This window comes from Sciurus carolinensis (assembly GCF_902686445.1).
Source record: "Sciurus carolinensis chromosome 14 unlocalized genomic scaffold, mSciCar1.2 scaffold_114_arrow_ctg1, whole genome shotgun sequence".
In the NCBI taxonomy this organism is placed as follows: domain Eukaryota; kingdom Metazoa; phylum Chordata; class Mammalia; order Rodentia; family Sciuridae; genus Sciurus; species Sciurus carolinensis.
Genome location: NW_025920106.1, coordinates 452,883 through 576,351, shown reverse-complemented (window position 1 = coordinate 576,351; position 123,469 = coordinate 452,883). Strand labels below are relative to the sequence as shown.

Genomic DNA, 123,469 nt, shown 5'->3' with positions numbered 1-123,469 from the left:
TTTTCCAGAAAACTACAAAGATTTTTCTCAATAAACTAAAAATGCAGATTGTTTTTCTTGAAGTATTTAGAAGAAGTATCTCTTTTAGAGTTGAAAATGTATTTTTAAAATATTTTTTATTGATTCTAATTAGTTACACATGAAAGCATAATGGATTTACTTCATTGTGTACAAATATTTTTTTTTGTTTTAGTTGTCAATGGACCTTCATTTGGTTATATATGGTGCTGAGAATCAAACCCAGAGCCCCAAACATGCTATTCATGCCCTCTACAACTGAGCTGTATACCCCAGCTCCTGAAAAAATATTTTCATTGATAAATACCAAAATTATTAGAAAGATGACTCATAAGGGAAAAAAAAACTTACTCTACAGTTAATTTCTCTTTTGTTAGCAGGTAAGATGATAAATAGCAAGATAAAATGTTATACATTTTAGTGACAAGTGTCAGTTCTGAAGCAAATCCATTATCTGTGCTTCCAACTGAACAAGCTGAAGTAAAGTCCTCATGTTAATACCTGACCGTCTGCACCTATATGTTTTATTGTCTAGGATCATATGTGTCAAAATGATTTCCTATACTGTCTTGTAGCTTAATTCCTATTTAGTCCAGAGTAAGTTTAAATATTAAACTTCAGCAGTAATTATCAAACTACAAAGCCTTGCACCTGTTAGAATTACAATAATTATCTGTAGAACAAGGAAATATATTTTGCACTCTTCAGACTATTTCAATAAATTATTTATATCTGTGGTTTTTTGCTTATCAAGGATTGTCATTCTGAATGATATCTAGGGGCTACAAATGAGCAGGCTTAAAGATTTGATTACATAAAGGTCACAGCTAATAAGCAGCAACACCTAATTTTAATCTCTATCTAGAATTTATCTGTACTAAATTGCCCAATTTCTTACTTTGGCAGGGGTTATGGACTGTCTTAATTACTGGTTCAATTTATTCAGTGGTTATTAGTATATTCAAGGATTTTTTTTTCTTTTTTGGTGCTTTGAAATTTTAATGTTTCTAAATGTTGTCTACCTCAACTGTGTTTTTAAATTCTTCATATATACATTATAGTGTTTTATTATGCTTCTAACCACTATTCACATTGACTTGGAGTGAGCAATGGAGAAGAGCAGGACTTGAATTTTCATTGTTAGAAATTTTTTACTATTATGTTTGGGGTTTTTGTCCATCTTGTTGATATTTTCAATAGAATCCCCTTTCTGGGGCTAGGGTTGTGGCTCAGTTGTAGAGCGCTTGCCTAGTGTGTGTGAGGCACTGGGTTTGATTCTTAGCACCACATATAAATTAATGAATAAAATAAAGGTGCATCAACATCTAAATATTATTTTTACAAAATGAATCCCCTTTGGTTTTATTAGTCTTGTCTGTTGTTTTAAAGAGATCACTGACTTCTGCCCCTAACTCTTTATTTGGGTAACTCAATTGTCACAATTCTCAATAAGCCTGGTTTTGTGGCATGTTTCTCAGTCCTTTTTATTGGCTCTTTACTACAGTCCCCCATTTTTTCTTCACATAATATTTAATAGAAATGGTAGTGATAAAAGTACAAATTATAATGATTATAAGAGATCCTACAGGTGGTCCAGAATGTAGCAAATGTTGAGGACATATGTCTGGCAGAATCCCAAGCAAAACTGGAGCCCAGTGTTCCAGGTAACATCACATTTGTTTCTGGACTTATTTCCCTCCCATTTTCTGTCCTTCCACATCTAATCTAATTTGAATGGTCAAATCAACCCTGTGGCATCAGAAGGATGTTTGGGATGGCTGACCTGAGATAACCTGAGGTAACTTTCAGAAACCAATAGGAAAATGCACTTGAGAGAAAGGCAGATCAGTTCCTGACTGAGTGCAGTGTGTTGTGTAGGGGAGTGTGGGGTGGGAGGGAGAGGAGGGGGATCACAGTCTTTTTACATTGCAGCATAGGCCAGACTTCTGTCTTTGGCCTACTTTTCTCCATAGCCATACCTGCACCTGATGACCATTTTCATTTTTAGCGTCTGTAGTCAGTGCTTCTTTTCCAAGAGAGCTGCTCTTCTTTGGTGCTCTAAATCCTTGAGAGTAGTGGTTGGGAATTCAAACTAAATTTTAATCAGGTTCTGCCACTTACTAGTGTGTGATTTTGTGTAAACTGGGCAATATCTTTGTGCCTTAGTTTCCTCAACTTTAAAATAGAACTACTGGTAGCATTAAATAAAATGCTTTGATGAGTGGCCCAGACTGGCACACAGGGAGCCTTCAATTTACATTAGCTATTGTTACTAAAATATTGCCAGTCTCATAGTCAGTCTGTTTGCCTCTTTCTCACTTTCACTACCTTCTTATTTCTCAAACTAAACTCAAGTTCTTCTCAATCTTGCCTCTGAAATGTCTTCAAAATTGATTCCTATGTCCACTCTCCCTTCAGTGTTTGAAGTAGTGTGATAATTTTCTCCTATCTTCCTGTTCCTTCCACTTTCTATTGAGTTCTTCCTTCACATGGATATCACTCTTAACATATTAAGTTGGAACCCTTCAAGGCCCACACCTCCTTTTCAGAATTCATCTATCACCAGGTCTCTTCCTTAATATGCTCTTCCTATCCAAATTAGACAGATCTATTAAGTTCTAAAATATGCTTTGCTCTCTATCAAAATCCTGTTCCTTCTCCCAGCTCAACTCAGGCAGCACTTCTTCCACAGAATCTATCCAGTCCCTCGATGCAAAGAACCACTCATTCCCTGTGCACTTTGCTTTCTCTCCTATTAATTCACATCTTGTATATCTCTTACAGTCCCTTCTTCAGAGTGTTGCAGATACTTGATGACTTAGATTTGTCAAACTAAAAATTTCAGCACACAGTCTCAAATGCAAATTTAAACTAACTCCACCAAATTTCAACATGTATCTGTACCTACTCAGTGCATTCAAATTTGATACAATCTATTTAAAAGGTTGGAATGGAACAGTGTCTTTGGCATCTCTCTTTATAAAATATACCTCAGTTCAAAAGCCTACTCTTCCAGAATGACAAGTGCTTTTTCTCCTTATTTGGAATTTTTTAATATCTGCTATAATGATTGTAGATGAATGAACAACTAATGTAAATGAATGATTGGAGAAACTCCTCAGCTCTGTCAGTTGTCCCACTCAGATTTCCAGCCTACCTTTGCAAAAATCACAGTAGAAAACCTATCAACATCACTTAAAATTTGTTGTAGACCAAGTTTATTTTGTTTCCTTTGCCAGTACATTAATAGCATATGTGAAAGAGGTTTGTTATTTTGAAAGGAAATTACACTCCTAAGTTTAGTGCAGACATAATAATAATCTGAATGGTGAAAATCCATCAATTTTAATGTCTAGTTTCAGAAAATCTTCCTTGTATCATGTTTTTTGTTTATCATTTTAAAAATTGCTCTGTTCAACTATCCTTTTCATTGGAAGAGTAATAATATTTTAAAAGGTGAATAATTGTTTTCCCTTAGTTTCATGATCCAACCAAAAAAGGAGGGTCCAAGGCCATATAACCATCAGCCCTTTAGACTGGATTGCATTGTTTTTTTTGGGGGGGGGGTTGCATTTTAAATTTCACCAAGAAAAAATCCAGGACTTTTTGGTAAAACTACCATTGAAACTCTCAAGCAAGTAGTCTTTAAATGTAGTAATAAGACCAGGTGCATTGAAACAGGGCTAAAATCCTAGTAACTCATGTCTGAGAGAAGAAGATCATAAGTTCAAGGCCAGTCTCAGCAACTTAACAAGACCCTGTCTCAATAGAAAAAGGGCTGAGGATGCAGCTCAGTGGTAGATCACCCCTGGGCCAATCACCCATATCACCCCTAACCACATAGTGCAAATATTTCTGCAGATTTCTAAATATAAACTAGTAACTACTGGCCTTCATTGTTTAACAAAGTATCATCAATGAACCAAGGACATTATTAGGCAATTGAATGAAATGTTTATGTCAGACCCTATCAAAGACCTAAGGACTCAGCAGTTTTTATTTTAATACAAAATCCAGGTGACTGGATCCTAATTTTTATATCCCCTGGGTACATACTTCCCAAACTCCCAGAGATCCTGATAATGTGTAGAACAACAGTGGACATGAACAATAATATTTTTGGGAATACTGGATGAGAAAATTGCATAATTTCATTCATTCCTCATACCTTTTCTAGGAGGTCACCAAGTCATATTTCAATCATGTGGCAGAAATTCCAATAAGAAGGGAATGGAGAGGCCATTCATTGTTTATAAATACTTGCTAATATTACACAGAAGCTCTGGGTCCTGCCCTCAGGAGATCACTGTAATCACAAAAGTCCTTTCTGCTCTACTTATTCCCAGATATCTGCTGTTCTAACCTTGAATTTTTCAGAGAGTGAGACCTTTTATCACCATTTTCCAATATGACCCTAAACCTCCTTGTGTACGTGATACTTCTGGCATAGAGATTGTACTTGGTATGTATAATTTTAACAAAAGATTAGGATGCCCAGGCTAAAACTTTTTTATAGTGCTAGATTTGCTCATTGCTAATTTTACTTAAAATTACTAGTTTTTGCTTGTCTGCCTAAGTTAAAATAGTTAAAAATTGATGTTTTTCTCTGTGTGACTAAAACTTGATTTCATGTGATAGGAATAAGAGTGAGGGGAAAGAAAGAAACCCAATTTCTCCTGGACATAGTCACAGCAGGATAGCCTACCCCAATTCCAGTAGCAAGCCTGAGAAGTGAAATAGCAATTAGAATCTCTTTAGCTTACCATTTTCCAGTAAGACCCTAAATCTCATTGTGTACATCATACCTCTGGCACAGAGATGGTCCTTGTCATGTATATTTTTGACAAGCTAAACAACCAAATAAAAAGGTAAACATACTTGATTTTTTTAACACTTTTCTTTTGTTGACATCTCTTTATGAATTCTTGGTATCTCTTCATTTAGATAGTCATTGATAATTATTGACATCATCTGTACTCCAGTCAACATGCTAGATGCTGTGAGACAGCTTGGGGAACAGAATACAGATCCAGTCTTGATGGCCCAGAGTCTACTGAAGTTTGCCAGATCAACAGGCAAAATACTAAGTACTAAATGGTATGGGAGCCAAAGATCTGCAACAAGTTTGAAATGAACCACATTGGAGACACAGGATGTAGAGCAGATGAAACAACTCCAGAGTTCCATAGGGGGAATTTGCACTGTGTTTAACCCTTCTTCATTCCTGTTCCTAGGGTCTGTCCTGCCTATACTCACATATCCAAACAATAATAATGAGGGTAGATGAGTAACACTATTTTGGCATCAAAGAAAAAAATTAACAGTATCTACATGATAGAAAGTGATACTACTGCAAGATTCTAACATGTAAGTGAATAATAAATAATACTCCGCTAATCCAGAGTCTAGCAAGATAAAGCAACTAAGTCTTCATTGTTTTTTAATTTATTTTTTTATCTTTATAGACTGCATTTTAATTCAATGTACAGAAATTGTGTACAAATTTTCATTTCTATGGTTGTGCACGATGCAGTTTCATACTGTTCATTTAATCATATATGTACATAGTGTAATGATGTCTGTCTCATTCTACCATCTTTCATACCACTGCCCCTCCAACCTCTCATTTCCCTCTCTATAATCTAATGTTCCTCAATTCTTCTCTCACCCCCCATTCCTATTATGTATCATCATCCACTTATCAGAGAAAAATTCAGCCTTTGGTTTTTTGGGATTGGTTTATTTCTCTTAGCATGATATTCTCCAATTCCATCAAATTTATCTTCAAATGCCAAAATGTTATTCTTTATGGCTGAATAATATTCCATTGTGTATATATTTCCAATTTTCTTTATCCATTCATCTGTTGAAGAGCATCTAGGTTAGTTCTACAATCTAGATATTGTGAATTGAGCTGCTATAAATATTGAGGTTGCTGCATTACTATAGGATGCTAATGTGAAATACTTTGGTTATAAACCAAGGTGTAGGACAGCTAGATCAAAAGGTGGATCCATTCCAAGTTTTCTGAGGAAACTCTATACTGCTTTCTAGAGGGACTGTTATGATTTGCAACTCCACCAGCTTTGTATCAGTGTACTTTTTTACCCACATTCACGCCAAAATCTATTATTGCTTGTGTTCTTGGAAATAGTAATTCTTTTGGAATAAGATAAAATCTTAGAGTTGTTTTAATTTGCATTTCTCTAATTACTAGAGATTTTGAACACTATTTTATGTATATATTAGTCACCTGCATCTCTTCTGTAAAGAGTCTGTCCAGTTCCTTGGCCCCTTTATTGATTGAGTTTTTTGTACTTTTGGGGTAAAGTTTTGTTAGTTCTTTATAAATTTTGGAGATTAGTGCTCTATCTGAAGTAGGTATGGAAAAGATTTTCTCTCACTCTGTAGGCTCTCTTTTCACATTATTGATTGTTTCCTTTGCTGAGAACAAGATTTTAGTTTGAATTTATCCCATTTATGGATTTTTGTTTTGATTTCTTGTGCTTTGGGAGTCATGTTAAGGAAGCCTGATCCTAAGCCAACATGATGAAGACTCAGGTCTACTTCTTCTATTAGGTGCAGGGTTGCTGGTCTAATTACTAAGTCTTTGACCCACTTTGAGTTGAGTTTTGAGCAGGGTGAAAGATAGAGGTGTAATTTTATTTTACTGCATATGGATTTCCAGTTTTCCCAGCACCATTTTTGAACAGGCTATTTTTTATCCATTGTATGTTATTGTCCCCTTGTATAGTATGAGGTAATGAATTTTTGTGGGATTTTCTCTGTGTGTTCTATACCATTGGTCTGCCTGTTTATTTTGGTGCCAATATCATGCCATTTTTGTTTCTATTGATCTGTACTATAGTTTAAGATCTGGTATTATGACACCTCCTGCTTCACTCTTTGTGCTCAGAATTGTTTTAGTTATTCTGGATTGTTCATGTTTCCAGATGAATTCCATGATTGCATTATCTATTTCTATGAGGAATATCATTGGGATTTTAATTGGAATTGCATTGAATCCATTTAGCCCCTTTGGTAGTATGGCCATTTTGACAATATTAATTCTGCCTATCCATGAATGTGGACTATTTTTCCATCTCTTAAGGTTTTCATTAATTCCTTTCTTTAGTGTTCTGTAGTTTTCATTGCAGCAGTCTTTCACCTATTCTGTTAGATTGACTCCCAAGTGTTTTTATTTTTGAGGCTACTGTGAAAGAAGTGGTTTTTCTAATTTCTCTTTCAGAGAATATGTCACTTATGAATAGAAATGCATTACATTAATGTGTATTGATTTTATATCCTGCTACTTTTCTGCATTCGTTTATTAGTTTCAAAAGTTTTCTGGTGGAAATTTTTGAATCCTATAAATATAGAATCATGTTATCAGCAAATAGTGATAACTTGATTTCTTCTCTTCATATTCTGTTAATTACTTTGGTCTGTCTAACTGCTCTGACTGGTGTTTTAAGAAAGATTTTGAATAGAAGTGGTGAGAGAGGGCATAATTGTCTTATTCCAGTTTTTAGAGGGAATGCTTTCAGTTTTTCTCCATTAAGAATGATGTTGTCTGTGGGCTTAGTATAGATAGTCTTTCCAATGTTGAGGTATGTTTCTACTATCCCTATATTTTCTACTGTTTTGAGCATGAAGGGGTGTTGTATTCTTAACTTTAAGTCTATTGATGTGATGAATTATGTATTAATTTCCAGATGTTGAACCAACCTTCCATCCCTGGTATAATCCCCACTTGATCATGGAGCACTATCCTTTTAATATGTTCTCGTATGCAACTTGCCAGAATTTTTTAAAGGATTTTTGCATCTACGTTCATCAGGGATACTGAGCTAATGTTTTCTTTCCTTGATGCATCTTTATCTGGTTCTGGTATCAGAGTGATACTAGTTTCATAGAATGAGTTTGTAAGGGTTCCCTTCTTTTCTTCTGCACTGTGTCTGTGCAACACTGAATGCACCAGCCAAGGAGTGACCCACCTGGGCCTTCTTCAGCGGGTGGGGTGCAGCAAGTGAGTGCTGGTCACATCCCCTCAATGTCTCAGTACTGCCTGTTCATCTTCTTGAACTTCTCATAGTGATAGTCATCAGTGGCCTTCTCATTAGCAGGAAGCTTGTGGTTAGGAGGGGGTCACTCAGGCTCTGGCTTCTCCGTCACCTACTCACAAGAGCCGGGCTTTGGGTTCTTCTTTGTTTCTCTAGATGGGGGCATCGAGATCCTCATGATAAAAATCCGTTTTGTTGCACATAAATCACAGTCCTGTTTGTGGGCATGAAGGATGTCTCGCTGTCTTTCTTCTTGTTCTGCTGCTCTGCCAACAGGCGGGCCGTGGCATTCTCCGTGGAAATAATATTTTTTTTATTTTTGCATCAGTGCCCTGGTCCACCTTGGGGATGCCATTCAGCATCTGGTTGGAAAGCATCTCCTCAGTCTTCTTTGCAGAGGAGATGTGGATGTTTTCAAGAAGTTTATACAGACATTCCTCTGCATTCTTTGGCTTGACTTTCTGTTCCTCATGTGCCACAATCCCTTTCCTCTTATTTAGATCTGCCTCAATCTACTTCACCATGTCTGCATTCTCATTTCTCTGGTTGGTTTCTGCAGAAAGTACTGTCCCCAGATGAAGGTCCTCCTCTCACTAATCTTATCTTTATCCTTTCCTTCAGTTTCTTTATGTCCACCATATCACCTGTCTTCATCTGAAAGGGATCATCCACTAGTGTGTGTGTTTTTTTTTTTTCTTTTTTTTTTTTTTTTTTTGCGGTGCTGGGGATTGAACCCAGGGTCTTGTGCTTGCAAGGCAAGCACTCTACCAACTGAGCTATCTCCCCAACCCGTGGTTTCTTCTTGTACCTTCTCTACCACAAGCAGGGCACTCTCCCCATTGGGCCTCTTTCTCAAGTTCTTCACCTCTCGGGTCTATTCCAGTTTTAGCCAAACCTCCTCAGACTCCTGCTCATCTTCCTCCAACTCAGAGTGAGCCTGGCACCAGCGGAACATTTTCCTGGTGACCCACATGGTGATGTGGCACTGGGTCTGGCCACCGAGGAGCTGCTTGTATTAGTTCTTCTTCGAAAGTCTTATAAAATTCAACTGAGAATCCATCTAGTCCTGGGCTTTTCTTTGTTGATAGACTTTTGATGGCTTCTTCTATTTTGGTGCTTGAAATTGATCTGCTTACATTGTGTATGTCTTCCTGATTCAGTTTGGGAGGATCATATGTTTCCAAAAATTTGTCAATATCTTCAATATTTTCTATTTTGGTGGACTACAGATTTCCGAAGCAACTTCTAATTATGTTATGTATTTCAATGGTTGTCCATCATGATATTTTCTTTTCTATGATGGTTTTTAGTAATTTGAGTTTTCTCTATCCTTCTCTTTGTTAGTATGGCTAAGAGTTAATATATTTTGTTTAATTTTACAAAGAATCAACTTTTTGTTTTGTCAATTTTTTGAATTGTTACTTTTGTTTCCATTTCATTGATTTAGCTGATTTAATTATTTCTCATCTTCTACTTTTGGTGTTGATCTGTTTATCTTTTCTAGGGCTTTGAGATGTAATGTTAGGTCATTTGGTTGTTAACGTTTTATTATTCGAATGGGCTCGATGCAATGAACTTTCCCTTTTTTACTGCTTTCAGTGTCTCAGAGATTTTGATATGTTGTTTTGTTGTTTTCTTTTACCTCTAAGAATTATTATATTTCTTTCCTAATGTCTTCTGTTATCATTACATCATTCAATAGCCTATTGTTTAGCCTCCAATTGTAGGAGAAGTTTTTGTTTTTTTATTTTATCATTGATTTCTAATTGCATTCCATTATGATCTGATGGAACACAAGATAGTATCTCTATTTTTTTTGTATTTACTAATGGCTACTTTATGGTATAGCTTATGCCCTATTTTGCAGAAGAATCCATGAGCTGCCTAGAAGAAAGTGTACTTGCTCCATGATGAATGAAATATTCTATACCTGCCCATTAAGTATATATCATTAATTGTATTAATTAATGCTATAGTTTCTTTGTAGTTTTTGCTCAGAGTTTCTATCCATTTGTGAGAGTGGTGTTTTAAAGTCACCCAGTATTATTAGATAGTGGTCTATTTGATTCTTCAAATTGAGAAGGGTTTGTTTGATGTACAGAAATGTATCATTGTTTGAGGCATAAATATTTAAAATTTTTAAGTCTTGCTGCTTTATTGTTCCCCTTAGCAGTACGAAATGTCCTTTATTATCCCTTCTGACATAGATTTGAAGTACACATTTTCTGAGATAAGGATGGAGACACGTGCTTTTTTACTGAGTCCCTGCTCATGGTTTGTTTTTCTGAATCCTTTCCTCTTTAGTTTGTGAATGTCTTTCTCTATGAGACAAGTGTCTTGAAGACCACATATTGTTGGGTCTTTCTTTTTAATTCAACCTGCCAGTGTCTTTTGATTAATGAGTTTAGGTCATTAACACTCAGAGTTACTCTTTTGATATGATTTGTATTTCTGGTCATTTTTGCTTAATTTTGGTTTTTAACTTGAATTGGTTTCTACTTTAATTGACTATTCCTTTAGGGTTGTTTCTCCACTTGTGGACTTGCATTATTGTTTTTCACATCCCCCTCATGAAATAATTTGCTGAGAATGATCTCTATTCCAGGCTTTCTATATGTATGTTCTTTTAGCTTTTGTTTATCATGGAAAGATTTTAATTCATCATCAAATCTGAAGGTTACTTTTGCTGGGTATAAGATTCTTGATTGGCATTCATGTTCTTTAAGAACTTGAAATATACTGTTAGAGACCCTTCTTGCTTATTGGGTCTGGGTTGAGAAATCTGTTGATATCTGTGTTGGTTTCCCCTTATATGTAATCTGATGATTTTTTTCTCACAAATCTTGAAATCTTAACTTCATGTTTTAAAATTTATTTTTATTGTAAACAAATGGGATACATGTTGTTTCTGTTTATACATGGAGTAACAGCATACCATTTGTGTATCATACATTTACATTGGGTAAAGAAGTTTGAATCATTCTGTTATTTTTTCCTTCCCTCCCACCCCTCCCACCCCTCTTTTCCCTCTATACAGTTACTCCATCCTCCATTCTTGCCCACTTCCCACTCCCCATTATGTGTCATCATCCACTTATCAGTGAGATCATTCGACCTTCTCACTTAGCATGATATTCTCCAATTTCATCCATTTGCCTGCAAATGCCATGATTTTATTATTCTTTATAGCTGAGGAATATTGCATTGCACATACATATACCACAGTTTTTTAAACACTCATCAATTGAAGGACATCTAGTTTGGTTCCACAGTCTGGCTATTGTGCATTGAGCAGCTATGAACATTGATGTGGCTGTATCTCTGTAGTATGCTGATTTTAAATCCTTTGGGTATAGGCCAAGGAGTGGGAGAGCTGGGTCCATTCCAAGTTTTCTAAGAAATCTCCACATTGCTTTCCAAAGTGGTTGCAATAACTTGCAGCCTCACCAGCAATGTATGAGTGTACCATTTTACCCACATCCTCTGCAACACATATTGTTGCATTTATTCTTGACAATCGCCATTCTAATTGGGGTGAGATGGAAACTTCGTGTAGTTTTGATTTGCATTTCTCTTATTAATAAAGATGGTGAGCATTTTTTCATATGTTTGTTGATTGCTTGTAGATCTTCTGTGAAACATCTGTTCATATCCTAGCCCATTTGTTGATTGCATTATTTGTATTCTTGGTGTAGAGTTTTATGAGTTCTTTATATATTCTGGAAATGAGTACTCTATCTAAAGTATGAGTAGCAAAGATATTCTCCCACTCTTTAGGCTCTCTGTTTACATTGCTGATAGTTTCCTTTGCTGAGAGAAAGCTATCTAGTTTGAATCTATCTCAGTTATTGATTCTTGATTTTATTTCTTGTGCTATGGGAGTCCTGTTAAGGAATTCTGATCGTAAGCCAACAAATTGAAGATTTGGAACTACTTTTTCTTCTATAAGATGCAGAGTCTCTGGTCTGATTTCAAGGTCCTTGATCCATTGTGAGTTGAGTTTTGTGCAGGGTGAGAGAAAGGGTTTAGATTCATTCTGTTGCATATGGATTTCAGGTTTTCCCAGCACCATTTGTTGAAGAGGGTATCTTTTCTCCATTGCATATTTTTGTCCCCTTTGTCTAGTATTAGAAAATTGTATTTATTTGGGTTTGTGTCCGTGTCCTCTGTTCTGTACCGTTGATTACCTGTCTATTTTGGTGCTAATAAAATGCCATTTTTGTTACTACTGCTTTATAGTATAGTTCTGGTATTGTAATACCCCCTGATTCATTCTTCCTGCTAAGGATTGCTTTAGCTCTTCTGGGTTTCTTATTCTTCCAGATGAATTTCATGATTGTTTGCTCTATTTCTGTAAGGAACATCATTGGGATTTTAATTGGAATTGCATTGAATCTGTATAGCACTTTTGGTAGTATGGCCATTTTGATAATATTAATTCTGCCTATCCAAGAACATGGGAGATCTTTCCATCTTCTAAGGTCTTCCTTCTTTCTCAATGCTTTGTAGTTTTCATTGTAGAGATCTTTTACCTCTTTGGGTAGACTGATTCCCAAGTATTTTTTTTTTTTGAGGCTATTGTAAATGGAGTTGTTTTTCTCATTTCCCTTTCAGCTGTTTCATCACTTGCATATAAAAATGATTTAGATTTATGTGTGTTGATTTTATAGCCTGCTATTTTGCTGAATTCATTGATGAGATCTAGAAGTTTCCTGGAGGTGTTTTTTAGATCGTCTAAATATATAATCATGTCATCAGCAACTAGTGACAGCTGAAGTTCCCCTTTTCCTACTTGTATTCCTTTAATTTCTTTGGTATGCCTAATTGCTCTGGCTAGAGTTTTGAGGACAATGTTGAATAGAAAAGGTGAAAGAAGACATCCCTGTCTTATTCCCATTTTGAAAGGGAATGATTTCAGTTTTTCCCATTAAGAAAGATGTTGACCATGGGCTTTGCATAAATAGCCTTTACAATGTTCAAGTATGTTCCTACTATCCCTAATTTTTCTAGTGTTTTGAGCATGAAGGGGTGTTGTATTTTGACAAACGCTTGTTCTGCATCAATTGAAATAACCATATGATTCTTATCCTTAAGTCTATTGACATGATGGATTACGTTTTTGATTTACAGATGTTAACCCATCCTTGCATTCCAGGGATGAACCCCGTTGATCATAGTGCACAATTTTATTACTGTTTTTGATACGGTTTGCCAGTATTTTGTTAAGGATCTTTGCATCTATATTCATCAAGGATATCAGTCTAAAATTTTCTTTCCTTAATGTGTCTTTTCCTGGTTTGGGTATGAGTGTGTTACTAGCTTCATAGAATGAGTTTGGGAGGGTACCCTCCTTTTCTATATCCTGGAATACTTTGAGAAGTATTGGAATGAGTTCTTCTTTAAAGGTCTTGTAGAACTCAGCTGAGAATCCACCTTGTCCTGGGCTTTTCTTGGATATTAATTTTTTTTATTTTATTTTTTTAATTGTAAACAAATGGGACACATGTTTTTTCTCTATTTGTACATGGAGCCAAGGCATACCAATAGTGTAATCATAAATTTACATAAGGTAATGTTGTTTGAATCATTCTGTCATTTTTTTCACTTCCCGCCACCCCTCCCTCCCCTCTTTTCCCTCTATACAGTCCTTTCTTCCTATATTCTTACCACCCTCCTTATCCCTAACCCTAAACCTAACCCGAACCCTACCGTTAACCCCTCCCAACCCCCATTTTATGTCCTCATACACTTATCAGCGAGATCATTCGACCTTTAGTTTTTTGAGATTGGCTTATCTCACTTAGCATATTCTCCAATTTCATCCATTTGCCTGCAAATGCCATAATTTTATCATTCTTTATGGCAGAGTAATATTTCATTGTATATATATATGCCACAGTTTCTTTATCCGTTAATCAATGAAGGACATCTAGGTTGGTTGCACACTCTGGCTATGGTGAATTGAGCAGCAATGAACATTGATGCGGCTGTATTTCTGTAGTATGCTGATTTTAAGTCCTTTGGGTATAACCAAGGAGTGGGATAGCTGGGTCAAATGGTGGTTCCATTCCAAGCTTTCTGAGGAATCTCCATAGTGCTTTTCAGAGTGGCTGCACTGATTTGCAACTCCACCAGCAATGTATGAATGTACTTTTTCCCCACATCCTCGCCAACACCTATTGTTGCTTGTGTTCTTGATAATTGCTATTCTAATTGGGGTGAGATGGAATCTTAGGGTAGTTTTGATTTGCAATTCTCTTATTACTACAGATGTTGAACATTTTTTCATATATTTGTTGATTGCTTGTACATCTTTTTCTGTGAAGTATCTGTTTATTTCCTTAGCCCATTTGTTGACTGGATATTTGTATTCTTGTTGTAGAGTTTTTTGAGTTCTTTATATATTCTGGAAATTCACGCTCTATCTGAAGTATGAGTGGCAAAGATATTCTTCCACTCTGTAGGCTCTCTCTTCAAATTACTGATAGTTTCCTTTGCTGAGAGAAAACTTTTTAGTTTGAATCTAACCCAGTTGTTGATTCTTGCTTTTATTTCTTGTGCTATCAGAATACTGTTAAGGAAGTCTGATCCTAAGCCAACAGTTGAAGATTTGGACCCACTTTTTCTTCTATAAGTTGCAGGGTCTCTGGTCTGATTCCGAGGCCCTTGATCCATTTTGAGTTGAGTTTTGTGCAGGGTGAGAGATAGGAGTTTAATTTCATTCTACTGCATATGGGTTTCCAGTTTTCCCAGCACCATTTGTTGAAGAGGCTATCTTTTCTCCATTACATATTTTTGGCCCCTTTGTCTAGTATGAGAAAATTGAATTTATTTGGGTTTGTGTCCATGTCCTCTATTCTGTACCATTGATCTACCTGTCTATTTTGGTACCAATATCATGCCATTTTTTTTACTATTGCTTTGTAGTAGAGTTGAAAATTTATTATTGCGATACCCCCTGCTTTGCTCTTTCTACTGATGATTGATTTAGCTATTCTGGGTTTTTTATTCTTCCAGATGAATTTCATAATTGCTTGCTCTATTTCTGTAGGGTACATCATTGAGATTTTAATTGGAATTGCATTGAATCTGTATAGCACTTTTGGTAGAATGGCCATTTTGACAATATTAATTCTACCTACCCAACAACATGGGAGAACTTTCCATCTTCTAAGGTTTTCTTTAATTTCTTTCTTTAGTTTTCTGTAGTTGTCATTGTAGAGATCTTTCACCTCTTTTGTGAGATTGATTCCCAAGTATTTTATTTTTTTTGAGGCTATTGTGAATGGGGTAGTTTTCCTAACTTCTCTTTCTGAAGATACATCACTTATGTATAAAAATTCTTTGGATTTATGAGCATTGATCTTGTAACCTGCTACTTTACTGAATTCACTTATGAGTTCTAAACATTTTCTGGTGGAATTTCTAGGTTCCTACAAATATATAAACATGTCTTCTGTGAACAGGGATAGTTTGAGTTCTTCTTTTCCGATTCTTATCACTTTAATTTCTTTGGTTTGTCTAATTGCTTTGGCTAGAGTTTCAAGGACTATGTTGAATAGAAGTGATGAAAGAGGGCATCCCTGCCTTGTTCCAGTTTTTAGGTGGAATGCTTATCAGTTTTTCACCATTTAGAATGGTATTGGCTATGGGCTTAGCATAGATGGCCTTTACAATGTTAAGAAGTGTTCCCACAACCCCAGATTTTTCTAGTGTTTTGAGCATGAAGGGATGCTGTATTTTATTGGATGCTTTTTCTACACCTATTGAAATAATCATGTTATTCTTAACTTTATGTCTAATGATATGGTGAATGTCTTTTATTGATTTCCGGATGTTGAACCAAAAAATATGGAACGCTTCATGAATTTGCGTGTCATCCTTGCGCAGGGGCCAAGCTAACCTTCTCTGTATCATTCCAATTTTAGTATATGTGCTGCAGAAGCAAGTATGGATGGTAGATTTTTAATGGCTTCTTCTATTTTATTGCTTGATATTGATCTGTTTAAATTGTGTATGTCCTCCTGATTCAGTTTGGGAGGAGCATATCTCTGTAGAAATTTGTCAATATCTTCAGTCATTTCTATTTTGTTGGAATACAGATTTTCAAAATAGCTTCCCATTATGTTCTGTATCTCAGCAGTGTCTGCTGTGATATTTCCTTTCTCATAAAGTTTTTTTATTAATTTGAGTTTTTTGTCTCCTTCTCTTTGTTAGTATGGTAAGGGTTTGTGTATTTTGTTTACTTTTTCAAAGAACCAACTTTTTTGTTGTCAATTTTTTGAATTGTTTCTTTTGTTTCAATTTAGTTGATTTCAGCTCTGATTTTAATTATTTCCTGTCTTCTACCCTTTTTATGTCATTCTGTTCTTCTTTTTCTAGGGCTTTGAGCTGTAATGTTAGGTGATTTAGTTGTTGACTTTTCATTCTTTTCTGGAATGCGCTCCATGCAATGAATTTTCCTCTTAGTACCACTTTCATAGTGTCCCAGAGATTTTGATATGTTGTGTCATCATTCTCATTGACCTCTAAGAATTTTTTATATCTCCTCCCTGATGAATTTGCTACCCATGTTTTATTCAATATCATATTATTTAGTATCCAGGTGTTGAAGTAATTTCTTTTTTTTATTTTGTCATTGATTTCTATTCTCAGTCCATTATGATTTGATAGGACACAAGGCAGTATCTCTATATTTTTGCATTTCCTAAGGGCTGCTTTGTAGCATAACATATGGTCTATTTTAGAGAAGATTCCATGTGCTGCTGAGAAGAAAGTCAATCCGCTCATTGATGGATGGAATATTCTTTATATGTCTATTAAGTCTAGGCTATTGATTGCGTTATTGAGTTCTATGGTTTCTTTGGTTGGTTTTTGTTTGGAAGATCTATCTAATGGTGACAGTGGTGCATTAAAGTCAACCAGAATTATTGTGTTGTGGTCTATGTGATTTCTGAAATTGAGAAGAATTTTTTTGATGTACAGGGATGCACCATTGTTTGGGGCATAAATAATTACTTTCATTATTTCTTCCTGATTTATGGTTACCTTAAGCAGTATGAAATGTCCTTCTTTTTCCCTTCTGATTATCTTTAGCTTGAATTCCACTTTATCTAAGGATGGAAACCTCCACTTTATTACTGAGTCCATGTGCATGGTAGGTTTTTTCCAATTCTTTCACCTTTAGTCTGTGGATGTCTTTTTCTATGAGATGAATCTCTTGAAGGCAGCATATTGTTGTCTTCCTTTTTAATCCATTCTGCCAGTCTATGTCTTTTGATTGATGAGTTTAGGCAATTAACATTCAGGGTTATTATTGAGATATAATTTTTAATCCCAGTCATTTGACTTATTTTTGGTTTTTAAGTTGGCTTGGTTTCTTCTTTGAGTGGTTTTTCTCTAAGATACTTCCTCCCTTTGCTGATCTACATTGTTGTTTTTCATTTCCTCCTCATGGAATATTTTGTTGAGAACATTGTGTAGTGCAGACTTTCTATTGGTAAATTCTTTTAACTTTTGTTTATCATGGAATGATTTTATTTCATCTTCAAATCTGAAGTTTAGTTTTGCTGGGTATAGGATTCTTGGTTGGCAACCATGTTCTTTCAGAGCTTGAAATACGTGTTCCAGGCCCTTCTAGCTTTTAGAGTCTGGGTTGAGAAGTCAGCTGCTATCCGTATTGGTCTCCCCCATATATAAAATAATGTTTTTCTCTCATGGCCTTCATAATCCTATCTTTATTTTGAATGTTAGACATTTTCATTATACTGTGCCTTGGTGTGGATCTGTTGTGATTTTGTGCATTTGGTGTTCTTTAAGCCTCTTGTATTTGATTTTACATTTCATTCTTCAGGTTTGGGAAATTTTCAGATATTACTTCATTGAATAGGCTGTTCATTCTTTGGTTTGTATCCCTGTGCCTTCCTCAATCCCAATAATTCTTAAATTTGGTCTTTTCATGATGTCCCATAGTTCTTGGAGATTCTGTTCATGATTTCCTACCATCTTCTCTGTTTGGGCAACTTTATTCTCAAGATTAATTATTTTGTCTTCATTGTCAGAGGTTCTGTCTTCCAAGTGGTCTAGACTTTTGGTGATGCTTTCCATTGAGTTTTTTATTTGGTTTATTGTTTCCTTCATTTCAAGAATTTCCATTTGTTTTTTTTTTTTTTTTGAAATCTCTATCTCTTTGTTGAAATGATGTTTTGCTTCCTGCAGTTGCTCTTTCAGCTTATTGGTATTATCATTCATTGCCTGCATTTGCTCTCTTATCTCATCCTTTACTTCACAAATCATCTAAATCATGTATAATCTGAAGCCCTTTTCTGACATTTCTTCTACCATACTTTCATTGGATTCTGTTAATATTGAATCTATATTTGTTTGGATCATTTTCTTTTTTGTTTTTTCATGTTGTTCATATACCTTCCCCTCTAGCAGTGCAGATCTGAGGTATTGCAGATTTCCCCCTATAGGTTTATAGTGGCCCTATAGGTTTCCAAAACCCATTCTTTAAGGAGAGATCAATAGTAGTAGTCCCCAATTCAGATACTATGCAATCCTAGACCAAATAGCCCCTATGAGGACAATAACAAAATTGTCATAATAAACAGAATGAGTTCAAATATTATCTTCAGTAAAACAAAGAGATTTGCAATAAGGTCTGCTGTTCAAATGGAGGACAAAGAGGATGCAGAGGGATGTAGAATGTGACTGTTAATGTGAGAAGAAAAGAATATACAGAAATTCAAGATTATAGAAATGGTGAGAGTGTAATCATAAGAAATTGGATGTTAGCATGCAAAAAAGGGAGAAAGAAACTCTGAGGGAACAGGTAAATAAAAGGAAAAAAGAGCAAGAAAAGTAAAGAAATAAAATCTTAATTTTTTTCAATAAGGAGAAAAAAGAAAATCTACAGTATAAGAGTCATATTGTAATGAAACCTCCCAGTGTTCAGTAGCCTGATGCATGAGAGGTACCTGACAATGAGCTTCAAGCCTCCAGCAGACGTCTCAGGATTGGTTTTACCCCACCTAAAGATTGGAGCTATAGCTATCAGGATTATCAAAGATGGCCACTCTGGCTTCCAAATGTGTTGGCAAATGGGGAGCTGCAGCTCAGGGTGTGGCCATGGTCAACATGAGATCCTTGAGGCGGGATGCAGTTGGTCAGGCAGGGTTCCTGGAGGTCGGGTGTGCTTTATGTGGTTGTGGGATCCTGGAGCCTGTTTGCAATCAGTCGGTCTGGGGTACCGGTGATAGGGCACAGTCAGTTTGTCTGAGGGTCCTGGTGGCTGGGAGCAGTCACTTGATGTGAGGGCCACAGAGGAAGGGAGTGATCGGTCTAGCTGAGGTGTTCTGGAGACCTGCTCAGTCAGTCCAGCCAGGATTCCTACAGGACCTGGCTGTTGTCTCAAAATGGCAGCAGCCACGTGTAATCAAACCTGCAGGTTCTGTAACAGTGAACTTCCAGGCAATAGCAGGCAGGTGGTGCTCCACTAGCAGTCGGTGATCAGTTTGCTGACTGTTGTTGGACAAGCAGGAGGTGAACCTCGTGAGTTGGGTGATGGATAGGTGTAAGGCAGGCGATGGACAGGCGAGAGGCAGGCAAATGGTGGATGATAGGTGAGTGACAGTGAGCAATCTATACTAAAAAAGGCGTCGATATGCTGGCAGACTGCAGGTGATCACAGCAGACAAATGGGGTTAACAGCAGGAGATCAATAAGCAGCAAAAACTGCCTTAGCAAGAAACAGATATCTTCTGCTTGAAACCAGAGTTATGGAGCAACAAGGAATGCAGCCTCCCTCTAGTCTGCCATCTTGGATCCCCTAACTTTATTTTGTATGTGAAGTATTTTTATTATAATGTGCCTTGGTGTGGATCTGTTGTAATTTTCTGCACCTGGTGTTCTGTAAGCTTCTTGTATTTGATTTTTCATTTTATTCTTCAGGTTTGGAAAATTTTCAAATATTATTTCATTGAAGACATTCATTTCTTTGGTGTGTATCTTTGCGCCTTCCTCAATTCCAACAATCCTTAAATCGTTTTTTCATGATGTCCCATGATTCTTGGAGGTTCCATTCATGATCTTTTATCATCTTTCCAGTTTGCTTTACTTTATTTTCAAGATTAAACATTGTGTCTTCATTGTCGAGATTCTGTCTTCCACAAGATCTAGTCTATTGGTGATGCTATGTATTGAGTTTTTAATTTGGTTTATTATTTCTTCCATTTAAGTATTTGTTTTTTTTTTCCAGAATCTCAGTCTCTTTATTGAAGTGCTCTTTCCGTCCTATATTTTCCCTTTTAACTCTTTATTGGAGTGATCATACATTACCTGAAATTGCTCTCTTATCTTTTTTTTTCATGGATCATTTTAATTATGTGGATTCTAAACCCATTTTCTGTGATATCTACTGCCATGCTGTCATTCACTTCCATCCAAAATCTTGCTACACTGTTTTAGCTGCTTCTCAAAGAAATGCCTAGGTTTGTAACAATGCTCCTGTGAAATGATGGTAAGTCATGAGATAACTACATTTTCCAAGTGGAACAGGTTGGCATCTAGCCAGTTGAGATTGAAGGACATGGAGACTCCAGGCTCCTTTAGGAGATGGCACTTGGTTTTTCTCACCAGGGGTTGCTTCTAGGCCTGAGGAGTCTTGGGTCCCAATGAGTGTATGCTGTGACATCCTGGCCACTGAGCAGATCCCTGGTGATGTTGCAGAAAGGCAGAATGACAGCAGCATGGCATCTTGGTGCCCATGGCAACCGGTGAACTTTTGGTCCTGGCCCTTCCTGACTTAGACTGAAGACAAGCCTGGGCTCAGCTGTGATATTAGGAGGGAAGATCGACGTAGGCAGCCCCTGGGGCCTGTTATTTGCAAGGAATACAATGTCAACTTGTTCACCAACTGGAAGGGGAGAGAGTGTTTTTGGGCATGGCATATCTGACCTGAGTGTTCCAGCTCCTTCCTGGGCAAGTACCCCTGCTGAAAACCGACAGCCCACACTACCCTCCAGGCCTGCTAGGTGATGTCATCCTTGTTCAGACTGCACCAGTCATGCTGGCATTTTGGTGACACCTGTTCTGCAATAACCTATTGGTTCCCACCAGGTCTAGTGGCCAGGGAAGTCATGGAAGCATGTTCAATCACTTGATCGAGGATCACCCAGCAAGGCACTGGACCCAGTGGCACTGACCTTGCACACATCTCCTCCAAGCCTGGGCTCACCCACTATATTGCTCAGTCAGGGAAATGGCCTAGGACCCTCACAGACACATGGAGTGATGGATGGTGAGAGTTTCAGGCTGTGGCGACTCCCCTGTGGCTCAGTAAGTTAGGTGATGATTGAGTTGAAAAAGCATAACCAAACTCTTGCAGGGTTCCCCTCCTTTTCTGCAATGCTCAAACAAGTGACAGCTCAAACCTGTGATGGTGAACTTCTATTCTAGTTGAAAGTGGGTGCCTCCTGTGCTCCCTATAAAGGAGAGAAGGGATTAAGTCATTTAGCATGAGTGATGGAGGCCAGGAGGAAGCTAGCCAAAAAGTACACCTGTTCTGTGCACACACCACCTGCCAAGTCCCACTACATTTGCTACTGCCCTGCAATTAGTTTGCCCCCAGAAAGTTTCTTGGCCCAAATTTCCAAGGAGTCCTTCAACTTACCTTTAAATGCACATATATCTGGAAAATCTGCCTTGGCATAAGGGTTCATCCTCTTGAAATGACTTCTGCCTCTCAGACACAGGCCCTCTGTGTTGATGCCCAGGATCTTTATAGCAGGTGCTGGAGGATGCAGACTACAGGTTAGTGTAATGTCCTTGTGCAAAGGTGCTCATGATGGATGAAACAAGCACCTGCTAGTTATGTGAGGAGCACATATTTCCAGTGCATAATATTATCTTGAACCATGCCTCATGCTGCAAGATCAGAATTGTGCAACATTTCAAATCTTAGTATTGAAAAAATGAAAGCACTGTGGACTTTTCTTTAGGGCACAAACTGCACAAAGTTGTTGGAAATAAAAAGATAAATTCAGTGAACACATACTAAAAAAATTTTCATTGCTAATGGTCTGCAAAAATAAACCTATCGACTTCTGAACTTCAAAATAATATAACAAAACAGCAAGAAGAAATTAAGAGATTATTTGTTAAGCAAAGATAATCACTGACAGTAACTCAATTTGCAAAGGACATAAATGCCTTTTCAAATTCGTGGTTCTCTCCTGTTGTTTGCAATGGACAACAGATTACAAGTATGCTGATTTTGCTTGTCCTATACATGTAGGATATCAGGATGAGGAAAGAATTTTCTTTCACCATACCAGCAGCACCAAAGCATCACAATTTACACAAGGGTAGAATTGGAAAGCCAGCTGTGAGTGAGTGCTCTCAAAGTAAATAGTTCCCTCATCATCAGAATTTAAAACATAATAAATCACTACTAAAATGAAGAAATGTAGACCTAATATGGTTGAAACTTAAATTTAAAAAACAGAAAATTTTAAAGAAAAACTTAAGTTGTTATGAGAATAATTGATCCTAGAACATTTACAAAATACAAAATATTTTTTCTTTTCAATGGTTATATGCACCATAAAGATGTTGCATACCTAATATCCCTGATTTACTTCTTTAAATGTGAATTTTGCAAATAGATGTTCTTGAGTGATGCATACCCTTGAAAAACCAATCCAAAATTTACACAAAACCATGAGAAAGATGAGAATACTGCCTCCTAAACCCAATTCTACACAGCATTGCTTCAGAATATCCATCAAAATTTATTCTACTGTGATGTACAACTAATATTAAGTAATAAAAATGTACTAAAATTATCTAAAACATTATAAAAATGCTTCATTAGAGTTGTGACTGGACCTACAAAAAAATAGGGAAGCAGGTTTTAAATATCCATTGTGGTTCCTGAGTGACAGCAGAAGAAACTAAGATATTTATTCATCACAGACTCACTCAATTCCTTTAAGGAAAATATCTTCCCAAAGGAAAGCAGAACACAGTGAGAAAACATAGTGCCAACAGCAACTCTCCTTTGTCATCACCTCTAGTTTTCCCAGCTGACCTTTAGTATGGCTTCCATTGCATTCAGGTTTACCATTGCCATCAGTGGATGTTATACTCCTCCTGTGCTTATTTTGAACAGTCATGTCCCTGTCCTGGGGCTGCCCTAGCATTTGCAGATGGGTCTTATTACACTTCTCAGAATGGTTGAAGAGCAGAGGGACCGCTGGAACTTGCTGAACATTAGGGGGCAGTGTTCCTCTTTCTTATCCAAGATCTTGACCAATGGAGTAGAAATGAGGCTTTCCTTGCCTTGGGAAGCCACACAGTCATCTTTAAGTCACTTTCCAGATTGTTCACATATCCATTATTTTCTCAGTATCCACCCCAGCAGTGGCCATGAAGAATCACTTTAGCTAAGAGACTCTGCTCCTCTATTTCCATCTTCCACTCAGGGTAAGACATATTGGGTAAGGGTCTGTGCTTGGACTGTGTAAAGTCCTCTATGTGCCTGGCCCACTATCTCAGAGCAGGGGTGGGACTTGGATGTGTGGGTTTCTATTGCATCTTGAAGACAAATCCATTATTTTTTTTTCTTCTCCAGGACTACTGGCAGTCTTGCCACCTGCCTCATTCTTTCTATAGCTGTCCAGTGTCTGGGAGTTGGAGACATTCTGTAGCACAGGGCGTTGCTGATATACGGTAGCTGTGGTCCACACTAACTGAACCAGTAAGGTTTGGAAACGTCTGATGACTGCTCATTTCAAATAACACAAGTGGCTTCCTGAGTGGCCTGCTCAAATGTCTATTCTGCCAGGTTTGGGTAAATAGGGCTGGGGGAATCCATGCAAAGAACTGCATCAGAAAATTTAGAGAACTTTGATGAGAGAGAAGATTCAGATGCCTGCCTTTATAGTCAGAAAACAGCAAAAGTGAAGTCTCTCTACGTGCCCATTTGGGGTCTTACTACAGAGCCTAGCAAAATTGTGCATTGGTCTGGGTCAGAGTTCTGACCAGAGAGGAAGAGGTTGTGCTCTGGTGACCCCAGGAGGGCCCAAGTTCCTAGACAGAGGCCTGGGAGGGGGCATGGATACTAGGTGCCCCTGCATATTCCAGCAGGGCTGAGAGCTAAGCTTGGCACAGTCTTGAGCTGAGCCATGATCATCATGGTAGGGTGGGCAAAATGCTGGCTAAAGAGCCCAGCACAAGGTGGCCAACAGAAAACCAGCACAGTGGGCCAGGATCAGGGATGGAGCAGGCCAGGGTGGCAGTAAAGGAGGGAGGGAGGAAGAGCAATGCAACTGGAAGCCCAGGAGTGACAGGGATGTGGGGAGGGTGGAGAGGGTATAGTTATGCAGGATTTGGACTGGGGAAGCCTCCAGTAAGGTTTTGTAATGTGGTTAATTTTTTGAAATTGTTAACTACAATTCTAAACTCCCACAATATATATGAGAATGACCTTGCAAATTGTACACATTTAAGAAATATTAATGCTAAGTTTTATGATATAATTATGGATATCACACAGAAAAATGTGAAATAAAGGACATGACACCAGCAGAAACAATATAGTAATATAAAAGACTACAGGTCAAACAGATTGTCTTATTAAAAACAAAGTCTAATGAAGAATCAGCTCATTGCTGCCTGGGTTGCTGTAATTAAGAACCAGACTGCCCAGTGAGTGCCAAGAATTCCTACAACATGTACACAAACTCATGTGAATTTAGCTTCCTAATATTTTAAAGATACAGCTGAATTCATGCTCTAAACAGTTCATGACAAAGCAAAATTTATTTGAATATATGATTCAGGAGACCAGACACTAACACAGTGACTATCTGGCTCAGAACTATAGTCTCAGTGACTAACTGTGTTTGGTAGTTAGTAAAGTAACTAAAGGAACAAATGAAGAAAATCACAGATAATAGAGCACACTTTGCAAAGCTTTTATTAAAGACAAAGGTCTTAGACTGGATACAGTAGCACCTTCTGATAATCCCAGCAGCCCAATAGGCTAAGTCCAGAGGATCACAAGATTGAGGGCAACCTCAGCAGCTGAGTGACAAGTTGTCTCAAACTAAAAGGTGAAAAAAAGAGAAACTTTGGATGTAGCTCAGTGTTGAAGTACCACTTGGTTCAATCTAACTACAGAAAGAGAGACAGAGTGATCAAAGAGAAAGCAAATGAATGAGAAGTACAAAAAAAAAGCACAAAGAATGTGCTAGTTTTTCAAAAAATGAATATGGTGCCTGTTATTAAATCTCTTAATTTAGGGTATTCCTCTAATAGCCATGAACACATAACTAAGGAGATTCCTTGATTTGTTTCAAAACATAAATTTATTCCCATTTAATTTAAACATATATATATATATAAAACATAACTAAGGAGATTCCTTGATTTGTTTCAAAACATGAATTTATTCCCATTTTATATAAAAGTAACATGAAAGAAAAATTTATCCAAAGATAATAGAAATGTGTTTTATAAACTGAAAATTTCCAGAAGAGATGTGCAATGAGTTCACCAACTGGGAAAATGAAAAAGAAAATTATTAAATTTATATTAGCCAAGACCAGGGAAAATATCAAATATGTTTCAATCATTGCCTACAAACCAAAGAAACAATTTTCTAAAAATAATATGAAATATAAGATTCCATAACAGAAAAAAGTTCAGTGAAATGTAGCACTTTCTCCTTTTAGAAATAAAGAGAAAGCAATTAGATTAATTCTTCTGTAAACAGTATTTGATTTTATTTAAAAACATTAAAATCCATCAGATTGCTATCTCCTAAGATATCTTCACACAGCCCTTGTAACAAAATGATTCATTAAGTATTTAAAGAAAAAAAATGTCCAATTATATAGAATATAGTATACTGAGAGTCTTTCAACATACCCATAAATCAGGATGAATGTAAAATAGCTAAACTATGCTCAGTTGCTCATCAACATGTATGTAAACCTACATGAAGAAACTTAGCTCTGAATATTCTATCCCTTTGCTTTCATCCATACAAAGCATGCAGATGATGTATTTCTTCCTATCTCATGTTTTAAATGTAAAGCATGTATGTGAACTCCTGGTTTCATAATACAGATTTTCTCTCTTTTTTGTCATGTTTCAAATTTATTTACCTTTGGAAATTGAATAATTATCACAAATGTCTAATTCAGCTAGAGATTATCATTAACTGAAAGATTAACATAGGCTGAAGGTTTTGAAAATTAAATAGCTTGAGAAATTATTTCCTGTAGTAGGATGAAGATCAGTGATGGATGACAAATCTAAGAGCAAAAGGATTTCTTAACCTTTATACTTAATTAGAAAAAATTACTTAGGAAATATGTGATATTAGAAGCAAAATCCAAATGATGCACTAGGAAGCAGGGTAATTCATAAAAATATGAGTAGGAATAAAATTAAAAAGTAATTTAAAAGGAAAAATAGAACAGAAATGCATACATACAATACTATGAAAACACATAACTGAAATTCAAGTTCAAATATTTTGGTGCTATGAAAACATAACTTTAGTTCACTTGGTCTGGTTTCATACCAAAACTACCCAGGATGGCATTTTAACTGAGATTTAAAAGCTTGTAACTGTACTTGAACCTCATCCATCTTTGCCTTTTTTTATGTAATTGAGCATGAGTTTCTTGGTGATTGGTAAACTTTTTACAAACTGAAAAGGAAAAAAGAAAGAAATTTGGAAATTAAAAGCACCATTCCTTTAATAACAATATATATGATCTGCCAAGAGAACTTACATTTCTGAATTGGTTTGGTAAAAGGAGTAGTATATTTTGTGAATAGTCACCTATAACCTTTCTCTAGGTCTCTCAATTTCCCAGCAAAATCAATCATTTACAAGGAGAGGAAAAGACAAAGCTGAAGTCTATGGCCTCCTCTCAGCAGAACCAACTGCCTCATAGTATCTATCACCATGGCCTTCTTTAAAGTCCCAAAAATTCATTGTGATTTTGTCTGAAAGTAAGAGAACAAAGCATTATATTGAATTCCTCCCTGTCCCCACTTTTATAACCTTATATTGAAACTTACCTGAAGTTTATCAAGGAAGTTTTTAAATAAAAATTATTTTCAAAATATTTTATTAATAAACAATTTCTGTAAATACATCAGTTACTTGCTCTTTTCTTATAACAATATATCTCCTAGTACTTTGAGTGATTAATGGTAAGTTAATCTTCCAAAGTCCCTTGTGCTATACCTTCTGGGAGGGAGCAGACAATAAAATTTGGGGAATCCAATGAGGTTTCTAATTTATATAGCCACTCATCACAAGTTCCCACTTTGCATTCAAATAGCCCTATTCTGCCATCATCAGGATTGAAACCCTCTCCTAAGAAAACTGAATTTAAATAGAATATTTTCTCATAATCAAGAATAAGTATTTAGCTCTTTTTTAAATAGCAGCAGTCCAACATCCTATACCCTTATACAGAATTATTCCCAGGCACCACCATTCTCTGCCACCACTTTCCACACTCCCCTCTTATCTACAGGAGAATAATTGACTACACCACAGAGCTGGGAAATCTCTATGTCAGCTCATGGCACTGTCAAAGAATACAGGTATCAGGACATCCCCACTTCAGAGATTAGGATATCAGGGCTCAGAATGTGTTAAACATCCTTCCCAAGGCCACTGGTCTTGGAAGTTGTAGAACCAGAATATAAAAACAAATCCAAACAAGAAAATAAAAACAAATCCAGTCTCCAAAGGTGTGTTTTAAAACATTCTTGGTCTATCACCTAACTAATAGTCTCCCTGAGGTAAAAAAAAAAAAAAAAAAAAATATTATAGACCTTGAGAAGGAAGAGGGTAATCAGAAAGGATGAAGACTCCCTGATAGTGATACCACTGTTTACCGGTGACGAGTTCTGCTCCTTCTAATGTTAAAGATTGAACACTACAGAAGCACGCCAAGGCAAGCATATTAAGCAGGTTTATTTAAAGGGAATAATACAGACTTCTCCCGGCAGGAAGAAGGGGGCCATGGCTGATGTTCTAAAAGTCCCAAGAAGTGAGCGCACCCTACATCTTTTATAGGTTAAAGTCTCTTTTGTTCTCCAGTTTTCTCCCCCCTTATCTCTCCTTCCTTCCTGCCTACATGACTAGGCCTGGTTTTGCATTAAGTGAGAAGCCATGGACAGGGGGAGGGCCAAGGTGACTCAGGCAGGTAAGGGCCCAGTGGGCATTAATTAGCAGCTCCTTGCTTGCAGTCCTTGATAAAGGCAGGTAAATTTGGTCATCAATGGGCTCCAGAGATCCTTGACATTCCATTCTTCCAGGGGCAGCCTCCAACTTCCAGAGGCAGATGGCTTCATGGCTTCATTTCCTCAAATTGACCCGATTCCCTATTTCTACACTAACTACCTGTCCTTAATTCTGGCTTCAATAGCACCTCACAGAGGCCCTTCGTCAGTCAGTTTGAGGCTGAGTTTGGAAGACTCCCTGTCTGCTCACATCTTCTAGTTTTTTCCACACATATTTATTTCCACATTGCTTTTGTAATTTTTGTGCTTGAGATATTTTTGTTAACTTATTTTTCTTAAGTTACCTTACCTCTTTTACTTACAAAAATGTATTTAAAACCTCAGTGGTTTATGGCAATTTTCAATAAAAATGAGTATCACTTGCCCCAAATAAAAATTGACTTCAAATTCTATAGAACTACCAAATTAATTACCAGTCATATGTGCACCATTCAAAATCATTCATCTGAGGCAGGGTCTTCTGACTCAGTTTGGAGAATTGGAGCTACTGGGTAACACCAGAACACAAATAACCCCTGTGCTCTTCTGCCACAAACAGTTATCCAGGCACTCATTCAATCTCCATTGCACTCTGAGAGCATCCAGGAGGCCAGGAAGATATCCTATCCCAAATGTAGTCAAGATCATACACTTCAAAACCAGATTCCTGGTTCTGGTCACTGCATCTTTAGTTTCCAACCACATATCCTTTTAGACATGATATAATTCAGAGGTTATTGTTCTTCCCAGCACCTTCTTTTCTGACCATTGAGTCATGTCATAACTCCCAAATTAACTATTATGTGATTATTGCTTGTTAAGAGATCTAGGAAAAGAAACCAGGATTTCACAGTGTCCCCAGGAAGTAGAGCAGCACTAGGCTGAGCAGTCATATCTTTTCCCACTGTCCTCCTGTTCATCTGCTTCTCAAATATCTGCCAGAGACCAATCTCCATGGAAGAAGAGAAGAGACATAAAAGGAAAAGGGCATTTGAGAGCATGCAGAAAAATGCCCTAAGTTTACAGAGAAGCAAGCCAGCCCTGAGGTCCTTTGTCTCCCCATCTTGCACAACCAGCTGGGGCACAGCTATATTGAACCAATGTACCCAGAATTCTGGCACATGTTTACCATTTATTCAACTGAAAATATTCCCACCACAAATTACACACTGGGCTTGCAGCTCCAAGGACAGATTATTAACCCTTTACTCTAGAATAATCTAGTTTCTGTAATATGACAATGCAGTCACAATGATATTCTCTCACCTTAGAGTTTAATTACATGATCTGTTTGACTCTAATGATCCTGTATAAATAGAAATCACAGGTTGGGTCACATAAAAATAACTAAAAAGCCCACCCACCCCACCCTCCTTTTGAAGACTCCAAGATTTTCTATCCTATGAAGGGGAAAAGTTTTATGTAACCACTTAAACCAGATGCTGTACATAAACTACATTTTACCTTCCTTAGAAAGCACTATGGAGTCATTGTGTCTTTCAGTAGTCAGGATGTGGCCTATTCCCTTTTCTCTCAGAGGCAGCCACTCAAAGAAGAGGGGAGACTGTTTCCCAACATCCAAGATTCAGCACAACTGCACCAGAAAGAGAGCTGAGTAGGGGCAAGTTACACAAAATGTCTAAGGGGGCAAAGATCTGAACCATTCAAGGGCCAAACTTCTGTCAAGGAAACAGGATTCCAAGTAAGATTGGTCTTGTTGGAAAGGGATGGGAGACAACAGAATTTCTTCCCCAACCAAAAATTCTCTACACTCACTCTGGTTTTATTATTTTGGGTAAGATCTTTAAATTTTACAGATAATTTTTATATTAGCTAAAAACTAGAGGAAACTAAATATTCTAGAGGAGCAATATGGCTGAATTAATTGTTACATTGTTCCACAACTCTTATACAGACTTAAGAATGATAGTTAAAAATTTGGTGGTCTAGGTAATTCAGAAAATACTCAAATTTAAAAAAATAGAAAATTGCATGTATGATGATATTGCTACTGTTCCATGTGACGATGTAGTTGTTGAGCAAAAGACTCAAAACATTCAACTACAGTGCTGCTAGTAAACTTGTGGGTGGTGTACAGAAATATATAGACATGTGACCACATTAGACTCACTGTCCTCACTTAGAGCCCCAGAGCTTCCTGAGACATCCAACTCTCTCCTGCAAACCCTACACATCTACCACTGGGAACTAGTGTTAGGAAGCTCATCTAGGTGTACCTAACCTGTCCTGCCCCATGGAAGGTGCTATGCTAAGAATAATGGCACTGGATATTTTGGAATCCAAATCATATTGAGGGTTTTCCCCTAAATATTCAGAATTGAAACAAATATTCCCATGGGACTGAATGTGTCAATGTAGTCTGGGCATTGAGCCCTGACCCTGAACTATCCAGGGTGAATATTCACAAGTGAATCTTTTGCTTCTGACTGGTCCTCTAGCACTTCAAAGGAATTCAAGGGTACTAGACTATGCTGTCAGCCACTGCTGCAGTTCTCTGAGTCTTTCTCTTTCTCTCCCTGTTGCCTGACCCTTCTCAGCAGGACCCCACAAGGGAGTTCCTTCATCAGAACTGTTGAAATTCATATGTTAATATGTGCTTTGTTAACACTAGGATAAAACCTGAGCCCTAGTCCCCTTACTGTCATTACTTCTTGTTCAGACTGACACTTGCACTGGCTAGAAAATCCTAGGAGACTGTGGGCCATGTCAGACATGCCCAAGAGTCTGTGCCAGCCTTCAACTCAGCACCTAGCCCCATGTGCCAAGAAGGAATGGCAGCAAAATTAAACCTCAATTAGCCAAGTGTGTACTGACCTCAAGTTGTGATTCACAGAGGAACATGGCACACCATGGCTTGGAGGACTTTGGGCATATTTGTTACCAGTCTAAGTTTGGTTTAGCAAGGGAAATGGTCTTTTGGAATATGTTCTTAGTTAGGGAAGTGGTCCATTCCTTATATCAAGAACTCAGGACCAGGACTGGCTCACATTGTCTTACAATTCATGGGGGAATGTAGGGCTTCTGGTTCCAACATGTTGCATTTTCTGTTGGACCTCTTGGCTCTATTACCTCTTCTTACCCCACATCCATTTTTCTCATCATCATGGGCAAGGCAGCTGTGTACTGGACATCCGTGAAATCATGGGTATGTGCCTTAAACTTCCTAGTCAATCTTTCAAGATAAACATTTTTTCAATTTCAAAAATGGAGCAATGTGGCCTCTGACAGTCACATAATATCCTGACGTGGCCTGATTCACTCACATAATCCCCTCTTTATAATCTCTTACACTCACTGTGGCTTCTTACACTGATATGCTACAATACACTGGCCTCTGACATAAAATCCTTACTTGGCTTCTGACACTCTCACCATGGCCTATCACACATAGCATTTTCACTGACTTCTTAAAGTCAATTAATGCCCTCACTGGGGTCTCTCACTCTCACATATTATGCTCATTGTGACATCTGACATTCATATAATACCCTACTGAGGCTTTTTACATTCACATAATACCCTCACTTGGCCTCTGACTCTCACAAAATATCTTCACTCTTATGTTGACATTCATACAATACCATCACTCTGATCTGAAAGTCACATAATATCACTATGACCCCTGCCATTGACAAAATATACTCACTATGGCAACTGATGCTCTCAAATATACTTAAAATATTCATGTATATTCATATATTTATTCAGAATAGGCTCTGAGATTGAAAATTTTTTCCTAACTGTGGCCTCTGACATTTACAAAACATCTTCTCATTTACAAAATGTCTTTTACATATTATACTCACTGTCACATGAATTACTCACATAATACACTCATTGTGATATCACACATTCATATAATACCTTGCTGTGCCTCTGACACAGAATGTCTTCAATCTGTCTCTGACACTTAAATAATTTCTTCATTGTTACCACAGACACATTATGTCCTCATCATGACCTCAGACACTCACATAATACCAAAATTGTGACTTCCTACACACATATTATACTCAGTGAGGTCTTTCAATCTTACATAATACCTTAAATGTGGCCTATGACACTGTTATAATATCCTCACTTGCTGTCTGACAATGACATACCATTCTGAATTTTATACTCACATAGTAAAATCACTGTGGCCTCTGACTCTCATAAATTTTGCTCACTGTTTTCTCTGACACACACATATTACCATACTGGAATTTCTGATATAAAACCATCAAAGTCACCTACAAAACACAAAATACCCTAATTTGGCCTCTGACACTGACATAATATTCTCACTGTGAACTCTGATCCTCACATATTATACTCCGTAGCCTCGGAGAGATAATTACCTCAGTATGACCACACTCACATAATATCTTCAGTGTTACCTCAGGCACTCAAAAAATATCCTAAGTATAACAAATGTCACTGATAAAATATCCTAATATAACATCTAATCCTCAAAAAATGCACTCACTGTGATTTCTCACCTCAGATACTAATATAACACCTGCATGTGCTCTCTGACACATAATACCAAAAGTGTGGCCTATGACACTCAGAATATTCTCTTTGGGGCTTCTGACACTCACCTAATACCTTCACTGTGCCTATTTCCCATTACATAATGCCTTCATTCTGCCCTCTGACAATTACAAATTATCCTTAATGTGGCAGTTTCACAATATTTTTACCAGAACCCTGAGATTATGTAATTTACTCACTGTGACTTGAACACTCTCATAATACCTTCATGTGGCCTCTGTCATTCACATAATATCCTCACTCATTCTCTGATACTGACATAATGTCCTTACTCTTCTTGTGTCAATCACATAAAACCCTTACTGTGGACTCTAATCACACACACACAAAATTCTCACTATGACCTCGGGCACTCACATATTCCTGTAACATGGCCTCTGTAACCCACTAAATATCCTCACTGTGGCCTCTGACATGAACACAGGATAGTCACTATAATCTCAGACATATAGTAGTCTCCTGTGGCCACTGACACTCACATAATACCCTCATTGTATCCTATGCCATTCACATATCTTCACTTGGCTGCTGACTCTCACAAAATACCCTACTGTGTTCCCTGACACTCACATTACACCCTCATTCTGACCTCTGATGCTGACATAATACCATCACAGTGACAGGTGTCACTCATATAATTTCTTATATTACCTGAGTCACAAACCTGATACTCTCAATGTGTTCTCTAATTGACATCATATCCTCACTGTGGCTTTTGATGCTTATATAATTATCTCAGAGTGACCTCAGACACAGACATAATACACTCACACCCCCCCTGATATATGATATCCTACCTGGGGCATCTGACACTGCAATGAAACCCTCACCGTGGATTCTGGAATTCACATAATTGACACTCACATAATAGCATAATAGTGGCCACTGACACTATTACAATAACTCACTGGGCTCTGAAACTACATAATATATTAACATGGTCACTTAAGCTAACAGAGTATACTCACTGTGACACTGAACACTCATTTACTATCCTCACTGTGTCCTATGACACTGACACAATATCCCATTTTGTCCTCTTACATTCATTTAATAATATGAATATGACCTCGACCACTCAAATAATGTTCTCACTTTGACTTCTCCTCTGATATTCACATAATACCCTTACTGTTGCCTATGACACACATTATATTCTCAATTGACATCTCTGATGTTTATATGATAACTTCCATGTGGCCTCTGACATTCACACAATGTTCTCACTTGGTTTGTGACTCTAACAAAATACCCTCATCATAACCTGTTACATTCATAAAATATCCACACTAAGGCTCCTGATGTTGAAAATATTTTCTCAATATATCCTCTGACACATAATATCCTCACATTTTCTGTGTCAGTCACACAACACTCTTTGTGACTTCTGATACTCCTATATTAGCCCCACTGTGAACTCTCACTCTCAAATGATACCCTTACTGTGACCTTTGACACTGATTTAATACCCACAGTGTGGCCTCATATTATATCCTAGGTATGACCACTGACACTCACATTGACACACTCACTTTGGCCTGTGATGCTCACATAATACCCTCATCATGAATTATGACTCTCACATTATAACCTCATTGCGACCTCTGATGCTGATATAATATCCTCACTGTGGTCTCAGACACTCCCATAATAACTTCTCTGGGACCTCTGACACTTATAATACTCTCAGTGTGACCTCTGATACTCATATAATAACCTCATTGTGATCTCTGATTCATATATAATATCCTTTCTTTGACTTTTGACTCTCACACGATTCCCTCAAAATGGCCTCTGACACTCACATAACACCTTCATTGTGATTTGTGACACTCAAATATTATCCTCAATTTTTCCTGTCACTCACATATTTCCTCACTGTGACCTCTGACACTCAGGTAGTAACCTCTGCTTGACCACTGATGCTCACCAAATACCCACATGGTGACCCCTGAAGTTCACATTGTACAATAAGCATGACCCCTTATGCTCACAAAATACCCCCATAGTGACCTCTGACACTGAAAATATATCCTTCTTGTGACCTCTGTCACTCAAAAAGTACTTTCAGTGTGACTTCAGGTACAATCATGATACTTTTATTGTGGCCTCTGAAACTGACATAATAACCTCACTCTTTTCTCTGATACTCATATCTCCTCATAGTGGCTTCTGAAACTCACATAAAACACTGAGAGTGACATAACAACCTCACTGTGACTGCTGACACTGACATAATATAATTATTGCTTCCTATGATACTCACTTTACCTCCCTGTAGCATGTAACACTCAAATAATATCTTCACTGTGATTCTGATAGTCACAAAACATCCTGACTTGATTTCTGACATTCAACAATATCCTCACTCTAACATCTCACACTCACAAAATAAGCTCATTGATACCTGTGACAATCAAAATTATCCTCACTTCCCCCTTGACACTAACATCATACCCTCCATGTGACATTTGACACATTATACTTTCACTCTGACCTCTGACACAAATGTCCTCCATTGGCCTCTATCACTGACATGATAAACTCATCTAACAACTCACACTCACAGATTACCCTCACTGTGAACTCTAACCATTACTTAATACCCTCACTGTGGTCTATGACACTCATAAAATATACACACTGTGGTCTCTGACAGACACATAATACCCTCCTTTGGCCTCTAACTCTGAAATAATATTCTCAAAATGACCTCTGTTACTCACATAATAACCTTAGTGTGACCTCTCTCTCACACATAATATCCTTACATGGACTGAGTCACTCACAGAATACCTTCAATGTATCCTCTGGCTCTCACATAATTCCTCTTCTGAGACCTGTGACACTCAAATAATATCTCATTGTTCTTTTTTAGAAACTGACATAATACCTCTGTGGCCACTCATACTCATATTATGTCCTCACTGTGATCTTTGACACTCACATTATTTTCTGAAATGACTTCTACACTTTCCTATATCTTCCCTGGTCCCTCTGACACTCACATAATGTCCTCACTGTGACCTCTTTTAATCACAACATAACCTCAATGGGACCTCTGTTACTTATATAGTTCCCTCAGTTTGGATTATGATATTCACAAAATATCATCTCCAACCTCTGACACTAATGTAATATTCTCACTTTGACCACTGACACTCAAATAATAACCTCACTTGATCTCATTCATATTATGCACTCAATTTGACCTCTGACACAGACATTATATCCTTAATTGGCCTCTGATACATAATAACATAAATGCTACCTCTGACACAAAATAAGTGTACTGTGACCTCTGGCACTCACATAATACCCTCACTGTACCCTCTGACACTCACATTAATCCCCAGTTCTGGTCTCTGACAATCACATAATATACACATTTTGACCTCAGACCCAGACTACTACCACTCCGGTCCCTGTCATTTACATAATATCACACTGTGTTCTTTGAAAGTCACATAAATATTTTCACTGGGTCCTTAACACACATAAAATATCCTCACTTTGACCTCTGGCATTGACATAATACCCTCATTGTGATGTCTGAGACTGATATAATATCCTCTCTGTGAATTTTTGCACTCATAATGTGATCATTTTGGTATCTGATACTGACATAATATCTTCATTCTAACCTGTGATACTCACATAATACCCACAGATTGGCCTCCTATACTCACATATTACATTCAATGTGACTTTTCATGCATGTAATACCTTTTTGTGACCTGAGACACTCACATCATGCTTGCAATGTAGCCTCTGACACTCATATAATATCCATATTTGGTCTCTGATATTCATATAATAAATTCAATCTTGCTTCTGACACTCACATAATATTCTAACTGTGACCTCTGTCCCTCACTTAGTATACTCACTTTTACCCATGATATTCACATAATATCCTCATTTGGCATCTGACACTCAGAAAATGTTATCAATATTACCTTGAAACTCATATAATATCCTCAATGTGGCCTCTAATACTCTCCAAAATACCTTCAATGTGGCCTTATACACTTACACAGTATAATTGTCACCCCTGAAACTCACCTACTATCTCACTATGGTCCAATAGAGTGACTTGGGACACTCATAATATCCTCAAGCTGTCCCCTGATGTGACTAAATATCCTCACTGTGGCCACTGACACCCACATAATTTACTCAGTGTTGTCCCTGTGATTGACAGCATACCCCAACTCTAGCCTCTGACACTCACAAAGTATCCTTTCTGGGACAGTTGCCACTCACATAATATCCTCATTTTGTTCTGACACACATATAATACCATCAATGTGGCCTCTGACACTTACATAATACACATAATTAAACCTCTGACATTTAGTACCCTCACTCTGGTCTCTGAAACTAAAAAAATACCATTACAGTGGCATCTGACATTCACATAATATCCTCAATGTGGCCTATGACTAATAAGATACCCTCACTGAGGCCAATAAGACTCACACATTTCACTCCTGTAGCCTCTGACACTCACGTAATATCATCACTCTAACCACTGACACATAATATTCTCAATGTGACCACTGTAACCACTGTCACTCATCGAGTATCTTCCCTGTTTTCTGACTTTCAATAAACATTGTCTGACCTCTGACACTAATACAATGTCATCAGTGTGTCCTCAAACATTTGTATAAAATACTGTGACTTCTGACACACAATATCTTCACTATGGTCTTTGACTCTCACATAATATCTTGTGTCCTCTGACACTCATAAAATACACTCACTGTTGCCATGAAAATCATATAATATCTTCCCTTGGTCTGACTCAAAAACTTCCTTCATTTTTACCTTGATACTTACATAAAACCCTGCTTATGGCCTCTGGCACTCACATATAAACCTCAATGCAGCCTCTGACTTTCACATAATATCTCCACTGTGACCTCTGAAACTCATATAATAATATGTGCCCTCTCACACTCACATAATACCCTCACTTTGGACTCTCACATTCACATAATATCCTCACTATGAATAATTACATGCACATAATGTCCATACTGTAACCTCTGACTCTTACATAACACTCTTCCTCTGGTATCAGACACACAAAAAATATCCTCCATGTGGCCTCTTAAACTCATATTACACCCTCACTATAACATCTGACACTCAAATAAAGTCCTTATCTGGCCTCTGACATTCATATAATATCCTTAGTATGGCCTCAGGTTCTCACATATTCTTACTCTGACCACTAACCTTGACAAACTGTCCTCACTGTAGCCACTGAAATCCAGATATTACCCTCAATCTGGCCTCTGACACATAATGTCTTCACTCTGACAGCTCACATTCACATATCTTTAATCTGCCTACCAACACTCACATAATAACTTCTCAATGCCTCTGACACTCTGGTAACTACCTCACTATAGCCACTGACACAGAATATCCTGATGCTGTCTATGACACTTACTTATCCTCACTCTGGTCCCTTTTACATAATATTCTCCCTTGACTACTAACAATCACATAATATCTTTAGAGTGACCTAAAATACTCAAAAAGTATTTGCCCTGCATACTCTCAAAGTCACATACTATCCTCACATGACCACTTTTTAAAAAATACCATTTATTTTTAAAGGTTAGCATGTAAATTACAGAAAAAATAAAAATACAAGCAAAGAACAAAGTTATTCATTTGCAAGCAGCTTACTCGGACATACCTTCCAGGTCATAAGTATACATACACATCACATTTTATGTGATTGAGATTATTGTAAGTATCATGCTTTTCCACACATTAATATTCACCAAAGCAAAATCTAATACCTACCTCATTTGACCACTTACATTCACATAATATCAGAACTCTGACATGAGAAACTCACATAAATATCCTCACTCTGGACTCTGACACACATATAATGCTTACACTTGACTTTTGACACTAACATAATATCCTCACTGTGGAACCTGACACTCACATAATACACTCACTGTGACAAAAAACACTTATACCCTTAATGTGACCTCTGACACTCACATAATATCCTTAGTATGCACTGTGTCCTTTAACATGAACATAGTATTCATACATTAGAATTTATAACTAATATAGTAGTTGTCCTTTGGCTTTAATGCCAACATATTATCAATCATTTTACATCCAAAATTAATAGTTTTTTCAATTCCTTCCAAATTTATGTAATATGGAATATGTGGCCTCTTAAATTCATATAAAAACTGTCCTTTGGTTCTGGGTTCATGGCTTACTGTTAAAGCACTTGCCTAGCACAAGTGAGGCACTGGGTTAAATCCTGAGTAATACATAAAAAATAAACTAATTAAATTAAATTTAAAGAAGAATTCTGTTATTTTTTTAAACCATCCCTTGTTCTTTCTATACTGATATTATATTCATTTTATACCAATAAAACTGCTGTAATCACTACCCTGTGGCTGTTCATACTAAAATGCTTTCCACTCTATAAAATCTAAACCTAACAGAATAGCTGCCTGGCTTGGTACCCTTAATATAAATGTGATTAATTCATTGTGCCCTGTAAAACTAATAGCTACCTTGTTGTCTTCAATGCTAAAGAAATATTCTTAGTATTCCACATTAAAATAATATAGTAGATTCCCAGGGACCTTAAAGATGATTATAATATCCATAGTGACCATCTAAAACACATATAATAGCTCCCCTGCAGACTTCAATAAAAATACAATATTCAGATTATGGCTGATCCATGCCCTATTTTTCACAGTATATGCATACAGTAGCATGGAAAACTATACAAGAGCTGTTCTGTCCTTTAATATTAATATAATTTGTCTGATATTACAACATCAGAAATGGATATCACAGTCATTCGGAGTACTGAAATACTAATATAATATCCAAACAATAGTATTAAATATGAATATAGAAGCTGTGCTGTGGCCTCTAAATTCAATGTATTATTCATAGCCTAGTATCAAAAATGAATATGCTAACTCTTTTCTACCTTGAAATACTAATATGACATCCATAATATCACCTAAAATATCGTGTAGCCTTTAATATTACTATATGCCATCTTTTCCATAAATCCTGAAACCAATATAATAACTTACTTGTGGATTTTGATATTCATTTAATATCCTTGATAAAATATCTAATACTAGTAAACAGGTGTTCTGTAGCATTTAACATTAGCATATTTATATTGTACAATCTTATGCTAATAAAATATCTGTATTTTTGTCATATAATTTTCATGCATTATCATTAAAATTAATGTATTAACTACCATGTTGATTTTAAGCCTAAGATGATATGGATACTTGGGTTTCTAAAAATGACCTAAAGGTTTATCTGTGGCTTTTAATAATAACATGATATCCATACAATGACATATCAAACTGATATATTAGCTTATTAATATTGATGTAATATTCATACTATGAAAAGTACAACTAAGATAATAATGGCCCTCAGGTTTCAATACTATTACTTTCCCATAGTATAGCATTTAATATTAACATAAGAGCTTCTATAGATCTTGGATATTGATAGAAGTGGTGTGTGATAACATCCATAACAAATATAATAGCTGTTATGTAGTCTATTATGCAAAAATAATATCATAATAAAACACCACAAGTTAATGCAATATCTGTCCTTAGTTATTAATAGTAATGTAATATCAATATTACACCATCCAAAAGTGATATAATAGTTGTCCTGTGTACTGTAGTTCTATTATAGAATCCATACTATTATAGAATCCTCATGAATAGGGTTGCTCTTTGTGAGTTTCACTGGTATTGAGCAAAGAGGTAAGACAGAGCACTAACAGAAATCATGATGCAAGTTCTCAACAGAATCTATTAGAAACAAACCATGCCCAGTAATTGAAAGAGTTCAGAAGGCAGCTGAACAAGCCACAAAAAAAGTATGGTCTTTGTCCCACTTCTCTCAGAGGCAACTGTCACCAATAATGAAACTGTAATGAAACATCCCTCAGTCATACACAGCATTCCATGCCACCTGGGATTTACCCTTCAGATCTGAGTTGCAGTCATTCACCTGAGACCAACCACATGGCACCTAAGTTACATGATCTCTTTGTCAGTCAGGATCACCATACCCTAAGTTCACAGGTGCAGATGTGAGGACATGAGGAAGGACATATGTAACTTACAATGCCTTGTTGCTCCTAGCTAACACAGTACCAGAGAGCAAAGTCTGTGGGCTGTGTTTCCAGGGTGACTCCATCTCACACTGACATTGATTATTCTGGGCTTCCGTGTTTGCCTAATTTGGATTTCAGTATGGAAGGTGTGGTCATATTATATCACTTTAAAATGTATTATTTTGTCTATGTTGGTCAAGCTGTCAGAAAAATCATAATTTTAAAAGAATGTATGTTCTTGTGATTTTTTTTTTCTTTTTATTGTAAACAAATGGGATACATGTTGTTTCTCTATTTGTACATAGCGTAAAGGCATACCATTTGTGTAATCATAAATTTACATAGGGTAATGTTGTTTGATTCATTCTGCCATTTTTTCCCTTCCCCCCCTCCCCTCCCACCCTTCCCCTCCATCTATACAGTCCTTCCTTCCTCCATTCCTGCCCCCCTCCCTAAACCCAACTCCAACCCCAACACTAACCCTTCCCACCCCCATTATGTGTCATCATCCACTTATTAGCGATATCATTCTTCCTTTGGTTTTTTGAGATTGGCTTATCTCACTTAGCATGATATTCTCCAGTTTCATCCATTTGCCTGCAAATGCCATAATTTTATCATTCTTTATGGCTGAGTAATATTCCATTGTATATATATACCACAGTTTCTTTATCCATTCATCAATTGAAGGACATCTAGGTTGTTTCCACAATCTGGCTATTGTGAACTGAGCAGCTATGAACATTGATGTGGCTGTATCTCTGTAATATGCTGATTTTAAGTCCTTTGGGTATAGGCCAAGGAGTGGGATAGCTGGGTCAAATGGTGTTTCCATTCCAAGTTTTCTAAGGAATCTCCACACTGCTTTCCAGAGTGGCTGCACTAATTTGCAGCCCCACCAGCAATGTAAGAGTGTACCTTTCTCCCCACATCCTCGCCAACACCTGTTGTTGGTTGTATTCTTGATAATTGCCATTCTAATTGGGGTGAGATGGAATCTTAGGGTGGTTTTGATTTGCTCTTGTGATTTTTCTATTGATAGTTTAGCACACTACACCTTTGTCTTGGATGCTCTTCTTAGAAAGGGAATAGTACAGCCCTCAGAGCTTGGTGCCACAGTGTTTGAATCTGGTGATGTTGTGCTTCAGAGTTTAAAAGTCAGCACTGGGACAACTGGGTAGAACCATGTTGAGGATATTGGTACAAAGATGTATTACAGGTAAGGGACTAACACTCAGGTAGGCTTTATTGATATACTTGTTCATGGCACTTCTTGTTAAAACAGTGTGTCTATTTCCAGTGGAATCAATTCCTTCTGGAACCTAGGATCCATCACCCCTTTTCTGTGATTTCTTTTTTCTTGTGTTTTGGAGAATTAAGCAAAGACCCCAGCAAATCAATTTTTAGGCATTTTCCAAGAGTGTCTAATGAAGAGAAATTATAACTAGCTGACCTTGTTAGCTTAAAGGCTTTTTACAGTGACTTGGAAACTGACTGAACTTCTACTCATTTCATGGTCCTATGAGGCATACCAAGGCTCATACAGGGTTCTTTCTCCTTTCTGAAGAAACTTAGTGGATAGGGAATGTTATCACATAATGCCATAATGTCATAAGATGAATACCTTCAGGAGCAGGAGATAAGAAGGGAGAATTTTCCTTTACTTTGATTTTTACCAGCTTAAAAAACAGGACAATTTCCTTTTTTTCAAATACACTGTTGCCTCAGGACTTACCAAACTCAGCACCATTCAGAGTTGCAGGTCTTCCTTGTGGGGATCCACCTCATTTGTTGTTCCCCAGTAAATTTCAAGAAACACAGAAGCATTCAGCAATGCCCTACACTGGGAGCCCTCCTACAGGGGGGGGTGTGCATATGAGTATAGATATTCAAGTCTTTCCAAGCCAGTGGTCTATCATCAGACTCTCACATTTGTGGGAAGGTAGTGAGAAGCCAATTAGTTCTGTGTGCATGAGCAAGATGGTTTTAAGCCTTTGAGATGGTTTGAAATTTTTGATGTTTCTTAATAGAAGAGAAGGAGATCAGCTTCTGGTGTTCATTCAAAAGTGTGCACAGGGCACTCAGTGAACCTGCATTAGATTAATGACTATCCCCTGAAGAGAGTGGTTACCTAGTCCCTTTCCATTTTTCAAAACTGAATTGTCTGTCCTTCTCTCTGCTCCAGTAACCTTAGCTATTGAATAAATATTTCTTTTTGAGTTGGTTCTTTGTTCTTCTACTGGGGCTTTCTTTCCAAATTTTAGTTAGAAGAATAGAAAGAAACTGTCTTCACCAACACATACACAAAGAAGTGACCTGCTATGACCTTGAAAGATGCAATACAGATGTTCCCTAAAGAAATAGAGAACAAGAATTAGACTCCCATGGTTATGACCATGGTATTGCACAAAATTTTGGCAGTTTCACACCATCATTTCTTCTTAATAAAAATTGCACTCATGAATTTTGTAACCAAAATATTTCCATCTATGTGAGGCATTTAGAAATGGAAACAGAAATGCCTGCTCCTTGTTATTTAATTGGGTCTCAAGAACTTTGCCTGCTGCCACACAAACTTTTCCAAAAAATCTCTGGAACTATAACAGTGCCACTGCTATGGGACTATGGAGACAAACAAATGAGACCTGATGACTACATCTTGGAAGTGAAATATCATGGCTGATGATGATTTATTTTTTCTTTGAAACCAGATGCTGATGTAAATTCACTTAGAGGGGGAAGCTACAAGTTTTGAACAATAGAATTCTCTGGTGAAAGTGATCCTTGTAGTATACTGACATAATACAATGAGAAGAAACAATTCAACAATTCTAAATTCACAGGAAGAATTGGAAGGTCTGTGGAACAGGGATTCTATCTCTGAAAGTCAGTCATAAAAAACTTCCAGTGGGGCGGAGTGGAAACAAGTAAAATGTAGAAGTTAATTTATACTCCTTAACTGTTGGACTTACATCATGCTGGAATTGTATGTCATCCCCTGTCCCTCTCCTTCTGTGTTCTGTTTTCTGTATGTTAGTGCATTACAGACACATGACTCAAAAATTAGTGTTCCCAAGGGATACATCTATAAATGGCCTTATACACCTGATGACAACTTCAAAAGCATACACTAGAATAATCCAAGGGGAATAAATGAAAAAAGTATTCAGACCTTGTTAGGCATAACAACATCTTCAGGACCACCCACATGGCCAGAAAGAAGAAATGGGTCTGATCCAAAATGTTTCTCCAAATCAGTTGAGTTGGCTACACCTGGGAGAGTTTGGGGACCAGATTCAGGGTGTGTTGGCATAACCATGTCCAGTTTTGTATATTTCAAGGGAAGAGGGGAAGAACCTGCATCTCAGTGGGCCATTAGAAACATCTTGTTTGAGAAGAGGCTTTGGGTATAGAGTCTCCAAGAAAGTGACCTCACATCCTTGACAGCAGAACACACAGAACTTGGAACCCTAGTAGCTAGGCACCCACATTCCAGATAAACTCCCATTCTGCTCGCTTGTGTTGAGACAGCAAGTCCAGAGTCATGAGTTCTTGTTGTCTACTTATCTTTGGATGCTTATTTCTCAGGAATTCCCTAGTTGGGGCCTTTCCCAAGATTGGAAGCACTGTATCATTGTTGGGACCAACAACTCTAGCGATATTTCCCAAGAAGACCAGAGGTGCAAAAGGACAGGCTAATGAAAGTGAGTAGAGTTTGGTCTTCCACTCAGATTCCCAAATAGATAGCACCAGAACTCAGAAGCTTTTGTCTGTGTGTGTTTATATTTGTGTCTCATATTTGTGACTCATTGAATTTGATGTTGATCAAGCTGTGATGCTATCCTTTAAAAGATCACAATCTTACATCATTCCCTCCACACCTCAGACATAACTACATATTTCAGTGAGTACAAACTAGTACTTCACAAGCCCTAGTAACTATACTTCTTAGCAAGTCTTCTCTAAACACCTTAGAGAGTCTTTCCACTCACCTCAGGGACCCTGCAATACACACCTCAGAGAAAACTTTTGACTCACCACAGAAAACTTTCCTATACACTGCAAATAACCTTTTTAATCACTTAAGTGAACATACTCTCATCAATAAGCCTTCCTACAAACCTCATAAAGTCCTCCTATACCCTTCAGAGGTCCCTCTTTACACGTCAGAGAGCTCACCCTAAATAAAAATGAGAACCCACTTAACACCTCAGAAAATCTTTCCTTCACACCTCAAACTCACTCACTACACATCTAAATAATGACTTCCTACTAATACCAAGAGCTTTTTCTACACACCTCAAATTCCTATTCATATACCCCATAGGGACATTGCCTCCACACTTTATTGAGCAAAACTTAAACAACTCAGAAAGCCTTTCCTATATACCCCAGAGAGTACTTCCTATAAATTCCAGAATTAACTCAAACCTCAGAATTGCCATGCTAAAAACAACAACACACCCTATTACACAACTCTGATACAACTTAGTGCTCACCAAAATGCCCTCTCTACTCACTTCTGAGTGTTGTCCTGACACACCTCATAGAAGACTCTGGATGCACTGTTCAGTGGCCTTCCTGAACAATGTAGGGATTCCCCCTATTATACTCATAGAATACTTTAATTACATCTCATTGTGTTCTACCTAGTCATATCAGGTAGATTTCATTATTCATTTCTGAGGGCTCTAACTACACAACAGAGAGCACTCCTATGCAGACAAAAGCCCTTCTACACCCCTCATAGATTTTTCCTGAACACTTAATGGAGGCTTCCCTACACAACTCAAATCATCTGCACTACAAATCTAGAGAACCTTCTCTTCACACTTCAGTGAACACTTCCTATATACATAGGGTTCTCCTCTCCACATAGCTCAGAGCCCTACCTACTCATATGAAGTGCCCTTTCTACAGAATTCAGAGTGCCATCCATACACACCTTAGACACATTTCCTACACACATTATTTGTCAATCACTGTATCAATGTTGGGACTAGAGAACCATTGTCGCACACCACAAATATGCCTCTACACACCTCAGGGTGTCATAATTTCACTATTCAGAGGGCCCTGTTACACACCTCACAGAGCCCTCCTTTCAAACTTCAGTTTGTCCTCATTTATCTCAGAGATCTCTCCTTACTCACGATAGATATCCACAAATACACACCTCCTAATTTTTACCAATGAGCACCGACCTTATGCACCTCAATCAACAATCCTCCCTACTAATCTCAGAGAGGCTCCTATACAAACCTTGGAATGCCCTTTAAACAAACATTTAAAAACCCTACCTACACATCTGTGGTTGCCCTCAAAATTAGCCAAAAAACCCTCCATATTTATCTCTAAGGGCCAAAACTACAAACATAAAATAACCCCCATGATACTCTTCCGAGCATCCTACGAAAACACCTTGCAGTTTTTCTCTTCTATCCTCCAATACTTCTCTCACCACAACTGAGTTTATTCTTGCTACCAGAGATCTCACTATTCATTGAAGAAGTCCTTCCCTACATAACTGAGATAGCATTTCTACTATATCAAAAAGACCTCCTACACCACTCATAGATCCCATGGCCCACCTAATATAGACCTTTCTACACAACTCTGAGAGCCCTCCAAACACACATCACAGTGTTATCCCTCTGAATTTCAGTTAGCTCTCATTACACAACTCAGTGAACCTACACTGGAAAGCTCATAGTCCAACCTACTCATCTCCATAATTCTTAACTTCAGCCCATATAGATCCCCCTTCCAACCTTCATGGGACCCTCCCTTCTAAATCAATTTTTCCTCATTACAGAGAGAAACTCATCCTCTCTGTTCATTATGACAATGTTGTTAATAACTTCAAAAGGGCTATTTGGTTTAGGGCTGCATACTATGTGTACTGGGTGCTGCTAATATTGATCTCCCCCTTAAAGAAGAGGTTTTAGAAACCTATAGGGTTACTATAAAGCTATGGGGGTAAACTGCAACACCAAAGATCTGTACTGCTAGAGGGGAAGATGCATGAACAACCTGAAAAAACAAGGGAAGAAAATGTTCCAAACAAACCTAGATTCTACATTCAGAGAAACCAGTGACAGAATGGTAGAAAAGGATTTCAGAATATATATAATTAAAATAATTTATAAAGAAAAGGATGAAATAAAAGAGCAAATGCAGGCAATGGAATGATCACTCCAATAAGCAGTTGAAAGAGCAACTGCAGGAAGGAAAAGATCACTTCGACAAAGACATAGAGATTCTCAAAAAAAAAAAATGGAAATCCTTGAAATGAAGGAAACAATAAACTAAATAAAAACTTAATGGAAAGCATCACCAACAGACTAGATCACTTGGAATAAAAAACTTCAGATAATGAAGACAAAATATTTAATCTTGAAAATATAGTTGACCAAACAGAGAAGATGGTAAGAAATCATGAAGAAAACCTCCAAGAACTCTGGGAAATTGTGAAAAGACCAAATTTAAGAATTATTGGGAATGAGAAAGGCACAAACATACAAACCAAAGGAATGAACAACCTATTCAATGACTTGATATTAAAAAATTCTCCAAACCTGACGAATGAAATGGAAAATCAAATGCAAGAGGGTTATAGAACACCAAATGCAAAAAATTACAACAGATCCACACCAAGGTACATTATACTAAATATGCCTCATATATAAAATAAAGATAGGATTTTGAAGGTCACAAGAGAAAAGCATCAGATTACATATAGGGGGAAACCAATATGGATATTAGCAGATTTCTCAGCCCAGACTCTAATAGTTAGAAGGGCCTGGAACAACATGTGTCAAGCTCTAAAAGAAAGTGGTTGCAAACAAAATAATCTTATACCCAGAAAAAGTAACCTTAGATTTGAATATGAAAAAAAATCATTCCATGATAAACAAAAGTTAAAAAAATTTACAAAAAGAAAGCCCATGCTACAGAACATTCTCAACAAAATATTCCATGTGGAGGAAATGGAAAACAGCAAGGTACATCAGCAAAGAGAGGAACTACCTTAAAGGAAAGACCAATCAAAAGAGATATCAACTCAAATTAAAAACAAACCCAAATGACTGGGAATAAAAATCATATCTGAATAAATTAGTAAAACCATAAAATGATTAGGAATTTATTAGCAAATCATCCATCTCAATAGTTTGAAAAAAATAAATTTTATAAAAGTAAGAGTAGAGAAAAGAAAATCCTAAGCAAAAGAGTAAAATTAGAAGATATTAAAAATAAACATAACAAAGAATCACCAGAGTCAATGATGGTGCTTTTCAAAAGCAAATGAGCCAGATGTAGTGCAGTAAGCATGTATTCCAAACAACTCAGGAGGATTAGGCAGGAGGATCAAGAGTTCAAAGACAGCCTCAGTAACTTAGTGAATCACTTAGTAACTCAGAGAAACCCTGGTAAATTCAATAATTCAATAAGTAAAAATTATATCAATTATATACTATGTTATTGCATATATATGTATATATATAATGATGTCTCATTTGAAGTGAATATATTCTGTGAAATTTATTGTAAGATGATTCTGTGATTTTCCAAGTACCTGAGTATAATGACAAGTATCTAGTTGGGACAGATTAATACAAAGTGAGACCCTTTGATATATCCATTCCACTGTTGTACATCAAGTCTACCACTGACCAAAACACCATAATGCCACAACAAACTGAGGTTAAAAAGTTAAAGCAATCAGTGTAGAACACATGATAAAATTAATACATGGTGGAACTCAAGACAAAACTCTTAATAAGTCTTTTGCTATTTAGACAGTTTCAAATCATAGAGATTGTAGTGTAGGAAAGAGGAAAAATGGCATTCTTTCCCAAGAAAAATGCTAGGATATGGGGATATTTGTATGATAGTAAAAATGCTAAAATGTGTATGCTTTACTCATACCACATAACCCATTTTCACATATTGAAAATAAATATAAGAATTATGAAAATGAACTATAAAAGAAAATATGAAGCTTCCAGAAGTTGGCATAAAAAGTGAGATAGGATGCATATGGTGTTACACAACTGAAATATCCAGTACTCTAGAGGCTAAGGCAGGAGGATCACAAGTCTATGACCAACCCAAGAAACTTATCAAAATGTGTCTGAAAATAAAATTTAAAAAAGAGCTGAGGATAGAGCTCAGTAATAGAGCACCAGTTTCAATACCCAATATCAAAAAGGGAAAAAGAACAACAAAAAAGTTATTTATTTTCAAATAATATTTTTAAATTCATAATTTGTATAATATTAAAATAAAAATTCCATTCATCAAATAATTCCATGAAATGGTACAAGGACAAATGTCATAATTACCTCATATATAATCAAATACTTATAAGAAGAAAACTACTGACTGCAAAAAGAAAAGCAGGCAAGAGACTTGAATATTCATTTTAAATAGGCCATGTATAAGTGTTCCATAATCATGAAAAATAAAAAATCTTTAGAAACTAGGTAATATAAAATAAAATCACATCATATACACAAAGTTAAATAGTATTGATGAACATGTGGAAGAAAGCCATTCTCATAAAGGGAAGATATAAACTGCTATTATCCATGTGCAGAATTTTTTTTAATCAAACATACATGATACTCCACCACCAGAAACAGAGACTGAAATTAAAACACGTGGACATATGAAGACATAACCATATTCCTCCTGAGTTGAAGCCCAGGTGCATGGTTAAAGGGGATGTATATTTAGGAAAAAATAAATAATTAGTTGTTAAAAATAATGGTTCTAGAAGTTAGACACTTTTTTTGTTATATTCAGTTTGACAAATACTAAAAAACACCATGTATATTTTATAAAGTTGTCACATGAAAGTTGTATTTCATATGTAAGAATATTTAAAAATGGGAAGAATGAGAAAATAAAAATACACAGAAGTACATCAAAGAACCAATTGCTCAACTTATGTATAGATGGTAAAACTATCATAAGGAAGATCATTACTCCATGTCAACTATAATAATACCTCAATGAAATTAAAAAAGGGAACAATGCAAAAACATCCAAAACTCTCCAGGAAGTTTTTACATATATCTAATTAGCCAAGAACTCTCAGAAATATAAAAGCAAATTACCAGCTATCATTACCTGATACTAATGTATGTTATACAATTATAATATTGTAGTAATATAAAGACTAAGAAATCACAATAGAGAAAATTAGATAGGTAAATTCATATGTATCTAAATAATATTTTTATTGTTAAATGCAATAAAAGGGCCCATATAAATAAAATCATATCAAGAAAATTATTTAATGTGAATGAATAATACAATCCAACCAAAAGATAGATATTAGAACTAGAGAATCAGACCACTGGTTGGGATTGTGTGCAGAATGTGTTCAACACTGGAATTATACCCCAGCACCACCCACCAGAAAGCAGATATTAAGAGGAATGATTATAAAAATATAGCAAAATATGAACCTCCTGACTCTTGATCCACTCACAGATATGCCAAATCAATATTTACTCCTGTTTTGAACCTGTCTTACACTTATAAATTAATTAGAGGCATATAAAGCAAAAAAATCTACCATCAGATGTGTAGGAAAGGTTGGGTTATACTAGTATATTAGCATTCCTTGGGCAATGACCCTTATGACTGGAACAGGATATTTAAATCCCCTGTTCCTCTGAGTAGAGGAAAACAGTTTGGGTCATAAATATAGCACATTTAATTCTAACTTTCCTGTAGTTTGAATTTTAATTTAACTGGTGCACAAAGAGAAAGTGAGTAGATATACATGAGTATAAAGATCAGAGAAAAGGAGTGGTTTCCTAGGAAAATGTAAGAGTCCTGGGTTTTATTTCATGAGACCAGGGAAGAGGAGTTAAAACTCAAGGGTCCCAATTTTTTTCTAAGACATTTGTCAGTATAATCTGCAAAATGCTGTTGCTAACAGTTGAGCTTCTTTCTATTCAGCACCAAAGAGTTAACAAGGGAAATACAGTCCATGACTGGCAGCCCAAATGGAAGTGAAGTACTCCATGAGCCCTCTCCCTCAGCTCACCTCACTAATAACTCCAGGACTAAGCAATTCTTTCTGTAAGGAATTTGTCTGAAATTCAAATTTTTCCATTCAATGGACTATATCCTAAACCTCCAGGCTTTGGGAGCAATGACAAATTCACATGTGCATATCTCAGTATATCACAAAGAAGAGACTCTATATTGGCATGCAAACATTTCCATGAGCTAAAGTTCCCACAAGGAGCTAAGAAAAAGGGTTAAAAGAGCAGATCCCTGTTTATTTCTAAAATAGGATCACATCACCTTCTTTCAAAGAGTATAAGACAGCCTCGATTCTAACAAACTTGCATCATAAATATAGTGCACCATTCAACTATAAGAGTTTCTGTGACTTGAGCGCAGCTGTTAGAATGGCTACTATTAAAAAAATGAAGAATAAAAATTACCCCAATTATATGAATATGGAAGAAAAACTGCTAGAAATAAATTTAGTAAAACCATTTTTAAAAAAGTCTTGAAAGTTGAAAGTTCTTTAAAACCTAACAGAATAATAATTCTGGATGCATTTCTGAAGCATTTGAAATCAGTGTATTAAATAAATGGTTGCATTCTCATCTTCACTGTAACAGTATTCACAGTAGCCAAGGTCAGAAAACAACTGAAGTACATTTTGGATGAAGAGTACCACAGGAGATTTCTTCCAGCTTTAGGGCACTCAGCTACTTCCCTGAAAACCTATACTCCTTAAATTAAGTCTGCTATCTAACAAGATAAGGCCCAAGTAATGATATTCACTCAGGAGACATTACCTGTGCCTGCTGTGGGATCATCATATCAGATAGTTCTGAAACATAGTACCAGGAAAATATCAGAAAGAAAAGGAGAACTTTCTCACATAATTTCCATCAGGGGAACTTTCAACACAAAGATATTTTGACAAGGTATCTGGCCTTGGAGAGACAAAAGGAGAATACAAGCACATAGTTTTACAAAGGTCAAGCGATTTTTCTCTACTTTTCTATCATGCAAATTTCTCATAAATAATAACAACAACAAAAAGCCTTTGCTTTTGTCTTTTTTCTATGTTACTGGGATTTAACACAGGGGCATGGTAAATATGAGCTACATACCCAGTCTGTGTTTTAAAAATTTGAGACAGGTGTTTCTAAGTTGCCACTGCTCAACCTAAATTTCTGATGTTGATCTTGGAATTACAATCTTAGCCACCTGAGTCTCTGGAATTTTACAAATTTGTCATTGCACCCAGCCAGAAAACAAATTCTATAGAAAGTTCTATCCAGTTCTTGATAAAAAAATAATAATTTAAAAAGTAATGTGCTCATTTGAAATATAATAGGGAAAATAATTGATAATATTGAGGATAGGGGAAGTTGTCATTGAACATATAAACAGAGAGCTGAAATTTTAGGATTTTATTGACATATACATATAAAGGTTTAAGCCGTGAGACAGGGTTCTGGAATTCACATTTTGCTTCCCATACATTTAGAACATTCAGGGGGATTCAACCTTTGGCATGCACCTTTAATCCTAGCAACGTTATAAATCTGGTCACAAATTTAAGGCCAGATGCAGCATCTGTTTCAAATTAAAAATAAGAAGTTCCATGGGAGTAACTCAGTGGTAAAGGACCTCTGGGTTCAAAGCACAGTATCATCATCCCACCAAAACAGAAGAATGAGCTCAGGAAGAAGAAAGAACTGAGAAATATACAGACTACAGATCACAACTCTCCTCATACGGGAAAACAATACATGGAGTTGTGATTCTGATGATCTTCTCTCTCCACAATCCACCACACAATCTGGGAATGTGCTGGAATGCTGGCATATATGTGCTCAGATAGAAGTTCAGATAGTGGCTGAAAATATTGTGCAGAATATGACAGCCTACTGCTGACATATGCCTGACTTGAGTGGCAAGTGAGGATTCACGATTAAAGATCAACTCCTTATTTTGCAATTTGGCCTTAGACGTAACTGCCAGTCTGTGATATTTTTCTTCATATGGTGAAAGCAATAAATGAGCAAATGAACTTGGAATCAAGATAAATTTTGTTGCCAGGCATGGTGACACACAACTATAATCCCAGCAGTTTGAAGGCTCAGGTAGGTAGATTTCAAGTTCAAAGCCAACCTCAGCAACTTAGCAAGAACCTGTCACTAAATAAAATTTTAAAAGTTCTCAGAATGTGGCTCAGTGGTTAAGTGCCCCTGGGTTCAATTCCCAGTTAAAAAAAAATTGTGTCTAATTTAAAAGCCCAAACACCTCCACTACATTACATGACTCATACAGCTTTTCTTATTATTTTAGAACTTGGTTAGTGGCACTTATTAAATGAAAGCAGGATTTCTAAGTGTGTGTGTGTGTGTGTGTGTGTGTGTGTGTAATTTTAATATATTTTGCTTGCTTTCTTGTATATGGCTTGGAATGGATCATGGCCAGCATTTGGAAGGAGAAAACCTTCCTCTGGTAGCTTTCTGCTTAAAGCTCCTTGTTTTCATTCAGGGCAGTGTCTCTCCAGATTTTTGAAACTGAGAAAAAATACAGATAAGGAATTGTATTACTCACCTGAAAGAAAAGCAGGTAAGAGGATTGCCTGAACCTTTGTGCATATATAGAATAAGCACATATATTCCATGTAAACAAAACCTTATTTTAATAGGTGATTGTTTATGGGGTTTTCTTTCTAGGACCGGGAAATCCTGGTACAGTTTATAACAAGGAATGACACCAGCCAGAAGTAATCTGAACCCTCCTGTACAAATCAGCAAAAAAAAAACAAAAACAAACAAACAAACAAAAAACAGGTCTCTATATCATTTTCTAAACATAGCTGATAGAGGCATGGAGCAGACAACCCTTTTATTGGGGACATGAAGTAAAAGCAGTGCAAGAAAACACAATTAGCTGAACCACCTTGAACCACCAGTGAATCGGAATTTGGAATTCAGACAAGGAAGATTCAACCTTTTATATTGGGAATATAAATGACATTGATGCCTACAGTGAAAATGTTATTACATACTTTGAAAAGAAAATTCATGTGAGTGGCAGATAATCATTAGACAATTAATTTCTGCAGGGTTTTCCAGGTGGTTTGTCAGCCATGGCCATAGCACATACATGTATTACTAGCCTCCATGGGGATCTGTTCTCTAAAATTATTTCCCATTATAGAGACAAGTAAACACAGGTTTCTGGATATTAAATGGCAACTCAGTTGCACAGAAAACTACCCAGAGACAGAATCATATCAAATATCTTCAAAACTCCTCAAAGGCTGATTTGCTCCTGTTGTAGAGGATGTGTCTGAGGAAATATTTTCACTCCATTTTGAAGAGAGAACCTAGAGAAGTCACTTCAGGAACAACACAAATACTTTTAAGTACTTTTAGGTTAAGTAACTCTTTAAAAACTGAGCTATCAACCTAGATTCCTTATGAGGTAAGTGTGTGGAGATTAAAGGGTGCAAAAAAGCACATCACATGTCCAGAGTCTGAGTATGACTAAGAAGAGAAATAAATCTAAAAGGCTTATAAATTTTAAAGAAAATATATGGAATTATTTCTAAAAATAAATGTCCATTTTTTGCTATCTCTACAACATATCATTTAGAAAACAATAGATTATAATGCATATTTCTTGGAAGGCCAAATCTTATCCTATATGATTTTGTATTAAATCCCCAAATCCAGAAAAGTTAATGCATGATTCACTGTCAAAAACATTAAAAAAAATCTTCAAGGAAGGAGTGGATGTTTTTGTGAATGTCATTCAACAATTTACTTAACAATGATGTTGAGGAAATATATTCATTTTCCTGCAGCCATAGAAAAGTGAGATTTTTCTTACTTATATATCCTGTTAGAATTTCAAAAGATAAGCCCTAAAATTTCCTTTAAAATAAGCTCCAAATACAAAATATACAAGATATCCACAATACAAACTCAGGGGAATAAAAATGTAACATTTTTTACTAATTAAATGCAAAACCTTTATTTTCTTCAAATCCAATTCTATCTTCCTTTTTAGTTATATTTTCTTAACTTTGAAGCCAGAAACCACAAAAGAAATGCAGAAAAATGCCTTGAACTGCAAATTAATACAGGGGATATCTATATCTAAATATTCAATAATCATAAAAAATTCAAAATCTAAAGGAATATTCAAAATATTTAGAGAAATATAAAATTCCATCACAGACAAAATATTACTGATGATGATATAAAGCACATGAATATTTATAACCTCAAGGAGTTTATTATTATTTTGTGGAGACTTTTGTTATTGAAGATATATGTTGCTCACTCTTTCAGAGACTTCCTAAAATTGCAGCATATGTGACCATGATAACAGGTAAGAACAAACACCAACCATACAATCCCAGGGGCATGGTTCAAGTGAATGTAAATTTTGGAAGAGATAAATAATTATCTTGAAAAAAATGGTTACTAGGACCCAAATTTTTAGTTATAGTATATTCATTTTAAGAAATAGTTTAAAACACCATGATTAAGTTTTATGTGTGTGCAATATGCATGTGATATTTCACATGTATACATGTTTAGAAAGAAAATATGTAGAACTTATGAGAAAATAAATATTATCAGAAGAACATGAAACACTCACTTACATATCCCATTTGTAGATGATAAAACTCATCATTACAAGGAAGATAATTTTCCCCCAAATTTACTCATAATATACCCAGTAAATTTGCTATGTGCCTATATGAATATATCACAGTAAATTCTTTTTTAATGTGTATCTATAAACAGTGATGTATAAAACTATAAATAAATTGAAGAGAGAAGGTAAAAGGAGAGGGAAAGAGAAACTACTGGGTAATGAAGTGTAGCAAACTATATTCCATGTTTATATGATTATGTGAAAATGAACCCAAATATTACATATAACTATAGTGCAATAATAAAAAAATCAAAATGCTTTACTTTTAATTAAATAAGAGCTATAAACTTCTAAAATTCATCCACAAAACTATATATAATTTTAGCTAGGAAATTTTTCAATTATAAGAGCAAAAGGAGTACTTCTCATTACCTGATATTCAGGTACATTGTGAAACTACACTACTACAATAATCAATGAGGAATCATAATATAAACTAAATCCATATGTATGTAAAAATCATATACTTAATTGCAATAGAAAAGTCTAGACAAATCAAACCATATCAAGACAATCTCAGCAAATAAGCTAGACCCTGTCTCAAAATAAAAAATAAAAATTACTAAAACTATATCTCAGAAGTAAAGTATCCTGAGAATCAACTTCCAGAAACACACACACACAAAAAAAAAGAAAAAGGAAAAGTAAAAAGAAAGAAAAAATGAAAATTCGCTGGCTCAGGAGGAAACGTGGTCCTTACAGACCACAGTTGCTCTCCCGCAGGAAAATGGCATGTGGAGATTTGATTACAATAATGGGCCTCCCTGTCAATCACCAACATCTGAGAAATTGCAGGGCCACAGACACACACCTGTGTGATGGTATTTGAGAATGTCCTGCAAGGATAAGGAAGGCAGTGAGGGGTCTCTGCCACTGACATGTTCCCCACCTGGATGTCCAGTAAGACAGAGGGTGCACTGCTCCCAAAGGAGGGCTCAGGCCTGCAGACTCTAGAGACTGTGGAGAGTCCCGGTTTCCCAGGTCTGGTTTCTGCCACAGCCAGTACCGCCATTCCAACAGCTTCCCTCCCCAGGCTCATCATGCCGCTGCCCACTCACCTATTCCAGGTGTTCAGGAGCCAGTCCTTCTCCATAGGGACCTCCAGTCCCTGCACAGGAGAGCAACCTGGGAATCCTAAGCAGGAAAGTAAAGTCTAGGACTGAATGGCTGATCTGGAGGTCTCAGGAGAAATGGAGAAGGCAGCAGAAGCCCACCCCCAGTTCCCTGTCAGCACAGAGGATTGGACAGTTCTAACTGCTCCTGATTGGACAGGCCTTCTGACCATGCCTCTGGGGTATGAGACCAGGGAGCCTTCCCTGTGAGTGACAGTGACTAATAGCCAATGCACATGAATAAAAACAGAATGATAGGTCATTGGTTGCAGTTTTTTTTTTTTTCTTTTGAGGTCTGGGAATTGCACCCCACAGCCTCAGTCTGCTGCTATTTTAAGACAATATTTTCTTCCAGAAGTTGGATCTAGTCCAACCAGCAGAACATTTGCATTAACCTGGTGCACTTTGCCATTTCAGTTTATGGATTATATGCACCAGTATATTATCCATGAGTAAAAATAATTTCATGACTAATAATATAAAATGTTATTTAACTATTCTGCTCTTTGTTCTTCTTAGAAGACAGACTAAACTTTAAATGAAACAACCCCTTATGGCAACAATATCCAATGAAAGCAACACCTAAGGTGCAAGGGTAATTTAAATATTTCTAATACTCATATTGATAGTATAAAAAGAAAGAGTTGGAATTGGCATAAATAGCATAATGCAGCCTTTTGAGAATATTACCTTCATGTGATTTATAAAATACTACCAATGAAGAACATGTGCTTTTGGAACTACACCCTCAAGTTTGACTGTTTCAAGCAAACTTCATTTTACCATAGCCACATGCAAGTTTTGAGGGATATGGGTCCCCTGATGTCAGGGACTTAAAGGGCCTGGTCTCTCACTTTAAATGCTAGCATTGAGGGATAGAGTTCCCTAATAATATTGCTCCTCAGGCCCAAAATTATAAGAAAAAATACCCTGAGTGGGAGCAGGAATTTCCAACCAGGAAGTGTCCAAAAGTAGATCATTCTTTCTCACTTCATTCTGACCACAGGCTTTTCACATTGCAGACATCATACAGCAGAAAAATGAAGGTGCCTAGGGGTTAGGGACACTTAGCCTGCAATCTTCCACAGTCCTTATTATATTTTTTAAATACATGAAATGCAAATTTATTTGGCAATTTGAGGTTAGACCTATTGGCCAAGATGTAATATATGTTTTTCCTGTAAATGTATTCCCATAATGAATAAGTAGGTGCACTGAGACTCAAGATAAGCTGATCTGATTCCAAAACCAAAATAGATACACCAATCACAAAACTCTTGCAATATTTTTTTATTCTCATCGGACTTTAAAAGTGACAATAATTCAAAAAAGCAGGATATGTGATATATGCATATAAAATCCACTCCTGTGTATTACATAGCACAACACAAAGAGAACATTCTCATATAACTGTATCATCTTGGGGTTCCCATTCCAGAGTCCATGGAATCCTGATTCAGTTTACCTCAAGGGCAAACACCAGCTAAAATTTATCTCAACATATCTTTACATATCAAAATATAGGTTGATGTTAAATATGTGGGAAGTTAAATCAAGGTTTATTAAATATAAAACAGGCTGGCCTAGAGGAATGTAAAGGACCACCAAGTCCTTTGTTTTCAATACAAAGTGGGACATGCACTGTAGAATAATGCAGCAGATTTTTTTTTTTTTTTATTGAGGGTATAGAGCAAATGGAGGCCAAGGAAGAACATACAATTATTGGAAGTACCATGAAATATCAAAGAAATTGAATCTGGATTTTAGACAAACAAGAGTTGGCATATTGTGTCTGGGCATGTGGATGATATGTGGACCCTGATGAAAAGGTTATAAGATTTTGAAGAAAAGAAGTGGTGATATGTCAGAAAATGGTTAAGCACTATCTACACAGTAACTGCAAGGTGTTTTGACAGTTGTGGGAGCAACTTATATCAATTCTTCCATAAAACCTTGATCCAAATGAGTCCTCTAAAAACATCCAATTATAGAGTTAGGAAAACATAGACTTCTAGGTATCAAATGGTTTCTCAGCATCATTTATCAGACTAACAACTACCCAGGACAGAACTGTATGAAATTTCTTCTAAGATTCTCAAAGTGTGGTTTACTCTTGATATAGGAGACACTTATCTAGAGGAATAATATTTCTTCTCCATTTTAAAGAGAGAGTCTAGCAAAAACATCCCAGGAGGTCCATTTGAATTGAGACACTATTGTTTGCCTTTCTTTCATGTTAAGGAAAGTCTTCAGTAACAGGTCAACCCAGGTTCCACATTAGGGCAAATATTTCAAGACTACTTGGTGCAAGAAAGCATGATTTTGGGCCCAAAATCTGAGTAGGATTGAGGGAAGAAAATAATCTATATGACTCAAAAATCAACTGAGAAATAACTCAGTTTTTCAGTCAGGAAATTTTAAAAAATGGAACAAAGTGATCTTATTTACCTCATGGACAAGAGATTAACCAAGAAAAATAACTTTTTAAATGTCAAAACCAAGAGAGTCCTGGCTGAGAGAAGCTTCTACAATCAGAGATTTCTTCTGACAATTAAATTTCAGCAGCCCATCTGTGATGCAACCTGCCTGTATCTATTAAAATGTTGCATGTTCACATCCCTTCATTCAGTATTCCCTTTCCTGGGAGTCTGTTTTCAGTAGTCCACTAGTATATATTACCAGCTCAATTATATCCTCACTCCAAATCTCACATATTGATGTTCCAAATGCCTGGTGCCTCATACTGTGACTTCATTTAAATATATTGTCCTTTTTAATTTTTATTTTTATTTCATATGGTGCTGGATATTGAATCCAGGGCCTTGTGCATGTGAGGCAAATACTCTACCATTGCTTATCCTTTTAAATATGCATGTAAGATTGTGCTCAGGCTTTACTCTCCTGCCAGGTGTTTGAGAAAAAGTTGGTCAAAGCTGACATTTGTCATATCTATTCTTAAATGTCAGCTGAGATTCCTCAGAGATCACTCTTGGGGACAAGGTGCCAATCATCCTGGCTTCTTTAGTTTTCCTGGTCAAGACGTGCCAACATTCAGAATGGTTCCAGGCCTGATGACCATTAGTGATTTCTCTTGGATGCATCAGGGTTATTTCCATTGCCTTTGACCCGTCTCTTAGTAAAATGTGTACTGGTTAGCTTCTTATTCTTTAGGGTTCTCTCAATCTCCCTTATCAGCAGATCAGGTGACTCACCAGAGGTGCAAGGCCCAGAGAGGTGTCCTGTCATTCTTTGAATCCTGGATGACTTTAGGTTGAAAAGCCAAAATACTGGCTGCTTTTTCCGTGACTCTTTCACTTTTTTGCATTGTTCACCATGTTTTTGAATTTAAACACCAGGCAAGACAGTTTCACCTGTTTAAAGAGAGAGTAAAATGTTATAACTACAGTATATATAATTGTCCAGATATCTCTTTAATTGGGGTTAGTATTACTACTGGAAGTAAGCATTTTATACTCTATAGATCACATGGAAAATACAAAATAAAATTAACAGAGGAAAAAAAACTTCAGTTTTTTGATGGCTATGAACAAAGAAAAATGACTTTTGTATTCTTGAACCTTTAGGTGTATATTTTATTCCCTGTTTGAGATAAAAATACTCTTTACCAAAAATATCAATCTTTTGAACACAACTTTAAATAAGCTGACATCTAGACTATTTTGGAAACATTCTAACGTGGAGTAAGTGGGAGGTAGAGTCTTGTCTCCGGTAAGATAAGACTCTCTTCACAACTAACACAATAGAACATTACATCTGTAAACATAAATCAAAGACAGACTAAGACAGCTTTTAACTTTATTTTTGCATAAAAATTGGCAGAATCCTTCCATGTTTTACAATATCACTTTAAACAGATTAGGCTCTCTTTAATATCTTACAAAAATGCATTTAAATTCCAATTCCAGTGTGAAGAGTCATACAAAATTGGGCACATAACTTATTAACAACAGGCTACTTTAGCTATAAAATATCAAATGCACCAATAAATATCAATCAGATTTGTTATTTCCATACAAAGGCGAGTCTTTTGCTACACCTAATTGTACTTTGGAAAATACCAACATGGCAAAGTGATCTCTAACGAGAAGACTTTTTACATTTGACTAAGTTTAACTATTAAGGTATAATTTAGAATACAGAATGTATGATGACACTAATAACAGGTCTGCATGGGTTAACAAAAATCAAAAGATAGCCTTAATTCTCTTGTACATTTAGAAAACAATGTTAAAGATCAAAAATTGACTTTGTCAAAATAAGCAGATATAAGACAGGTCTTCATATGAGAATATGGCTTTTCTATATCAGATACAATGTATCAAAGAGAGCACTTATTGGTATCTTGCCAGTAAGCTTATATAAACTTTCATTTTATAAATTTTTACAGAAAACCTAGACAAGACTTAGAGAGATAGAGTTCTCAGATGCATATATATATACCATGTCACATATATTTAGGGTGTCTATTGTTACAAAGTAAGTAACAGTTGTTTGTTTAAACAGTTATTGATTCTGTAAGTCTCTCCAGGCATTTAATTGGACCAGAAACTATTATAGCAAGAATTACTTTGCCCCAGTAATTAATACTTTCTGGCAAAATAGGGTCCCCTATTAGATATTGAAAGGGGAAAATATTTCTGTCCCCAGTTCAGAAATCTAGAACTCTGGAATGTAGTGCCGCATTCTTTGTGGACAGCAACATCCACCCTCCTTGAGAAATGGTGCTAGAAGGCAGGCAGAGACCATGTGTTCTTTGACCATTTTTTTACAGCCTAGGCAGTGTTCTGAAACACCACCTAGGCAGCCAGGTGGTGTTCTGAAACACCACCAACTTAGGTTTAATGTGCTTGACTTCAATGAGATGATCTGCATCTTCCTTGGGCCAAACTGAGATTTGACATCTTCAACTTAATTCTTGATGATTCAGACCCCTTTTATGCAACTGCACAAATACTTGTACATAAAAAATCTGTTTCATATACTTTAACCCTGGCAGACCAAATTCAATGTCAATAGCATATAATAATCCAGAAAAACCATTTAAAGTACATATTGTTTAACAGTAAACACTCTTTTTCTTAGACTGGCTTATCCCTATAGGATCAAATTCCAGATTTTGTTACAGTAAACTATCTTTCTCTAGATGCACTTGTACCTATATGTACAGAAAAGAGAGTATCACCAGAACTAGGGCTAACATATGGGAACCTTTTAAACAGAGAAACCTGCATGTACAAATTTCTTTTATCTACTTTAACTTGGACAGATCAACTCCAACTGCAAGATTGTATGACAATCCAGGAAGCTTTTTAAAAGTCAGATTATTACAGTAAAAAACATTGTCATAGACTTAAAGGTGGCCCTATTTTCAACTCACTTTAGCTCCACCAGACCAATTCCAACTACAACATTGTACAAAAAAAGAAACAGAGAGAAACAACTAGAGTGAAATCCCAAATCCATGACCAACAGATGGAAACTTTTAAATTGACCGGGGAAGATCTTTCCCAAGAGACTAACCCATAGAATCAGTGAAGTTCAAGCCATATCTCAAAAGGGAGATATACATTAGTATATACAAATAAACAGAAAACCAGAAGGAATTCCAAAGACCAATGCCAACAGATGAGAACCTAGAACAGATAAGAAGGAAGTACATATCTCTAGGTTCTTAAATCTCACTGAATCATGACTCCCACACAACTGGAGTCACACATGTCCCAAGAAGAAGCAATCAGATATTCCCACAAAGAAGAATTAGGTGTATGAAATCAAGGGTCTCGGTGTGCACACCAAATGGCCAAGGCCAAGACCAAATGGCAAAGGGTGTCACAATTTCTTGTATTCAGTTTCCTTTTTCTCAAAGTAAAGCAGCTCATAGAGCAACTTCTGCAGTTCAGGGAAATAAGGTAGGAAGTCCCCAAAGCTAAAAATGCTTCAACAGCTCTTGGGACAGTCCTTAAGTCTCAACCTCTAGTCACAGAACAGCTCCTCTGGTTCAGTCTCAGGCAAACTCACACCAACCCCAAATTTGTTCAGCAGTCTGCTCTCAAGAAACTCACCAGTAATCTTGTATTCTCATCATGGATGTGGGAGTCAATTGAAGGTCAAGCCTGATCAAGAAAGCTGGAGCAAGGGCTGCTCTCAGGTCCCATCTAGGGTGTCAAATTTATTGCCAAAAGCACAGTCCTTATTTCAGATGCCAATCTAATATTGACACAGCTTTGAGCAAAAGAAAAAAGATGATTTATTGCTTTGCTAGCAAGGGAGAAACAGGTGACTTCTGTCCTAAATTCTGTGATTCTCCCTATCAGCAGGAATAGGAGGCTCTTACAGGGGTGATTCAGAGAAAATGAGCATAGGGAGGAGAGTTTAGAAAGGCAAAGATCAAGGAAGAGAAAATCAGAGAGGAGAAGGTTAGGAAAAAGAAGATCAGGGAGAAGAATTTTAGGGAAAAGAAGATCAGGGGGAAGTGAAGAGGTGTGGAAAAGATAAAAATATCTAAGTTTCAAAACTATAAAGGATATAGTGAAAGTATTATATGATGTGTTGCAAGGTGAGTAGTCAATTCTTTTTTGTTAATCCTAAATGATTTCTCTATGGATATTGACAGAGGAAATGGTAACTTCTTTCTAAATCTTTATGTTCATTAAACTGACTGTTTTTTTAATTAAAAATTCAATTTTTAAAATATTGTACCTTTTTAACTTATGGTAATTAAAGCCCATCTGTTTTAAATCCTTTTTCCAATTTAGTATGGAAAAGACTGACAATAAAAAAAAAAATACTCAGGAAATACTGTCACCAATCAGCATAAAATGGAGGAAATAAATTATTTTACCCAATTAGAAAAACACAATTAAATCCTCTGTATTGTACTTACTAATACTCACCTAGTTCAATTAAACAAATATGTGTTGTGCTATATGGCCTGCACAAGAGATCTCTCACCATGCACGAAACTAAACTCAAAATGGATTAAGGACCTCGGAATCAGACCAGAGACCTTGCATCTTATAGAAGAAAAAGTAGGTCCAGAGCTTCAACATGTCAGCTTAGGACCAGACTTCCTCAACAGGACTCCCATAGCACAAGAAATAAAAGCAAGAATTAATAACTGGGATAGATTCAAACTAAAAAGCTTTCTCTCAGCAAAGGAAACTATCAGCAATGAGAAGAAAGAGCCTACAAAGTGGGAGAAAATCTTTGCCAATCATACTTCAGATAGAGCACTAATCTCCAGAATCTATAAAGAACTCAAAAAACTCTACACCAAGAATGTAAATAATCCAACTGACAAATGGGCTAAGGAAATGAATAGACACTTCACAGAAGAAGATATACAAGCAATCAACAAACATATGGAAAAATGTTCAACATCTCTATTAATAAGAGAAATGCAAATCAAAACCACCCTAAGATTCCATCTCACCCCAATTAGAATGGCAATTATCAAGAATACAAGCAACAACAGGTGTTGGCGAGGATGTGGGGAGAAAGGTACACTCTTACATTGCTGGTGGGGCTGCAAATTAGTGCAGCCACTCTGGAAAGCAGTGTGGACATTCCTTAGAAAACTTGGAATGGAACCACCATTTGACCCAGCTATCCCACTCCTTGGCCTATACCCAAAGGACTTAAAATCAGCATATTACAGAGATACAGCCACATCAATGTTCATAGCTGCTCAGTTCACAATAGCCAGATTGTGGAACCAACCTAGATGTCCTTCAATTGATGAATGGATAAAGAAAATGTGGTATATATATACAGTGGAATATTACTCAGCCATAAAGAATGATAAAATTATGGCATTTGCAGGCAAATGGATGAAACTGGAGAATATCATGCTAAGTGAGATAAGCCAATCTCAAAAAACCAAAGAAAGAATGATATCACTAATAAGTGGATGATGACACATAATGGGGGGTGGGAAGGGTTAGTGTTGGGGTTAGAGTTGGGTTTAGGGAGGGGGGCAGGAATGGAGGAAGGAAGGACTGTATAGATGGAGGGGAAGGGTGGGAGGGGAGGGGGGAAGGGAAAAAATGGCAGAATGAATCAAACAACATTACCCTATGTGAATTTATGATTACACAAAAGGTATGCCTTTACAACATGTACAGACAGAGAAACAACATGTATCCCATTTGTTTACAATAAAAAAAAGAAAAAATGGAATGAAGAGACAAAAACAAAAACAAAAACAAAAACAAAACAAATATGTGGCAGCTGGTCAATTATTTATCACAATTTAGTTTATTTATGTGAGCTCATCCTAATGACTGATAGCAGTTCCTAAAGAGTCTGAAGAAGAACTGATATAATGAAGAACCAAAGGCTGCCACTTGCCTTTTATGGCTGAGAACAAATGGTCTTAGCACTGAATATGAACTGCTGGTATCAGATTATTTCAACAAATTAAATGATCCAGTACATTACCCAGTCTTTTGTTCAACTGTGAGACATAAAAAGACATGTTTGGTATTTCAGGGACTGTCTCTGTTGATTGTTGCTTATTTTATGAAATTATTATTTCCATTAAGATGATTTGTGAATATGATTAAACATTTCTTATGAGATCAGACATGTAGAAAACATTCTGAAAAATTGTGTTCAGAAATTTTGCAAGATAACAGCACTTAATAATTATTATTTCATCAAATATTTCTGTTTTAAGTGTTTTGGGTTTTTACAAGTAATAAAAAATAACTAATAATAACAAATAATATACATGACTCATTTTGAAATATCTAATAAGCATAAAATTCTTAAAAACCTTTTAGGAACTGATTACATAAAATAATGTTTTCATCAATGCATTTATAGTTTGTGACTTCATGAAAAAATTCAAGTGGCCTAAAAAGTCATTTCACAAGCAGTATGTGTACAACACATGGTGTAAATTTATCTGAGATGGGGAAGATCAAAATTAAAAGTCATCTATAGAAGTAGATTGTGGACATATTTTCCCCAATGTATCTAAAAATCACAATTTTCTAGTAGAAAAGAATGTACATAAAAGAATTTTAGCAAACCATATTAACAAAACAGAAACCCATTTGGATATTTGCAATATTCAGAGCAGTGAATATTTTTAGATAAAGAAAAAAATCATTTCCTATTTTGAAGATTACCCATTAACTGTTACATCCTGCACCCCTATCCATCCTTTTTGTCTACCATTAGAAATTGTAGATCTCATTGCAAATCTATTTGGCATATTGTAGATAATAATCAAACTCATTCTCTCTGTTTATAATAACAACATGTTAATGTCTTCATAGAGGGTACTTGGTACATATTATCTGTAATGGGTGCTGCTAATATTGATCTCCCCCTTAAAGAAGAGGTTTTGTAAACCTTCAGGATCACTAAAAGTCTATAGGTGGAAAACTGCTATACCCCAGATCTTCACTGCTAGAGAGGAAAACACATAACCAACATGAAAAAACAAGGGAAGAAAGTATTCCAAATAAACCAAGATTCTATATTAATAGAATCCAATGATAGCATAGTAGAAGAAATGTCAGAGAAGGAGTTCAGAACATACTTAATTAAAATGATTTGTGAAGCAAAGGATAAGATAAGAGAGCAAATGTGGGTAATGAATGATCACTCCAATAAACAGTTGAAAGAGCAACTGCAGGAGGTAAAAGATCATTTCAACAAAGAGATAGAAATTCTCAAAACAAACCAAACAAAAATTCTTGAAATGAAGAAAACAACAAACCAAATAAAAACCTCAAATGGAAAGCATCACCAACAGATTAGATCACTTGGAAGACAGAACCTCAGACAAAAAATTAGTATTGAAAATAATGTTGATGAAACAGAAAACATGGTAAGATATTATGAATGGAACATCCAAGATTATGGAATATCTTTAAAAGACCAAATTTAAGAATTATCAGACTGAGGAAAGCACAGAGATACAAACCAAAGGAATAAAGAACCTATTGAATGAAATAATATTTGAAAAATTTTCAAACCTGAAGAATAAAATGGAAAATCAACTACAATAGGTTTACAAAATTACAACAGATCCACACTAAGGAACATTATAATGAAAATTCCTAACATCCAAAATAAAGATAGAATTTTAAAGACTTTGAGAGAAAAGCATCAAATTACATGTAGGGGGAAACCAACATGAATATCAGCAGATTTCTCAGTCCAGACACTAAAAGCTAGAAGGCTGAGAACAACAGATTTCAATCTCTTAAATAGCATGGTTAACAACCAAGAAACTTACACCCAATAAAACTAACTTTCAGATTTGAAGGCAAAGTCAAATCCTTCCATGATAAACAAAAGTTAAAAGTATTTACAAATAGAAAGCCTGCACTACAAAACGTTCTCAGCAAGATATTCCATGAGGAGAAAAAGAAAAACAACAATGTAGGTCAGCAAAGGGAGAAACTAACTTAGAGAAAAGCCACTCAAAGGAGAAACCAAGTCAAGTTAAAAACCAAAAATAAGCCACAATGACTGGGTATACAAAGCATATCTCAATAATAACCCTGATTGTTAAAGACCTAAACTCATCAATCAACTTTTTCTGTCTCATAATGGTTATGATTTTGTCAATCTACAGGTTAGGTTAGGAAAGATAGACCTTAGTGATATGAGCTGTAAATATCTCCCTTAGTTTTCTTTTTAAAAGTTTTTTTTTTATGGAGCTTCTTTCCATAAAAAATTGATTTTAATGTAACAGAATGTAACAGTGAAATCATTTATCACTTGGGGATTTTGATGCATGAAAGGTTAGACAATTCTTGCTAAATACAGATATGTATAGAAAAAAATTTCAGTTTTATTTTCATTATGTAATGGTTCTGTTATTTAAAAATATCTTTTGTATATCTGGAATTTGTATATAAAGTGAAGCATGGATATAACTTTATCCCTATAACATTTATTGAATACTTCTTTTGCCCAGTGATTTGAGATGATGTCCTCTTTATATATTCAATTTCTATGTGTATCTGAGTGTACTCATTCAGGGCATTCTGTTTTGCTAATAGACCAGTTTGATACTTTTAAATTATTTAAGCTTTTAAAAAATGTCTTAATGTATTTTAGTGCTGGTACCATTTCTATATTTATTTTTTCACTAAATTTAGCATCAGGTGATAAAGCTTAAAACTGTGAGGCTTTCATTGAGGTTTTGTTAAATTTACAATTTAATTTACAAAATAATATTGCCCTTCTATTTGTAGAAAGGCTACTTTTTGGGCTTCTGTGGTATTTTAATTTTAATTTTTAATGAGTCTCATGTTTTTATTGACCAACATATTAATATATTTTATTACTGTTATATATGAAAACTTTTCTTCCATTAAATCTTCCTAAATATTGTTTGAATACATGTAAACTACTGATTTTTGTATGTTGATTTTGTACTTGGTAATCTAATTAAGTTATCTTACTGTTTACAGTAGCTGGTAATAAAAGAAAAAATTATAATTGTACATGAGACAGCTACCACAATATTTAGTGCAGCATATTTATATAATAACAAATTGGAAACCCAAATAGACCAATAAGTGACTGACCAAATATTATTATAATATCATTACATAGGGATTGACTGTGGAATGATTAAAATTATGTAGTGTAAGAATAGTTACTACAAAAAATGATATATTGTTCAAAGGAAAAATCAAGTTACAAAATACTAAAATATTGTTATTCTATGCATGTAAAAGAGAAAAATCGTGTGCATTTGTATACATTTCTTGTGTAACTTGCAAATTGAATAAAGATGACACATTTGGTTGAAAAAAAGGGGGATCTAGACTTTCTCATGTTAATACTGCTCTCAATATTTCCTTCTCAATAAGTGCTCTTAATGCACATTTTGAAGATAATACACATCTCTGGTCCTCTGCCTTGGACAGGCACTTGCACCTCAGGAACCACTATCAAAGATTTATGTACAATAGTGAGTTCCACCAGACCTGATATGGTGGGGCACTGCACCTTTGATTACTTGGGGGAGGGGATATGTTGCTGTTCTTACTCCTACAGGTCCTGTCTGGATTCCTGCCAGATGTGTGAGACTTGACAATGTTCATGAGTTGGCATCAAGGACTTCACATTCTGATTCCCAAATTGCATTTGACACAGGATGAAGAGGATCCCAATCCAAAGGAGGAACCTCTGATATGAACAAGAGGCTCAAGAGACCCTATGTCTTCTAATCATCTAGTGACATGAAGAAATATAAAATTTAGCAACATCTTATCAACAAATACAAGCCCAGATGGGTTTAGAATGTGCTCCAAAAAACTTGGTTACATCTCTGTTTTCCAAATGTACCCAAAATTCTATAACTATGCTGGCAATTATTGTGTTATTTCTCTGTTATTTTATCCCTGTTGGTGGTACCTCTATACTTAGCAGAAATTGTTTATTCTCCTGAAATTCGTAACATCAAACATTCTAGAAAATGGGTGATATTGATTATTTGCTGCTTTTACATCATATAAGATGCCAAGATTTTAATAATATATGTTGTTTCAATTTAACTGATAATAATAACTACATTCAAAAAGAATTGGATCAGTTTAAAGACATTGTAAAGAAGATGTAAACAGATGATATGGAGATTGGGATTTATTTGGTTGGTTAGCCACATGGCTGCCAAATTTTACATGGATCAAACAGCATTTTATTGGAGAATGTTTATTGATACATGCTTTATTTTGCTGTGCTTCTATTTGCCAATGTTTGCTTTGCTTACTCCCTCCACCTTCCTTAAAGAAAAGACAAGTCATGTCTATTCAAAGGTCATAAAAAACAAAAATTGGAGTTATAGGGATTTTAGCTCAGTCAATATACAGAGGAACAAAAGTCCTTTGAGTTGAGCAATCTCCTCAGGAAAAGGCACTCTGTTTCAATGTCTAAGAAATGATCTGCAAAAAATCTGTTCTTGAGACCTGGAGACATTAACTTATTATAATAACCTTTGGTACTAGTGGACTTTAAGAAGCAAGAAAGTTATGTGATCTGCACATGGGCAAAACTAACTTTACTATGTAACCTAGGTCACTTGATATGACCCCAGATTTGATAAAAAAAAAAAAAAAACTGGACTGGGTTTCCCATGAGAGCCACTCCTTGCTCTTTGCCATCCTTAGTGCTTGCCTCTTTATTAGCTCTCCCCTTAACCCTTATAGCTGGACCCCAATTGACTTTAACAGAAATTCTGAAAAAAAAAACAAAGAGAAATCTTTGAAATGAGGAAAATAATAAACCAAATAAACTCAATGGAAAATATCACCAAAAGACTTGATCACTTGGAAGAAAGTACCTTACAAATTGATGAAAATATATTTAATCTTGAAAATAAAATTGACCAAAGAGAAAAAATGGAAAGAAATTATGACTGGAATATCCAAGAAATATGGAATAGCATGAAAACACAAAATTTAAAAATTATTGGAATTGAGGAAGTCACAGAGATATACCAAAGGAATGAATAAAATTTTCAATGAAATAATATCCAAAAATTACCCAAACCTAAAGAATGGAATGGAAAATCAAATACAAGAGGCTTACAGAATACCAAATGTACAAAATTGCAACAGATTCACCCCAAGGCATATTGTAATGAAAATGCTTAACATTCAAATTAAGATAGAATTTTAAAGGTTGCAAGGGAAAAGCATCAGATTCCATATTAGGGGAAACCAACACAGATATCATCAGGTTTCTCACCCCAGAAACTAAATGCTAGAAGGACCCAGATCAGCTTTTTTTGAGCTCTTAAAGAACATGGTTGGCAACAAAGAATCTTATACCCAGCAAAACCAACTTTCAGATTTGAGAATGAAATAAAATTCTTCCATGTTAAACAAATGTTAAAATAAATTGCAAATAGAAACCTGTGCTACAGAAAATTCTCAGTAAAATATTCAATGAGTAGGAAATGAAAACAACAATTTAAGTCAGCAAAGGAAGGAAGTACCTTAAGTGTAAAGCCAAAATAAAAAAGGAAAACCAAGCCACATTAAAAATTAAAAATAAGCCAAAATTACCAGAAATACAAATTATATCTCAATAATAACCCTGAATGTTAATGGCCTAAGCTCATCAATCAAAAGGTGTATATGGCAGATTGGAATAAAAAGAAAGACCCAACAATATGCTGCCTTCAATAGACTCATCTCATAGTATAAAAACATCCATACTAAAGGTGAAAGGATGGGAAAAAACATACCATGCACATTGACTCAGGAAAAAGTGGGGGTTACTCAGGTAAAATGGACTTCAAGACAAAGTTAGAAGGGATGAAGAAGAACATTTCTTACTGCTGAAGGGAACTATCATTCAGGAAGACATAACAATTATAAATATTTATGTTCCAAATAACAGCACATCTATGTACATCAAAGAAATTCTTCTCAATTCCAGGATCCAAATAGACCACAACACAATAATTCTGGGTGACTTCAACACACTGCTTTCACCACTGGATAGATATTACAAACAAAAACTGAACAAAGAATCCATACAACTTAATAACACAATCAATAACTTAACCTAAAATGCATATATAGAATATTTCATCCATCAATGAGCAAATACATATTATTCTCAGCAGCACATGGATTCTTCACTAAAATAGAACATATATTATGCCACAAAGCAGTCCTTAGTAAATCTGAAAAATAGAAACACTACCTTGTGTTCCATCAGATCATAATGGAATGAAATTACAAATCAATGACAAAATAAAAAACAGAAAATACACCAACACCTGGAGACTAAATAATATGCTACTTAATATAGTATGGATAACAGAAAATATAAAGGAGAAAATAAAAGATTATCAGAAGTAAATGAGAATGACAATACGACATATCAAAACCTCTGGGACACTATGAAAGCAGTACTAAGAGGAAAATTTACTGCATATAGTGCATTAAAGGAAAGAATAAAAAGTCAACAACTAAATGCAACAACTAAATGACCTAACGCTACATCTCAATGCCCTAGAAAAAGAAGAGAAGACCAACACCAAAACTAGTAAAAGACAGGAAATAATTAAAATCAGATCTGAAATCAAAGTAATTGAAACTAAAGAAACAATTCAAAAAAATTGACACAACAAAAAGTTGGTTCTTTGAGAAAGTAAACAAATAGATAAACAGCCACACTAATGAAGAGAAGGAGTTAGATAATTTAAATTACAAGCTTCGTTATGAAAAAGGAAATATCACACAAACACCATTGAAATATATAAAATAATTAGAAGCTACTTTGAAAATCTATACTCCAACAAAGTAGAAAATTTCAAAGACATCGAAAAATTTTTCAAGACATATGATCCTCCCATATTGAATCAAGAGGACATACACAATTTAAACAGATCAATTTCAACCAATGAAATAGAAGAAGCCATCAAAAAGCTTACAAATGAAGAAAAGCCTGGAGTCAGATTCTCAGCTGAGTTCTACAAGACCTTCATATAAGAACTTATACCAATACTCCTCAAACTATTCCATAAAATATGGAGGAAATTCTTCCAAATTCATTCTGTGAAGCCAGTATCACCCTGACACCAAAACCAGAAAAACACGCATCAAGGAAAGAAAACTTTAGACCAACATTGCTCGTGAACATAGATACAAAAATTCTTAACAAAATTCTTGAAAATCACATAAAAATCTTATTAAGAAGATAGTGCACCACAATCAAGTTGGGTTCATCCCAATGATGAAAGGTTGTTTCAACATCTGGAAAAAAATAAATGTAATTCATCACATCAATAGACTTAAGGTTATGAATCATACGATTATTTCAATTGGTGCAGAAAAAACGTTTGATAAAATGCAACACTATTTTATGCTCAAAACAGTAGAAAAAGTAGAATAGTAGGAACATTCCTCAACATTGTAAAGGTTATCTGTGCTAATCCCACAAACAACATCATTCTTAATGGAGAAAAACTGAAAGCATTCCCTTTAAAACCTGGAAAAAGACATGGATGCCCTTTTTTGCCACTTCTATTCAACATCATCCTTGAAACACTAGCCAGAGCAATTAGGCAAACCAAAGAAATTAACAGGATACAAATAGGAAAAGAAGAACTCAAGCTATGACTATTTGCTGAATACATGATGTTATATTTAGAGGATCCATAAAACTCCACCAGAGGACTTCTAGAACTAAAATTTTAATTGATAAATGAATTCAGCAAAATAGTAGGATATAAAATCACCACACATAATCTAATGCATTTCTATTCATAAGTGATGAATATTCTGAAAGTAAAATTAGGAAAACTACTCCATTCACAACAGCCTCAAAAAAAAAAACACTTGGTAATCAATCTAACAAGGAGGTGAATGATCTCTACAATGATAAGTACAGAACCCTAAAGAAAGAAATTTTAAAAAGCCTTAGAAAGATCTCCCATATTCTTGAGTAGTCAGAATTGTATTGTCAAATGGCCATACTTCCAAAGGCACTATGTATATTTAAGAAAATTCCAATTAAAATCTCAATGGCTTTCATCATAGAAATAGAGAAATTCATTGTGAAGTCCATATGGAAGCATAAAAGACTAAGAATAGCCAATGCAATTCTGGGTAGGAAAAGTGATGCATGAGGTATCACAATACCAGACCTTAAACTCTACTATTGAGCAATAGTAACAAAAACTACATGGTATAGCCACCAAAATATACAGGTAGACCAAAGGTAGAGAATAGAAGACACAGAGACAAACCCACATAAGTACAGTTACCTCATACAAGATAAAGGTGCCAAAAACTTGCAATGGAAAAAAAGAGAGCCTCTTCAACAAATGGTGCTAGAACAACTGGAAATCCATATGCAGTAAAATGTAATTACACCTCTATCTTTCACCCTGCAGAAAACTCAACTCAAAATAGATCAAGGATCTAGGAATTAGACCAGAGAGAGTTCACCTAAATCATCATGATGGTTTAGTACCAGACTTTTTAAAAAAGGCTCCCAGAGCCCAAGAAATAAAAGCAAGAATAAAAAAATGGGATGAATTCAAACTAAAAATATTTTTTTCAACAAATAAAACAATCCATAATGTGCAAAAAAGAGACCACAGAGTGGGAGAAAATCTCTTCTGCATGCACTTCACATAGAGCACTAATAGCAAAAATTTATAAAAAATACTTGCAAAACTTTATACCAAAATTATAAACAAATGAATGAGTAAATTGGCTAAGGAACTGGGCAGAAACTTCACAGAAGATATAGATGTGATAAACAAATATATGAAAAAGTATATCTCATCTCTAGTAATTAGAGAAATGCAATTAAAATGTACCCTAAGATTTTATCTAACTCCAATTAGAATGGTAATTATCAGGAAAACAAGCAACAATAAATATTGGTGTGAATGTGGGGAAAAGGTTCACTTATACATTGCTGTTAGGGTTGAAAATTGGTGCATCCACTGTGGAAAGCATTATGGAGATTCCTCAGAAAACTTGAAATGGACCCACATTTTAACCCAGCTACCCCACTCCTCAGTTTATACCCAAAGGACTTAAAATCAGCATACTACAGTGACACAATCTCATAAATGTTTTTAGCTGCTCAGTTCATGATAGCTAGACTGTGTAACCAATGTAGATTCTCTTCACTTGATGAATGGATAAAGAAACTGTTATATATCCACAATGGAATACTACTCAGCCATATAGAAGAATAAAGTTATGGCATTTAATGGTAAATGGATGGAGTTGGAGGATATAATGCTAAATAAAATATGCAAACCCCACAAAACCAATGACTGAATGTCTTATCTGATAATTGGATGATGGAACATAAAAGGGGGGACATGGTAAGTGAAGATGGAGGCACTTTGATTTGTGTAGAAGAAAATGGAGTGGGAGGGGTGAGGAAAGAGAGATAGTGGACCAAGACAGACTTTATTACCCTATGTTCATGTAAGATTACAGAATTGGTGTGAGTCTACAGTGTGTACAACCATAGAAACAAGAGTTGCACCCCATTGGTGTACAATGAATCAAAATTCAGTCTTTAAAAAATTATGTATGTACTTTAAAAATATTGTCTTGTCAGGGTATATTTGTTAATATTGATGTATCAATTTTGATTGGTCATTGTAGATTCATTCATATAGACCCATGGGGTAAATTTGTTATTGACTACCAATTGGGGTAGATTTTTCAATATCAACTTTTTGGTGTACATTCATCAATATTGATTCATTGGTGTAGTTTTTTTCATATTGACCAAACTGAATAGTTTTCTCAATATCAACTCAAGTGTTTTGAATCATTGACATCAACTAAACTGGGTAGATTCATTGAAATTGACTCATCAGTCTAGATTTGTCTATATTGACACATTGTGGTAGATTCATTGATATCTACTCATTGGTGTAGATTTGTCAGTGTTGTCCCATGAGTGTAGATTCATTGAAATCAACTCTAATTTAGATTGGTCAATAAAGCCTCAATGAGGTATAATCATCAATATTAACCTGTCAGTCTTGATTCATCAATATTGACTTGACAGGTTAAATTTATAGATATCTACTCATTGTTGTAGATTCATTGACATCTACTCATTGACATAGATTTGTAGATAACAACCATAAGGGGTACAATTGTTAATATCAACCCATCAGTGTAAACTCATAAATATCTACTAGTTGGTGAATCTCCTATATAAATTAATTGGTGTAGACTCATCAGTTTTGATACATCACTGTAGACTCATCAAATTTGACTCAAAGGTTAGGTTTGCCAATATTTATTGATCAGTGTAAAGTCATCTATACTGACTCTTCAGGGTAGATTTGTCAATTTTGACTCTTTGAGATAGATTCCTCAACATTGACCCATAAGGGCCTATTGATTGATATTGACTGGAATGGGTAGATTTGTTGGTATCAACTCATCAGTTTAGATATGTTGATATCAATATGTCAATATAGACTGGTGTAGATTTATAGATAATGACTCATTGATATTGATGCATCACCATTGATTCATTTATGTAGATTCACTGATATCAAACTATCAGTGTAGATTTGTCAACATTGACCCATTGGGATAGATTCATTGATATTGACTAGATTTGTTGATATCAAATTGATGGTGTTGAAACATTAACATCAATTCTCAGACAGATTTGTTGGTATTAACTCATCAGTGTAAATTCATCAATACCAATCACCCAGGGTAGATTTGTAGATGTCAAATCAATGGTAGATTCATTGATATCAACCCATCAGTATAGATTAGTTGATATTGACTTGAAGGCATGGATTCATTAATGTCAACTCTTCAGTGTAGATCAGTAGATATAGATTCAATTGGGTATATTCATCAATATTAACTCAACATGGTAGATTTGTCAATATCGACTTGTCAGGGTAGATTTTTTGATATCAAACATAGTGATAGATTCACACTGACATTGTCATATCAGTGTGCATTTGTCAATATTGACTCAATGGGAGTAGATTTGGTGATATCTACTCATTGGTGTTGATTTGTTTATATCTGCTCATCATTGTAGATTCATCAATGTCAACTGATAGGGGTATTGATCAATATCAACTGTCAGTGTAGATTCATTAATATCTACTTGTTGGTGTGCATTAACTGATATCAACCCTTAGGGGTGGATTCATCAATATTAACCAGTCATGGTAGATTTGTCAAAGTTCATATGTCAATACTGATTTGTCAATTTAGATTCCTTGATATTGACCTGAAAATGTAGATTTTTCAATATTAGCTCTTCTGGGTGTATTCATCAATATCAACCCATTGGTGTGGATTTGATAATAACTATCACCGGAGAAGATTCATTGATATTGAATCATCAGGATACATTCATCTATATCAACCCACTGGTGTAGTAGCAGGAGTAATAGAACTGGTGAAACATTGTAATTGTCTAGCATAAGAGTTCCTCTATTCCCAGAAGATTTGTGACTGAGATCAAGGTTAGAGCTGAAAAGACTCTTGCACAGAGCCTCCTCATGCAGGGTTTTACCACAGCAGCTAAACATCCTGTGCCCTTGCACATGAAAATTTCCAGGCACCAGTCATGCCACAGTCATGAGGTCATCAGAGACCCCCAGTCTCAATCACTGCTCTCCCATCCTGTCACCACTCTGCACAGAAATGTAGTCATTTGAGTAGATTCATCTATATCAACCAATGGGGATAGATTTATTGATATCCACTTGATGGATTAATTTTATCAATATTGATTCAATTGGTTTGAATGGTTCAATTTGTCAAAATCAATTCATTTGGATACACTTATCAATTTGACCCATTGTGTTGATTCATCAATATTAACTTGATGTCATAGATTTATTGATATGGACCCATAGGGGTAGATTTATCAATATCAAACTGTAGGGGTAAATTTGTTCATATCAACACAACAGTATAGATTCATTGATATCAACTTTTTGGATACATTAATTGATATTGATTTGTTGATATTGATTCATTGATATAGATTCATCATTATTGACTCATCAGTGTAGATGCATAGATATCAACTCATCAGGGTAGATTTGTTGATATCGATTCTTCAGTGTAAATTTATAGATATCAACCCATTTTTGTTGGTTTATTGAAATTAAACCTATGGAGTAGATTCATCAATACTGACCTGTCAAAGTACATTTGTCAACATTGACCCATCAATGTAGTTTGGTCAATATTGACCCATTCGGTTAGATTTGTTCATATCAACACATTGGGGTAGATTTGCCAACATTGATACAAGCATGTAGATTCATAAATATTGACTCATTGTGATAGATTGTTCATTATCAATTTGTCATTCAATGATATGATATACTTTGATGGGTAGATTTGTGGATATCAACTTGTCAGTGTAGATCATCAATATTTACCCATTGGTGTACAATCATCAATATCAAACCATCAAGGTAGATTCATCTGTATTGACCCTTTGAAGTATATTTGCCAATATTGACTCTTTGGTGCATATTCATTGTTACTGATTTGTCTGTGTAGATTCCTCCACACCAACCCACTGTGTTAGAACAGTCAATATCTACTTGATGGGATATATTCACTGATGTCAATCATAGGTGTTGATTCATTGATATTGATTCATTGGTGTAGATTCTCTGATATAAAACAATTGGAGTAGATTCACTGATATTGACTCTTCAGTGTAGATCCATCCATATCAATCCATTGGGTTACATTTATCAATATCAACTTGTTGGGGTAGATTCATTGACATTGACCTGTAAATTTTGATTCATCTACATTGACTCATCAGTGTAGTTTTGTTGATATTGAACTATCCATGTTGATTCATAAGATATTGATTTGTCAGTATTGATTCATAGATGTAGCTTCATTTATATTGAACCATCAGGGTATCAGGGTATATTAATCAATATCAACTTTTCTGGATAGATTTATTGTTATTGTCCTGAGAGTAGATTTGTTGATATTGACTTTTGGTGCAGATTTATCAATATTGAATCATGGGTGTAGATTCTTCCATATCTACACTTTTTGGGTAGATTTATCAAAATTGTTTCAATTGGGTAGATTTGACAATATCAAAATATTAGTGTAGATTTTTTAGTATTGACCCATTGATCTAGATTCATTGATATTGACTTGATTCTTTAAATTCATCAATGTCAACTTAAAGTTGCAGATACATCAATATCTATCTGTCAGGACAGATTAATCAATATTGACTTGAAGATTTAGATTCATCAACTTTGACACTTTGGTGAAGAAACAGTTATGTGAATCCTTCAGCATAGATTTGTTGATATGACCCTATGACCCATAGGCATACATTCATCAATATCATCTCATTGGTGCAAATTTGTTGATATTGACTTGTTGGGGTATATTGTTCACTATTGATTTGCTGATATCAACTCTTCAATGTAGGTATGTCAATACTGACTTAATGGGGAAGGTTTGTCAATATCTACTCACCTGTGTAGATTTGTCAAAATTGGACCATCAGTGAAGATTCATGGATTATGACTCATCAGGTTAGAGTCATTAATATCTACTCACTGGTGTAGATTTATTGATATCAACACATTGAGGTAGATTCACCAATATTGACTCAATGGAATTTACTTGATATTGACACATTGATGTGGATTCATTGATATTGATGCTGGGGTTTATTTGTTGATATCAACTCTGGGAAGATTTATTGATATTGATGTGTTGATATTGCTTCATCAGTGTACATTTTTAAACATTGATTCACCATGATAGATTATTGATATCCACAAATCTGTAGAGTTTTATTGATTGGTTGGTGTTGATTTGTCATAATCAATGACTCATGGTAGATTCTCTGATATCAACTAAACTGGGTAGATACATCAATATTGATTGTTGAAATAAATTGATTATGTAGATTCATCAATATTGACTAGTCTATGTACATTGGTTGACATTGATATGTGTGGGTAGATTTGTTGATATTGACTCTTTGGTGAAGATTTGTAGATAATAACTTGTAGGGGTAGGTTCATCAATATTGACTTGTCAGTATGGATTTGTCAATGTAGATTCATTGATATCAACCCATTGAGGTATATTTTTTGATATCTATTCTTCTGGGTATATTCATTAATATCTACCCTTCTCATCAGTGCAGACTCATTTATATCAACCTGTCAGGGTTTTTAAAGGTTTTTTGATAGAGCATTCTGAGGTTTGTATAGAAGTCTCTCTGAGATTTGTAGGGAGGACTGTTGAATGAGGTGTATAAGGTGGGCGCTCATTGGTAAAAATTAAGAGTTAACTGAGGTGTGTATTTGTGGACATCCTTGGTGAGTAAGGAGAGATCTCTGAGATAAATGAGGACAAACTGAAGTTTGAAAGGAGGGCTGTATGAGCTGTGTAACAGGGCCCTCTGAATAGTGAAATTATGGCATTCTGAGGTGTGTAGAGTTATGGTGTGTGGTGTGTAACAACGGTTCTCTGGTCATAACATTGATACAGTGATTGATAAATAATTTGTGTAGGAAATGTGTCTAAGGTATGTATGGATGGCCCTCTGAATTCTGTAGAAAGGGCAGTTGACATGTGTAGGTAGGGTTCTGAACTGTGTGGAGAGGTGACTGGTATGTGTGTAGGAAGTGTTCACTGAAGTTTGAAGGAAAGGTTCTCTGAGATTTGTAGTTCAGAAGATTTGAGGTGTTTAGGGAGGCCTCTATTAAGTATGCAGGAGGAATCTATAAGGGGTGTAGAAGGGCTTTTGTTTACATAGGAGTGCTCTCTGTTGTGTACTTTGGGCCCTCAGAAATGAATAATGAAATCTATCTGCTATGACTAGGTAGAACACATGAGATGTAATGAGAATATTCTTTGAGTAAAATAGGGGGAATCCCTACATTGTTTAGGGAGGTCACTCAACAGTGTTTCCAGTCTTCTCTGAGGTGTGTCAGATCAAACCTCAGAGTCAAATAGAGAGGGCATTTTGGAGAGTAGTAAGTTGTATTTGAGTTGTGTAGTATGGTGTGTTGCTTGTAGCATGGAAATTCTGAGGTCTGAATTAACATTTCAGTGGAATTGATAGGGAGTACTCTCTGGGGTGTATAGAAAAAGCTGAGTCATTTAAGTGTTGCTCAATAAAGTGTGGAGGCAGTGTACCTATGGGGTATATGAATGGGAATTTGAGGTGTGTAGAAAAAGCTCTTGGTATTAGTAGGGAGTCATTATTTAGACATGTAGGGAAATGAGTTTGAGGTGTGAAGTAAAGATTCCCTGGGGTGTTAAGTTGGTTCTCATTTTTATGTAGGGTGGGCTCTCTGACATGTAGGGAGAACTCTCTGAAGGGTGTAGGAGGGCTTTATGAGGTTTGTAGGAAGGGTTATTGATGAGAGTGTAAGTGTTCACTTAAGTGAATAACAGGGATATTTTCAGTGTATAGGAAAGGTCTCTGTGGTAAGTCAAAAGTTACCTCTGAGGTGTGTATTTCAGGCTCTCTGACATGAGTAGAAGTCTCTCTAAGGTGTTTACAGAAGACTTGCTAAGAAGTATAGTTACTAGGTCTTGTGAAGTACTAGTTCATACTCACTCAAATATGTAGTTATATCTCTCTGAAGTGTGGAGGGAATGATGTAAGGTGGTGCTCTTTTAAAGGATAGTACCACAGCTTGATCAACATCAAATTCAATGAGTTGCAAATATGAGAAACAAATATAAACACACACAGACAAAACTTTGAGGGTCTGGTGCTATCTAAATGGAAATCTGAGTGGAGGGTTAGACTCTATTCACTTCTAATGGCCTCTCCTGTTTCACCTCTGATCTTCTTAGGAAATACTGCCAGTGTTGTTGGTCCCAACATTGATACAGTTCTTCCAATCTTGGGAAAGTCCCCTACTAGGAACTTTCCTGAGAAATAAGCATCCAAAGATTAGTAGACAGCAAGAACTCATGGCTCTGGACTTGCTATCTCAACACAAGTGAGCAAAATGGGAGTTTATCTGGAATGTGGGTGCCTAGCTACTGAGGTTCCAAGTTCTGTGTGTTCTACTGCCAAGGAAGTGAGGTCACTTCTTGGGGACTCCATACCCAAAGCCCTTTCTCACATAAGATGGTCCTAATGACCCACTGAGATGCAGGTTCTCCCCATCTTTCCTTGACATATACACAAGTGGACATGGCTACAGCAACACACCTTGCTTCTGGACCCAGATGTCCCAGGTGTAGCCAACTAACCTGGTTTGGAGAGACAGTTAGAATTATACCCATCTCCTCCTTCTGGCCATGTGGGTGGTCCTGAAGAAGTCATTATGCCTTACAAGGCCTGAATACTTTTGACATTTATTCCTCTGAGATTATTCTACTGTATGCTTTTGAAGTTGTCATCAGGTGTATAAGGCCATTTACATATGTACTCCTTGGGAACCCTAATGTTTGAGTCATGCGTGTGTAATGCACCAACATACAGAAAACACAACACAGAAAGGAGAGGGACAGGGGATAACCAACATCTCTACCATGATGTGAGCCAACAGTGAAAGAAGGGAAATCAAATTCTACCCTGCCCTTGTTTCTATTCTGACCCACTGGAAGTTTTTCTTCACTGGTTTTCAGAGATAGAAAAGGTCTGTGCCATAGACTTTCCAATGATTCCTGTGAAATTTAGAATTGTTTCATTATTTCTTCTCCTTTTACTATGTGGGTGCACTGCAAGGGATCACTGGCACCAAAAAATTCTATTGTCCAAAACCTGTAGCTTCCCCATCTAAGTGAATCCACATCAGCATCTGGTTTCAAAGAAAAATAAATCAGCAAGAGCCATGGTTTTTCACTTCCAAGATGTGGTCATCAGAATTCTCACTTCTTTGTCTCCATAGTCCCATAACAGTGGCACTGCTATATTTACAGAGATCTTTTTGAAAATTTGTGTGGCAGCAAGCAAAGTTCCAGGGACCCCAGTAAATAGCAAGAAACTGGCATTTCTGTTTCCATTTCTAAATTATTCACATAGATGAAAATATTTTGGTTATAAAATTCATGAATGCAATTTTTATCAAGAAGAAATGATGGTGTGAATTTGCCAAAACTTTGTTCAATACCATGGTCATAATCATGGGAGTGGAATTCTCTTTCTCTATTTTTTTAGGGAACTTCTGCATTGCTTCTTTCAAGGTCACAGCATGTCACTTCTTTCAGTGAGTGTTGTTGAAGACAATTTCTTTCTATTCTTTCTACTAAAATTTGGAAAGAAGGCCCCAATAGAAGAACAAATAACCAACTCAGAAGGCAATATTTATTCAATAGCTAAGGTTACTGGAGGAGAGAGAAGGACTGACAATTCAGTTTTGAAAAATGGAAAAGGACTATGTAACCACTCTCTTAAGGGGATAGTCATTAATCTAATCCAGGTTCACTGAGAGCCTTGTGCACACTTTTTAATGAACACAAAAATCTGATCTCCTTCTCTTCTATTAAGAAACATCAAAAATTAGCAAGCTGTCTCAAAGACTTAGAACCATCTTGCTTGTGCACCCATAACTAATTGGCTTTTCATTACCTTCCCACAAACGTGAGAGTCTGATGATAGACCACTGGCTTGGAAAGACTTGAATATCAATACTCATATGTGCAATCACCCCTTTGGGAGGGTTTCCAAAATAGGGCATTGCTGAATGCTTCTGTGTTCCTGGAAATTTACTGGGGAACAACTACTGGGGAGGTTCACCACAAAGAAGACCTGCAACTCTGAATGGTGCTGAGTTTGTTAAGCCCTGGGGCACCAGTGAATTTGAAAAAATGAAATAGACTCTGTTTTTTAAGCTGGTAAAATCTATGTCATGGAAAATTCTCCCCTCTTATCTCCTGCTCCTGTAGATATTCATCTTATGACATTATGGCATTATGTGATAATGTTTCCTATCCACTAAATTTCTTCAGGAAGGAGAAAGAGCCCTTTATGAGCTTTGACAGGCCAGATAGGACCATGAAATGAGCAGAAGTTCAGTCAGTTTCCAAGTCATTGTAAAAAGCCTTTAAGCTAGCAAGGTCAGGTAGTGATAATTTCTCATCATTGACCACTCTTGGAAAATGCCTAAAAATTGATCTGCTGGGATTGTTGCTTAATTCTCCAAAACAAGAGAAAAAAGAAATCACAGAAAAGGGGTGGTGGATCCTGGGTTTCAGAAGGGTCTGATTCCAGTGGAAACAGATTCACTGTCTTAACAAATAAGTCCCACAAACAAGTATAAAGCCTACATGAGTGTTAGTTCCTTGAGTCTAATACATCTTTCTACCAATATCCTCAACATGGTTCTGTACCCAGTAGTTCCAGTCCTGACTTTCACACTCTGAAGCACAGCATCACCACATCCAAACACTGAGGCATTCAAACCACTGAGGACTGTACTATTTACTTTCTAAGAAGAACATCCATGACACAGGTGTAGTGTGCCAAATTCTCAATAGAAAAATCACAAAAACATATTCTTTTAAAATTATGATTTTTCTGATGACTAGACCAACATAGACAAAATAAAAATTTTAAAGTGATATATTATGACCACAGCTTCCCTACTGAAATCCAAATTAGGCATACAGTGATTAAAGGCACAGTGTGAAGCCCAGAACAATTAATGTCACTGCTAGATTGAGACACCCTAGAAACACAGCCCATAGACTTTGCCCTCTGGTAATCTGTTAGCAAGGAGCAGCAAGGGAAAGCAGTCTACATATGTCCCTCCTCATGTCCTCACATCTGCAGCTGTGTACTCAGGGTATGGTGATCCTGACAAAGAGACCATGGAACTTAGGGGGTACCAGGTTTGTCTCAGGTGCAAGAATGCAACTCAGATCTAAAGGGTCAAATCCCAGGTGGCATGGAACCCTGTGTGTGACTGAGGGATGTTTTATTGCAGTTGCAATATTGGTGACATGTTCCTTCCAGAGAAGTGCTTTTTATGTGGCTTGATCAGCTGCCTTCTGAACTCTTTCAGTTACTGGGCATAGTTTGTTTCTAATGGAGCCTGTTGAGAACTTGCATCCTGGTTTCAGTTAGTGCTCTGTCTTACCTCTCTGCTCGCTGCCAGTGAAGCTCACAAAGAGCAGCCCTAGTCATGAGAATTCTATAATAGTATGGATTCTATAATAGGACTACTATCTACAGGACAACTGTTATATCACTTTTGGATGGTGTAGTATTGGTATTACATTATTATTAATAACTAAGGACAAATATTGCATTAGATTGAGGTGTTTTATTATGACATTACTTTTGCATAATAGACTACATAACAGCTATTATATTTGTTATGGATATTATCACACACCTCTTCTATCAGTATCCAAGGTCTATAGAAGCTATTATGTTAATATTAAATGCTATACTATGGATAATGTAATATTATTAAAAACTCAGGGTCATTATTATATTAGTTGTACTTCCTATAATATGAAAATTACATCAATTTTAAAAGGCACCTAACATATCAGTTTGATATGTCATAGTATGGATATCATATTAGTATTAAAAGCCATATATAACCAGCTGAAGAAAGCAGCTCAGGACAACTGGGATAACTTGGTCAAGCACAACCTGCCATTGCAGCCTGAACTCCGAATTCAGTTTAGGATGCTTTAGTTGAAGACACAGGACCCGTGTCAGCTAATGGGAGGCTCCAAGGAGGCCCCATTTTTTCCTGCCATTCTCTGAAGTTGGGTTGTCAGTGCTCTGGACAGTGCGGATCCTGCTCTAGAGCTGGTGGCTGCTTCAGTACAAACTCACATCCTCTGAACTGTGGGATGCAGTGCCTGAGTCTGTGGCTCTATCCTGACCTGAGTGTCACTTCCAAGAGTAACTTAACCTCCTTGAGAATCTTACTACTGTTGGGAAAATTGGTTGAAGATGGTTTTGGTTTCTGTTCCGGTTGTTGTCAATTATGATATTTATTCATTCCACTTCATGTTCGTGTTTGTCTCACTTGACAGTTACAGGTGTGGAAGCTACATTCAGCCTGGGTGGTCACATGTAACTGCTGCCCAGGGTACCTTCCCTTCTGAGAGCTCAGCTGGTGGGTTCCCTGGCCCCCTAGATAAATACTCCAGACAGATGGCTAGATTAATGCTACCCAGAGGCTGGTAACCAGTCCTTGACATGTTTCATTTACAATTATGTGGATTATTTATTTTAGGAGCTTTTTTTTAATGGGCCAAATCGTCCTACAGATAAATGAGCTGCTGGGCCATGTAGAAAATATTGTCCAAATGTTGCCAAATATTGACTTCATAAAGGGGATATCAAACTGCTGTTTATAAATCTGAATGTCTTAAAAGCATTCTTGCTTGCTCTCTCTGTTATAGATGGTTTCTTAGCCAGTCCTGAGTTTTTCCAATCAATCCAATTTTAATATATGGTATTTTTGTATGCCAAACTGGTATCTTGTCCTTTGTATATGTGGTAATGTTGATTTTATGACTACTGTTAAAATACATTTGCTATGATTAAAATTCAAAATGATTTTTTAAAAAAAGCCATAAATAAACCTTTAGGCCTCTTTTCAAAACTCAGGTATGCATATCATCTTAGGATTAAAATCAACATGGTAGTTAATACATTAATTTTCATGAAAACTTATAAAAATTATTTAATGACAAAAATGCAGGTATTTTATTAGCATAAGGTTGTATAATATAAATATACTACTGTTAAATTCTACAGAACACCTGTTTACTAGTTTTAGATGTTATAACAAGAATATTAAATGCATATTAAAATCCACAAGTAAGTTATTATATTGGTTTCAGAGTTTATGGATAAGATGGCATATAGTAATATTAAAGGCTACAGGCCATATATTTCATTGGTTTTTTAGGTGATATATGGATGTCATATTTGTATTTCAAAGTATAGGGGAGCTAGTATATTCATTTTAGATGATAGGCTATGAATAACACATTAGTTTTATAGGCCACAGCACAGCTTCTATATTTGTATTTCATACTCTAGTTTGGATATTATATTAGTATTTGAGTACTCTGAATGGCTGTGATATCCATTTCTAATGTTGTAATATCAGACTGTTCATTGCTTGTATTTTTATTTTTTCTGTAATTTACATGTTAACCTTTAAAAATAAATGGTATTTATAAAAAAGTGGTCAAGTGAGGATTGTATATGAATGTGAGAGTCCACAGAGCAAATACTTTGTGAGTATTTTAGTCCACAGTGAAGATTTTATTTGAGTGTTAGAGATCAAGGGAGAATATTATGTAAAAGTTACCAGAATGAGGATAGGTAAATGTCATAGACCACATAAGGATATTCTGTGTCATTGCCATAGTGAGGTAATTATCAGAGTGTCAGAGACATTGTGAAAGTATTATGTGAGTGTTGGTAGGCAGATTAAAGCTATTATGTGAATGTGAGCTGCCAGAGTGAAGACATAATGTGTCAAAGGCCTCAGTGAGTGTAATGTCTGGATTTCAGTGGCTACAGTGAGGACAGTTTTCCAAGGTTAGTGGTCAGAGTGAGAAGATTATGTGAGAACATGAGGCCATAGTAAGTATATTATATGAATGTCAGAGGCCAGGTAAGTGCTTTATGTGAGTGTCAGATGTCATAGTGAGGGTATAATATGAGTTTAAGAGACCACATGGAGGATATTTTATGTGTGTCAGAGACCAGAGGAAGAGTATTGAGTAAGAGTCAGAGGTTTTCATATGGACATTATGTGCATGTAATTATTCATAGTAAGGATATTATGTGAAAGTGAGTGCCCAAAGTGAGGGTAATATCTGACTCTGGGAGGTCACATGATATGTGACTTTCAGAGGTCACAGTGAAGATATTGTGTGAAAGTCACAGGCCACATTGAGGTTTAGATGTTTGTGTCAGAGGCCACAATCAGGGTTTTATGTGATTATCAAGTGATGGAATTTTATGAGTCAGACCAAGGGAAGATATTATGTGATTGTCATGGCAACAGTGAGTGTATTATATGAGTGTCAGAGGACACAGGATATTATGTGAGAGTCAAAGACCATAGTGAGGATATTGTGTTTTAGAAGGTACAGTAAGGATTTTATATAAATGTCTGAGTCCGCATTGCTGACATTATATCAGTGTCAGATGCCAGGCTGTGTTTATTGAATGTCAGAAGCCTCAGGGAAGATACTCAATGAGTGACAGAGGTCACAGAGATCATATTGAGACTATTATGTGTCAGTGGTAAGAATGATGATATTATGTGAGTGTCAGAGGCTACAATGAGGGAATTATGTGAGTCTTATTGGCCACAGTGAGGGTATTATATCAATATCAGAGGCCACATTAAAGATGTTATGTGAATGTCAGAGGTATTTTGCTGAGTTTCAGAAGCCAGAGTGAGGTAAATGTCAGAGGTTTAGTTGTGTATATTATATAAGTGTCAGAGGCCACAGTGATGGTATTATATGAGTGCCAGGACCAAATGAGGATATTATGTGAGTGGCAACTCTCCCAGAAAGAATATTGTATAAGTGTCAGAGGCTACAGTTAGGATATACTGTCCATCACAGGGACAACACTGTGGAAATTTGGTGGGTGTCAATGGCCACAGTGAGAATATTTTGTCACATCAGGGGCCAGCTTGAGGATATTATGAGTGTCCCAAGTCACAGTGACTGTCTTGGACCATAGTGAGTATATTATGTGAGTGTCAGAGGTGACAATTATATTATGTGAGTATATAATTGAAGGTATTTGGTGAGTATTAGAGGCCACATTGAAGGTATTATATGAGTGGCAAGGTAATAGTGATGGCATTTTGTGAGTGTCAGATGCCAAGTGAGGATATTATGTGAATATCAGGGGCAAAAGTGAGTATATTAAGTGAGTGAAAGAGGTCACAGTTAAAATATTATGTGAGTTTCAGAGGCCAGATTGAATTTATTATATGAATATCAGAGACCAAATATGGATATTATATGAGTGTCAGAGGCTACATTGCAAGCATGATGTGAGTGTCTCAGGTCACAAAAAGATATTATGTGCATGACGAGTCACATTGAAAGTAATATGTGAGTATAGGAGGCCAATCTGTGGGTATTTTGTGAGTATCACAGATTAGAATAAGGATACTATATCAGTATCAGAGACCAAAAGGATGACATTATGAGTGCAAAAATTAACAGAGAGGATATTACATCAGTTTCAGACATCACAAATTATGTCAATGCCAGAGGTCAAAGTGAGGATATTTTATGTGTGTCAGAGGACCCAGTGATGATATTTATGTGACTTTCAGAGGACACAGTGTGATATTATGTGAGTGACAGAGAACAAAGTGGTAGTAGTCTGGGTCTGAGGTCAAAATGTGTGTATTATTGATTGTCAGAGACCAGAATTGGGGATTTATGTGAGTGTCACAGGGTACAGTGAGGGTGTTAAGTGAATGCCAGAGGTCATAGTATAGTTATTATGTGTCAGAGGTAGCATTGATTATATTATGTGTCAGAGGCCAATTAAGGATATAATGTCTGTGTCAGAGGTCAAATTGAGTGCATAATGTGAGTGTCTGAGATCACAGTGAGGTTATTTGAGTGTCAGTGATCAAAGTGAGAATATTACATTAGTGTCAGAGGTCAAGTTAGGATATTTTGTGAATGTCATAATCCAAAGTGAGGGTATTACATAAGTAACAGAGGTTCCAGTGAGGTTATATTGTGATTGTAAGAGGTCACAATGAGGACATTATATGAGCATCAGAGATCATGTGAGGACATTATGTGACTATCAGATTCACAGTGAGGATATTATGTGAGTGTCACATAACAGGTGAGGAAATTAAGTGAGTATCAGAGGTACCAGTGAAGATAAATAAAGGGGTCCAAAGTCATTTCAGAAAATAATGTGAGTGTCAAAGATCACAGTGAGGACATAATGTGAGTATGAGTGGCCACAGAGGTATTATGTCAGTTTCTAAAAAGAAAAATGAGAATATTAATTGAGTGTCACAGGGCTCAGAAGGGGAATTATGTGAGAGCCAGAGGGCACACTGAGGGTATTCTGTGAGTGGCTTAAGCCATGTAAGGATATTATGTGTGTGAGATAGGTCACACTGAGGTTATGTGAGTAACAGAGGTCACACTGAGGATATTATTTCAGAATTAGAGGCCAAAGGAGGGTAGTATGTGTATGTCAGAGACCACAGTGAGTATATTTTATGAGTGTGATAGACCAGAGTAAGGGTAATAAGTGGTAGAGGTCACAGTGAGGTTAATCTGTGAGTGTGAGATGTTAGATGAGGGTATCATGTCAGTGATAGAGGTCAAAGGAGGACAATTGTGTCAGAGGTCAGAGTGAGGGTATGTGTCAAATGTCACATTGAGGGTATGACATTAGTGTCAAAAGGCAAGTGATAGCATTTTTTACTGTCACAAGTGACAATGAGCTTATTTTGTGAGTGTCAGATGTCACAGTGAGGATATTGTTGAGTGTCAGAAGTCAAGCCAGGCTATTTTGTGGCTATCAGAGTCACAGTGAAGATATTCTTTGAGTGTCACATGCCATAGGGAGGTAAAGTGAGTATCATGGAAAGTAATAATTATATTATGTCAGTGTCAGTAGTCACAGTGAGGTTGTTATGTCACTCTTAGGGTTTTATGTGACTTTCAGAAGCCACTATGAGGAGATATGTGTATCAGAGAAAAAAGTGAGGTTATTATGTCAGTTTCAGAGGTCACAGTACAAGTGTCATGATTGTACCTGAAGTCACACTGAAGGTATTTTTTCAGTGACAGAGGTCATAAGAAGGATTTTTCAGTGTCAGAGGTCACTATGGGGATATTATGTGAGTCTAAGAGGCCATGTTGATGGTATAATGAGAGCTTCAGGGGTCATGGTGTGGGTATTTGGTGAGCATCATTGGTAAAAGAGAGGTTACTACCTGAGTGTCAGAGGTCACAGTGAGGTATCATGTGAATGACAGGGCAAATTGAGGATAATATTTGAGTGTCACAAACTAAAGTGAAGGTGTTATGTGAGTGTCAGAGATGATTTTGAGGCAATCGTGTGAGAGTCAGGAGTCACAGAAAGGATATTATATCTGAATCAGAGTTCACAGTGAGGTTGTTATATGAGTGTCAGAGGTCAGACTGAGAGTATTATAAGTGTCAGAGGTACCAGAGAGGTTATTATGTGAATGTCTGAGATGACAGTGAGGATATTATATCAGCATCAGAGGTCACAATAAGGTTTTAATATGAGAGTCATAAGTCATGATGCAGGTATTATGTGAGCGTCACAGGCCACGGTGAGTATATCATGTGAGTGTCAGTGGTCACACTTAGGATATAATCTGAGGTCACTTATTAAATAAGTGTCAAAGGTCAGAGTAAAGGTAATGTTTGAGTGTGAGAGTTCACAGTGGGGGTAATATATGAGTATCAGAGGTCACACAGAGCGCTATGTGAGTGACACAGGAAAACTGAGGATATTATGTGTCAGAGGATACAATGTGAAAATAGTTTCAACATCAGGGGACTTAGTGAGGATATTTTATGTCTGTAACGTGTTATGATGAGGACTTTTTTTAGAGTCATGGGCCAATTGAAGACATAATGTGAATGTCAGAGGCCACACGGAAGTTTTCATATAAACATCAGAGATCAAGTGAGGATATAATGTGTGTCACAGACAACAGTGAGAGCTATGCAATTATCAGTGGAGAGGCCAAAGTGAGAATATTATTTGAGTGTCTGAGGTCATATTCAGATTATTAAATGAATGTAAAAGGACAAAATGGGATATTATGTCAGTGTCATAGGACACAATGAGGATAGTAAATGAGTGTTCAGTGTGACAGTGAGTATATTATGTTAGTTTAAGAGGCCATGCTAAAATATTATGTAGTGTCAGAGCCAAGTGAGTTATTGTAATAGTGCCAGGGGCCACTTTTATGCTATTATGTGAGTGTCAGAGACCAGAGTGAGGGATTTATGTGAGTGCCAGAAGCCACAGTGAGGGTTTCATTGTGGTGTCAGATGCCCCAGGTAGGATACTATGTGTCAGGGGGTGCTGTGAGTGAATTATGTCAGTGTCTGAGGTCACTCTGAGATAATTATGTGAGCATCAGAAGCTACAGTGAGGGTATGATGTCAATTAGAGGACACATTGAGGGTATTAGGTTTGTGTCTCAGGTCACACTAAAGAAATAATATGAGTGAGACATATCACTGTGATGGTATTATGTCAGTGTCAGAGGTCAGAATGAGGGTGTTATGTGAATGTCAGAGAACACAGTAGGGTATTATGTGAGTGTCAGAAGCCAAGTGAAGATATTATGTGAATGGCATAGAATACATTGAGGGTATTATGTGAGTGTTAGTGGCTACAGGAGCCTACTATATGTCTGAGACCATACTGACTATTCTGTGTTCATGTAAGAGGTCACAGTGAGGATATTTTGTGGGTGACAGAGGTCATGTGACAATAATATGTGAGTGCCTGAGGCCATAGTGAGAATTTTTTGTGTGTGTGAACAGAATCCACACTAAGGGTATTATGTGAGTGACACAGGAACAGTAAGGATATTAGGTCAGTATCAGAGGACAAGTGAGGATATTATGTTATTGCCAGAGGTCACATGAAGGTATTATGGGAGTGTTTGAGTCACAGTGAGTAAATTATATAATGTCAGAAGTCTGGTGAAAATATTGTGAGACTGGGACATTGAGGATATTTTGCAATTGTCAGAGGGCAGAATGAAGGTATTATGTGATAGACAATAGGCACAGGTAAGGTATTAGTTGAGTGTCAGAAGCCCCAATGGAATATTCTGAATGTCAGAGGCCACATTTTGGTATTATATGTCAGAGAGCACATGCAGGTGTTATATTAGTGTCTGAGGTCACACTGAGGGTATCACATGAATGTGAGAAATCACAGGAAGTGCATTTTTTGAGAATCAGAGGTCACATTAGGGTATTTTATCAGTGACAATGGTTATACTTAGGGTATTATTTGAGTGCCTATGGTCACACCAAGGGTATTATGTGAGTGTGGTCATACTGAGGTTATTATGTGTCAGAGGTCACACAGTATAATATGTGAGGATTAGAGGTCACAGTGAGAATATTATGTCACTGTCAGAGGCCAAGTTAGGATATTTTGTGCTTTACAGGTCACTTTGATGCTTTTATATCAGAAGTTCCAGTATGGTAATATGTGAATGTCAGAGATAACAGTGAGCAAATTGTATGAGAGTCAGAGGCCACAGTGATTATATTAAATGAGTATAAATTCTGAATGATATGTCAATGTCAGACCCCAAGTGAGGATATTATATCACTGTCATATGCCACATTTAAGGTATTATGTAAGATTCAAAGACCTCATTGAGTATAATATGTGTGTAGGAAGCCACAATTTTGGTACTATGTGAGTGTCTGAGGTCACAATGTGGATATAATGTGTCAGTGGTAATAATGAAGGAATTATGTAAGTGTCAGAAACCGATTGAGGACATTCTGTGTCAGAGGCCACAGCTTGGTATTATATGAGTGCTTGATGTTACATTGAGTGTATTATGTGAGAAACTCATATGACAGTGAGTGTATATGTGAAAGACATTTTGTAAATGAGAAGATATTATTTAAATGCCAGAGGTCACTGTTAGGAGAAATTTTCAATCTCAGGGGCTATTCTGAATTAATATATGATTATATGTGAACATTTTAAGTGTATTTGAGAGCATCAGATACCATAGTGAGTATATTTTGTCAATGACAGGGGCCATAGGGGTATTATGTGACTGTCAATGTCACAGTGATGATATTTTATAAATTTTAACATAAGAGTGAGGATATTTTGTGAGAGTCAGAGGCCAAGTGAGGGTATTATGTGAATGTCAAAAGCCACAGTAGGGTATTATGTGTCAGATGTCACATTGAGCATAATATGGATAGTAAAAGGCCACAGTGAGGGTATAAATTGAGTGTCAGATGTCACTGAAAATGCTATGTGTGATAGACTAAGGTGAGGGTGATATGTGAGTTTCAGAATCCAAGTAAGAATATTATGTGGATGTCAGAAGCCAGAGTAATGTAACATATCAATGTAAGAGACCACAGTGTGAGTATTATGTGAGTGTAAGAGATTATAATGAGGGCATTATGTGAGTTAACTAGGTCATGTCAGGATATTATGTGACTCTCAGAGATCACATTCTACATTTTTGAAATTGAAAAAATGTTTATCTTGAAAGATTGACTAAGAAGTTTAAGGCACATACCCAGGATTTCACGGATTCCCAGTACACACTAGTCTTGCCCATGATGATGAGAAAAATGGAAGTGAGGTAAGAAGAGGGAATAGAGCCAAGAGGTACAACAAAAAATGCAATATGTTGGGACCAGGAGCCCCACATTCCTCCACAAAGTGTAAGCTAATGGGAGTCAAGCCCGGTTCTCAGGTCTTAATGTGAGGAATGGCCCACTTTTCCTAACTAAGACCATTTTTCTAAAGATCATTTCCCTTGCTAAGCCAAAATTAGACTTGTAATAAATATGCTCAAAGTCCTCCCAGCCATGGTGTGCCATGTCTCTCTGGGAGTCACAACTTGAGGTCAGTATACTGTTGGGTAATTGAGGTTTAATTTTGCATCCATTCCTTCTGAGCACATTGGGCTAGATGTTGAGTTTAAGGCTGGCACAGACACTTCAGCATGTCTGACATGGCCCACAGTCTCCTAGGATTTTATAGCCAGTGCAAGTATCAGCCTGAACAAGAAGTAATGACAGTAAGGGGACTAGGGCTCTAGTTTTATCTTAGCGTTAACAAGCAGCATATCAACACATAACCCTCAACAGTGATGATGAAGAAACTTCCTTGTGGGGTCCTGCTGAGGGGGTTTAGGCATTAGGATGAAAGAAAAAAAGGCTCAGAGAACTGTAACAGTGGCTGGCAGCATAGTCTGGATCCCTTGAATTTCCTTACAATGCAAGAGGATGAGCCAGAATCAAAAGGTTCACTTGTGAATATTCACCCTGGATGGTAAAATCCCTGAGGTCAGGGTCAGGGCTCATTGTCTACACAACACTGACAATTCAGTCCCATGGAAATATTCATTTTAATTCTCAATATTTAGGGTAAAAACCCTCAAGATGACTTGGATTCTGCAGCATCCAGTACCATTATTCTTGGCATGAAACCTTCCATGGTTCCATGGACAGGTTAGGCACACCTAGATGAACTTCCTAACACTAGTACACAGTGGCAGCTATGTAGGGTTTTCAGGAGCGAGTTGGGTGTCCCAGGCAGCTCTGAGACTCTAAGTGGGGACAGTGAGTCTAATTAGCCCACATATATCTATATTTCTGTGCACCACCCCATAAGTTTACTAGCAGGACTATAGTTGAATATGTTTGATACCTTTTGCTCAACAAGTTCATCATCAGATGGCAAGTAGTAATCTCATTATTCATATTATTTTCTATTTTTTTTACATTTGAGTATTTTCTGAGTTACTTAAACCACCATATTTTTAACTGTCATTCTTAAATCTGCATAAGAGTTGTGGAACAATGTACCAATTGATTTATCCATATTGCTCCTCTTGAATATTTAGGTTCCTCTAGTTTTTAGCTAGTATGAAAATAATCTTAAAATTTAAAGATCTTACCCAATATAGTAAAACCAGAGAGCATGTAGAGAATTTTTGGTTGGGGAAGGAATTCTGTTATCTCCCATCTCTTTCCAACAAGACCAGTCTTTCTTGAAAAATCCTGTTTCCTTGCACAAGCTTGGCCCTTGAATGTTTCAGACCTTTTCCCCTTTAGACTATTTGTGTCACTTGCCCCTACTCAGCTCTCTTTCTGGTGCAGTGGTGCTGAATCTTGGATGGTGCAAAGCAGCCTCCCATCTTGATTATCCCCCATGAATACTGGAAGAGGACCCAGGGGTAGCCAGACTGAAGCTCAGTTGTAAAATAGGGCTGACCAACAGGAAGTAGAGAGGCTGATTGTGAGAGAAAAGGACACAGGTCACAACCTGACTCCTGAAAGACACAATGACTCCATAGTTCTTTGTAAGGAAGACAGAATTTAGTCCATGTGCAACATCTGGTTTAAGTGGTCACATAAAGCCTTTCCCATTCACAGAATGGAAAGTCTTGGAACCTTCAGGAGGGTGAGGTGGGGTGGGGCTTTTTAGATATTTTTAGGTGACCAAAGCCTGTGATTTCTATTTCTATAGATCATTAGAATTTAGCAGATCATGAGGTAAATCTCCCAGGTGACAGAATATCATTGAGACTGTCTTGTGATATTACAGAAACTAGATTATTCTAGATTGAAGGTTTAATAATCTGTCCTTGGATTTAGGAGCCCAATGCAATTTGTGGTGAAAATAATTTCAGTTGAATAAATGATAAACATGTGCTAGGAGTCAGGGGTGCTTGATTCAATATAGCTGTGTCTCAGCTGGTTGTGCAAGATGGGGAGACAAAAGTTTTCAGGGCTGGCTTGCTTCTCTGTACACTGAGGGAATTTTTCTGCATGCTTTCAAAGGTCCTTTTTTCCTTTGGTGTCTCATCTGTTCTTCCATGGAGATTGGTTTCTGGCAGACATTTGAGAAGCAGATGGACAGTAGGACAGTGGGAAAAGATGTGACTCTGAGCCTAGTACTGCCCAACTTCCTAGGGACATTGTGTAAACATGTTTCTTATTCCTAGAGCACTTAGCAAGCAATAAACACAGAATATTTAAATTGTGAATTATGACATGACTAAATGGTCAGGAAAGAAGATGCTGGAAAGAACTGTGACCCCTGAATTAGATCACATCTAAAAAGGTATATGGTTGGAAACTAAGAATGCAGTGACCAGAACCAGGAACCTGGTTTAGAAGTGTGTGAACTTGACTACATTTGGGGTAGGATATCTTCCTGGCCTCCTGGCTGAGGGAAGTTGGGACTTCCCTCAACTTGCACTCAGAGTAAAATGGAGATTGAAGGAGTGCCTGGATAACTGCATGTGGCAGAAGAGCACAGGGGTCATTTGTGTTCTCAAGTGACCAAATAGCTCCAATTCTCAAAGCTGAGTCTGAAGACCCTGCTTCAGATGAATGATTTTGAATGCTGCACATATGACTGGTAATTAATTTAGTGGTTCTATGGGAGTTTGAAGTCAATTTTTATTTGGGGTAAATGATATTCATTTTTATTGAAATTTGCTGTAAACCACTGACATTTTAAATACATTTTTGTAAGTTTAACAGGCAAGGTAACTTAAGAAAATTAAGTAAACAAAAAATAACTCAAGTGCAAAAACTACAAAAGCAATGTGGAAATAAATAAGTGTGGAAACAACTAGAAGATGTGAGGAGACAGGAAGACTTCCATACTCAGCCTTACATAAGATGAGGCAGAACATTCTCAAAATGTTAAGGGAAAAAGTTATTATACTGTGTCCTAAAGATATGACAGGGATATAAAGCCAATCTGATTAAGGGAAGATGAAGAAAGTCTCCTTTGAGGAGATGGCATATTGATTGGCAAAGGGAAGGAGAAGTAGATGAGAAGGCATTGGAGAGCATGATCCTGACAAAGGACTGTAGGCAAGACCCAAGCAGGCACATCTGAACAAGGCCAAATCACCTTGTTTGGCCAACATGTGGGCTTTTTAGTTGACTAAATAACTACTTAGAAAATTGTGTGGAGATGAAAAGTGAGATCCTGGTAGGAGGGTTCTTCCCCTTGCAAGTGAATGCCCAGGTGCTTTTTTCCCTGGCAGCCTGCAGGATCAGGGGCTTCCTATGACCACTTGTTAAAACAAGCATTCTGGTTAGAGGAAGTGATTGCATGGGTTTTGCTTGTAGTTCCTTTCTTTAGCACTTTCCCTTGGTCAGCCTTGCCTGCCTGACTCCACAAGCATTTGTAGAGAGGTTATAAAAGCTCACAGTGTTCCAGAGATATCTCAAGGCAGAATTTATAGGAGTTTTCCTTTAAAAGGAACCAAAGAACTCTTTAAGGCCACAGGGTACTTAGGGAGATCAGAGATTCATGAGAGGAGTGGGTGATATAATTTCAAAAAGTTTATTTACATACATTATAGAAGGCAATTCAAACAATTTACACAAGGCAGTGGATTTTGAGGTATTTATCTCTTGGACACCAATGTGCATCATCTATGTCCAGACAGCTGTGGGTACTGAGTTTAGACAATAGAAATCTGAATTCTAACTCTTAATCATTATGTAGAAGATTAGAAAGCAATAAGTGTGTATTTCTGATCTTGTTTGAGAGAAAGGTAGCTGTTTTGCACTTCAAATGCTGTTCAATATTTGTTACTGGGCATTGAACCCAGGGCACTTGAGAGCTACATACCTTGTTCATTATTATTTTTTGTAGTAATAGTAGTAGTGGTTGTATTAAGACAGGGTCTCAGGCTGGGGATATAGCTCAGTTGGTAGAGTGCTTGCCTCACAAGCATAAGGACCTGGGTTCAAATCCCCAGCACCAAAAAAAAAAAAAAGACAGTGTCTCTCTCTAAATTGCTTAGGGCCCTGCTAAAGTTTAGAGGTTGACCACAATCTTCTTATCCTTCTGACTTACCTCCCAGATTGCTGATATGACAGGCATGTGCACCACCCTGCCAGGCTGAAGACTATCTTTCTGATAATCCTTCACTGAACCCTGGGCTGGGGAGTTTGCCTCTAATTAGAATAAGAGCCCTGCAGATTTGCCAGCCAGGGAAACCTGTTTCTTGTCCTCTTTCTGGCTTGTGCGACTGGAATCCTGCTGCCTGTGTGAAAGGGAATGCCAGTGTGCCACTCTCCTGAGAAGTGTTGGCTCTACATCCAACCTGATAAGAATCACCCCCATACACCCCTCACGTTTATCAGGTACTGAATTTTCACCAATCCCCCATCCAGAGAGAAATCTGGAAAACCCAGCACAGAGCTTTTTAAGAAGCTGTGGCAGGGCATTTTAACAGCAGATTCTAAGCTATAAAAGCTGGTCAGAAATGGAAGATATAAACAATTAGTTTTAAAATGTGTATGTGCGCTTTGCGTGTTTATAACCGGGAGTGTCCACTATAGAAAAAAATTTAAAAAAGAAAAAAAGAAAGCCCCTTTCTGAGTTCCCATTTTGCCTGAACACTAAAATTTCTTTAATTTAGGAGGGTGAGCAAGTTGAAGAAATCTTTTGGACAGAAGTTGCTACAAACTTGAGATTTCCACCAGAATATCTATACCTCTTTCCCTTATATAAGCTGCTAAAAATTGCTAGGGCCAAACATGCTGTTCTAGATGAGTGTTTAGAAATGAGCTTGTAAACACAGAACTTCTAAGGGATGTGCTTTCTCTCAATCCTGCAGAGGCTTAAGATGGTGAATTCTGCCTCATATTTGGAAAACATGTTGGTTTACAAAGGGTGTTCATAGAGACTGGGCTGCACACCCTTTTAGTGGTAGACATCTTTAATGAGAAATAAATGGTGTACTTATATCAGCTGCCCATAAGTGCAACATTAAGTTCTTGAAGTGTTTTGTATATTTTAATTTGACTATGAAAACTGGATATTTTTAGGGAAATAAAAAAAAAACTTAAGAAAAAACATAATAATCCAGTTACTCAATGTACTGATTTACTTGAAATAATTTCAAGAGTAAAAATAGCAACAGTTTCCCCCTACTGGGATATAAAAGTTACCTGCATACTTCTAAATCATAATCAAGTTATTCTAGTTCTGTGACTTAAAAAAAAAAAAGAAAAAAGGAAGAAAAGAAAAAAAGAGTATCCAGGGCATTGGGTTAAAAGACAATTAATTGCATAATATTTGTACTGGGTGCAACTAATATTGATCTCTCCCTCAAAGGAGAGGTATTGGAAACATTCAGGATGAAATTAAGACTACTGGGGAAGGGAGAAACTTCAATACCCCATTTCTTCACTGCTAGAGGGGAAGACACAGTAACAAAATGAAAAAAAGAGGGGAAGAAATTTCCTAACAAACCAAGATGCTATTTTGATAGAATCCAATGACAGAATGGCAGTAGAAATCACAGAAAATGAGTTTAGAATCTACATAATTAAAATGATCCATGAAGCAAAAGTTAAGAGAGCAAATGCAGGAAATGTATGATCACTCCAATAAACAGTTAAAATAGCAAATGCAGGAAGGAAAAGAGCACTTCAATAAAGAGATTGAGATTCTGGGGGAAAAAAAAGTCCCAAATACTTGAAAGAAATAATAAACCAAATTAAATCTCAATAGATAGCATCACCAACATACTAGATCTTGTGGAAGACAGAATCACAGTCAATGAAGAAAAAATATTCAATCTTGAAAATAAAGTTGATCAAACTGGGAAGATGAAAAGAAATCATGAATGGAACCTCCAAGAATTATGGGACATCATGAAAAGACCAAATTTAAGCATTATTGAGATCGAGGAAGGCACAGAGATATAAACCAAAGAAATGAACAATGACTTCAATGAAATAATGTCAGAAAATTTCCCAAACCTGAAGAATAAAATGGAAAATCAAATACAAGTGGCTTACAGAACACCAGGTGCACAAAATTACAACATATCACACCAAGGCACATTATAATGAAAATACTTCACATACAAAATGAAGTTAGAATTTTACAGGCTGTGAGAGAAAATCATAAGATTATATATAAGGAGAAACAAACACAGATATCAGCAGAGTTTTCCAGCCTAGACCCTAAAAGGAAGAAGGGCCTGGAACAATATAATTCAAGCTCTGAAAGAACATGGATGCCAATCAAGAATCTTATACCCAGCAAAACTAAACTTCAGATTTGATGATGAAATAAAGTCTTTTCATGATAAACAAAATCTAAAAGAACATACAAATAAAAAACCTGGAATAGAGATTATTCTCAGCAAAATACTTAATGAGGAGAAAGTGAAAAACAACAATACAAGTCCACAAGTGGAGAAATTGCCCTAAAGAAAAAGTCAATCAAAGGAGAAACCAAGTCAAGCTAAAAACCAAAATTAAGGCAAAGTGACCAGAAAAACAAATCATATCACAATAGTAAACCTGAGGGTTAATAACCTAAACTCATTAATCAAAAGAAAATGGCAGGCTGAATTAAAAAGAAAGTACCCAACAATATGCTGTCTTCAAGAGACTCATGGAAAATGACATTCACAAATTAAACATGAAAGTATGCTGAAAAACAAACCATGCACATGGATTCAGTAAAAATGCAGGGATCTCCATGCTCATATCAGAAAATGTGGACTTCAAATCTAATTCAGAAAGGATAAAGAAGGACATTTCATAATGCTTAGGGAAAGAGTAAAGCAGCAAGACATAACAATTTTAAATATTTATGCCCCAAACAATGATGCATCCATGTACACCAAACAAACCCTTCTCAATTTGAAGAATCATATAGACCACAACCTAGTAATACTGGGTGACTTTACCACACCACTCTCACCACTGTATAGATATTCCAAACAAAAAATTACAAAGAAACTATAGAATTAAACAATACAATCATTGATATACACTTAATGGGCATATATAGAGCATTTTGTCCATCATCAAGTAAATACACTTTCTTCTCAGCAACTCATGGTCCTTCTCCAAAATAGATCATATGCTAAGCCACAAAAAAGCCATTAGTAAATACAAAAAAGATAGAGGTACTATCTTACATTCTATCAAATCATAATGGAATGCAATTAGAAAACAATGATAAAATAAAAAACAAAAACTTCTATACCTGGAAGCTAAATAATATGCTATTGAATGATGCAATGATAACAGAAGACATTAGAAAGAAAATTAAAAATCCTTAGAGATAAAAGAAAACAGCACAACATATCAAAATCTCTGGTACACTCTGAAAGCAGTACAAAAAGGAAAGTTCATTGCATTGAGCTCATATATTAAAAGAATAAAAAAGTCAACAACTAAATGACTTAACATTACATCTCAAAGACCTAGAAAAGAAAAAGCAGATCAATATCAAAAGTAGAAGACAAGAAATAATTAAAATCAGAGCTGAAATCAATGAAATTAAAACAAAAGAAACAATTCAAAAAATTGACAAAACAAAAATTTGATTATTTGTAAACATAAACAAAATAGATAAACCCTTAGCTATACTAGACAAAGAGAAGGAGAGAGAAAACTCAAATTACTAAAAATCATGATAAAAATAATTATCATGACAGATACCATTTTAATACATAAGTAGAAGCTACTTTGAAAATCTATAGTCCAACAAAATAGAAAATATTAAAGAAATTGACAAATTTTTAGAAACATACAATCCTCCCAAACTGAATCAGGAAGACACACACTGTAAGCAAATCAATTTCAAGCACTGAAATAGAAAAAACCATCAAAATCTATCAACTAAGAAAAGTCCAGAACTAGATGGATTCTCAGTCAAATTCTTATAAGTCCTTCAAAGAAGAACTAATACAAATATTCCTCAATGCATTCCAGGAAATAGAAAATAAGGGAGCCCTTCCAAACTCATTCTATGAAGCTAGTATCACTCTGGTACCAGAACCAGACAAAGATGCATCAAGGATAGAAAACATTAGCTCAATATCCCTGATGAACATAGATGCAAAAATCCTTGAAAAAATTCTGACAAATTGCATACAAGAACATATTAAAAAAATAGTGCTCCCTAACCATGTGGGGTTTATACCAGGCATGGAAGGTTGGTTCAACATCTGGAAATGAGTACATAGTTTATCACATCAATAGACTTAAAGTTAAGAATACAGCACCCCTTCATGCTCAAAACAGTAGCAAATATAGGGATAGTAGAAACATACCTCAAAATTGTAAAAACTATCTATGCTAAGCCCACAGACAACATCATTCTTAATGGAGAAAATCTGCAAGTCTTCCCTCTAAAGACTGGAACAAGACAGGGAAGCCCTCTTTCACCACTTCTATTCAAAATCTTTCCTGAAACACTAGCCAGAACAGTTAGACAGACCAAAGTAATTAAAGGTTATATGAAAAGAAGAAATCAAGTTCTCATTATTTGCTGATAACATGATTCTATATTTATAGGATCCAAAAATTTCCACCAGAAAACTTCTAAACCTAATAAATGAATTCAGAAATGTAGCAAGATATAAAATCAATACACAAAAATCTAATGCATTTCCATTCATAAGTGATGTATCCTCTGAAAGAGAAATTAGAAAAAAACACTCTTTCACAATGGCCTCAAAAATAAAAACACTTGGGAATCAATGTAACAGAAGAGGTGAAAGACTGCTACAATGAAACCTAAAGAACACTAAAGAAATAAATTAATGAAAACCTTAGAAGATGGAAAGATATCCATGTTCTTGGATAGGCAGAATTAATATTGTCAAAATGACCATAGTACCAAAGGTGCAAAATGGATTCAATGCAATTGCAATTAAAATCCCAAGGATATTCCTCATAGAAATAGAGAAAGCAACCATGAAATTTATCTGGAAGCATAAATGACCCAGAATACCTAAAACAATTCTGAGCACAAAGAGTGAAACAGGAGGTATCACAATACCAGATCTTATACTATAGTACAGACCAATAGTAACAAAAATGGCATGGTATTGGCACCAAAATAAACAGGCAGACCAATGGTATAGAAGACACAGAGATAAACCCACAAAAATACACTTACTTCATACTATACAAGTGGCCAATAACAAACAATGTATAAAAAATAGCATGTTCAAAAAATGGTGCTTGGAAAACTGGAAATCCATATGCAATAAAATGAAATTAAACCTCTACCTCTCACCCTGCACAAATATCAACTCAAAATGTTCAAAAACTTAGGCATTAGACCAGTAACCCTGCACCTAATAGAAGAAGAAGTAGGCCCAAATCTTCATCATGTTAGCTTAGGATCACACTTCCTTAACTTGACTCCCAAAGCACAACAAATCAATGCAAGAATCAATAAATGGGATGAATTAAAACTAAAAAGCTTGTTCTAAGCAAAGGATATAATCAATAATGTGAAAAGAGAGCCTACAGAGTAGAAGAAAATCTTTTTCAAATGCACTTCAGATAGACCACTAATCTCCAAAGTTTAAAAAGAACTTACAATACTTAACACCAAAAGTACAAAAAATCCAATCAATAAATGGGCCAAGAAACTGGACAGACTCTTTACAGAATAAGAGATACAGGTGACTAATAAATACATGAAAAAGTATTCAACATCTCTAGTAATTAGAGAAATGCAAATTAAAACAACTGTAACATTTCATCTTACTCCAAATAGAATGACTATTTTCAAGAACATAAAGAATAATAGATGTTGGTGTGAATGTGGGGAAAAGAGTACATTCATATATTGCTGGTGGAGCTGCAAATTATTGCAGCCCCTTTGGAAAGCAGTATAGAGATTCCTCAGAAATCTTGGAATGGACCCATCTTTTGACCCAGCTATCCTATACCTCAGTTTATACCCAAAGGAGTTCACATTAGTATACTATAGCAATGTATCCACATCAATGTTTATAGCAGTTCAATTCACAATAACTAGATTGTGGAACCAACCTAGATGCCCTTCAAAGATGAATGGATAAAGAAACTGTGGTATATATACACAATGGGATATTATTCAGTCATAAAGAATAATATTATGGCATTTGCAGATGAATGGAATTGGAGAATATCATGCTAAGTGAAATAAGCCAATTACCAAAAAACAAAGACTGAATGTTTTCTCTGATAAGTGGATGATGATACATAACAGTAGTGGGGAGTGAGAGAAGAATGGAGGAACATTATATTACAAAGAGGAAAAAGAGACAGTGGAGGGGGCAGTGGTATGAAAGATGGTGGAATGAAAAGACATCATTACCCTATGTACATGTATAATTACATGAATAGTATGAATCTGCATTGTGAAAAACCATAGAAAGAAAAATTTGTGCACCATTTCTGTACAATGAAATAAAATGCAGTCTATAAAGATAAAAAATATAAAGTAAAAAAAATGAAGACTTAATTGCTTTATCTTGCTGAACACTCTGGATTAGGGGAGCATTATATATTATTCACTTACATGCTAGAATATTGCAGTAGTATCACTTTCTATAATGTAAATATTGGTATTTACATTTTTTTCTTTGATGCCAAAACATGGTTATTCATCTCACTGACATAATTAGTGTTTGGATATGTGATTATAGGCAGGACATATCCTAGGGACAGGAATGAAGAAGGGTTAGACACAGTGCAAACTTTCCCTACCGAACTCTAGAGTTGTTTATCCACCCTTTATCCTGTGTCCCCAGTGTGGTTCATGTCAAATTGTTTGCAGTTATTTGACTCCCATGCCATTTAACACTTAGTAATTTGTCTGTTGATCTGGCAAACTTCAGTAAACTGTGGGCCCTCAAGACTGGAACTGTATCATGTTCCCCAAGGTGTCTCCCAGCATCTAGCTTGTTGACTTGAGCACAGATGATGTCAGCAATTATCAAGGACCATCTAAATAAAAAGATACCAAAGAATTCATAAAGAGATATCAATAAAAGATAAGGGTTAAAAAAATCAAGTCTGTTTACCTTTTGAGTTGACACTTTGCTTGTCAAAATTATACATGCCAAGTACCATCTCTGTGCCAAAGTATGATGTACACAATGAGATTTAGGGCCTTATTGGAAAATGATAACCTAAAGAGATTCTAATTGCTATTTCACTTCTCTGGCTTACTACTGGAATTGTGGTAGGTTATTATGATGTGACTATGTCCCAGGAGAAATTGGGTTTCTTTCTTTCCCCTGGCTCTTTTTCCTATCACATAAAATCAAGCTTCAGTCACACACAGCAAGACATTGATTTTTAACCATTTTAACTTCAGCAGAGAAGCAAAAACTAGTAATTTAAGTAAAATTAGCAATGAGCAAATCTACTACTTTAAAAATCTTTAGCTTTGGCATCCTACTCTTTTGTTAAAATTATACATACCAAGTACAATCTCTGTGCCAGAATTACAATGTACACAATGAGATTTAGGCTCTTATTGGAAAATGGTAATGAAAAGGCCTCATTGTCTGAAAGACTCAAGGTTAGAACAGAAAAACTCTGGGAATGAGTAGAGCAGAAAAGTCTCATGTGGCCACAGTGAGCTCCTGGGGACAGGACCCAGAGCTTCTGTGGAATTCAGCAAGTATTTGTAAACAATGAATGGCCTCTCCTTTCCCTCCTTATTGGGAATTCTGCCCACAATTGAAATATGGCTTGGTGACCTCCTAGAAAATGTTTGGGGAATGACTGGAATTATGCTAATTTCCTCATCCAGTATTCCCAACAATAAGTATTGTTCATGTCCACAGTTGTTCTACACATTATCAGGTTCTCTGGGAGTTGAGAAGTATGTACCTAGGGGTTCTGAAAATTAGGATCCATTAATCTGGATTTTGTATTAAAATAGATTGCTGAGTCCTTAGGTCTTTGATAGGGTCTGACATAAACATTTCATTCCAGTGCTTAATAATGTCCTTGGTTCAGGGGTGATACTTTGTTAACCACTGAAGGCCAGTGGTTCCAAGTTTACATTTAGAAATCTGCAGAATAAATTGCACTGTGTGTGGTGAGGGGTGATATTGGTGATTGGGGTTATCTACCACTGAACTGCATCCTTAGCCCTTTTTTATTTTGAGACAGTTCTTCTTAAGTTGCTAAGGCTGACCTTGAACTTGTGATCCTCTTGTCCCAGTCCTGAGTTACTAGGATTTTAACCCTATTTCACTGAACCAGGTTTTGTTACTGCATTTAAAAACTACTTGTTTGAGAGTTTCAATTGTAGTTTTACCAAATAGTCCTGGATTTTCTCTTGGTGACATTCAAAAGGCAGCCCCCCCCAAAAAAATATAACACAGTCTGGATGGCTGATGGGTTATATGACCTTGGGCACTCTTTTTTTGGTTGGATCATGTAACTAAGGGAAAACAATTTTGCACCTTTCAAAATATTATTATTCTTCCAATGAAAAGGAGAGTTGAACAGAGCAATTTTTAAAATGATAACAAAAAAGTGATATGAGGAAGATTTTCTGAATTGAGATGTAGCAACTGATGGATTTTTCACTATTCACATTATGATTATGTCCCCACTAAACTTATAAAAGTAATCTCTTTCAAAATAACAAACCTCTTCCACATATGCTATTAATGTACTGGAAAATGAAACAAATTAGGCTTGGTGTACAACAAATTTTAATTGATGCTGATAGGTTTCCTGTTGTGATCTTTGTAAAGGTAGACTGGAAACCTGAGTGGGACAACTGACAGAGCTAAGGAATTTCTACACACGACCATTCATGTATATTAATAGCTCATTCATCTACAATCATCATAGCAGGGTATAGCAGATATTAAATAATTCCAAATAAGGAGAAAAGGCACTAGGCTTTCTGGAAGAGTTAGGATTTTGAACTAAGATATATTTTATAAAGAGATAAATGCCAAAGACACTGTGCTAAGTGTTGAATATCAAGGATACAGATTTACAAATAAAGTGAAATGTCTTTTTCAATTGGATAATTTGGCATTTTGAGCTTACATGTCTGTTCCACTTCAACTTTTTAAATAGATTTTTATCAAATTTGAAATGCACGCAGTAGGTACAGATACATGTTGAAAGTTGGTGGAACTAGTTTAAATTTGCATTTGAGCCTGTGTGCTAAAATTTTTAGTTTGACAAATCTAAGCCAGCAAATACCCGTAATGCTCTGAAGCAGGGACTGTTAGAGATATACAACATGTGTATTAACAGAAATAAACAAAGTGCACAGAGACTGAGTGGTTCTTTGCATCTAGGGACTAGACAGATTCTGAGGAAGAAGTGTCACCTGAGCAGAGTTGAGAGAAAGGATAGGATTTTGATAGAGAGCAAAGCATATTTTAGAATTTAATAGATCTGCCTAGTTTGGATAGGGAAAGCATATTCAGGAAGAGACCTGGTGATAGCTGAATCTGAAAAGGAGGTGTGGGCCTTGAAGAGGTCCACCTTTATATGTTGTTATACCTTCAAGAGTGATATCCATGTGAAGGAAGACATCAATAGAAAGTAAAAGGACAGTAAGATAGGAGAAAATTATTATACTACTTCAAATAATGAAGGTAAAGTGGACATAGGAATCAATTTTGAAGACATTTCAGAGGCAAGATTGAGAAGAACTTGAGTTTAGTTTGAGGAATAAGCAAGCAGTGAAAATGTGGAAGAGGCAAACTGACTATGAGACTGGCAATATTTTAGTAACAATAGCTAATGTGAATTGAAGGCTTTCTGTGTGCCAGTCTGGGCCACTCATCATGATTTATTTAATGCTACCAGTAGTGCTATTATAAAGTTGAGGAAACAAAGGCACAGAGATATTGCCCAGTTTACCCAAGATCACACACTAGTAAGTGTCAGAGCCTGATTAAAATTTAGTTTGCAATCCCAACCACTACTCTCACTGACTTACAGCACCAGAGAAGAGCAACTCTCTTGGATAAGCACTGACTGGAGATGCTGAAAGTGGAAATGGTTGTCAGGTCGATGTATGACTATGGAGAAAAGTAGGCCAAGGACAGAAGCCTGGCCTATGCTGCAATGTAAAAAGGACTATGATCCCCTCCACTGCCTCCTGTCTCCAACTCACCCACACAACACACTGCCCTCAGTTGGTAACTAATCTGCCTTTCTATCAAGCACATTTTCCTATTGGTTTCTTAAAGTAGCCCCAGGTTATCTCAGGCCAGCCACTCCAAACATCCTTGTGATGCTACAGCATTGATTTGACCATTCATACTCTATAGATTAGATGCTGAAGGAAATGGGAGCAAATGAATTCCAGAAACATGCATTCTGACCTGGAGCACTGAGTTCCAGCTTTGCTTGGAACTTCTGCCAGACATGTCCCCAACATTAGCTACTTTCTAGACCATCTTTTGGATGTCTTATATTCAATATAATTTGTACTTTTATTACTCCTTTTTCTATCAAATATTCATTATGTGAAGGAAAAATGTGGGACTGTAGTAAAGAGTCCATAAAAAGGACTAAGAAACATGCCAGTAAAGCCAGGCTAATTGAGAACTGTAACAACTGAGTGTACCCGAATAAAGAGTTAGGGGCAGAAGTCAGTGATCTCTTTAAAACAACAGATGAGACTAAAAAGAACAGAGGGAATTCATTTTTAAAATACTTTTTAGATGTTGCTGGACCTTTATTTTATTCATTTATTTATATGTGGTGCTGAGAATCAAACCCAGTGCCTCACACATGCTAGGCAAGTTCTCTACCACTGAGCCACAACCCTAGCCCCAGAAAGGATATTCTATTGAAAATATCAACAAAATGGACAAAAATGCAAAATATAACATTTAAAAAATCCCTCACAATGAAAATTCAAGGCCTACTCTCCTTCAATGTTCACTCCAAGTCAATGGGAATACTGGTTAGGAGCATAAATAATAGACTATAAATTATAGGTGAAGAATATGAAAACACAGTTGAGGTAGATAACATTTTACAAAAAATTAAAATTTTAAAGCACCATGAAAGAAAAAGAACCTGTAATATACAAAAAAAAAAACTGCATAAATTGAACCAGTAATTAAGACAACCCATAATCCCTTCCAAAATAAGAAGTTGGACAATTTAGTATAGATAAATTTTAGTCAGAGCTTAAAATTAGGTGTTGCTACTTACTAGTTGTGACTTTTATGTAATCAGAACTTTAACTGCTCATTTGTAGTCCCTAGATATCAATTGAAATGACAGCCCTTAATAAGCAAGAAAGCACAGATGTAAATAATTTGCTAAAATAGTCTGAAAAGTGCAAAAATATATTTACTTGTTTTACAGATATTTATTGTACTTCTAACAGGTGCCAGGCTTTGTAGTTTGATATTTAGTGATGAAGTTTAATGTTTAAACTTACTCTGGACTAAATAGGAATTAAGCTACAAGACAGTATAGGAAATCATTTTGACATATATGATCCTAGACAATAAACATCTAGGTGCAGACAGTCAGGTATTAACAGGAGGCCTTTACTTCAGCTTGTTCTGTTGGGAGCACAGATGGATTTGCTTCAGACTTGACACTTGTCAATAAAACATATACCATTTTATCTTGCTATTTATCTTCTTAGTTGCTAGCAATACAGAAATTAATTGTACACTAAGTTTTTTCTTATGAGTCATCTTTCTAATAAGTTTGATATTATTTATCAATAAAAATATTTTTCAGGAGCTGGGGTTTAGAGCTCAGTTGTAGAGGTCTTGTACAGCATGTGTGGGACACTGGGTTCAACTCTGAGCACCACATAAAAACAAATAAAGGTTCACTGATGAATAAAACAAAAAAAATAAGCTGTGCACAATGAAACTACATGCATTCTTCTATCATGTATAACTAAATAGAACCAATAAAAATATTTTAAAAATACATTTTCAACTCTAATAGAGATACTTCATCTATATACTTCAAGATAAACAATCCTCATTTTTTTTTTGCAGTGCTGGGAATTGAACCCAGCCTACACCCACCCTACAACACTAGGGTGATGCCCTGGCCAGTGAACCCCACCCCCCTCCAACATGCCTGGCCACAAGTCCCAAGCCCCCTGGTGGCACCAGTGTCAAGCACACACCAACTTTCTGAGGGCTCCCAGAACAATAACAGTTGAAGTGCCAGCAGCATCCAACATCTTTCACTGGCAGGGCCGAATTTGGCCGCCCACCACCTCACACCAGCATCCCAGGTGTTGGTGCCAAGTTGTATCTGGGAGGGTCCCCAAAGCCTTCCCAGCCCACTAGTTCAGGGTACACTGTGCTGTATTAAACCACGGAGGATCCTGCACCTGGCGCTGGAGTGAGCAGGGACACAGTGGCTGTCCTGCAGAAGATTGTGTTGCCTGGCCACTCCTGGTGGCCACCACCAACCCGCCCCCACCCTGACCACACTGAAAATAAAGAGCACTGGCTCACTGTCACCTCTCCCTGGGCAGCAGTCACCACTCCCCATTCAGGGTCCCTTCACACGTGCCACTTGTGCCAAAGCAGATGGTCCAGAGAGGTGGTTCAAGTCCGGACTCAGTCCTTCCCACCTGCCTACAATTTTGTGCTGATATGGCAGCTTCCCACGCAGGCTTGGACCCTAGGGAACTGCAGCAGACACTGCAGACAGCTGCATCTCAGGACGGCCTCAGGGTGGGGCTTGCAGGCCTGGCTTGCATGGACAGGGTGCTCAGGGTCATAGCTTTAAAGGTTTTTCATGACTTTGATTAAGGAAAAAAAACAGCAACATGGAGCACACTCACTAGTTCAGTTTTCCTCTTGTGGATGCCTCACGGATTAAAGACATACCACATTAACCAACCCACTGCCTCCAGACCTAGCGATGCTCCATCCTGACCCAGTGACTCTGAGGAAAAGGTGAGAAAAAGGTGCTGTGGACCAGGTGGGACCCATGCGGTAAGGCAGGGTGAGGGAATACTCTGGTTCTTGGACCTGGAGCATGTGGGTTTGCCCCTACATGTACACAAGGAAGTGCCCTGCACCCACCCACAGTCTCTGTGATTGGTAGTGACACACAAAGTTGGTGTAACTGTTTATGAGAAATTAATGCAAATGTTTTTTTTTAATCCTAGCAACAAGAGGCACCATGGGGTCCAACCCCTCCTGTGAAGAGCTGTGACAGAGGATGGGAGAGCAGTGAGGGAGATTGTCTCTGATAGTGTCATACCTGTGGCATGCCAAGAGCCTGGGAATGTTTCTGTGCAAAGGCACAGGATGCTTAGCTACTGTGGCAATGCCTTGCATGAGCAGTCTCTGTTCAAGAGTCCTATTAGCTCTGACCTTCATCTCAGGTACACAGTTCAAGGAAAGGAAGGAATTATTATGCTAGACAACCACACTATTTCACCAGCTCTGCTTTCCAGGTTCTGCCTGCCTTATAGTAACTTTTAACAATGGTCTTCCTTGAGAGCTATGAAAAGTCCTATCATTGCACTTTCCAAATATGGATTGCAACTACAGAAAAACTACATAGGATGTCCTAATTTCTGAAACTTTCCTGAATATAAAGAATTACATAGTCTTTAATCTGATAATGAAACATATATAAAGATTGCTGGCATAAGTCTTTAGAGCTGCTTCTCCATCAGAGAGCAGAGCTCCACCTGATCCCAGCTTAATGTTCAAGGTCGTGTTTGTGAATCTTTATTTTCCAATCCCCCTTCACCCCTCACCAGACCAGAGAGTTTGGTTGCACCCACCCAAGTTGCCAGGAGTGGACATGGCTTTTATAAACTTTGATAAAATTGTAAAAACCTGGTCATCTATTAAAGGACTGTAAGATTAAAAAAAGGGGGGACTGCAAAAACAGCCCAATAAGAAATATCCAATCTCTCGTAAGAGATTTCATTGGACTAATCAATGCAGAGCTAAAACAGACACATCAGGAAAACTAATCATGGGTAATCTCCTGACCCAAGGCCAAAGGAAGAGGAACCTTTTCATCTGTAGATGCAGATGTCTCCTTCACAGATGTTTACAGTTCAAACAGAAGCTCCTTCCACAAATCCTTTCATGCTACTGGAGGGAGCACAGGGTTAGATTCGCTTACTACTGAGGATGCTCAAATATGTCTACCTGGGGAAGTTTATAAAATTCTTACTCCAACTCAAGTGCCTCTACCCAAAGGTAACTTTGGCTTAATTTTGCCCCACTCTCACAGTGCTAAAGAAGGAAAATCTATAATTCCAGAAGTGATCGATTCTGATTACACTGGTGTAATATACATTTAAGTTTGTCTCATATGCTTTTAATTCTCCCCAAAGGATCCTCCATAGTTCAATTTATTGTCATTCCTTATATTACTGCCCAACAACCCCTAAATGAAAGAGGAAACACAGAATTTGGTTACAGTATTATAGAAGTATGTTTACCTATTACTGAAAATAGATGAAAATTTACTTTTTTAAAAATGAGCAGTCAATCACAGGGTTATTGGACACCAGTGCTGCAAAGTGGCCTCATGCATGGCTCTTTCAGAGGGTCATCCCAGTGTGGGGCATTGGAGGAAATAAAAAACAGGTGTCTTAAAGGTCTCTATGTTTGCAATGCTTCACCCCTTCCAACTCACAAGTTATTACTCACATTCAAACATGCATTATGGTGATTTACTTTCCTATAAGAGGCCGAGACATCTTACACAAGTTACAAATGCCTATGGAGTCACATTATTTATAGGGGTGTCTGTGGAAATGACCACCTTGCCATTAAAGTGAAAGGTCACCACTCCTGTCTGGGTAGAACAGTGTTCACTGTCTAAGGAGAAGGTGGGAGCTGCAGAGGCTCTCATTCAAGATCAGTTAAAATTGGGACATACTGAACCTTCTAAAGACCATGGAATACACCCATTTTTATCATAAACAAGAAATCAGGGAAATGGAGATTATTATAAGAATTAAGAGAAATTAATAAATATATACAACATATGGGTCCACCTAAATCTGGATTGATTGCCTAATCCTAATTTAATTCCTCAAGATTTTTCTTTATATGTAATAGACTAAACAGACTTTTATTTTTACTATTACTCTATTTCCTGATGATTGAGAAAAATTTGCCTTCACAGTTCCTGTTTTCAATCATCATAAGCCTGCTGATAAATATCAGTGGTAAGTTTTTCCTCAAGGTATGTTCAGTAGATGCACATTATATCAACATTTTGTGAATAATGCTCTTTGGTGTTTCTGACAACTATTCCCACATATTCTTGTTTATCATTACATGGATGATATTTTGTTTTCTAGGCCCATACTTACAGAACACACTTAAATAAATTATAACACATTCTATTACAATCTGGCCACTATGTGGCCACAGAAAAAATTCAATGACAACTCCCTATTAACTAATTAGGATATAGAATACTCCAATTTTTATTCCATTCTTCATGTTCCAAAATTAACTCTTTCTCCCAAATGCTTCTTAGTTCATTTACAACAACTATTAAGACATTTTAATTGGGCTCCACCATATATTTCTTTAACTACTGATATGTTGTCACCTCTTTTTTAGCTGTTGAGAAAACAACATAATCCCACCAGTTTTTTCAGTTAACTTCTTCACACACTGCCACTTTTCAGCATGTTAATGAGAAGTTTTTTACAGTTCTTATAGACTCCCAACAATCAATGTTCTTTCATCTCTAATAATCTTTACAGGAAAGCCTTATGCCTTTACTTCAGTTGCTGCCATTTATCATCAAATCTTGTATGTAGTACAGTGGTCATATTCTCCTCAATTTCCAGGAAAAAAATAATGTTCACCCTTATGATGATATGTTTTCAAATGATCTCAGAATGTTGTCATCAAATTTTATCTCTTACAGGAACAGATATATTCATGTTCTTTATGGTACTTATAGAATGACTTAACATTTACAGTATTTACAATTTTCTTCATATTCTCAAGCTGTCTTAACTAAAATTTTAGCTCCTATTGCTTTCCATGCACCTCAGGATGAATGCCTTTCCTTGTGGCAAGTCTCTCATGCTCCTTCTATAATATCCTCCTTTCATTTTACAGTGGGATTACTGTCTATACTGATGGAGGAAAACAACAAGATTATTATGTATATTCACTGATAAAAAATGGACTGATTATTACACATTGCCTCAAGTTTCTTCTCAGCAAGCAAAATTAGCTGCAATTATTTTGGCTCTTCATTTGTTTCCCACAACATTAAACATCATTACAGATTCTCAGTATATAGCCAAACTTATACCTCATATTTTCTCTGAAATTTGGTCACCTCATTTGGACTCTAATTTGTTATCTCTGCTTATTACTCTTTAATGCCTTTTATAGGATTATACAGCTCCAGTATTTCTTCCTCATATATGTGGCCACACTAAGATTTCTGGACAACTCACTGAAGAAAATGCTCATACTGATGTTGCTATAAAATCACTTTATCCTCTCTTTTCAGATGCCATGGTATCCAACACTGTTTTCATCAAAATGTTTATTTTTTAATGAAATCCTTTTCTATTTCCTCTCAACAGGCCCATATCATTGTTAATAATTGCTCTCATTTTAAACCCTTTTGTTTCCCCACTTGGGAAATGGTAAACCCTCGAGGTTTATATTATAATGCCCTTTGGCAGATAAGTATAACTCCTTTTCCTTCTTTTTACCCCTATTTCTACTTACATGTTACAACAGATACATCCCCAGGTCTTATATGGGCCAGTGCACATTGTTCAGAGAAGGTCTCAGCCTGTATCTCTCATGTGCTCCTCTGCACTGCCACCGTGGGCAAACCTCATCATTTAAATACTTAGAATGCCCCTTATACTTCTAGTTACTTTGCTAAGTTTTGTAATCAATGGAGTATAATTTTAACCCATGGAAATTCTCACAATCCTACTGGGCAGACTTTAGTAGAGTGTGCACATCATACACTTAAAATGTGCCTTTTAAAAGAAAACAAAAAGGGATCATAGACTTGCTCATGTTAATAATGCTCTCAATATTGCTTTGTTCACAAGAAATGCTCTTAATATACAGTATAAAGATGATACACATCATAGGTCCTCTGTCTTGGACAGGTACATTTCCTCTAACAAACCCCTACCAAAGATTTAGGTAAAATACCAAGTTCCACCATAACCAATATGGCAGATCCTGCACCTTTAATTACATGGGGAAGGGGATATGCTGCTGTTATTACTCATACAGGTTCTTTCTGAATTCCTGCCAGATGTGTGAGATCCATCCATCATCATGAGTTGACATCAAGGACTTCACAAAATCATTCCCAAATTCTATTTGATCCTGGATGAGGAGGACCCTAATTCCAAGAAGGAGCTCCAATAAGAGCAAAAGGCCCAAGAAACACTCAGTCTAGTGATTTGGGGGATATAAAGAATTTAGCATCTACTCAACATTTCCTAGAGCAGATGGATTTAAAATGTACCCTGGAAATTTGGTTACAGTTCTGTTTGCCAAACTTACCCAGAATTCCACAACTAAGCTGATTATTGTTGTGTTATTTCTGTGTTATTTATCCTTGTTGGTGATAAGCCAGTACTTAGCAAAAATTGTTAATTCTTTTAAACTTGTAACATCGATCTATTCTTTTATTTTTTTTATTTTTATTTTTTTGTGGTGCTGGGGACTGAACCCAGGGCCTTGTGCTTGCAAGGTGAGCACTCTACCAACTGAGCTATTTCCCCAGCCCATCAATCTATTCTTGCTAATATGGCAGCTATTGATTATTTTCTGTTGTTATATCATAAGGGATGACAGAATTTAATATGTGTTGCTTCCATTTAACTAACAAAAGTAATCCCATTTAAAGGGAATTGGATCATCTTAAGGACATTGTAAAGAAGGTGCAACAAGATGATGGAAGATGGGATTTATTAGTTTGGTTAACCTCATGGCTACCAAATTTTACATAGATCAAAGATCTTTTCATTGGAGCATGTTTATTGATATTTGTCTTATTATACTGTGCTTGTTTTTGCAAATGTTTGCCTTGCTTTCATTCTCCAACTTCCTTGAACAGAAGACTAGTCTTGTCTACTCTAAAGTCCATACAAACAAAAAAGGGGAGTTGTAGGGATTTCAGATCAGTCAAAGTACAGAGGAGCAAAAGTCTTTCAGTTGAGCAAATGCCTCAGGACACAATAGGTGTTCTGTTTGAAAGACTTAGAAATACTCTGAAACTTCTCGGTCCTTGAAACCTGGAGACACTATCTTATTATAATAACCTTTGGTCCTAGTGGACTCTGAGAAGCAAGCAAGCTTGTGTGATCTGGACATGAACAAAGATAACTGTACTATGTAACCTAGTGTAACTTGACATGACCCTGGAATCGATAATAAACTAGACTGGCTTTCCAACAGAAGTCACTTCTTGCTCTTCACCATCCTCTATGCTTGACTCTTTATTAGCTCTCCCCTAACCCTTATAGCTGGACCCCAATTAACCTTTACACAACACCCTGCACATGTCTAAGCAGAAAAGGAAAAGTGGAGAAACTGATGCCTGACGACAGAAGCCAAGTGGAGCAGATGGATTAGGAACTGTATCTGACCCTGGTCTCACCTTTTCCCCTTTCTCTCACTTTGATAGAAATGAGACAAGGGTTAAATGTAGCACAAAGGAACCCTGTTCTTTGAGAACATGTTGAGGGTCCCTAAGGGGCACTGGCTAGAAGAGAGAGCCCAGTAGTGCCCTTTCCAAGACCCTGGTGTCCTGATGATATATGAATGTGATTGGACATGGGGAGAGAATATTTTTATTTTCTGTTGCCAGCCACATGGATTTCTTCAATCTAGCCAGATTATATGAAAACCTAGAGGGGAAAATAAACAATACCTACTAAGAATTGAGCACTCACTGTGACCAGTCTTTCACAGTAGCACCACCTTACCCATGATGACAGATGAAAGTCATTGATACAGATGGGAACACTGAGACTTACAGAGCCAAAGTATGTTTCCCAAAGTCAGAGTCTCAAATCCTGTACTCTTCACCACTAACCATCTCTTCTTTCCTCAGAGATGGGGTGTGGAAAGATCTACAAGGGGAGCAGATTGGGGCTTGGAGGAATTAGCTCTGTTCTTTAAAATTGAAAAAATTGTCCAAATTACTGGCAGTTAGGAGAAAGTTTTGTGGCAACTGACTTGGAAATTGGAAAACCACATCAATATATGATAAGTTATAAGAGATCAATGATGTCACTACCACTAGAGAGAATGTCTGGAGACACCTCTGGGAAAATTTTATTTCACTATCATTCTGGGGAAGTAAAGCTCTATTATTGTCTCCATTCTTCATTCAAAAAAACAAAGCCAGGAAATTTTAAAATATGCAAATGAACTATATTGAAACCAGAATGAGAATCCAGATCTCCAGAGTTCTGCTCCAAGATATTTCTCTCAACTGGTTATGTTGCCTTTTACAAGACCCATGCAGATTACTATCCTGAGGAGTGTTTATACTACAGCTATTATCCAAAAAATAAAAGAAAGAAAATATTAGAAAATCCCTTTATAATACAGGGAAGAGGAGCTAGCCAGGGCTGGAATATTTTTACCCAACAATTTAACCTTTCATCTTAATTTTATCCTGCTGAATATTGCTTCAAAAAGTGAATATTATATATATATATATATATATATATATATATATATATATATATATATAGAGAGAGAGAGAGAGAGAGAGAGAGAGAGAGAGAGAGAGAGAGAAAGAGACATTGTAAGAAAAAGTATTATGGGGTCTTTCTGGCACTTATTCAAACTGCATTTTATTGATTATGGTGATATGTAAGTCATTCTCTAGCCTTTTTTTTTTTTTTTTTGGACCGTCAATTTATTTTTATTGTAAACAAATGGGATACATGTTGTTTCTGTTTGTACATGGAGTAACAGCATACCATTTGCATAATCATACATTTACATGGGGTAATGATGTTTGATTCATTCCATTATTTTTTCCTTCCACCCCACCCCTCCCACACCTCTTTTCCCTCTATACATTCCCTCCTTTCTCCATTCTTGCCCAACTCCCACCCCCCATTATGTGTCATCATCTGCTTATCAGTGAGATCATTCTTCTTTTGGACTTTTAACATGATGAAATATTTCATTTGCCAAAAAGAGTAAGTCTCCTGTTATTTGACCATGTCATGCAACCACATTATCTAGACTATTTTACAAAGCTATTTTTCCCAAATCACCACATTGAATATGTCATGTGGATGCTTCCATTGTTAATTCAATAGTTAAATAAATGCAAAGTAACCCTATGTGAAAGAAGCAATAGATATAATATTTTAAGTTTCTTTATTACTGAAGCCATTTTAATAAGTAATATCCTAAGTATTCTAGGGTATGGTATGCTCTTCTTCCTGGAAAATATTCAGGAAATATTTTTGATAGTATTTCTAGTGTATAAGGAAATGTTGAACAATTAGATAAAATCAAAGCATAAGCTAAAAACATGCAAATATGAAATCTATGAGTAAGATTTAGAATAAACATTTTCAGTCTCAATTTCCTAGCATATTTATGCATCTTTTGAAATACTCAAAATAATTTAAATATAGATTGAAATAATTTCTGGGGAAGTCAAGTTGTAGCATTGTGATTTAGTCAGTGATCTAGCCAGTAAGGAACTGTGTGTGGAAAATGCTGCTACTGATGGGAGTCCTTTGTATTGAGGGATTCAAGAGTGGAAGCACATGTGGAGAAGAATAAAACAACGTGGTGCATGACAGCACACTCCAGGATGCAGCTTCTTTGGCTGTTACCACCAGTGACTGCCAAGCACAGGTGTGAAGATTAGGGGCTGAGGAGATAGCTCAGTCCGTAGAGTGCTTGCCTTGCAAGCCCAAGGCCCTGGGTTCGATCCCCAGCACCAAAAAAACAAAAACAAAACAAAACAGGTGTGAAGATTGACATATGGAAAATAGATACTGAGGTAAAAAAATCTTCATTAAAGTGGGAGCAGTAGAAGGAATCTGAAAATGAAAGCATGTTTCACAAAAAATCCTGACTATTTTATCATTCCATGAGAGTCAACAATGAGAAAACAATGGAACAGTGGTCAAGGGAAGATAAAGAGGGAAGTGAAGTCATTTTGAAGGGATCATCAGTCATGAAGAAAGGATGAATCAGCAAGTTATCATTATAAAACTATTGGGGATAATTAGGATTTTTTTTTGATAGGGATGAATGTACTGGAAATGAAAGATTTAAGACTCTTTTTGGAAAGAGGTGAATTCTAAATTACATATCAGGGAGAATAGAAAGAAAGAACAAGGACTGCTAAATGATATTTCAGTAGATATTAAGAAGAGTCCATGGGATGAATGATTGATGGAGTTGAGTCATTTGGACACAAACATAATGGGAAGATGTAGTAAGAGAAATCACAAGTCATTTCTATTCTAGGTTTTTTATTTGAGCTAAATAATGATTCTTAAAGTATCTATGTAGTATTTCAAAAGAGATAAACAGGGTTAAGAGAATAATAGTCTAATGCTATGAAGATCATTGGCCTGCAATATCTCTGTATGTACCCTACTCTTATTCAATCTGGTGCTCTCTGCTCATGCAGGACTACAAAGTCACTGGGCTTCTTCTCTTTGCTGCCTGGCCTTCCTTTTGTGCACTTTCAGTCTGTGTAAACTTAAACTGAATTCATATAAAAATTGCTTCCAAATTTCTTTTTCCTACATGAACCTACTATTTGAAATCTAAATGGAAACCCTCTTAAATATCCATGTGAATTTTTGAAATATATACTGACTATAACTGGATTTTCTGATAATTTTGCCTCCAAACCTACTTCTCTCAAGTCTCTACCACTGAAGTTTATAGCAACACTTATCTACAAATTGCAGGGGCCAACATCCTCCTTAAGGGAATCTTTTAGTATCTTTTTTCTTTGACATGATGTGTGTATATAATCATCAGCAAAATATGACTTCAAATCATGTTTAACCACTTCTTATTGTTCTGACCTAGTCACTCAATCTCCCACCTAAATTACTGCAATAAACAGAATTCTTTTTTCTTTTGTATCTAGAACCCATGGATTTTATTTACAGTAGAGTATTTACAGTAGAAATCTACTAAAGTCAAACACAAATTATTTGATACCTCTAATAAAAGTTATCCCAATTGTTTTTTATATGACTCAGAATAAAAGCACAACAAAAAGCTGATGATAGTTTACAAAATATTGATCTTGTGTATCACACGAAGGTTCAGCTTCCTTTAGCTACCAAGGACTTCTGTTTTCTGAACATTGGCAATGTTCTATCAGAAAGTTGTATACTCATCTTCCCTCTTCCTTGAAGGCTTCTCTGCCTTGTATTTCCATGACTTGCTTGCTTGCTTCCTATAAATATTTATTCCTATAGTTATTACTTTCCAATAAATATTTTCCTTTCTACCTTATTTACAATCACAATGCCTGTACTTTATCAAATATTTTTCTGTCACCCCTACCACATAAATTTTGATATATTTATTTTATATGATTTTTTGGGTTTCTAATTTATACTTCATGGAAGCATTGAAATATTTTGGTTTTGCTTTACTGTTTTATTGCCTATACACACTTGACACAAAATTTCAATGATTGTTTGCTTGTTTGTGTGCATGAATAAGTGTTTGAACCATGTAAATTCCTTACTCTCAGTGACGGATCAGATTTAGGTCCTTTGAGAGCACCTTTGAAAAAACATATTGTATAGTGACCCAAAACCTAGGACCAAGATTTTCCTCAAAACAGATGAGCTGAATCAAGCTGAAAATCTTTTGCAGCAATTTAAGTGGATAACTACAATAATGTTGGCAGGATTTTTTGAAAGAAAAAATAGGAATATTATTATATAAAGGGGGCAAGAACAGGTGCCATGGAAAAATAAAATGGATAGAAGAAAAATGGCTTGTTTGAAGACAAACTGATATTCTAATGAGGTGGTAGAATAAAACTGATGGACAAGAGTCAGACTCTAAAGATGTTGCCATATCAGTTACAGATTCTGTCCTCAACTTTAGGCTAAAACTTCTATTTCAGAAAACATCAATCCATTTATGTTTCTTATAATTACAAAGGATGTGCATTTCAAACTGACTCAGCTGAAAACACCATTTAACTTCAACTTTTATAAAATTACCTTGATATTGCTTTCCAATTTCTCTTTCTAAGCTGACTCTAAACACAAATTTATTTATTGTTCTTTTGGCAACACTAACTTGATGACTATCTTAGATTTTGTAAATATCCAAGGTATTTGGCATTCCACTTTTGTTCAGGGAACCATATTTTTGCTGTTGAAAGCGATTCGTTCCATCCTTATTAGTCCAATGCCCCTAGGGATTTGGTATTCACATTCCAAATATGGAACACTGAAAATTTAAGTGTGAGAATCAGCAGGCTGCAAGGACTCTGGTTTCCTAGAAATATCTCAGAACTTTTTATTCTGAGAAACTTCCACATCCCTGGACAAGAGAAAGAGACAAGTCTTTACAGCTTGTACAGCATAAAGTCACGTTTCTCTCTCTCTTCCCCACAAATGCATTCTACTCAGCTTATTTTTTCTCAGAGACACTTTTCAAGTGCCTTCAAGGAGCAGATGGGGCACTAGGATAATCTCTTCTTTGAGTCCATCCTTTTGGAAGACCAGGAGAGAGGCTGCTTCTGCTTTCAGTTCTGCCAAAATTAGTGTGCAAGAAATCAAATAGCCTAGCTTATAGCAAATAAAGTTAATATTATTGTGCAAAGAGGCCTGATTTATGGAGTGTATGGGTCTTGTAATAATGAGGTATGCACCACAAGATTCTATGGTGTAACACAAAGTCCAGGATATTGGAAAAAAACAGATGGAACATTTGTAGTATTTTCTGTGTTGTTACATAACATAGTTTGGTAATATAATTTAAATAAGTATTTCCCAATTTAATTAATTCTATAAGCACCCAAGTGAATTTTAAATTTTGGATATAATTTTAGAGATCTTTCATGAAATAAAAAAGGTACGTAAGCAATTCTACTGACAATACAAATATATTTGATTTAGAGAAAGCCACAAAGATATATATTCAAATAAGTGACCTTCTTGACAATATTCATTTCTGACCTGGCTAGAGTTAGTAACTATACAGCTAATTTTCTAACTGTATTCAAATCTAATAATCTATATTTTACTTCTGTCAATATGAAGTGAGTTACTCATCTTGAAAATTAAAATAGTGTCTATATCTACTACATGTGATGTTCTAAAATTTACCCAAGTTGATCATAAAAAACATTTAGAAGTTATTAATGAAAATGGCAATATTCAATGAATGCTTTTGTTAGTATGGACAAACATATTCTCATTAAATTCCCCATTTTCTTTCATTTCAATTTGTCACTAACTCTAACAATGATGTACTTTTATCAATATTGTAGGTAGGTGCATCCACATTATTTCTACTAGGATTTATGTTGCTTGTGAATTTTAAAATTAATTGTACATTGGCTAAATTTACATATTAGGTAGATAGTGTTAATGATAGGAAAAGTAGAAAGGCATAGTAGATTTTAAATATAAAAGATAAGTCCTTTATTTATAAACATAAAAACTTTATTTTGTACTGTGTATGATAACTTGACAAGTGTGATTTAAACAATAATCTGCACAATTTGACTAAATTTAGTATTAAAAGCTTTGTTGTGATTAAAGAAATTGAAGGTAAATGGAAGGCTATAATGGTTTTATCATAGAGAAAAACAAAACAAAACACAGAATAATTTCATATAATTGCATATAGTTTGAATTAATAAAATTGTTTGATAAATTCTAGTCTAAAAATGTGAATCAACACATATATTTTAAAATGAGTGATTTACTGGACTAATAAAATCAGCCCTTAATTATTATGCACAGCAAGTCCTTGAAATTTGGTCAGTCTGATAAGCACAAATGTTTGTTAACACGCAAAAATTCATTTGGCTGAAATATAATAAGATTTCATTATAATCATAGTTATAGTTTATGTTATCAGTAAGAAATAAAATCTTGCCACTTTTATTTCCATACTTTTGTGAATAAGATTAATTTTTTATTGTTTTTATTATTTATTAAATATTTTTTCATGAGAAATAAAGTAATAAAAGAAAGATTATTACTAAATATAAATGTATATAACTGATTTTCCTGATGATTCCTTAAAATTATATTTTAGAACATTTATGTCAACCAGAAAAACAAAGTTTAATATAATTATGGCATAACACCCTCAAATGTACCAACGTGAAATTAAGCAAAATCTAGTATGATTTTATTAGTTCCCCAAAATGAGGAAACCATGCAATTTATAATCCATACCAAGTAGATTAGAGTGTAGATGTTTAATTATACCAGGTTTATAAAAATAC

At 36.2% G+C, this 123,469-nt stretch overlaps 1 long non-coding RNA gene, 1 other non-coding gene and 1 pseudogene across 2 annotated transcripts; all 3 read right to left on the bottom strand.

Moving 5' to 3' along the window:
• Positions 1 to 8,076: 8,076 nt before the first annotated feature.
• LOC124973242 (telomere length and silencing protein 1 homolog) lies at positions 8,077 to 9,054 on the bottom strand (annotated as a pseudogene).
• A 6,872-nt stretch (positions 9,055 to 15,926) lies between these two features.
• LOC124973262 (U6 spliceosomal RNA) lies at positions 15,927 to 16,029 on the bottom strand. Its single transcript, XR_007106655.1, has one exon. It is a non-coding gene; the product is annotated as a U6 spliceosomal RNA (small nuclear RNA).
• A 4,372-nt stretch (positions 16,030 to 20,401) lies between these two features.
• LOC124973258 (uncharacterized) lies at positions 20,402 to 57,043 on the bottom strand. The gene is made up of 3 exons (XR_007106651.1): positions 56,925 to 57,043; positions 21,754 to 21,873; positions 20,402 to 21,565 (listed from the first exon to the last, which is right to left on the bottom strand). It is a non-coding gene; the product is annotated as an uncharacterized LOC124973258 (long non-coding RNA).
• Between the last annotated feature and the right edge of the window lie 66,426 nt (positions 57,044 to 123,469).